Raw genomic sequence first — 144,179 nt, 5'->3', positions numbered from 1 at the left:
CCCTTCTTACCAAATCTTGGAGAATCAAATCCAAATGACAGATATCAACCTTGACTGCCATAGCACTAAGATGGCAATATATTGCTGAGGAAAAGAGGAAATGTGATATTTCACTGAAGGAGTAGAGGAGGGGCAATTTGTGACTTTGTGGCACTCTACTAAACCTCAGAGAAGGAACTCAGCAACCAAATGGCATCAGCTATGTCCCCCAGTCACCTAGGATAGAGACACCTGGGGCTGATGAGCCATGAATTGGGAAGAGACTGAGAAGTTTTGAGATCCAGTCCCAGTGAAAGTATTAAGTATTATCAAAGAGGAATCAGAAAAAAAGTTAGGGAGATGGCTGGGCAGGGAGGGAGGGGAGAGACTAAAATTATCAAAGATCTCAGAAAGGAAAAACCTCAAAGACCTTAAACACCAAAGATAAATCAATAGGGAAAACATTAGCAGAAGAAGGAAACATAATCTCCTGAGCTAGTAAACAAGTTTATTTTAAATGTGAATGGATAAAACAATCCAATAAAATGAAAAAAGAGTGACAGATTGGATAAGAAAACAAAACCTTGTGTAAATGCAGTAGTACTATCTAATGAACAAATACCACAAAACAAAGGAAAATGACCCAGCACTTGATGAGACAGAGGACCTCCTAGAATATGGGAAGAAGATGGAACCACAATGCACAGTTTCTAAGACATTTAAAAGAGAAATTAGAATTATCAGAGCAGAGTTTATGGTTTGCACAACAGAACATTGGCAGAATAGAAAAACTTGAATCTGCAATGGCAACAATAAAAACAAAAGAGAGGATAACTGATCAGTCATGCAAATAGGTAGAAAAGGACAATCTAAAGCAAAAAGTTTTAAAAGAAAACATGTTTTCTATTTCAGCAAAATGTACTGATTTTGAAGACAAGATGTACTGACACATTAAGGATTATAGACTTTCTAGAAGAACACTAGAAGTAAAAAAACAAAATGAACATTACAATCAAGAAATAATACAAGAAAACTTCCAGGAACTTTTGAACACAAGAAGGAATTGACAATTAAAACAACCCATAGATCATTGCCTGAAAGAAAAAAGAAGACTGCAAATTCTAAGACATATAATGGTTTTTCATCTCAGAAAAAACAAATTTTTGCAATTGGCCAGGGGAAAGACTTTTAAAAACAAAGCAAAGGAAATTTGAATGACATTAAACTTTTCTGCACCCATCAGAAAACACTGGAGAGAATGGAATAATATATTCTGAAGAGCAATGGAGTTTAGGATGCAATCCAGCATGACCTGCATGACAAAAATGAACTTAATTATAAATGAAAAAAGATGGACATTTAATAATAAAGAGGAGTTTGAAACATTATTCAAAAGAAAACCACACTAGAAGAGATTCTTAGCTTCTCAAATACTCCCAAGACAACAGAAATGCAAAAGGGGTTAAAGTATGCAAGGACAGCATCAAGGACAGAATAGTGACAGCAGAGAGATAAATAAGAGACTTTTTTCTAAATGTACACTAGGAGATAAGGGGTTAAAATGGAAGTCAGGTGAAAGCCATGGCAAAGAGGAAGATCTGTAGCATTATATATACAGAAACATGTGAGATCTGTCTTCTAATGAATCAATGTCTTTTGTGGGACTTAAAAACAAAATAGAAGGGAACATGGAAAGAGAGAAGGGAACATGGAAAGAGAGAAGAGAAGAGAATAGAGGGAAGTGTGTAATGTGTCTAGGTCAAACTGAGGGTGTGAATTGCTGAAAGAATTGCAGTCTCTGGCCTTAGGGCCCCAGTTGATTGCAAAAAATAATCTTTCAATTAATTTCACTAAGATATACAATTTAAGATGTGTGAGTGTTGGTTTTTCCTTTTGATGTGTCACAAACTTGCCATTTTTTAAAGAAACATTTATTTTGAATTTTACAACTTCCCCCCTAATCTTGCTTCCCTCCCCCCACCCCCCACAGAAGGCAGTCTGTTTCCATAGTATGCAATGTTCTGAGCTGGATGTTATGAGAGAGACATCATATCCTTAAGGAAGAAACATAAAGTATGAGAGATAGCAAAATTACACAATAAGATAACATGATGTGTTACAAACTTGCTACTTTAGTGGAAGAATTAAAAAGGGAGGAAAGAGGGAAACCTTGTTTCAGTGATGGCAAGGATGAGGGGTTCCACCAATGAATACACTAATATAGAGAGACATTCTAGGAAGGGAGATAAGGAATCCTAGCTAAATGTTGTCAGCAGAGATGAGATGCTTGAAAAGAACATTTATACTGCCTAGGAAGAGGATTGGGCAAATAGTGCCTGGGGTAATTTTTGGTATAAATACAAGGAAGAAATTTTGAGACAAATGAGGAAAGAAAATGACCAGGGAGAGGAGTTTAGTGATGAGTTGTATAATCAGATACTTGGTGAGGGGGTCTTACTAGCCAAAAGCAATACATATATATATATATATATATATATATATATATGTAATAAAAATTTATATATATAGATATATATATATTTAAATATAAATATATATATATATATAAACCCTTTTGTTGCTGTAATTTTATTGATTTTTTTACTATACCTCCCCCCAATTCCATGCTAAGACAATTAACATTAGTTTTATTTTGAGTTCCAAATTTTCTTCCTCTTTCCCAGTCCTCCCACCTCATGAGAAGGCAAGACATTTGATACAGGTGCAGTCATAAAAACCATATTAACAAATAAGTCATGTAAAAGAAAACTGACCAAAAACACAATAAAAGTTTTGAAGAGGATGCTTTGCCCTGCGCGCCCACAAGCCCCAGAGCCCCGAGCCGTGTCCGACTGCGAGGAGGCCCAGCGTCTCTCCAGCCGGAGGGCCGTGGAGAACCAGGTGAAGAATAACCAAGTGCAGGGGATTGGCAGCGGCTCTGCCATGATCCATGCCATCCAGAAGCTAGCGGAGAGAGTAAAAAAAGAAAACCTGAACTTTATCTGTATCCCCACATCCTTGCAAGCCCAGCAGCTCATTCTCCAGAACGGCTTAACCGTGAGTGAGCTGGACCAGTACCCCGAGGCTGACCTCGCTCTTGACGCTGCTGACGAGGTGGACTTGGAATTCAACCTCATCAAAGGCACTGGAGGCTGCATGACTCAGGAGAAGAACGTGGCCAGCTGTGCCAAGAGTTTCGTGGTGATTGCTGATTAGAAGAGTGACTCAAAGAACCTGGGTGAGCAATGGGCCAAGAATTCCCATCGAAGTCCTCCCAACGGCCTACATCCCCCTGAGCAAGACTCTGTGCAGGATGTTCAGCTACGGTTGGCCAAGCCCAAGCTGGGCCCCGTGATGACGGACAATGGAAATTTTCTGCTGGACAGAGTTCCGACCCCCTTACTGGAACTAGTGATAATCTTTATGCTTTCACTTTTGGTTTGTCGATTTGTTTTTGAATTTACATTATATTAGCTCACAAAAAACATAGTTAAACTTTTAGATCAAGAGTTGAGTGGTGACCTTCATGGACAAGCTGTTTTGACCCCATACCTTTCTTCCCTCGGCTGAGGTCAGACCACTCAACCAAAATGAGAAATCCTCGACATCTCAACCTCCCTGTCAGAAAGGACTTTCCCAGTACAGCCCTTACTGCTAGGAGATACCTCTCTGGGCAAGCGGATTTTTTTTTCCTGTTTCTTTGTTTGCCTTTCTCAGCTCTACAGTTTTGTCTCTTGCACAGTTGAGCATCGGATGTCTCCTCTTTACATTGTGTGTATGTGGAAATAAAACTCTGTGCCACTTCAAAAAAGTAAAAATAAATACAAACAATGTTTTGCTATACATTCAGACCATCAGTTCTCTGGAGGTGGATAGAATTTTTCATCTAAAGTTCTTGTATTGCCAAGAATAGCTAAATCAATCATGATTGATTATCACGCAAGATTACTATCTCTGTTCAATGTTCAGTTATGCTCATTTACTTTGTATCATTCATGTAAACCTTTACAGGTTTTTCCTGAGAGTATCCCGTTTGTCATTTCTTAAAACACAACACATATCACAATTTGTTCAGCTCTGCTCCAACTGATGAGCATCCCCTCAATTTTCAATTCTTTGCCACTAGGAAAGAGTTGCTACAGATAGGTCCTTTTACTTTGGGGATGTTTTATCTCTTGGACAGACTTATTAATTCTATTACTGGGTTTTATACATTTTTTTTGGACATAGTTTCAAATTGTTCTTCAGAATGGTAAAATAAGTTCACAACTCCACCAAGAGTGCATCAGTGTCTCAGTTTTCTCATATCCCCTCCCAACATTTGTCATTTTTCCTTTTCTGTCATATCAGCAATTTGATATATGTGGGATGGTACCTCTTAGTTGCTTTATTTTGCTTTCTCTAATAGTGATCATTTATCAGTTAGGGGATGGCTCTTGTTTTTATATATATTTGACTTATTTTCTCTATATATTTGAAAAATGAAGCTTTTATCAGAGAAAAATGCTATATAATTTTTTGTTATTTTTCTCTCCATAATTTACCTCATTTATCATAGACTTTTCCTTTCACCCTGTTCATCCTCAAGTGTTTTGCTTCTGACTACCACCTCCCCCAGTCTGCCCTTCCATTACCCTCCCCATTTCCCTCAATCCTTTCCTATTTAACTGTAGGATATAGATTTCTATAACCAAATAGTATGTAATATTACTCCCTCTTTAAGTCAATTCTTCTAAGGTTCATCTATTCTACCTTCCTCATCTCTCATTTCTGTGAGTTAAATTATGTCATTATATTTCTTCCTTTCCCCTTTCTCATCCCCTAATTTTATTTTTTAGATATTCATCCTATCATATATTCAACTTACTCCCTTGCCCTCTGGCTATATATACTTCTTTTAAATGCCTCAATAATGAAAAGATTCTTAAAAGTTATATTACCTTCTAGGAATATAAATAGTTTAACCTTATTGAATCCCTTATTTCTCTTTTTTGTTTACTTTTTATACCTATCTTGTATTTGAGAGTTAAATTTTCTGTTCACCTTGAGGTTTTTTTTTAGGTATGTGCAAGGCAAATGGGGTTGAGTAGCTTGCCCAAGGCCACACAGCTAGGTAATTATTAAGTGTCTGAGACCGGATTTGAACCCAGGTACTCCTGACTCCAAGGTTGGTGCTTTATCCACTATGCCACCTAGCTGCCCCTGCAGTTGTTTTTCCAATGAGCTATTTCACATAGTCTTTTAGTTTTCATTCTTTGGTTATTGCATTATTGCTTAATGTCTAATGTCTCATGAAATCATTAGCTTCCACTTACCCAATTCTAATTTTTAAGGAACTATTTATTTTTTCAAATTTGAATACCTCCTTTTCCATTTGGCCAATTCTGCAATCTCTTCATTGAATTTTTGTGTATGTTTCATAAGGACCCATTCTTCTACTTTAAGGCATTATTTTCTTTGATATTTTTGTGTCTCTTTACTAAACTGTTGGCTCTTTTTCCACGAATTTCTTGCATCTCTGTCATTTCTTTTTCCAAGTTTTCTTCTCTACCTGCCCTTTTTTGGTTTTTAAATTCTCTTTTGAGTTCTTCCAGAAATTCTTTTTGGTCCTGAGACCAATTCAAAATTATCTTTGAAGCTTTGGATGTAGCAGTCCTGATTTTATCATTTTTTTGAGTTTGTGTTTTGATCGTGTTACTTTAGTAATTCTTTGGTAGGATCTTTTTTGTTTATTCTTTTTTCCAGTTTATTTCTTGATTTTTAGCTTTACATTAAAGTTGGGCTCTGTTTCTGTGGTAGGGGAGGGCATACTGTACCAAGATTCAGGATTATTGTGTAACTAGTTATAGAAGTCTATAAGCTCTCAGTTCTTCCAGGGGTATGATCTAAGAAGAGGTATGTTTACTACTCTTCTGGCCTGTACTCTAATCTGTGAGTGACAATAAAGATTTTTTAACCAGGGTCCCCACTCATTAGGGAGTATACTAATGCTCCTCTTTAGCCTGGGACTGCAACCCAGCACTGTGTCCCAGATCTGAATGTGGGCAAGGCCACAGAGTCCTGCACCTAGTACCAGCAAAAGGAACCCTTGTAAGCTCCTGACCAATTTCCAACCTACCATCTGTGGGTTGAGAGCTCCAGAAGCAATTGCTTCTCCCTCTACTCCCATCCCCTCAATTGATTCAATTGCTCCTAAGACCTGCTGCTGATTACTGGGACACGATCTGCCCTGAAGACTGCCTTCTCTTCCCCTCACTCCAGTGCCATAGACTTTTGTTTGTTGCTGACCTCTAAGTTGACTTAGTCTTGGGAATTGTTTCTCCCCATTCTTTTGTGGGTTCTGACAATGTAGAATTTTCTTTAAAATATTATTTTAAAGTTCTTTGGAGGGAAATTTGGGAGAGCTCAGATGAATCTCTACTTTTTCTCCATCTTGTTTCTGTTCTCTGTCTAGTCATATGTATTCTTTCTGATAGCTGTAGGAATTATTTGTTTATTTTTTTCTAAGACTAAGATACACTGTGAAAGGGATTAGGGAGGAAAGCCTAGAATAGAGACATCTTGGAGTGTTCCTCCTTGAGGACTATAGAGAATAGAAAGAAGCAATCTATGATAATACAGGGGTCAGGAGCTAGAGAAATGGGGCATGGAGGAGAGACAGAGAATGGATTATGAAGAGTGAGAGAGGTACACAAAAATGAAATTAAAAAACTGGACTTATTAAAAGGAGAGAGAGGAAGGGGAAATCTACTTGACTGAGAGAAAAAAGTAGAAGAGAGAAAAAACAAAATAAAAGCAGGAAAGAAAAAAAGAACAAATAAGCAAAACTCCAAAGGGAAATGTATAACAAAGGACTGGGGGTTGACAGTGGGGAGGGAGTTAAGAGTGAAGGGAAGAAAGACAATGGGAATAAGAACACCTTTTAAAAGATTGAACTAAACCAAAAAGAAGAGACAGAGTACTGTGTTTTCAGAGGGGCAAAATAGTATTATAGAAAAATGGAGGAAAATAGAAACTTAACTTTCATAACTTTACATATGATTGAATTAAACAATCTAATAAATTGAAAAGGAGTGACAAATTGAATATGAAAACAAAACTTTGCAAACTATTGCTTATAAGAAACAAAATTTTAAAAGACACAATCTAAAATAAAGCTGAGGGACTTGGTAATATCACATTTTTTATTCCTAAAGATGATTAGGGGAAAAGGAAAAGGATGTAAATGTTCTAAAATGTTTATAACAGGTCTCTTTTTGGTGCAAATAATTGGAAATTGCAGATATGTCCATCAATTTGAGAATGACTGAATAAATAATGGTAAAAATGATTATGAGGGAATACAACTATGCTATAAGAAATGATGAACTCAGTGATTTAAGAAAAATATGGAAAGACTTGCATAAAAATAATGAAGAGCAAAATGAGGAGGAAACAAGAGAACACTATATACAGTAACAGCAATATTATTTTAAGAATGATTTTGAGTTAATAAGTTATTGTCTATTATAAATGCCCAAATTAACTATAAAGAACATATGAAGAAAGATGCTATCTGCATCCAGAGAAAGAACTGATAAGTAGAAGTATGCAAAGAATTTATACACATGCATATATACATACACAAATATGTGTATATATTTGTGTCTACTGGTAGCCATCTCTAAGTGGGATAAGGGAAAGGGAGGAAAGAAAAAAAGAAATTTACATGATAAATTTGTTGTATATTTGAAAGGAATAGCAAGGTGTCCATAGCAGATTTGCCATTTCTCATATAATCATCTTTCTATTATGCTATGTTATGGGAATGCTTGTTTTATTAGATAAATTACTAGAAAAAGAGGCGGCTAGGTGGCGCAGTGGATAAAGCACCGGCCCTGGAGTTCAAATCCAGTCTCAGACACTTAATAATTACCTAGCTGTGTGGCCTTGGGCAAACCACTTAACCCCTGGTTGCCTTGCAAAAAAAAAATTACTAGAAAAACCAGAGGTAAAAGATTTTTAGTGTCTTCTAATTGGAACTGCAAAAGAATATAAATAATATAATTCTTAGTACCATAAAAAACTCAGCTGGGGGGAAAAAGTAATTATAGGAGGAAAATTGATATAAAAGCTGGAAAGTAGTCTGGCAGAAGTCAAGATTAGACCAATACTTTATACTATACTCCACAATACATTCTAAATAGATACCTGGCATTAATAAAATCATATATAAGAAAATTAGAAGGGAAGCAAATAATATACCTTTTACATCTATGAGCAGGAGATATATTCTTAAGCAAGAGATAAGGCATTTACAAAGAAATAAATTTTATTGATTACATATAACTTAAAAGTTTCTTAATAGATAAAATATGTATACCTAGAATAAGAAGGGAAGTAAATCACATGGAAATAAATCTTCATATCAAATTATTCTGATAAAGATTTAATATCTAAGATATAAACAATACATATCCATGAAACTCATCACTATTTTCCCATAGATAGGTGGTCAAATGATATGAATAAATAGTTCTCAAAAAAAAGAGAATTACAAAGTATTCACAATCATATGGAAAAATACTCCATTAATAAAAAGAGAAATGCAAATCAAATCAACCCTGTCCTCACATCCTGCAAATTGGCAAAAATAATAAAAAATGGCAATGGTCAATGACAGAAGGGGTGTAAAATAAGATGTATTGTAATATATTGTTGGTGGACCTGTGAAATGATATAACCATTTTGTTTTGTGTATGTTTTTAGGTTTTTGTTTTTTTTTTTTGCAAGGCAAATGGGGTTAAGTGGCTTGCCCAAGGCCACACAGCTAGGTAATTATTAAGTGTCTGAGACTGGATTTGAACCCAGGTACTCCTGACTCCAAGGCTGGTGCTTTATCTACTACGCCACCTAGCCGCCCCCGATATAGCCATTTTGAAAAGCAATTTAGAGATATACAAATAAAGTAACTAAAATATCTATATCCTTTAAAGCAGAAATTTAGTTACTGGACTTATATTCCAAAAAAAGTCATTGATAAGAAGATAATCCTCATATAACCCAAAATATCTGTAGTAGGTCTTTCTTTGTATGATGGGAAAGAATCAGAAACAAAATAGATACCCACCAGTTGGAGAAAGGCAGATTGTGGTACATTTATTTAATGGAATATTATTGTGCTATAAAAATTATATATGTGAAGAATGTAAAAGTGCCTGGAAAGATTTACATGAACTGATACAGAATGATGTTAGCAGAGTCTATAAACAATATATACAAGTGACTACAAAAATGTAAATGGAAATAATGATATATCAAAAAATTCAAAGTGACAAAATTATAAAGATCAAGAAAGACTCAAAAGAAGAGAAATGAGAAGACATTTTCAACTTGCTCCTTGGTGGAGGTGGAGGGTCAGTAGGTGTTATGCATTGCTAATGTTTTCAGACATTTTTAATTCACTGATTAGTTTTATTGACTTTTTCCCCCCCCTTTTAAGACATATTAGCTAGTATATGCAATGACTGTCTGGGAGAGGGATACTTGAGATAGCAAGATGATATAAAAAATAAAAAATATCAATAAAAATTAAAATAAGGATATATCCACTACTTAGAATTTAAATGACATGCTCTTAAAGGATTTGATAGATTGTTCAAGACTATATGCATATTTGGGAGTAGGGTGTGGAAAGAGCAAGAAGATCTGTGATTCCTTAAGTACAGGAAATTTTCTGAGTTAGCAACTCCTTTCTATCAATACAGATTGATGCTACTCTTCAATTTACAGTTTTAATGAGATACCTAGAATAATTTAAATGTTAAGTCACCTGACCAGAATCAAACGGCTAATATGAAGAATAAAATGGAATAAGCATTATTAAGCACTATAATACTGTGTGTCATAACTATATGGCTTAAATGCTTTATAAACATTATTTCATTTGCTCCTCACAGCAATCTTGTGAGATGGGTGGTGCTGTTATCTCCATTTTCCAGTTGAAGAAACTGAAAGAAAATAGAAGTTAAGTGGTTACACTTAAGCCCAGGGTTACAGAGCTAATAATTATTTGAAATCACATTTGAACTCAGGTCTTCCTAATTTCAGGCTACCTGCCCTAATATATCTGAGGCTGGGCTGGAGCCTAAGACTTCCTAACTACTGGATTCACTATCCCTCAATGTACCCTCTTGAAGTTTTCCTCTCCTAGAACTATCAATCTAACTGTCAAAGGCAGAATCACAAAGGAATGTATAACTCCCCAAAACCAAGTAGCTTCCCAGAACATGCATCAAAGCCATTTCCCCTGAAGGCCATCAAAGGGATTCAGAAATTAAGAAAAGAATCATTAGGAAACTCTGTTGGGAGTTCAGTATCTGCTAATATTAACCTGTTTACCTTTGCAGTTTTGTCTTAGATTCCTAGAGAAGCTTTTCCCCTAATTTCAAAAATCACAGTAATATTCATGTTAGCTCAAGTGAAGCAACTTTGCAGCATCCTAGATCCAGGGGTTATAGATAAAAGACTTCTGCTCCTTTTTTTAAAAAATAATTTTTTCAATGAACAAAAATTGATTTATTCTTCTCCTCATCTACTTCCCCATTAAACAAGCAAACAAAAATCCTGGTAAAAATATGGGTAGTTAAGCAAAATGAATTCCCAAATTTGCAATAGCCAATATGTGCATATGTATGTACATGTGTATACACACACACACACACACACACACACACACATATATATATATATGTGTATATATATATATATATATATATATATATATATATATATATGATTCATTTTGCATCTTGAGTCTATCATTTCTCTGCCTGGAGCTAGGTAGGACATATCCTGACATGTTTGGTCATTACAATGATCAAAGTTCATTATTTTGCTTACAATCCCTGGCATCCTCCCATCTCTTGGGAACTGCAAAATTGAAATACTCTTGTTATTTATTAGAAATGAAGTCTTTTTTGTATAATTTTAAAAGGCTGTTCAGACATCTTTGGTGTTGACATCTCCACCTGGGATAATGACTTCCTCTGGAGGAATTGTACTCAAATCTTTGGTACTAGAACACAAGTGAACCATCTGAGAGTTACCATTCCAACAATAATAAAAATAGTGTTTTAAGATTTGTGGTATTTTACAGATATGATTTCATTTATTCTCACAAAAATCCTATGAGGTAGGTTTTATTATTATCCTCATTTTACAAATAAAGAAACTGAGGCATATAGAGGTTAAGTGACTTGTCCCCACAACCAGTTGTGTCTGAGGTCAGGTTTAATTGAGATCTTCTTGCCTGCTAATTCTCTAAATGCTGTACCACCTACCAATTACAAGCTATTCTGAAGTTCCAGCACCTTCAAATAGTTTGTAGTGAACCATCTTTGGCACTGCACCACTGTTATGGAATTATAATCTATCACTTATCATTGGGGAAACTCTCTAGTTTTTCTGAGACAGTAGGTCTCTGTATTATTCAGCACCCTGGTATAGGCCCAACTCTAAAGGAAGATCCACAGAGACCACAGCAGTCTCTTCTTGCCTCCAATAGTACCTCTGACATGTCTATTGGCTGCAAAGAATATTTTTCAATAAATCTCATTAGGCCACATGAAGTCTGTGTATGTCCTATTTTTTTCTTCCCAGAGTTAGGATCCTTAACCTTGGACTAATATCTGGTGAAGCCTAATGGACCCTTTCTCACAATAATGTTTTTAAATATATATCATAAATATATAGTATTACAAAATAAATAAATTCTATTGAAATACTTAAAATATTAAGGGAAAAACAAGTCTACTGACACCAGGTTAAGAACTCCTGTTTCAGAATGTGATGATTTGTTGAGTACAAAATCACTCATTTAAAATAGTGACAGTATTTATAAGATAAGATACAATGAAATAGGTAGAACTGGGTGCTTTAGCCTGAAGAAGACTTCTGGAGAACATTCACATTTCCTTCGATGTGGGGACAGTTCATTTTTCTCAGTTTACAGATTGGGAAACTGAGACTTAGAGAGGTAACATATTGAGGTCCTGTTAGGGAGAGAACAGGACTAGACTCTAAGTCTGTTGGTCTTTCTGCTACCTCATCATCCTACATCAATACAAGACATTGGAGATGGAACCTCTATGGTAGGCTGCTACTTCATTGTAAGAATGTAGAAAACCAAATTATGTCAGACCTGGAAAGGAATTTAGAGATCATCACATCCACCACCCTCATTTTTAAGATGTGGAAGTTAAAGACCAGAGAGATAAAATATCTTCCTCTGTTAGTTGGACAGTTAGGCAATTCCTAATTACCCTATAGCCCACAGTAGGTAATTGCTACTTATTCCCTTAGATGTTCATATTCTTCCTACCTACAGTGTGGACTGTAGTAAAAGAACCTAAATTGCCATAGCTCTGCTTCTGTACCATCCAGAAGCACAATTAGGAAATAGGAAGGGGAAAAAATTGAATATGTACATGACAGTTTGCTATTGTCAAAAGAGTTCTGTTTCTGGACTCAAGAGACCTAGGCTTGAATTCCAATTTTACCACCTATGGCTCTGAAATTCAATCCTATGCAATAGCATTGGGGGAAGGGGAAGACAAAAAAGTATAATATTCATTTCTTTCAAGAATTTTAATTTCTGTTGAAGAGGAAATACTATGTACACTGATAAATAAAAATATGAGGTAAGGGAGGATTCAAAAAGGGGAGAAGCTTGTAGCAGAAAGACCAATTAGCCTTCTGATAGGCCAAGTGAGAGATCTTGAGGGTCCAAATTGGGGTAGCTATGAGAAACAGATGATTTCAAAAGATGCTTTGAAGATAGAATAAAGACTCAGTAACTGGTTGATATGGATATACGGAATGAGTGATGGTGATGAATGAGTGTATATTTTTATATACACCTAAAGTCATTGTAATGTGAATACTACTTATATATTATTAAAGTATTAGTGTGAACTTTGCCCCCTCTTGCTCATGGCAGGAACTAGAAGTCTGAAACCTATCCCTAATAATCACCATGGACAAGAAGTGGCATAAAGTTACATAATTCAGTAAATATAGAAAGTGAGAGCAAGAGATAACAGAATACTGCAGTAATACTTATAAAATCTAATAACACTTAAAGGAAGCCCTTCAACACATTGGGAAGATACATTATGGAGTCTCTGTGGAAAAATATGAATAAGAATCAAAAGAATGAGAAAGTGCCAATGGGGTAATGAGTGAATAATAACTTCAAAGAGATAATAGATCCACTAATAGTGAATTATAAGCTAGGAAAGATGAAAGAAGAGCAATTATTTTCAGAGATGCAAAGATCTGTTAACTTTCGGATAGTGAATTAGAATCATATTATGTTCTATGCAAAACATTTCATGTTTTATCCACCTTCAGTGTATGGTTTGTGAAATAAGTTTAGGGCTTTGTTTTGTTTTAAGAAAAATGGTTGCTCCTCAAATCATGTAAACACTTTTCTTGATAGTTTTTTAGTTAGCAAAGTTGTATTTTTGCCTTCTCTTACCTTGGCTTATCAATTGAGGACAAGTGATTTTTGTCATTACACCTCACTGAAAATTCACTTACTTATTCTTTATCAGCTTTCGTCTCATTGACCAAAAGTTCAAATGAAATTTGAGGAAAAAGAAAAATATTAGGATAAAGAAAATATCACATATCACCCTACATGAATTTTAACAAGAGTACTTATTCTCCTTCAACCAAAGAATTTACATACAAGAAAAATACATGAATTATACTAGGACTTTGGGAACTCTAGTGAGTAGTCAACCAAGTGCATTGAGACAGGAAAAAACATAGCAGTAGAAAGATTTTGGAGAATAAGGGGATGGAAGCCAAAGCCAAGGGAGGAAATGACACTGGTTGGTCAATAAATAAGTTTTTATTAAATCCTTTCTGTGTCACTATGCCAAGTGTTACACATTAAAAAGAGGGAAATGAGAGTACCTGTTCTCAAGAAGCTCACAATCTGATGAAGGAGGAAACAAGCAAACAAGTATGTACAAATGACCTATATACAGAATAAACAGGATATAATTAAGACAGCAGAGGGGTTTGGGAAAGGCTTCCTATAGAAAATGGAATTTTAGTTATTACTTTAAGAAAGTCAAGAAGCAAGAGATGAGAAGAAAGAAAATTCCATGCATCTGAGAAAAACAGAAAATGCCTAGAACTGAGAGTATCTTGTTCAGTGAAACAGCAAGGAGACTGGTGTCATTGGAACAAAGAACAGCAGAAAGTAAGGCATGAGAAGACAGAAAGATGGGGTTGCAACAGAAGTTATGAAGGAATTTGATTGCCAAATAGAAATTTTGTACTTGATCCTGGGGTGGGGGGTGATCTGGAGCTACTGAAGTTTATTGAGTATAAGAATGACATGGCCAGACCTGTGCTTTAGAAAATCACTTCGGTGACTGAATAGAGGATGCCTTGTAATGGAGAGAGACTTAAGGCAAGCAGATCCACCATGATGCTACTGCAAGACTACAAGAATAAAGTGATAAGGGTAGTGGCAGTGTCAGAGGAGAGAAGAAGGAAGAAATATTGTAAAGATGAAATTGACTGACTTTGGCAAAAACAGGATATGGGATAGGAATGTTAGTGAGGAATTGAGACTAACACCTAGGTTATGAGTCTGGGGAACAGGAAGGATAGTTGTAATAGGGAAGTTAAGAGTGGGAGGAAGACTTAGGGGAAAAGATAATGAATTCAATTTGGAATATACTGAATTCAAAATTCTACTGGATATATTTGAGATGTCTGAAAGGTAGATGGAAATATGACACTGAAAAACAGAAGAGAGGTCAAGGGAGGATAAGTCTATTTAAGAATCATCAGCACAAAGATAGTAGTTATATCCATGGGAACTGATGAGATCACTAAGTAGTATAGTGGGAGAAAAGAAAACGGTCCAGAATAATAGAGTCCTATATGGGATACCTATTATTACAGGGCATGAACTTAAGTGAATATCCAGCAGAGGAGATTGAAAAGGAAAAGTCTGATAGATAGGTGAAGAACCGAGAGAGTGGTTTCTCAAAAACTTATAGAGAAGAGAGCATCAAGGAGGAAAGTCAGCAGTGTCAAAAGATCCAAAGAAACTAAGGAGAATCAAGACTGAGTAAAGACCATTGGACTTCACAATTAAGACATCATTAATAACTTTGGAAAGAGCAGTGTCAGTGAAGTAATGAAGTTCTAAGTTGTATTATACAGAGTTAAGAAGAAAAACAGAGGAGAAAAAGTGGAAGTGCCTACTGTAGAGCAGCATTTTCAAGGAGTTTAGCTACAAAGACCAAAAGAGATATAAATGGAAGAATCAAGTGAAGGGTTTTTTTGAGGATAGGAGAAGGATGAGCATGTTTGAAGGCAATAGGGAAGGAGTCCCTTGGGTAAGGATGCTAGTAAAAAAAAACTATTTTTAGCATTGGTATGACTAATAATACAGCAATGAATCACTAAAATCAATTGATGCCAAGCAGCAATTTAAAAGGCATCATGCATGACTAATGTCTTTATCCCCCACAGAATTCTGTAAAAAATAAATTATAAACTTTCTTCTAAGGCATAGATTTTTATTTCCCAATGGCAGTTATTAAAAGCTACCATTAAAGTTGGTACATAGTAGCCAATTTACTCCTAAGACTTTCAAATAATTTTCCTGGCTCAGCTCTACTAAATAAGTTACATCTGTAGACAAACTCTTGCTTACTACTCTTACACCCTCAGTGGTAGGCAATTGTGGCTGAAGAGTAGAGAAGAATTAAAAATCCCCAATTCCAGCATGAGTGTGGTATTTGCTTTTTTTTTAGGTTTTTGCAAGGCAAATGGTGTTAAGTGGCTTGCTCAAGGCCACACAGCTAGGCAATTATTAAGTCTGAGAGTGGATTTGAACCCAGGTACTCCTGACTCCAGGGCCGGTGCTTTATCCACTACACCACCTAGCCACCCCATGGTATTCCCTTTTAAAAATTCCCCCTCAATCCCTTTGGATGCATACTTGCCACAAGATGGATCCTATTTAGATCTGACTGAATTAACATTTGGAAATTCACTCAATCCCAGAATCACAGGATTTCAGCAATGGAAGGGACTTTAACAACTATCTAGTCGAGTGTACACCTAATAAAGAATGTTATCCACAACACATTCAATATATGGTCACTCAGCCTTTACTTGAAAATTTTCAGTAAGGAATGACTCATTATGTCTCATTTCAGAGTTTCCCCCTTTAGGATGATTGTCATTACGGGAATGCTTTCAAGCTTAAATTTGCTCTACAACTTTTACAACCAGTTTATTCTATTTCTACCTTCTCTAGTCAAATAGAACAAGTCTCCAAGATGTTGCTAGAGCCCACTGGTTATGAATTTTAATAGGAATAACAATTATATCTTACAATTAAGTAATCAACTTTATAAAAGAAATGATTAGGAAGAAGTTTCTCTGAAAGAAATCTAAGGTTTTACTGGACAGCAAACACTTCTGAGTAAACAGTATAAAACAGCAGCGAAGGACTCAAATGCATTCTTGGATTAAATGAAGAAAAGCATAGCTTCTAAGAAAAAGGAAATAATAGTCCTGTTGTACTCTGCCATAATTAGAACATATCTAGAGTACTATTTTCATTTATGGATGCCACAGGACATTTATTATCATCATCATCATCATCATCATCATCATCATCATTTAATTCAATCTAATGTTTAAGTCAAAAAAAATATTTTTGGATCCTGCCTTGCTCACCTAGGGTGTTAGCTTTTCTTTTCAGTTATGTGTCATTTATAAATCTGTAATACAGACTGCCTATGTCTTTGTCTAAATCATTGATTAAAAATGTTAAAGAGTATGGTTCCAAACACAGATCTCTAGAATATGCAAATGGAGAGTTCCTGTCAAATTGACACAGAATCATTACTGATTGCTTTTTGGGTCAACCCATTTAACCAGTTTTGAATTCCTTTAATATTATCATTTACCCATATCATGTCATCTTTTCTATAAGAATAGTATGAAATATACTATCAGAATAGCATGAAATATATTGTCAAAGATTTTGTTAAAATGTAAATCAACTCATCTGACAATTTAGTAATCTATTCAAAACAAAAAATATAAGATCTGTCTGGCATGATTTTTTTGTTGATGAAATCATGCTGTTTCTTTATGAACATCCTGTTTATTTTCTACATGCTCATCGGCCATTACTTTGATAATGGCTTCTAGAATTGTTCCTGAAATCAAAGTGAAGTATTCCAGACTCCTTATAGAATCTTCCATTTTAATATTCAACTCCCTGGGTTCCCATCTCCAATACCTAACTTATTCTTTTTTTTTTAAATCAAAGTTGATTTGTGAGGTCTCTGTGAAGTCATAGTGGGCTTTTCAGATAAATTTCATTCTTTCTCCCTCACCTAAATTATTTCCCTTTGCAGCATTTAACCCCTGAGAGGTTTTCATCTTTCTTCATCTGACTTCCCTTGTAGAATTTTAGTCTATATAGAATTTAGTAATTTAGATTCCACCTGGTCTTGCTCTAAACCTTTTGAAATCTACACTCTCCAGATTGAAAATAATGCCAAACTGCCCCATTCTCTCTTTCTCTACACAAATTCTATGAGGGCATAGTTAATCCCCTCAAATGATGTCATCATTTTTAGCAATTAATTTTTTTTGTTGGTGAGAATTGGATGCAAAATATGGTGATAAGTTTTTCCCAAGGCATAGAATGTTTTCTTATATCTGGAAAGCATACTCATTACAATTGCTGCTAATGTTGGGGCTATATAGTAGGCAGTTTTCTCCTGGGTCTCTCAGAAAATTTGCCCAACTTGATTATACTAGATGAGTTACAACCATGGACAAGCTTCTACTCTCCCCTGCTGTCTCTCCTGAATAGGAGAAGGGTAAGAATCAATTCAATTGAAAAAGAAATTTATTATGAACTGTTCCTTTTCACTAATGAGATAGTTCAAGCAAATAGACTTTATAACAAAGAAAAGATATTGGATTAAAAGTGTACCAATGTGACTCATGAGGGCAATTCTTGAAATACACTTCCCTCATCTCAGTGGACAGCTAATAAAAGGAGTTTATATTTGATTCTAGAGTCAATAGGAAACCATTGGGGTCTATTGAATAGGGGGAATGACATGGTCAGATCTGTGTTTAAGGAAAATTACTTTGGTAGCTGCATGTAGTGGGAAGAAACTTGAGTGGAGAGATCAATTAGGAGACTGCTGCAATAATACAGATGGGAGGTGATGAAAACCTGGACTAGGATAGGTGAAATAATAGAATGGACACAGCAAGGGCAGAAAACTGTTTCAATGTCTTTCATTACTAAATAACCAGTCTACCTAATGATGAGCCTCTGTCTTTGTTTAGTTAGGCCAGAGATGGACAATACACAAAGTCTGTTGTTGGGTTCATTGTGAAAATGAACTAAGATAGTAACTATGTGAATGGAAAAAAGGAAAGGGTCAAATGCTAGAAATTTTGTGAGGTAGGAGTGTAAAGAACTGGCAAGTGATTGGGCATGTGGGGTGAGTGAAAGTGAAGAATAGAGAATAATGTTGAGGCTATGAAGCTGACTAGAAAGCTGAGAGAATTCAAAGGGACTTTGACAGAAGGAAGTTGGGGAAAGGGGAGGGTTTGGGGAGCAAAATTAAGAATTCAGTTATGATGTGTTGAATCTGAAATGTTTCTGGGACATCTAGTTTGAAATGTCCCCTAGTTAAGTGGTGACATGGGACTGAAGCTCAGGGTCAAGATTTCTGATAGGCACATCTATGAATTATCTGCATAGCAATGATAGTTAAACTTATAGTAGCTAGTGAATATAACAAAAACAGTATATAGAAAAAAAAAGATGACCTTGAGGAATGGTCATACAGAGAGAAGGAGATTGAGGAAAGAATAGTATTTTAAAAAAAGAGAGAATATCCAGGATGAGTGGGTGGTCAGCAGTGTGAAAAGAAATAGTTCAAGAATGATGTAGACTGGGGCGACTAGTTGGTATAGTGGATAGAGTACCGACCCTGGAGTCAGAAGTACCTGAGTTCAAATCCAACCTCAGACACTTACTAACTACCTAGCTGTGTGGCCTTGGGCAAGCCACTTGCAAAAAACTTAAAAAAAAAAAAAAAATGATGTAGACTGAAAAAAATTCTATCAGTTTGGGCAATTAAAGAATTATTAATATCTTTGACCTCAATGATGAGGTCAGAAGTAAGATTGAAAAGGGTTGAGGAATGAATGAAATGAGGGAAAGTGGAGGCAAGTTTAGAAAGGTTTTTCAATGACTCTCATTACCAAATGTCCAGTCTGCTAGTTAGGTCAGATATGGACAATAGACAAAGTTTGTTGTCAGGTTCATATGTGAAAACTTTCCAATTGTGTAGACCCTTTAGCTATTTTTTATTCCTTTAGCATAACCCTCAAGAAACTAGGGTTACCTCTATGCCACAAAGAGGAAATAGATAAGGATTTTTATGAAGAATCAGATTCCATAAGAATAAAATCTACTAGATCTGAAAACTTCCAGTGTTAGTTTTCTTCCTTGAATAATTCAAGAGATTTCTTATACCACTGATGTGGATATGTATTCTTTCTAGTCAAGAAGATCTCAATCCCCTCATGCTTTCCCTTCCCATGTATGACTCTTACAAATGTCCTCCCAGAGATCCAGAACAGGAAGTCCACCTAACGTGCTTAGAACCTTCCTCTAGATCAAAACTAACCTGGAGTCTATAGACCCTGTAAGAGATCAGTGGATAGATTTCAGGGAGTCTGCAAACTTGAGTGGGGGAAATTAATATCTCTATTTCAATATAATTTGTTTCCTTTATCTACTTTTTTTATTCTATGCACTTAGAAAAATTATTCTGATAAGGGGTCCATAGACTTCACCAGAGAGGGAAAGGGTCCATGACACTAAGTTAATAAACCCTGGTCTAAGTGTTTCAGAACTGTGTGGCTACAGATATAACATGAAGACTGCTCATCAGTTATCCCTTGCTCTTGTTTTCTTGGCTTACATCTCTCTGATTTAAACTTCTACTATATCACAAACATGTTTCATGTTAATCAGGAATTTCTCCCTTGCAGTCTTCACAATACTCATGCTAAGCAAAAAATACACCATATATCTGATATGTTTGGAGGTGTTCATAACCTAACAATATCAAGGTTTATGATGCTCAATAAATGTAAGCCATCCAGACTGTAGATTCCCAGAGAAGCTTTTGAGTGAAATTGCGCTAAAAAGAGAGGCTGGAGAAGAAATTTATGAGGTCAAGAGAGAGGAACTATTTATAATATTGCAATAAAACTTACACATACTGTTGAGTGTTTGTAAATCAATAACTTTTACTGATCTTATACACAAGACATTGTTTAGACCTTGGGAAGTTATAACATTTCTAAGATATTTCTAGGCCAATCTCTATATGATGGAGTGATTCCATGATCACACATATGCTAATAAAAGACTGAGAACTTTGAGTATGATGGATAGATCCCATTAACTTGCTCAATTGTTACAACCTCTCCAAAAGAAGTGTGCTAGGGAGTTGGATTCTAAGAGGACTTGTAAGGTAAATGTGCCTTAGAGAGAATGTGGAACATGTGTGGATATTATATAATTGGGTCTTGTTGTCTTACTTTGTGGTTTATAGGGGCCTTTTTCTATTGACAATGTAGTCATAACTGTTGGTATTCTCAAAAACAATTGTAGGATCAGTCATCTCTTCTTTGCTTTCTTGAGCCTGAGCATACTTGGCAATTCTTTTTGCTCACATCATCCAGTGAGCAAATATACTATTATATAGAAACCTTCTTTGCTCTGAAGCAATATGATCCCTGAGACATTTTTGTTCACTCTTTTCCATTCTGGACAGGAGTGGAGACTTCATTACCTTTCTTGGCATTCTGGTATTCCACGAAAGATTTTGCAATCAGTTCAGCATTGTTGCCCTGAGGGACAAAGAGTGAACTTCTGGACTTACATTGTGAAGGAATGGCCAAAATCCCCCTAAAGAGTGATTGAGGTAAAAAAAGGAGGTGGCTGTTGCTGAAAAGCCTCTTTGAGTGCCTTAATCAAAGAGTCCTTCTCCTTCACCATGGTTAATCAGCTAGAACTAGTTGCAGAATAGCTACGTATTCTCTGGAGTCTTTCCAAGAACTTCTCTTATACAACATCACAATTCTCCCAGAAGCATGATCTCTAGCTTCTTCCACATGAAGAAGTTCCAACTGTCAAGCAAGTTGATGGGTTCTGCTCAATGGGCAGAACCCCAGTATATTAGCTTTCTTATGGGAAAAAAGGCAAATATATAACAGATTGATGTTCCTTTTCCACATTGATTAACCCAACTATAAAAAGGTATAGATTTATTTGAGGAAAGTGATTTAAAGTCCTTTCCTTGATAGAATAATAGCTCCTTGAAGGCAGGAATATTTCATTATTGTCTTCATATTCATAACACCTAACAATGGCTGATAGTTAATAAATGTTTATTGAATAATTTCTTATTTTTATTTTTATGAGTGATGGTTCTCTGGGAAGGGGAGACAGGATGTGTAGTACATTAGGAAATACAGATTACGTAAAAACAAAAGATATCCATTTGTTTTTTGGTTTGGTTTTTTTTGGGGACAAGGCAATAGGGTTAAGCGACTTCTAAAGGTCACACAGCTAAGTAAATATTAAATGTCTGAGGTCAGATTTGAACTCAGGTCCTCCTGACTCCAGGGTCAGTGCTCTATCCACTGTGCCACCTAGCTGCCCCTAAGATGGCAATTTCTTTTTAAGCTAACTAGACAAAGCTGAGGGTTTTTTTTTTTACATTAAAAATGTCAAGTCATATTATAAGAATTTTTTAAGTCTACTTGGAAAAAACAATGATAACAAAAATCCTTCAACTTTAAAAGAAGAGGAAAATTACTTGATTGATTGTAATTATTAATGCCTACCACTCACTAGCAAAACTGTTGGTCACTTAAGAAAACTAAAAAAATTGAAATTTGGGCAATATGCATCAAACTCAGGCAAAATAAATGGTAACTTGATATTCTACTACATTGATTTAATAACTAAAAAATACTCTGTCTCTCATCTCATGTCATAAGAGTTTAAATATCCAAATAATATGTCTATGTTTACACATCTGCTAGGAATACTCACACTTCCTGAACCTTAATTAGCATGCAATGTATAAAACATTTTTTTCACCAGCCAGATCATTCTATTTGAAATTGGGATAAGTCCAAATAGTATAAAATCAAATGGAAAAGAAAGCATACTTTGGATAATGCTGATTTCTATTTATTATGTTCATATCTCTTGCCTGCATAAAATTGGATTACGCTGAGGGAAATGTGAGCCTTGAAAATTGGAAGTAAGAAAAAAAATAAAGACAGTTACACCAAAGTTAATATTTCCTGCTGAAGAAAGAACATACTATATATGGAATTTAGGAAACATGGATCATTTATGTAAACCAAGAAGTTGCCTCTTCTTTGCTCGGAAACCTAAACAAACCAAAATCTCTTGGGCAGTCTTAAGCATTACTATTGTCAATAAAGTACCCACTGTGTGTAAACTAAGCAATAGATAAAACCAATACTACCATATTAGTGCCACATAAGCACTATCTCTAGTACTGAAGACCCCTAAGGAGACTTCCTGTAGACAGGCAAAAGGACATTTATTTCTATGACAATCAGGAAAAGTTTGGTCTTGTGTTCAACACAATCTCAATCAGTTTTCCTTCACAAAACTTTACAAAGGGTCTCCCTCCCATCTGCAGTCCCATGCTAGGGACCCTTCACCTCATATGATTCTTAAAGCAGTTTTGGTTCTGAACCAGGGAGTTAATTTTGTTAACAAGAAAGGCAATTTTATGTTCTCAAAGTGCTATCGTTCTGAGAGAATTGACATTTGAACTAGATTGTAATCAGGAAACTGGGTATTATTACTTTAAATTACGATTTCATTGTTGCCTTTTTAAGGTACTCTTCTACTATAGAAGAGATAAAGTCTTACACACTAAGATCTAGTCACTTTAGAAAAATGATGCATTTCAATTAAGATTAAACCACAGAGATGAGAAGAAGAGATAAAAAATGACCACTTTTCAAAAAGGCAGGAAAAAAAATTGTTGGGAACATAAGGCCCTTGGGATATCTTGGTGATTAAGGCAGGTGAGAAAGAAAAAGGGCAAGGAACAAAGAAAGTGAAGTCTTCCTTCTTTTTTTTCATTCTTTCCTCCTCTCTCTCTCTCTCTCTCTCTCTCTCTCTCTCTCTCTCTCTCTCTCTCTCCCTTCCCCCCCCCCATAGACTAAACCCACTTGGCTACTGTTTTGGCCAGAAATCTTGAGGGTCTTCCCCTCCCAGATTGATTTTTTTTTGGACTACGCAAAAAGAGGCTTCTAGCTTCTTTTCTTTCTCACCTGCCTTAATCACTGAGATTCACTGAGGGTCTTATCCTCCTAACAATTTCCTTCTCCTTTTTTGGTAAGTGCTCTTTCTTGGTATCTTTGCTTTTTAATCTTAATGACTAACCTTAATGGCTGAAAGGATATTGCCTCAGTCAAACTGTGAACTGGAAAAGACCTAGATTTAAAAAGCCAAGGTCTGCCACTCTATCCAGGGCCATCCCCAGTAGTCTGGAGACCCAGAGGTCTCCAGAGGAAAAAATGAAGCTGGTTACTTCTGGCAGCACTTGTATGTCATGACATCACCTACCTGATGTCATGAACTTCTTTGAGAATGAAGGAATGACAACACAACAACAACAACAACAATGGGGATCTGGGGATCCTACTCTAAGCATCTACTCCAATGATGTTAAAGACAAGTAAAGTTCTCATGTTCACTAAGATATTCATAGCAGTCCTTTTTGTTAACTGTATCATTTAAAATAATTACTGGATAATTTAATCATTTGATTAATATGCCAGTATTTTAATAAAAGGATGTCATTTGGCTGCCTCTCTCTTAGAACAAAGACAATAAAGGAAGTAGATTCATGGTTTTTATGCCCTTTGGAAGAGGAAAGTTCCTATTAGTGATAATCAATGCTAATTGGTTAATAATTAATGAGAGGTGTACTTTACAAAGAGAAGTGAGCTTATTCCAATAAGAGACTATATACATGAGTGGTTCAGTGGTAGAGGTCTCCCCTTCTTCATAGGAGGCCAGGGCTTGATTCCTAGCCCATGTACTTTCTGGGACAGCTAGGTGGAGCAGTGGAGAGAGCACCAGTCCTGGAATCAAGAATGTCTGAGTTTATATCTGGCCTCAGAAACTTGATACTTACTAGTTGTGTGACCTTGGGCAAGTCACTTAACCTTGACTGTTTTGCATTTAGAGCCATCACCTTTCATCCTGATTCCTATCAGACCACTGGACCTGGATGGCTCTGGAGGAAAAAATGAGGTTGGTGATTCAGCACAGCACGCCCTCACTCTAATCCATTTTATGTGCAGTTTAAATAAGTGCCAATCAATATGAAAGATAAATAACCAGTTTGTTCATATTCAAGAACAGGAAGCAAGGTAGTTTCCTTTCAACTGAGAGATGGTCAAGTAAGTTGTGATAAATTAACGTACCACTGGAAAAAATGATAAAGATAAGGATTTCAGAGAAACACAGAAAGACTATAAACCATGAAGAATGAAGTAAACTGAATAAGAAAAACAAAAACTACAATGATTAAAACAATTGAAAGAAATTAAACACTATGGAACTATATTGACCAACAGGTTTAGCCCTAGAAAAGAGTTGAAAAAATGTACCTCCCTTCCTTTCTTCCAGAGGGGGTATATTATGGGTATGGAATATTACATATTTTGTTTGCTATATTTTCCCTTCATTTTTAATTTTTTGTTATAAATGTATTGGGAGTCTAAACAATTGATCTCTATTTATTGAGCATGTGAAGTATATTTACTCTGCCTATTGAAAGCTCATATGAAAGAAGCTGGGGGGGGTGACTGCTGCTTTCAAAGAGGATGATGATGCATAATAGAAGGGTTCTGCTTTCTGATTTTGAGCATGTACAGTCATTCTGTAACTGGTATCTATCTTCTAACCACAGGGTGATGAACCAACATTAACTGGCAACCCTGTGTGAAGGAGGCAAGGACTAATGCAATCCTCAGGTGGGGAAGGATGCCTCGGATTTTTATGTCCTCATATGAGCCATCTTCCCAAGGGCTTACAATAGTAGTCTTTACCTCCTCACTTGAACAAAGCCAGAAGAAAGAACAAGAGACTCATTTTGTATACTATTACCTTTCAAATGTAACCCAGTTTCAGGTCAGCAGTCAATCAATAGACTGTCTTTTCATTACTTGATGAGCAACTGCAGATTTTCCAAACTAGGAAGGAGAGGACTTGCATTATATCTTGTCTTGCCTTTTCAGACCCAGGTTTCCTAACTTCTTTCTTGCACATGTCTTGCAAAGGGTAAAATGAGTGCTATTTAATACTCTAAGAATGGAGCTACATGGGCTAGGTCCATATTTCACAAGAGCTAGATATCTCAGTAGGTAGGATAAGGGAAGCAATATATTTGGTAATGAAGCTGATGTAAAAACAAAGATAAAAATGACAAAAAAAAATTTAAAGAAATGATTCACTAGATAATTGTGTACTCAACAGTGTTAGATTAAAACAATGCCAGGAATTGATGAAACAATTCCAGTTATCTACTGTACTGAAAAGTTTCATTTGAGAATATAATCCATTGAGTTACTATTGGTCCACTCTCCAAAATATGTGTCACATTTCTAAAATAAGACCCTTTTGAAAAAAAAAATGTATGTATTGGTATACACTGAAAAATAATTATAGATAATTGAAAATTATTATTTTCAATGAAACTTAAAAATAAAGGTTTTAATTCAAATAAAATTGAGTATATTATAAACAATACTGAAGTTTTATTTATGCCAGATTTGAGAGTTACATTTGGACACATTCTTTATATATTACACAGAAGTGTTTACAACATATCATGAAGTGTATATTTAAAAAAAAAAAGATCCTCAAAGAGATCCATATGTGCTTTTTGATTCAGATGTGATTTTTTTTTCCACATGGAAAGTACAAACCCTTCTTAACTTTTGGGTGTGCAGTGAGGAAAAATGGACAGTCTTTTTCTTCAACTGTGCCCCTAAAGGCCTTTCTTCTGTCTTTACTGGCAAAGATTTTCATAGGGTCTTTAATATCTCTGATCTACAAAATGTTCTTTCTGGTATCAGGTTATCCAGGAGATTTTTATAAAAATTCTTATATATATATATATATATATATATATATATATATATATATACATATATATGCATATATATATGCAGAACTTCACCTAAATTTATCTCTTTTTTCCATGCTTTCTTACCTCCATTCAAAACCTTCCTTCCTTTCCCCCCACCATTATCATCATCATCATCCTCTACTTTATCATCAGCCTCACAACTATTGATATTTGCAAAACTTTTAATCTCCATATCTTTTTTTAACACAGAATGATACCCTCATCCCAAAGGACCCACTCTCCTGTTTTCTTTATCAAAATCTCCTTCTTAGAGACATCCTCTAGGCTACAAACATACCCTAAAAAGAATATAAGCTCCATGAGTAGGTATCATTGGGTCATGGAATCCTAGTTTAGAGCTGGAATGAAATCAGAGGCTATCTAGTCCAAGCCCCTCATTTAAAAAAAAAAAAACCATGGAAAACGAAGCCCAGAGATTCAATAACTTCTCCAGGGTTATACTAGGAAACTGAAGCTAGATTGGAACCCAGATCACTGGAAACTGAGTTCAAATCCTGCCCCAAATAACTTTCTAGCTATGTGACCCTGGGCAAGATATATTGTTTGCTTTGGCTTTATCACTTTTGCCTTCCTCAAATCCAGAAACAGGATTTGAACCCAGGTTTTCTGGTTCCAAATCTATCTTTTTTCCTACTAGAGTTGTATTTTCTCTAACCTCTATGGAGAGAGAATTTGGAGAAATCTCCAACCACCTCCCAACTCTGTGTCACAGTAGCTATGGTGGATTCAAGCATGGATCCTCTTTCCCAGATCCTTCTTTCTCATAGCACTACCTAGGGCTTTGTAATCTGATGGCTTGAATTATAAAATTATTGGTCTGGGGGCAGGGAGTCAGAAATGTTTCCAGGTGCTCAAAATAATTGCCAGCAGTTCTTCTTCCAGGTCCCACTATCAGTAGGGGAGCTATTTTTTATATTCTTTCATCTTAGTGCAATGTGTTTTTAAAATGAATTTTTAATTGATGTATTGTGTGTGTGTGTGTGTGTGTGTGTGTGTGTGTGTATACGTGTGTGTGTGTTTAAGCTTTCAAATGTATATTGGATTTTTAAAATCTAAAGTTTAAAAAACATAACACAGAACCAAAATACATCAGATAAAGTTTTTTTTTTAAAAAAGCACATCATACTAGTAATGTATTTTGTATTTGGGGTGACTGGGTGGCCTAGTGGATAGAGAACCAGATTCAGAGTCAGGAAGACCCGATTTCAATGTGACCTTAGACACTTACTAGCTGTGTGACCCTAGGTAAGTTACTTAACACTGTTTGTCTCAATTTTCTCATCTGTAAAATGAGTTGAAGGGAAAAAAAACAATAAGCTGCTTCAGTATCTTTGCCAAGAAACCCCCAAATTGAGTCACAAAAAGTTGGCTATTATTGCATTTATTGAATATTGGATTATGAGGGTTCACAAGTACCTAAGAAAAATTTTGTTCCTGAATTTTCAATTTAGTGCACAGCAATATAGTTTAGTGTTCTGTACAAAGTAGGCATTACCAGATTTGCAGCCTTTAGGTAGTGATTATGTATCATCTATATATATATATCTATATCTACATCTACATCTACATCTACATCTACATCTACATCTATATCTATATCTATATCTATATCTATATCTATATCTATATCTATATCTATATCTATGTCTATGTCTATGTCTATATCTATATCTATATCTAATCATCTATCTATAGCTATAGCCAAAGCTATATCTGTCTGTCTATCTATCTATCTATCTATCTATCTATCTATCTATCTATCTATCTATCGGACCTGGAGTCAAGAAGACCTGAGTTCAAATGAGGGCCCAGGCATTTATTAACTGTGTGACCCTGGGCAAGTCATTTTACCTCTGTTTGCTTTTGTCTCTTCACCTGAAAAATGAGAAAAATAGAAATGTTGTGAGGATAAAAAAATTTAGTAAAGCCCTTTAAGCATTAGTAAAACACTATAGATTCTCTAGTTTGTTTTTCCTTTTTTTGTGTGTCCATAAACCTCACACAGTGGCTGACAGTAGGTGATTAATAAATATGAAACTCCATTGAATTGAATAATGAATAGGAAAAAATAGATCTCAGAAAGTTAATGGCACCTAGTGTATCCATATAGGAACAGCTTAATTTTTCTAAGATCAATTGATAGTCTAACCTAGATCCTTTCTGTGAGTAAGGACTTACACACACACACACACACACACACACACACACACTACTCCCACCCTTGTACCTCTTTCTGTTTTTGCTTGGTATTTCACCAAGCCAAAGGCACCATTGCCCCATGTTCAGCTAAGCAAAGAGCATAGATTGAGAAATGGTTCATATTCAGACCTCTAGATGTCAGTATCACACAACATCTAGCCAAGAGGGTTCTGGCTTCAAATAGGGAATATTTGCTAAATATTTTATATCTTGTCAGAAGAAAAGTCCCAAAAGCCTTGCTCAGATTGATCGTTTTTTTTTTCATAGACCATTCCAATATTCATAGGTTTGCAGATTTAGTGCTGAAAGGGACTTTGTAGGGCATCCTGTGTAGGTTTTTTTTGTTGTTGTTTCTTTTTAAACTCTTGAGATTTGCACTGAAATTTAGACTCAATAAGAGGTCCTACTTTTGCCTTTCTGAAAGTGCCTGGGTAAAATATTAAAAGATAAAAATCTCATGTCACAGTGTTATTAGTGACAGAGCTGAGCTGAAGTGAGAGGAAATAGCTTTGTGTAATACAATGCTATACAAGACAGTATCTGTCTGTCTTGTCTGTCCCCTAGGGCTGTTAGGAGAAAAAAAGTGAGATTGTATATAATTATACTTTGTAACATTGCAATCTTAAACTAATGTTATTTGTGTATACATAGGACCATAGATAGATAAATGGGTAGATAGAGATTGGTAGGTTACAAAGCTATAGATAGAGAGGGAGAGAGGGAGAGAAAGATAAGTAGACAGACAAGTAGATAGAGAGACAGATAGATGGATAGACAGGTAGAGATAGGTAGATAGACAAACAGATGATAGAGCTAGCTAGACTGATAGGTAGAGATAGATTGATAGATGATTTGATAGATGACTGATAGAAAGAATACTAATTATTCACTATTTGCCAGACTCTGTGCTAAGGGATGAATACAAAAAAATATAAGTAAGTAACCTATCCTCTAGGAATTACCTTGCATTCTAATGGATGAAGGCAGCAAATAAAGGGAAGCTGGAAGGATGGAGGGAATGGGAGAGTTCATGTAGAAATGGCTGAGAAGTGGTATGATGCCTTAGTTCTGGGCAAGATGAGGTGAAGCTCATCAATCAACGCTAGGCATCCCAACGATGAAGTCTACTGGGAAGGATGTGAGAGTGTTGGCAGGTATGTAGGCAGCTAGGTGTGGAGATGGCTGATATCACAAAATTTATCAAATCTAACTCTCTCATTTAAAGGTGACAGAAATTTCTCAAGATCACACAGGTAGGGGCGGTTAGGTGGCACAGTGGATAAAGCACCGGCCCTGGAGTCAGGAGTATCTGAGTTCAAATCCGGTCTCAGACACTTGATAATTACCTAGTTGTGTGGCCTTGGGCAAGCCACTTAACCCTGTTTGCCTTGCAAAAACCTAAAAAAAAAAAGATCACACAGGTAGTAACTAGAACTTGAAATCAGATCTCGCCTTTTAAGGTGAGTACTTTGGGCCCTACTTCAAAAGAAAGATTTCCTTTGGGAAAATATAAAAATACTGTCTCAAATTACAAATGTCCTCTGTATCTATGAGCAACCTACATATTGTTAAAACTAGAAATGGGGAAAACCCCCGCTTAATGCCAAGAAATGCCTGTTAAATATGTTCTATTCTAGAATAATTTGATCTGTTCTGCAATGGACACTCCCACCATGCAAGCTGTTTTGGCACATGGGCCTTAGAAAAATTTCATCCCAATCAGTCATTTTTTGATTCCTTTGAATAGGCCCAAGGATATAGTTAGACAAGTTAGCTGCTTTTGTCACCCACCCACCCACTCATTGTGTCCAAGAAATGTGCTATATGTCGTAGTTAGCTCACCGAGGGCTCTAGTCGGCAACTGTCCAATGTGAAGACTTCTAAGAGCAACACAAGTGCCACCAACTTCTCACTTTTAATGTGGCTCCAATTCAAGAATGCAAATCCTCTCCTATGCATAGAAAAGGCACATAAATGGGGGAAGGGAGGACAGAGAGAGAGGAAGGGAAAGAAGATGGAAAGAGGAAGGGAGGGAGGATGGAAGTAATGAAAGAAGGAAGGAAGGGGAGAAGGGAGGGAGGGAAGGAAGGAAGAGGAAAGGAGGGATGAAGGGAAGCAAGGAAACAAGGAAGGATGGATGGAAGGATGGAGGAAGGAGCCAGAGAGGGAGGGAGGGAAGGGAGGAAGAGAGAAAGTACTGAAGAAATGTTTACTATGTACAAGCATGGTGCTAGGCTCTCAAATATAAAATATAACAGATACAAATGGTGGGGGGAAGCAGCTTTTCTCTCAAGGAGCTTATTTCTAATGGAGAAAGGAAGCAGAAAGAGGAGGTGAACGGCTGGGGGAATGGAATAAATTGAACTCTGAAGTCAAGAACGAGGAGGAGGGAAATAAAGGTCAGTCTGGGAACCTTTACAAAATGCAGGTTCTGGAGGAACTCACCAATTGGGAGAAGAGGAAAGGCTTTACAAAGGGTCATTCCAGAATAGCCTTGGATGTTGCAAAGCAAGGAGATTCCCAACAATTAGGAAAATATATTTAAAGACAGCATGGTTTGGAAATCTGTGAACTAGGAACAGGGTTGGGAAAGGCGCATGTGTTTGGGAAGACAAGTAGGTGGTATGGAGTCTGGAATCAGGGGGATCTGAGTTCAAATGCCAATCCAACATTAATGGTGTGGTCTAGACAAGTCATTTAATCTCTCTTAGCTCAGTTTTCACATCTGTCAAATACATTACAGTGTTGTAGTAAGGATCAATTGTGATTAAATTAACTAAAAGTAAGGATTTTAAAAAAATTATCTTGTTTTATATCAATCAAAATTTAAACAAGTTATTAACCTATATATAGGAAAAGAAAAATGGACATCAGACACTTTTCTGTTTTTCATAGTGATCCAGGAATTTTCAAGGATGTGAGTGATGCTGTCAAATATATTTTAGGACTCTAGTAGTTATTTTTATTATTACCATTACCATTATTATCATTGTATCTAGGCCTGTTGTTTTACCAGTTTGGGGACTCTGGTATGGAACCTCCTTGTATCGATGCAGATAAGCAAAGAATTGTGGTTTATATTAGTTTCTGAAAACTGCTCTGAGTGCTAGGAGGTGAAGTAATTTGCCCATGGACAGATACAGCTGCAATGCTTCAGAGGCAGACCTTCAGCATGTGTCTTCCTGTCTACTTTTCCACAGTACTTCTTTTTACTTAAATATTAAGGAAAATAACTTAGGGATTTTTAGGTTAATCTGTCCTACATGTGGTTTTTCAAAGACTTACAGAAAGTACTGCTTGTCCCAACACAATTCCATCAGTAAAGGTAAGGAAAAACCAGTTTTAGGCCCTGCAGCAGAACCAGGGCTAACTTTGGTATTTCTGTAATTGTGGGATATAATTTTTGTCTAACACTAACAAAAGGATCTTAGAATTAGAAGGGACTTCAAAAATGCTTTTCCAGCTTCTCTTTTCAATGCCTCCAGTAATGGAAAAGTGCAGATTATAACCTCCTTTGGAAGCATAGAGCATACTTTATGCTATATAACCCCAAAAGGGTCTGCATAATAATAATGCAAAATAATGCAAAATGCTATACAAATATTATCTCATTAGACCCTCACAATAACAATGATAGGAAGGGGTCATAATTAGTCCTATTTTTACAGATGAGGACTTGCTCAAATTACTTGTTCAAGGTCACACATCTACTAAATATCTAACACAGGAATTCAACTCAGGTCTTCCTGCCCCCAAATCCAACTTTCTATCCACTATGACAATTTAGTATTCAATGTGTATTTATTAGTCAATTGATTAACATGACTAAGGAGCCTGAATTTACTCAGGAAAGTGAAAATCGATGATTTGTCAAGGGTCAAGCAGAATGTTAGAAATGTAATAGCACTACATAAATGATAGCTATCATTATTGGTTCTTTATCCGAAAAAGTGTTGGGAAGAATTTTTTTTGCCTGATTCCAAAATGATAATTAGATTGTTGGACCACTTCACAAATATATTAACAAGCAGCAGAATCTTGTGCCTGTTTTTCCACAGCTACTGCTACATTGCTTTGCTCCATATTTTGTCTTTCTTGCTTGATACCAGATGAAACCAGAATTGTTCTAATATGAACTTCTCTTATTATTTGTGATTGGTAACAGACTGTCCTTTTGCCATTTGTAGTTTGCTATTCTTCTTTGAATACCATTAGTATCCTTTAACTACTTATTTATTGGGAAATGGCTATTAGTATTATATCTTGTAATCAATTTTGTATATATATTGAACCCCAGACTTAATCAATGATACATAATGAAAATGATTTTTGTACTACCATTTCTCTTCAAATTCTGTCTTCATTTATTATATTCATGCAAAACCTTTTTAAACCTAGCTGGGCAACTAGGTGGCAAAGTGGATAGAGTACTGGGCCTGAAATCAGAAAGACCTCAGATCAAATATGATCTCAGTCACTTAATATCTGTGTGATAAGAGGCAAGGTACCTAATCACTGTTTCAGTTTCCTCATTTGTAAAATAAAAATAATAATAGCCTCAACCTCCCAGGATTGTTGTAAGGATTGTAAAGGATTTACATAGTACCATATGTTAGCTATTATTAGACAAATTTTATATCTTTTTTTATGCTCTCTACCCCTTCTTTGGGGCAGTGATGCTGCCCTCAATAGAGTGCCCTCAATAGAGGGCACCCCAACATCTCTTCTAATTTTTTTCATGGTGTAACCTTTTATATTCATGTCACATAGACATTTTGAGCTTTTTGGTTACATGGTGTAAGATCTTAGTCTGAACCAATTTCTGCCAAATTGATTTTCAGGCAGTTCTTGCCTTTCCCCCTCCCCTCCAAAAAACCCCCTTAAGTATCTAAGTTTATCAAACTCTAGATTGCTGTTGAAAATTGTTTGTTTCTTATCATCTGCTCCCATCCTTCTCTTCTGAGTTTTTCAACATATACCAAATAATTTTGAGGACAGAGTGAGCATTTAAGGAAATATCTGTTGAACTGGCTATCAAGAAATCTCCTTTTAAAAGTTCTAACATGAAAGATAGGTCAGTCTATGGAATGCTTATGCAGATGGTTTATTGCTAAGATTATCCCATTTTTTGCCTTTGATTCTTTGAAGATGGTCTCTCTCTCCTATTGGTATGTGGTAAACATTAAGTTAAGAAACACTTTGTTACTGTGATTAAAGCAACAACAGCAACTGTTCAGTCAAGTCCAACTCTATGACCTCATTTGCAGTTTTCTTGATAGAGATTCTGGAGATTTGCCATTTCCTTCTCAACCTCCTTTTACAGATGAGAAACTGAGGCAAATGAGGCTAAGTGACTTAGCCAGGATCACACAGCTAGTAAGGGTCTGAGGCCAGATTTGAAACCAGGAAGGTTAATCTTCCTGATTTTAGGCTCAGAAAGACCTAGAGAAGCCATCAAATCCAACCCCCTTCATTTTCCAGATGATGAAATGGAAGGAGAAATAAAGCGATCTGTCTAAGGTGATTTAACTTGCAATTGCCTAAGGTGGGATTTCAACCCTGTCACCCTCAATACAGTTCCTTATTCATTGTTCAACCCTGCTTCTCTGAGATACCCAATTTCCTTCCTGATGGCAACTCTGATCCTGATGGTTTACTGAATCATCTTCTGATTATCAGGTCTCCTGTGCCATCTCCTGTGTTCAGGAATGTCCTTCTCCAGTTCTCTGTCCACATAATATTGACCCTTGCCACCCCACCCAGAATTTCACAAAAATCTGCCTACTCTGTCCTTTCAAAAGGGGGCAAGGAACCAGGAGAGGTATTTTTCATCCTCACATTTTCTACCCAGTAACAAACACATCTTTCTTCTCCCTCCCACTTCAAGGACCAGAAGAGGGAAAAAGGGAGATTTCCCTGCCTTTTTGCCTTTCATCTTCCAATGCATGTGAGGGAGGGAGGCTATTTCAAATCAGCAACAGGAACATTAGCAACTACAGTGTTACTAAACTAATGGAAGACCATGTGCATGTGAGTGACTAATAAACAGTTTGAGAAGATAATGAAAAACATTAGAAAAAGCAGCTTTCCATCAGACTTAAAATATATGCTCTGCTAAAATGATTTGTTTCGGGGCGACAGCTGTCCCTTTGATTACTGTCTGCCAGACTACTACCCAATCCCACTTATCATCAACTTGTCACTTTGCCTGCCTCTATCCAATTTCAGTTTAAAGAGATCTTCTGTCCTTCTTCGTTGCAAATGTGGCTGTTTATTCATTTCCTAGTTCTGCCACAATCTATACCTGAGGAAATGAGTCCCTCAGGAGATGGTTTTCCTTGAAGGCAGCTTGTTGCTTTCAATCAGGGTGTGACAATAAAGGGTTCCATCTTTTTCCCTTCAGTCACTGTCCATGATTTGGGTGTTGTAGTCTTTTTTTTTTGCTAAATACCTATCTACAAAGATTTTGTTTGCATAGCCTATGCAGAGATAGAATGGAAAACCTATCAGTATTCATTTTTTCCCCATTTCTAACTGTGAATGGGTAATAATAAATATTTATTATGTGCCTCAAAAATATAACTGAAATTGTCATTCAAAACACTCAATTTATTCTGATTCCTAGACTGTCTTGAAAAGTGGAAAATAATGCCTCTAACATCATTTCTGATATTAGCCTTGGTCAAGTTGTGGTGGCAAGGGGTAAATGGTTCCTGGGTCACTCACCATTAAAGATGAACAGTAAGAAAGATAGGAAAATGACAAGTAAGGTCTAGGATCACCCAGGTGGCCCCAAATTAGACTGCATTTAGACCTGAGCTATAAAGGACACAGTCTCTGGACTGGGCTATGCTTATTTCTGGACCTAGCTAAACTGGTGCAGCTTGTTAATATTGGAGCCTTGGTGATGTCACTGGCATATAACATAAAAAGAGTTGACAGGAAGGAAAACAAGAGAACTTGAAAACCTGAATCCACATGATGAGGGTTGAAACAAATTAACATGAACTGGTTTGTGTGCATTTAAATTTGACAGCTTTGAAACATGAGCAGTGAAAGGGGAAAAAAAGGAGTCAAAAAGTCAAGTACAGACCTCAAGGCAAGATTATTCACTGGCATCACAAAACTTAAAAAAATTCCATTAAATTCCATTCAGCAAACATTTATTAAGTAACTCTCACTAATAGGTGCTGGGAATACAAAGACAAAAACAAATTCAGTAGTTGGAAGAAGAGTTCAGATGACAATTACAGTAGTTAGCCCAGCTCTTACCTTGCTAAGATCATAACAAACCTATCAATTTTTCATTTTGGGTGAACTCTCATTTTAGATGGAACCTTCAAAATAAAATAGTATCACCAAGACCTTTTGAACTCTTCAAACTTCTCATACACTGTGATCAAAAGCAAAAGCAAAATAAAATTCTTTTCCCAACCTTTTCCACACCCTTCTGGTTATTTGACCAGGAAAATGGGTAAACAGTGATTAGTGATATGGCATTTCCCCAGAAAGAGGGAATCACTATCTCAGGAACTGTAGAATTATCTAGAATTATATTCTATTGTCCTGCATAATATTAGGGTGTTTTCAAAAACAAAACACTATGATTGGACCCTTGAGCACTAAATGATTGAGAGGAACAAATATTTTATAAAAATAATGTAAAAACCAGAGGACTGAGGTAGAATTCTAGGAAATAGGGGATAGAGAGAGCTGTCACATGCTATAAAAACACATGTATTACTTGTTTACAGAGGAGAAGGGACAAATCTCAATTTTCTTTTTTAAAAAAGAAAGTTGCTACAAGCAACTGCAGCAAGAAAATCTAAAATCAGAGGAGCATTTTATCTTGGCAATTATATTTGACAATTACAGTCAAGAAGATATTTTCCCTCCTCTTCTACTGGAATCTTGATTGATGAAGAAAAGATCACATCAAAACACATAGTACAGACTTTTAGAGGTATTTATCTTTCTATTGTAAATTCAGTTTTAGAGGTTGGTATAGAACTTTCACTAAGGTAATCCTCAGCAATAGATCTTTCATGTACTGAAGTTATTTTTATGAAAAAAAGCCAATAAGTGGATGATTTTAATTTTAATTTGGAGTCAGATCTATTTTTTCCTGTTGGTGGTTTTTATAATATCCAAACCAAAAATAATAAGGCACTTTAAGGTTTGCAAAGTGCTTTACATTTCATCTCATTTGAACCTCACAACTGTGGGAAGTAGATGCCATTACTGAACCCACTTTATAAATAAGGAAACCTAGGCAAAGAGGCTAATTACCTTATATAACTACTAGATGCCTGAGGCAGGATTTGAACTAATCATTCTCATTCCAAAACTCCATTGTGCCACCTAATAGTCTCTTCATTTCTCAGGTACCTACCATGCCTGTATAAGACAACTCTCTAAGTCAATAAATGGTAATGAAGGCTCCAACTTGCATCTCTGCATAGCAACTATCCTCATCAGGAGTTCTCTGTAAGCTATGCACTAACAAGTGTGTGAGCTATGAAACCACATCTGATCTCCTCACAAAAAAAAAATGTATAAGGCACTGAGGATACAAGACAAAACAGAAAGTAGTCCAATAGTAATAATAATAATAATAATAATAATAATAATAATAATAATAATAATAATGAAGAAAATGATAAAGAAAATAGCTAGCATTGATATAGTGCTTTAAGGTATTTATATAATACTTTAAGATATAGTTTGTATCTATATAGATAGATCTTATATCTAAATAGATATTAAGATATATATCTATCATCTCATTTGATTCTTGTAACAGACCTATTAGATCTTGTAACAGACCTATTAGGTAAGTATGATTATATCTCTATTTTGTGAATGATGAATGATAAATGAGGCTGATAACAGGTTAAGTGATTCACTCAGGGACACAAAAACTAGTATCTCTAGCAAAATGTTAATTCAAGTCTTCCTGACTGGAAGACTGGCATTCTATTAATCTGTAACAATATAAAAATAAAATATTTTGTTTGATTTTATCACTAAAAAAGATGTATGTATGTATGTATATGTGTGTATATGTTTTCATTAGCAATATTAAGTCCCAACATTTTAAAGCCAATGAGTTTTCAAATACATGTCTTAACTCTACAAATATTGACTCCTTAGGTCAGAAAGTTCCACAGAAGATATAACTTTTGTTCAGTTTCATATTCCTGCTTACATAAGAGGCATTCAAGATAGTGTTGTTTAAAGACACCCATTCAGTTCATTATTATTGAATTAAGTTATTTAAATTTCCAATGATTTAATGCAAGAGGGTCTTAATTATTTTTGTGTCATGGCTCCACCCAAAGTCTGGTAAGATTTATGGACCTTTTCTAAGAAACATGTCTTAACATGCATAAAGACATACATAAAACAGATTATGTTGAAATAAAAATGCATTTTTTTTCCCAAACAAGGGCCTAGTTATCATAGGCCACTTGAAATCTACTCAAAGGAACCCCAGGTTAAGAACTGTTTTAAGCAAATACCTTCTTCATGGTTTTTTAATGTATAAGAAAGGCATTTTGCCTATTTGTGAATCTTCCTGCTGTTACATGCCCAGCATGCATGTGGGCAAGTAGCAAAGGTGCAGAGACACACACTTCTAGCTTCTACAAAGATTTTCTTTCACTGAAATTCAATAGCAGCAAATCAATTTGTAATTCTAATGGCTTGGATTTCTAACAAAGAAGAGAAAGCATGAGCAAAGGTCCTATTCTATCTTTCAGATACAATGACAACTTCCTAAGCACCTTTGTTTGCACTTAGAGGAATGAAAATTAACATTATTTGCAAATAATATAAATTGTTAGAGAGGCAGTATGACTGCAGTTAGAGTGCTGGGTTTGGAGTCAAGAAGACTCATGTTTGAAATTCTGCCTCTGAAATTCACTAGCCCTGTGAGCCCAAATCTTTCACTTTCCTAGAGCCACGGGCATCTCTCTAAAACATAATAGAACATGTAGAATCTGAGTTGGGGAAATTAGTTCCTATACCAACATATCAGAATCCTTGTTATAGTGAAATATATATGTTGTTTTAGTTAACAAAATAACTTCTTTAACAGAAATTACTAGAAATTCTATTCTAGTTTCTACTAGAAATATTATTCTGACTTAATTAGAAAATAAATGCTCGGTTTCTCAATTCAGAGTAGCAACAAACATAATAAACTACTTCCCTTGGCCTGGATTTTATAGTCTGATTTCGAAAACTTGGAAAACCTGGCCCATGGGATTGATCACATATATCTTGGTGGTTTTGGTATTTTCTTGAATCATTAGTAGTGTTATGAGAATTTTTTTATATCCTATTCAATTTTATTATGCAATTCCTATTGGAACGTTTGGCTAGTTGAAATCTATTTCCTTTTTATATTAGCCTCATCTGGCTAAAACCTGACTCATGGAATGATATTAAGACTTTTTACACTCTTGAGATAACAATCCAGCATTTACCAAAAAAAAAAAAAAAAAATTAAAAGCCTGCTGTATTTAACTAGTTCCCTGAAGATGAACCTTTGGTTATTTCTGTGACATGTAAATCTCTTCCCCTTGATTAGCCCTCTGTAACTTCTTTAGACTGTAGCCTTATAGTTTTGGAAGTGTAGGATTTTGTAATCCCAGTATTCAAAGCTGTAACTTACTTTTTATTAACTTGTTCTTAGTATGTTCAACTTGATTGGAGGAAGCATCAGATAATGAATGTTTGACTAGGTCTAAAAGATTGTTGCATGTTAAAAACAATTTCTTTGTCTCACTGATTTAGATTTGTCAGAAACTCCATTCTAAGTTCAGTATTACTTTTTTGAATTCTGAAACTATGCTTAAGTATAATAAAACCTAGATTTTTCCCTCTACAATTTCAGCATGCTAATAGATTTGGTAGTAGTTATCTATCACAGAAATTGATAGTTAGCAGCCCTTTGGTTAGCTCTATCTAGCCTGTGATTTGGAGGTAGTGAAGACATGACATGATCTTCAAGTTTCCCTAACCTTCTTTTCCCTTCACCACCAAAATTCATTCCCAAGACAATGTATGGTCCTTGAAATGTTTTTTTTTTTTTTGGTTGTTTTGGTTATCTCTAGCACCAAACACAGAATAATAACTAGTATTTAGTTGGTATTTATATGGCACCTTAAGGTTGGGGAAAATTTACATGTTAACTCATTTGAGCTTCACAAGCATTCTGTGAAGTAGGTGCTATCATTATCATTTTCAGATGAGAAAAGGCAGAGATTAAATGATTTGCATATGGTTAGTAAGTGTAAGACAGGATTCAAAAACTCATCTTTCCAACTCCAAGTCAGCACTCTAACATTATACCTCAAAGCTGTCTTAATACATTTACTTATTGATAAGACCATAAGATCACAGATATATGGTAGGGACCTTTAAAGGTCATCAGTCCAATTTCCTCATTTTACAAATGAGGTAATTAAGAGTGAGGGAGGGGGTGTTCAGTGATTTGCCCAAGGTTTAAAGGCATTGTTCCCATGATACCACAATGCAACGAGAGCATATAATTTACCAATATCTGTGGCTGAAAGTGAGTGATGGGATGAATTTCAGGTATTGCTAACCTTTAAAGTGAAATGTTGATCTGCATATCTCCACATAGGCTAAGATTGTCCTTGGACTCTGCTACCTGGATATGTGAAGAATGAGTGATTTCATCAGTGTAAGAAAGTTCTGAGTCTGAGAATTCCCTCTTCTTCTGAAGATCAAAATCCCCAATGGCTCACATATCGTTTCCTTTGCAGTAAAGTCCTAGGCATTACCTTAGAAGCATATAGATTAGTAACATGCCCAATCTCACTTAACTAGTCAGGCTGAGGATTTGAACACAGATCTTCCCAACTCTTAAATCCAGAATTTTATCCACTACTTGTTGTTACCTTAACAGAAAGAAAATTCTCACCAACTACACAGCATCCATGTGCTCAGGCAGCCAAGGAAACACTGATCTCATATGAGGAACTGTTACTACTACTTTGTGTTATATTGACTGATATTTTCCTGAGACAAGTTAAACTCTTTTCCAGGTTTCTATTCATTAGTTTCTCCTTTTATTACACTGTTTATAAGACTGTCTCATTAACATTTAAGCTACCACATACATGTGGCTAGCTCAAATATAGCAGTTGACTAGACCTAAACAGGAAGTTTTGCTTTGTACAGAAATACAAAAGTGGTGTAGAAGAGGGAATATTGTTGGTAAGAGAAGACTCCCTATTTCAAATGTATATTTTAAAGCAGCTCACATATATCCTTTTGTTGATAGATTTACCACCAGGTATGCAACTTATTTCATGAACAAAGCTAAAGAAAAAAGCAGCAATAGGGGATACAAAGCAGTATGGAGAATGACAGTAAAAAGAAAAACATTTATAAAGAAGTAAAAACAGAACCTGTTGTTTTCTATAGAGTCAGTTTACCTTGTTTTTAAAGCATTTTAAAGAAAATATGAAACTATGGGTGTCAAATTAGAAGTTTTTTATTTTTTTAAAAATCTGAAATCTGTTTTGTGTATCTGATATAACACTTAAAGACCTGAAAAACAAAAAAAAATTCTTAACTAAATATTCTGTTTAACATTCTGGAAGCAACAGAAGACTCTAGGGCATCTGATTAAAAGACACAGAATTTGATTTTTTCTCCATCAAGCCTCTTTTGCCTTAAAATTGTTTCCAACATAAACTCACTTGAAAATTTTTCTTTAATGATTGTCCTAACATTTGAAATTTGTAACTGTTGTTCCCATAATCATAATTCATCCCTAACCTACCTTGATCTTTAAGAGATTGGTCAATACAATCCCATGATAATTAAAGTGTTTGATCCACATCAAAGTTGTATCTGCTAAAATAGTTCTTTCTTCAAGGGTCAGCTCAAGTGCCTCTTCTTTGATGAATGTTTTCTTCAATAGAGCATGATCAATTATTCCTCTTATTTCTTACAGTACTTTGTCTAGCTCACTCCACTTTTGTCCTTAGTAGATTCTGCCTTGTGACATAAATGTTAATATTTGTTTTTTATTCCTGTATCTGACCATGAACTCCTTGAGGGTAGCAACTATGTATTTTTATTTTATTGCTTCCTCACATTTAGAACAGTACCTTGTAAGTAGTAGATGCTTTTTTTTAAATAATGAATTTAATTGAAAGAAAGAAAAAGAAGTTTGGTTCATACTCACCATGAGTATGTCATCTGGTGGTTTGGATAGTCCTAGATTATATATTAAATAACTATTACACAGATACAATGTTTAGTTAACTTGCAGCATCTTGAAACAGTTCTTTCCTTGATGGTCCAAATATAATTCACTTCCAAAAATTAATTATTCACTGGAACTAATGCACTAACTGATCCACTTACTTCTACTATTTAATTGACAAAGCAAAGGATAAATATTGCACCTTAAATGAATTTAGAATAACACACTTTTAGTATGAGCACATCAGATTTTTTATGGGAAATTAAGAATTCCTAGGGAAACATTTAATCTGAGTCACTAGTTTTTTACAACATACATGTTATGAGTCTCATAGTACTAAGAACTCAAACTCATCCTTGACCTTAAACTTCACCTTTATTGTTGTTGTTATTGTCGTTTTCAAGTCTTAATGAAATGGGGTATGAATTAAATCCATATCCAATAAAAATCTGTTCAAACAGTTTCAAAAATTGCAGTATAGGGCTCAAGTATTCAACCATACTTAATTAGACAAATCCTTGGATTTACAGTAATAGAATATGACTTTCAACCTACTCTCTCTTGCCAATCAACCAATGATATGCAAACTTCCTGTCTAACCTTTTTATTTGGATAGATTATGGATCAAGTCTCTAGTTTTTATGGATTAGAAATGAATATTGCATTTTTTCTTTTTTGGATATACTATCGGACTACAAATATCTGGTCTGATAAGCCTAGTTTTAATCTTCAACAAGTTCTTTGAAATAATCTACACATTGAATAAATCACACAAGGTCTTTTGAAAACAGCCTAGATGGTTTTTCTGTTACTCTTTACATTTTGTATAAACTACCTGCTTACAGTCCCAAGTGCCTCACTTCTCTTGGAATAGGTCTAATAGTTCAGATAGTCCTATACGTGTGGAACATATGTGTGTCTGTGTGTGTCTGCATACACATCAAAAAGGTTTTCCAGGGTACTCTGAGAAAATGCCCTAAGAATATGCCTCATGCAAAGAAGTCCCATATTTAGTGATCACATGCTATAAAAATACAAGTTGTTTACATTAAGAATACTAAGATGCAGAAAAGCACACCAACTTACAAAGTTTATAAGCAGCTGCTCCAAGAGTGAGTGCAAGAATATAGCATACCATAAAGTAATTCTCTGGTGCATAGTCTGCAAACTTATCATTTGTTGTCAGGATTAGAAAGAAAACTGCATGTATCTGCATTAAGTTGCAATGTTTAAATTTTAAATTATGTTTAGGATTAAGATAGGGCCCAGGAGAAGCAGGGTTAGAAGAAAGCTTACACAGAAAGAAGTATATTCACTTATGTAGAGGTATTAGTATCATTTAATGACTCATCAATGGGTACACAAAATATATCTAACCAAGAGCTCCCTTTTGAAAAATATAATTCCTTTACAAGACAGTAAGTAGCTATTGGGGAGGGTACACTAAAAATATATTTGGGGGTATAAATACATATAGATGTGAAGTGTGTGTGTGTGTATATATATACATATATATGTATATATTACAAATAAACACATATATGCAATACATCTCTGTAGTCACAAAATTTCAGATGTTAAGTCAAACAATTTTCTTATAAAGTTTTGATTAAATTAGTGCATGGCCATCACAATTTAAAACATCTCTGATAAATATCTTATGGCATTTAAATGGAAAAGTTCTCTAAGGAGGAAGAAAAAAAACCCAAACAACCCAGGTAACTTTTCAAAATATCATTAGAGTTTTCAATACTCTAGCAGATTTTCCTCAATTAAAGTCACTTATTTCATTGTGACAATGAACTCAATCATTTTTATCATTTGAAGAGCTCTTATTACAGTAAGCAAGCTGTAACATCAAAAGGTTATATATATGTGGTATTTACAAATAGCAGAAATATCACCATTCCTAATTATGAGCCATTTTTCTTCGTCACCCTGCTTGTTCTAAGCATCATCCCCCCTCCCCCTTTCATGATTGAAGAAATGCAATGTCCTAATAAACTAATTTCAAGAACATGATCTGGGCAGCGATAGCTTAAAGGAACTAACTAAGATAGGTATACGCTGCGATTTTGTAGGAATGTTACATTTATCATCTGGCGACTGCTATCCATTTATCTTTGAAACTATGAAGGAAGACTATCAGTACCCAGTGAAAGACACCCCCAAGACAGCTCATCAAATGTAGATAAATCAAAAAATAAGGAACAATCCACTGTATGGCTAATTTGATTTATAAATTTTTGTAATGCCCAGTGGTTCCCCATCTTTGGAAAGCACTTCTTCAGTGGCAAGCAAAGTGCTGATGATGCATGTGGCTTTTATCACAGTGATCCATTAGGTAAGCAGCTGTTTGATGAACACCACATTTGCTCTTCCAAATTTGCTTTGGGCCCTCTTGGTTTTCTTTCCATTCTTAGGGCTCTGCCTAGATGTAAAAGAAAGCAAACACAGATAACCATGATTTGAAATATTTTATTGGAATGCAAAACAATTCTTTTCCATCTCTATCCATCATTTCTTCTCTGTGACATTGGCAGCAACTTTTTATGGCAGGAGATGATTGAAAGGGTGATAAATTAATCACTAAGAATTTATTTAGTGCTTACTTGTGTGCCAGCAATGTGCTTACAGAGACAAAAATGAAACAGACTCTGCCCTCAAGGAGCTTATATTCTATTAACTAATTCTTGAGTATATTCTATTAACTAATTCTGAGTTTTGTAACCAAAAGGGAAAGAAAAAAAATCAAGAGTCATAATAGCAATCCAATCAAATTAAACAAACGTTAACTTATTAGACTCAGCAAGATAAAATTAACCTGTTTCCAAATGGTCTAATCCCAGTTCATGATTCTTATTGATGGGCAAACAATTATAGTACAGAGAGGGTCAGCCTTAATATCAGGAATAAGGACATATACCAGTTGTGTGAGCCTAGGCAAGTGGCTTAACCTCTCAATGTCTCAGACAACTAAGGCTCCAAGTTATAGGGGAGTTGCTGCTCTGAATCAATAGAGAAAGTTTCTAAACCAGGGCGATCTCCATGTGAAATTACAAGTTCAGACCCAAAGGGAAAAAAGTGGCTAGAACTATGAATATAAAACCAAAAACAGTTTAATCCACTCCATCAAAGAACTTATATATCCTAATATATAATCTATTGGGAATATCAGACAAAAATGTTTGCCCCCATAATATGTGCCATCCTTATATTCTATGATACAATTCCTTTTCAGTCTTTTCTTCATGGATCTTGATGTATCTTTTCAGACTCAAACTATAACAGGACCTCCTTTGATATCTGATTTCATGAAATATCTATTAATCTGTGTGTTCTAGTTAGGGGGCAATTTTTGGAGAAGGAAGTTCTTTGTTTTGAAAATTCTTCCTTATTTAAGCCTGAATGTAAAAGTCCACTGTCCTTAACTAAACAGGATTTGTTTTTGTTTTTATTTTTTTTATTTTTCACTTGTCTTTTATCAAAGGTGTGAAGATTTCTTTTCTACCCCAGGACCTGGAAAGTGAAAATTACATACTTTTTGTGGCTTTAACACCTACTGACAGGGTTACACATACACACTGCTATGAAGGAAAGAAGACATTTTTAGAACCACTTGACAGGTATCCTAGCTTAATGAAATAAACACATTTCAGTACTGCTGAAAAATGAATTCCCACTAATTCTCTTTTCTGTTTGGCTTTCATAAAGAATCAGAAGATAATATTCTCCTGGAAAAAATATAATAAAATTTTATATAAATCTTCAACAGACAATTTAAAAGCAAAGCTAAGGAAAAAGGATGTTTTCTGTATCAATAAAACATTAAAATCAATAAAATAAGTGTACTATGCTAAATAGAAAAAGATACAAAATAAAAATAAAGTTTAGCACCAAAAACTGGCAGACTGGGTGTGTGTGTGTGTGCTGCTGTACGCTACCTACCCTTCCCACTATTACCCAATTCTAATTCTATTTTTTTGGTCCAAGAAATTGTATAATTTCTAGAAACACCTATATAGCTTGTTACAATTACAGCCATGATACCTAAAAGATATCTTCTCCTAACCCAGTGGTTCCCCCACCCCCATTTCTCATTGGTGAATATTTTCTGGAACTTCCATTTTGAGGAAGAACCTAGATCTACCATTCTTCACACTCTAGACTTTACAGCATCTATCACTTTGCCCCTAAAACTGCTCACCCATTAGAAGATAAGGTCCTTGAAGGCAGGGAATGTCCTCCTTTGTTTACATTTGTATCCCCAAGACTTAGCCAAGGTTTGTAAGTACTTAATATATACTTGTTGACTTGACTTGATCGTACCCTCAGGTCCTAGAATCATAGAATATCAGAGTTGGAAGGGTTTTCTTTGCAATCACCCAATCCAACTTTTGTTTGAAGCAAGAATTCTCTCTACAAAATTTTCAACAGGTCCTTAACTAGTTCACATCTGAAGAAACCAGGAAAGGGGAACTCAAGGTACATTTATTTTACTATGGAACAGTTCTAATTATTAGAAATATTTTACTTACGTCAGGTGAAAAAATGTCTCTACACTTTTCATTCATCCCTCCTCCTTCCACCCTCTTTGACCAGCAGAACTAGCCTTTCCTCCCTTCCATGAAGGTCCTCAAATGCTTGTTAGACATTTATAATGTTCTCCTTTAAGACTGTTTCCTACATTGTAAGAGACAATAAAACTCAAGGCTAATTTTTGGCTAGAAGAAGCTAATGTCTGACAACAATCGGCACATACCACCAATACATTGTTTCCAACCAAAAATGTACTGTTCAGTTTGTTTGATTTATTTAGTGTCCTGGCTAATAGTCTCATTATTCAATTCAATAAATATTTATCTTGGGCCTACAGGGGCCCAGACAATAGGAGGTAAGAATGTTTTGTGCCTTTAATATATTTCAAAGGCAGAGCTTGGGACAATGCTTGTCCTCCTGGTAAGGTGCCATCTTTGTTGGGAATCTAAAAGAGTTAAGCTGAACTCTACTGTTGACAATAGCAGCAGGAATAAGAGCCAGTTAAATTCGGACAGACACTCTTCTACAAATGTGAATTTTTGTCTTAATTTATGAAAGCTTAAACTTATAAGTGAGTTTCTATTGTGGAAAGGATGCCTAAATTTGTAGGTACAGATACCTGTACCCTTCAGAAAAGTTTTACTGTAGTCATGGCACATGAAAGATCAATGGGGAACTAACCACTGGTCAAACCTATTTGAAAGAGGCATTGTCAGGCCTGGTCTCCATAGTTAAAATGGATCATAGCATACAAGTTAGGAGAGAGATCAGAGCCTGTCAACTGAGGAAATTAAGATCCAGAGAGATTGAATGCTTTGGATCAGAGGACCATAGAATTAAGAGCTCAAATTCAGAGGTCATATCATTGCATTTCAGAGTCCTTATCTATTACAGAAAAGGAAACTAAGGCCCTCAGAGAGTAATTCATCCAAGGTCACATAGGCAGTTAACATCAAAGTTGGAATTTGAACCCAGGGTTTCTAAGGATTGTTCCTAAATTTGTAGCAATAGCAGCTTCCTTTTGGAAAGTACTTTAAGGCCAGTTAACAAAGCACTTTCTAAACAGCATGTGATATGCTTGCTATTTGCTCAACTTTACAGATGAGGAGATTTCAAAAAGATTCAGTGACATGCCCATGGTCAAACAGCCAATAAGTAATCAAGGGAAAGATGAATCCAGGTTTCTTCTGCCTACAAATTTCAGGGGCCTTTCTACAACTCCACATGGCCTCCCAATAAATAATGGAAGGGGTCCCAGAAGAAATGTGAATATTATATTCTGCCCTCATACTTTAAAAAGAGGCATAAGAAAATGTTTCAATTAGATGTCACAATTCCCTTTATGTTACAGTTCCGCTTATATGAGAGTTGTAACTCTCAGACAGCTAGATATCTCTCCATACATGAAGAAAGAAATCAGTGTCACTTCCAGTTTGAACATCATGTTGCTTCATCATAATTAGCTTGCAATGGGCTTGATTAAGGACTCATACTAAAATTTTCAAAGTACCCAATTCTATCAATTTTGTTGATTCATGGGATCTTTCTGATCCCATCCCCTCTCAAGTGTATCTTAGAATTCAATACACTAATTCTAAGATATTATAATGATGATTTACTCTATCATCCCTTTTGGTCAAAATTGCCTAAAATTACTACTCTGCAATGATTTTCAAAATGTAAACATAAGGCAAAATTTAAAACAAAATCACTTAACTTAAAAATGAAAAGTTATGTAGGGAAAAAGATATTTTCTTTTTTGAAAAGAAGTTATACATCTCAAAAATTAAGAAATGACACATCATTATCTGACCAACTTCATGTGCCAGATTATTGAAAAATGTTATGAAATAGGATGGTTGACATTCCAGAGAAATAAGATACTACTTTTTTCCTTTACCTGTCCAGATAAACTTCTGTGTCCAAAATAGTGCCCATTATCATGGTCAAAAATAAACACCAATACAAATTTCCATTTTTTTCTAATTTGCTGGGTAATTATTGAGAGAAATACATCTGATAATGAATTTTTAAAATTAGTCCTTATATATTCTAAGGAATTACACATTCCTTTTATCTTTAGGGAAAATGAGAACCAAGAATAATAAGTACCCAGGTCCTTTGATGAAACTGAATAAACAATGAGGGTCTTTGAGTTCTGTACATTCCTCCAAGGAATGTTTTGCTGACCAAAACCTTTATCCAATCAGAGGTAGAAAAGTTAACTGCAAATTCTGAGAATAACAATTTTTTGGAGGATTCAGAATAAGGATGGATAGGATTCAATAGTATCAAATTTTGAAGGGAAGTCAGCCCAAGAAAGGTAGAAAACTCTCAATAACTAAATTACATATTATGATGACTTAACCAATGACAAATAGGAAGAATTTCAAGAAAAATAGAAAGACCTATGTGAACAGATATAGAAAAAAATAAACAGAACCAGAGGAACAATTTATATGGTGGGATCACATTAATATAAAGGAAAATGACCCTCAGTCTTTTAAGAATTATGTCAGGAGTACCTTAACTTATTGATGGCATTAATTTTTTTCCTCTTTTAGTTATGTTCTGAGAAAGAAAAAAAGTTTGAAAAGATTGGATCATAGTTCAAGGTGACTAGGAGGATAAAAAAAGATGACTTTGAGTACTAAACTATTCATATCTTTTTCTGCTTCTAGCTGTTCTTCTTTCAAGGAGAATGATTTAGTGTTTGTAAAGGAAAGATAGAACTACAAAGCAAAAAAAGGTAAACTCAAAATAAATGAGCATGCTAGTTGACAGTATCAAACTGCCTTTGAAGTTCATTATGTTCACGTTAAAGTCAACAGGTCTAGATAAAGTATATACTAGATTATTGAGTTGCCAAGAGTAACTTTTGAAATACCTTAATGGGAAAGATGCCATAGGTCTAGAGAAGGGGAAATTCCCTGATTTTTTTTAAAGGGGGAAATGGGGGGATGTAAACTTGATCTTTATTTCCTGAAAAATTTTATAGCACACTATTAAGAGGATAGTTTGTGAGCACTTAGAAAGAGAAGCAATGATCACAAAAAGGAAGATGGCTTTATCAAGAAAGTGTTGTGCTAGACTAACTTCATCTCCCTTTATGACAAAGAAGGGGAGAGAACACCAGTAAATCAGAGGAATGTCTGAGACAAGAGTTTTCCCAAATTTTATCAATTTAACAAAGTTTGAGATGTGGACTTAAGGGACAAAATGGAGCAAAATAGACTAATGATAGGTTAAGCAAAAAAGGGATAGAGGACTCCTTTTGACAGAAATTTGACAGAGATTTTGAAAAATCTCACTTCCTTTTCTCCAGACTGTTGTTGGACTCCCTTCTTGTTCTGACTGTGAGAAAATAAGATGACTCAAATATGGCAGAGACAGTAGAAATAATAAACAGATTGTTTGGTCTAAAAAGTTCTTGACAAGCCAGAACAATGAAGCTAAGATAAGATGAAATTTAATAAGAACAAATGTAAAATTTGAACTTAGATTCAAAATGTCAACTTTAGAAGCAGAATAGGTAAGATGTAGATAGAAAACAGTTCCTCTGAAAAAGATCTGGGAACCTAATCAACAATGTGGCATGGTAGCTAAAAAAAAAAATCTCATGTTTTTTCCCAGGCACCATTAAGAGAGCCTTAGTGTTCAGCATAAAGGAAGTAATGATTCTCCATTTTCTGCCCTTGTCAGGTTAATCACTTTGGGGGCACTATATTTTTAGGAAAGATATAAACATAATAGAATACATTTTTTAAAAAATGACCAGATTAGTGAAATGGCTTGACTCCTTTCCATACATTATTCTATTTCCTGGAAGAGCAGCTAGGTGGAGCAGTGGAGGATAGAAGTTCAAATCCAGCCCCAGACACTTGACACTTACTAGCTAAGTGACTTTGGGTAAGTCACTTGACTCTGATTGCCTCACATCTAAGACCATCTCTAGTCATCTTGATTTATATCTGGCCACTGACCCAGATGGCTCTAGGGGAGACATTGAGGCTGGTGACTTAGCACAGCACCCTCTCACTCAAATCTAATTCATGTGCTTGTCATGGCAACATGGTCTTCTTTGAAAATGAAGGACAAACATCACCATCACCCTGGAAGGAACTAGGGATATTCAAAAGACAACAGTAGATGGGAAAAGATGAAGGATGGAATGTTAACTGTCTTAAGTATTGAAAAGGCTAAAATGTAAAAGACTAGTGTTCCCTTTCTCTCTCTCTCATCTTTAATCTCTCTTATCTACTGATTCCTTCCCCTTTGCCTATAAAATATAACCTGATCTCCCAAATCATTAAAAAAAAATAAAACTCTCACTTGTCCCTAAGTATCACCTCAAGTACTAGTCTTCTTCTATTTCTTCATCATTTCAGAGACAAAGTTCTATAAAACATTTTCTTCTCTTGTTAACTCTACTTCCTTTCCTTTCACTCTCAACCTTTTTCAGACTGGCTTTCAACCTCATCATTCAACAGAAACTGATTTCTCTAAGATTATTTTCATTTTTCTTTCAATATGATCTTTCTTATTTTTTTTTTTTTTTAGGTTTTTGCAAGGCAAACGGGGTTAAGGCCACACAGCTAGGTAATTATTAAGTGTCTGAGGTCAGATTTGAACTCAGGGACTCATGACTCCAGGGCCCGGGCTCTATCCACTATGCCACCTAGCCGCCCCTTTCTGAAGCTTTTGATGCTGTTAATCACCCTTTTTTGGAAACTCTCCTGACAGTGTTCTCTCAATTTTGTCCTATACAACATCAACTGTTGAGTCTCCTTTGAGTATCTTCATGGATATCATTTTCCCAAACATGGGCATGATTGAAAGCTGAGTCTCCATAAATTGTCTTACAATGACCATGGGTTTAATAATCACCCCAAATGCAGATGACTCCCAGATCTCCCTGATTTCTCCTGAGTTTCAGTCCTACACAATGAATTCCCTCTTAGACATTTCAAACTAGATGACCCACAGGTATCTCAAACTCAAACTGAACACATCCAAAACAAAATTAATTATCTTTCTCCCTCAAACTCTTCAGAATTTTCTTGTTTCTGTATCTTTCAGTGACCTAGCTGTGTGTCTTTGGAGTCTTCTTTGATCCTTCTCTCTCCCTTATTCCACATAACTAATCAGGTGCCAGAGTTGCTGATTCTACACCCACATTTCTTGTATCCTTCTCTCTATTCAAATGACCATCATCCTAGCTCAAGCTTACATTATCTCTTATCAGAAATACTTCAATGGCCTCCTAATTGGCATCCCTGACTTAAATCTTTCCCTCATCTAATCTGTACTGCATATAACTACCAAAGTGATTTTCCTTAAGGCACAAGTTTAACCAAGTCACTTTCTGGCTCAGTGAACTCCAATGGTTCTCATTACCTTTAGAATTAAATACAAACTCTTCTGCTTGGCATTTAAAATCCAATCTAACTTCCACCCAATTTTTCTACTACATTATTCCCTTTCAAGTACTTTTTTCTCAGCCAAACTAGCCCACTTGTTATTTTCCCTTACTGAAGGTCTTCAAGCATAGACTGAATGACCATTTGTTGGTGATGTGGTAGAAGAAATGTTTTGGTCAAAAATAGGATGCATTTTATAACCACTAAGGAACTGTTCGGGCTTTATGATTACACAACACACATTTTTAGTTCTTTGCAGATAAATTTGCATTCTTAAGATCCTTTTGTGAGAAATTCTGTGTAGATACTAGAATTTTAACACAAACGCAATCAGTCTATATTAAGAACACTTCCAAGAACCTTTTTAACGTGTATGTGTGGGCTTTGTTTTTGCTTAACACATGTACAGGGAAAACACCCACAACCATCTGGAGGTTCAAATGATGAAAAACAAAACACTACTTTATACCAGAAGTATACTAATAGGGCCTGTTTTTAACTTGTGTTCTTTGTTTTTGTTTTTTGAGACAGGGTCTCCTACCTCACCCAGGCTGGAAGGACATCGGCTATTAATGGGTCCAGTTCCACTGCTGACTGGTACAGAAGCTTTAACTTACTCCATTATTCTGACCGTGGCTTGTTCATTTAGTCTGTTGGATTTTTGCTCTCCAAGGGCTCACCATATTGGAAGAAGGTTCAGAGCAGGCATCCTATTGCTTTTAGCCCTATTATAGCTTAGAACTCCCAAAATAAAGTCATCTACTCAGAAATAACATCACTATGCCCTTCCTTTCTCTTACCAAGTTTGTACAATATAAAAAGTTCTAGAGAACTTTAGAAGAATCTATTTCTCCCAAAAATATAAACATTCTAAATAATTTGCATTTATTTCTGTTCATTAGATAAAAATTAGAAATCTTGAAATCAAGACTCAAAATGAAAATATAATCAGATTTATCCATTTGCATCTTCTCTCTTTTATCATTTTCTTCTTACTGTGGTATCTGGAAGAGGAACAATGAAAATAAGAGGTAATATTCAAAACTGTTTTTAGAGGGTGGAAGGTTGATATAGCAAACAAAAAAATGTAAAAAAACAAATTAGCTATTTTTCTTTCTAGTATTCTTCTAGGAGACAATCTGGAAGGAGAAGAATTTAAAACCTGAGGAACTTCCCTAATTATTCTAGTCTCCTGTTACCGTGAACATTAAAAAAAAATACCAATAATAAAAAAACAACTTAAAGTCCACTGACTGCCCTCTTATTTTAAGGATAGGCAAACCCAAAATAAGACTTTTCCTTAAGCCAGAAACAATCTCTTCTCCAAGTATTTGTTACTTTAATGTAATATACCAAGAATCCATGGACATTAAGTCAAGGAATAATTGGATGTGGACCTAGAAGAGACATTAAAGATCATCTATACCAACCACCTCATTTTATAAATAGGAAAATCTTAATAATATTTTATAAAAAGTCTAATTAAAAATTTTTTAAATTTGTTTTACAAAAACTTAATAATAATTTTACAAAGAAAAAATAAGACCTAAAGAAATTTTAAAACTTATCCAAAGTCACGTAATGATGATGACCCACATTTATATTGCATTACACACCTCAGCTCAATTGAACCCCTCCACAATCCTCTGAGGCAGGAACTACTGGTATTACTCTTCGTATTTTGAGGGAATTAAGGGTCAGAGAAATCAAATGACTTATCTATGGTGACTTGAACCCAGGTCTTCTTGACTCCATATTCAACACTCTAATTGCCACACAATTCTGACCCTCTTACAAGTAGTAAGTAATAGAACTGTGATTCAAGCCCATGTTCTTTAGCTCTAGAGCCAGTGCTTTCAAATGAATATAAATCTCTTTTATTATAATTAATGAAATCAGTCTTTCCTAATTAGAGTTTGTATCTTCCAAATTCCAAATATTAAAAAGTCTAATTTGTAAGTGGTTTCAAGAGTATGGAAAGACTGCAATCATGCCAATTATTTCTGGATCTAGACAACAAAAAGGAGAACCAGGTCTAGACCTTCTATATTCTGCACAAAAACTACCAATGGAGACAATGTTAATATCAAGTGACTTCATCATCACACTGTATAAAGACTGACAACATCATATCAATACTGACCATATCTGTCACAAGTAATTCCTTGTTCTGTAGTTGAGCACTGTTCAGACACAACTAGGCATTTTAAAAAATCAAATTTTATTCAATTTCCACTTTAACAAATATTTAGGTGCCAAGTGCTGAGGATAAAGAAGAAATGACTCAGTCCTCATCCTTAAAGAGCTTATAAATTGAAACAGGTTTCTACTTTCTGAACCTGACAAATGAAGAGGGAGTCAGATCATAAAAGTTCAAAAGAGCTTTTGGTTTGAATGGTCAAGGGCATAATTTGTTGTTATTGCTACTGAGAGCAGTTTTCCCTATCTAGCCTGGGCTTGTGCCAGTCTTTCATGGACCTCACTCCCACTTTAATCCAAAAGCTTTTATTTACTGTTTTTGACCTGGTTCAGCTGTTTCATCCTTTCACTACTGGGATTCACCATATTAAACAATTTTAGTCTGAAGCTCAGAACTTCTGAAACTTTCTAACAGAAGTAACCAAAAAAAGGTATAGACACAGAGAGAATTCCTATTCCTAAAGATAATTACTTGTCAGAGATGGAATACTATATCATTCCTGAGTGCCCATCCATATCTACAATTCCATGATCTGTTTTGAATGGACTTAACTTCTTAACTTTCAGTTAATTGGCTGAGAAAATGAAAAATAAAATATAGGACAGCATAAATGAGTCCACACCCTTAACTTGGATTTTAGAAGAATAAATTCCAATGAGGGATTATGAAGATATTTATTTACCTTTGATGGCAATCTTGCTTTCAGGCCTAAGAATGAAAACACTGTGTTGCTTTCCTTTGATTCAAAAAAGCTGTCATAATCCTAAAAGGAGAGAGAGAGAGAGAGAGAGAGAGAGAGAGAGAGAGAGAGAGAGAGAGAGAGAGAGGAGGAGAGAAACAAAATCAAACAGTATCTTTGATGCCATATATATATATATATATATATATATATATATATATATAATACTTTAATTTTAATAAAAATAAAAAATAAAAAATAAAATAACTATCTATTTTTAGGGTATTTGATGCTTTTATTCAAATCATTTTAAATCCTCCCTTTTCTTCTCATGGCAATGGAAGAGTCACATAAATTAAATAGGGAAAATGGCCACAATAATTCATTCATTCCCCGCAACAAACCAAGTAAGATTCAATTGCATCAGTTTTTCTATCTATAAATGAAGAAGGATACAATCTTTCAGTACTAGGTTGATGAGAAATTTAAAATGTCAAAATTTTTGAGAAAAAGTAATTCAGAAAACAAGAATAAATCATTTTCTAAGAAGGGGGTTCTTAAACTCTTTTTGTGGTATAGACACCTTTGGATGGTGTCTACTGACTCCTAGGAAAGTCTACTGACAACTCAGAATAATGTTTTTACATGCATAAAATAATATTACAAAGGAATCATGCTGAAAAATCATACTGAGAAATAATTAATTATTTTAGCAAAGTTCATGGACCCAAAATAAAGAATTACTCCTTATCTTCTAAGTGCTAAAGTCTTGCAGATTTTCCTGGAATAGTATATGAACTTTCTTCTAACATGCTACTTCAGATGCAACAGGACAAAAACCACAGACAACAGGGCTTCAGACTTTGCCCTGACTTACAATTCATTCTAGCTTTGGAACACTAGTCCTGAGGCTCTTACTATTATAACTGTGAGTGCCCAAGCACCAACTCTCATGGTTCACTAGCTACAAGAATGCCCCAGGCCTCTTTCACTTTCCACCCTGCACATTGTCTTGACAAGTAACTCTGAAGCCCATTTTCCAACTCTTTTCTCTGAGAACTGTAATTATATCACTACTGCCATCTATGTTAAAAAGGATAATCGATCAACTTCCATGGCCAAATCAAAACACTCTTCCCAGGAAGTCACTCCCCTAATTTGGGCTATTTTCTCCATTAGCACGTTCATTGCATGAGAGAACTCAGGGATTGTCTTTTTTTTTTTTGTACTGATAATCCTAATACTTGATACGCTAATGAAGTCTTTTTTTCATTTACTTAATTTTCTACTCTTTTTATAATATGGGATTTGGATTTTCCCAATCTGAGATCTGAAAGTAGAAATCACATATATATATTATCTAACAAGGAAAGTATTTTGTAATATTAAGATGCTATAAAACTGTCAGTTATTTATTAAACAGGAAAGCTATTTTTTTAGCCAGAAACCCTGGAGGGGTCTTCCTTTACAGATTGATTTTTTAAAACTATGCAAAAGAGGCTATTCTTTACTTCATTTCTTTCTTACCTGCCTTAATCACAGATTGGTCATTGCCTCAGTCAAACCGAGACCCGTTAGTTTAAACTGAAACCTTAGCTTAAAAAAGCCAGAGTCTTCAATGAATCCAGGGCCATCTCCAGTCATTCCAATCCTATCTGACCACTGGACCCAGAAGGATCTAGATGAGAAAGTGAGGCTAGTGATTTTATACAGCCCCGCCACACTTAAATCCAATTCACATGCATGTCATGGCATCACCAGCCTGAAATCATGGTCTTCTTCCAGAACAACAACAACAATCATCCTAAGTACAGGATGCCTTCAGGTGCACTACATCATCTTTCATTTACTGGATGAGCCCTTAAAGAACTCAATAAATGAATCAACATATGAATAACATTTATGTAAACCTTAAAGCAATATCAGTGGCTATTGACTTGCTCTCTAGGGTTATCCTTATATCTACTCAGTAAGGATCTTGTTTGTAGCCATTCTCATACATGCATGTTGTCTTCATTAGAATGTAAGCTGCCTGAGGGAAAGGATTGCTTTATTTTGTCTTTATATCCCCAATAAATACTTGATGATTGGTTCATCATCTATCATCCTCATCATCAATTCATATATTTAATTTTTTTTAAAAAATCCTAGCCTGGGTTTATAAACTAATTAGCTTTAAACTTTTTGGTTTGTGTGTGTGTGTTGATTAAAAAACAAAACAAACAACAGTTTATTTTTTTTTTTAGAAAAATTAGAGGGTTTCTAAAATGTAGCATGGCTTTTCTGTGGATAATTCACAGGAAATATGGGACAATATTTACACGGGATAAGAAGGCATGAAAGGGCAATGATCTGTAATAGTGACAAATAAAACATCAAAATGAAATGTCCTACAGAATTTGGCAAAGTTTCTTCAAGGACAGTATGACCATTCTGACTCATGAAAACAAAATAATTGGGACATTTCTTTAGGGACTACCCAAGTTCCACAGAGAACTTACAAATTTCTCTTACCATAAAGATTAGAGGGTAACTTAGACTATGCTGTTGATATATATATTAAAGAGGACAAAAATATTTAAAGGAAGGACTGTGAAATGCCTAGTGTAACATTATTTGTTACTATTTCATTGTGCATCCTTGGTGCCTCATCTGCCTACAGCATATCTATAGTTCCATATTCCAGGGGCCCATGATTTTATCAGCCAAAGCATGTCCTCCACTGGTACAGCAGTCCCTTCTCAATCTTCATGGACATTCTTTGTGGGTAGCTGTGGCTGAAAAATTTTCTGTGTGACTGAAGCACAACTTGGACAAAGGCAAAAAGAGATGGGGGAAGAGACAGATGAAGGAGAGAGAAAGCCAGTTCTGCTGGATTACAACTTGTGGGACAGAGCCTTGCTCAATGAAGCTGGGAGAGGCTGGATTAGAACCAGGACTATACTTGTTACTAGAATCAGTTGCAAACTCTTTCCTGCAATAGAAGGTATCTGTTAAAAGTTCATAGACAGATGTAAAGACTACTACAAAAGGGGAGGAGAACAGGCAGAGGAAAGACAACCATACACAAAATTAGAAAAGAAAATTTCCTGCATGTTCAACTCTTTCTTATGTTTCCGCTTCTCTGAGATTTCTTTTGATTTCCTTGCTTTAGGGAACTCCAAGTCAGGAGACGCTTCCGCCAAGGATGCTTTCTCCACAGTCTTTGAGAGTTGCCCCAGCATTGAGAGATTAAGTAATTTGTCTAGGGTCACCCAGGCAGTAGTAGCAGAAGTAGGGCATGAACCCAGATCATCCTGGTTATTTATAAACTATGTCTTAATGCCTCTAATGAACAATAAAGTGTAAATGTATATGACTACTAATTTAATGGTTGTCTGGAAAAGAAAACAAGGCTTCTTTACATAGACATTTTTAGAGCAAAAAAAATTAATAAAACCTGTTTCCTTTTGAGATTTCTCAGACAATAAACATCTTATTGCTGCTATTATTATTGGTACTGAATGATATTGATGTGATTTGAATGTTCAGGATTACTAGATTAACACATTTCCTAGTTCCTGGCTCCAGAATTACAAACTGAACCCTGTCCAGAAGTTGTAAAAGAAAAGCAACAATTTTTTTTTTGAGATAGAGCCTCATTTCTTGGAATTTCCTATTGCATTTGATTCATAAATATTTGAACTGTGTGACAGCAATGACTCTGCTCTGGGAGCCAGTTTATCTCCAGGCTACAGCTAGACAGAGTCCAGCTGTTTTGAAGCCATAGTCATGACAGTCTGTTCTTTCCAGACTACAGCATCTGTATGACAGGGATAAATTAATAAAGTGTTATGCCCATGTAGGTTTGCAGTTCTCAGATAATACAAAAATCTTGAATTCAAATGACTTGCAGTATAAGTAAGGTTATGATTAAAAAGTGAATTATTGAAGTAGTGTGAATACTAGTAAAATTTCAAGACAGAAAATAGTATTAAAAACCATTTCTAAGCCAGGTGTGGTGGCACCTGACCACACTCCTTGTGGCTAGAGGAAATTAAGGAAGGTGGATGGTTTGAGCTCTGGACTTCTGATCTAAAGGAGGGCTAAAGTTGATTGAGCAGCTACCAATATGATGGAAGACCAGAAGACTAGCAGGTTTTCTGAGGAGAGGTGTGAACTAATTCCAAAAAACCTAGATAGGTAAAAGCTTTGGTCAAATGCATTGAGGGAGCTAGTCAGGTCAGTGGTGATTATACTTACAGCCTGAATGAAATAAGGGAGAACAAGTCTCAAAATTCATTTCTGTATGACAAAGCTATTTGTCTTGTGCCCCTGACTCAGAGACCATCAATATCTCTTTCCCCACTACCTAAAAAATGAAGCCCAATCTCCTTCACCTGGCACTCAAGGTCCTCCTAGATTAAGACTCAATTTACATTTTTACCCTTATCTCCTACTAACCTCTCTGCACACATCTTTTGCTACAAACCAAGCTCCTTGATGATCCCTGAACATTCCCAACATTCCAAACTTTCCTGCCCCAAGCCCTTTGTTTATGCTATTCTCCCACCTGGAACCTAATCCCTGACAGTTCTACCTATCCAACTCATTTGAAGTGATCTATGATCCTGCTTTGTCCTTTCCTCATTCTCCTGTCATCTAGAAACAATCTAATGATGGTATTCCATCTCTTGTACAGGGTGTACGTTCTACCTAGAATTACAAATAATTTGTATAAATAGAAGCAACATTATATATGCAAAAGAACACTGAATTTAAAGGCAAAAGATGTGATTTTGAATCTTGACTGCTACTTATTATAGGATTTTTGGCCAAATGACTTCAATTTCCTTTATTTCAAATGGAGAGATCAGGGGTTCTTACAGTGAGATCCATTAATTTTTTTTTTGATTTTCAAAACTGCTTCTTATTTTTCAGTCATTTCTGTCATGTCTGACTCTTTGGAACCCATTTGGAATTTTTGTGGCAATGATACTGGAATAGTTTGTGATTTCCTTCTCCAGTTCATTTTTCAGATAGGGAAAATAAGGCAAACAGGATTAAAGGACTAGTCCACCATCACACAGCTAGTCAGCATCTGAGGTCACATTTGAACTCAGGCCTAAGTACTCTCCTACTTTGTCACCTAACTGATCTTAAAAACTATTTTAATCTAATTGATTTCCTTTGAAAGCCTATATATTTTATATCTTTAAGAATATTATTCTGAGTAGCAGTGCACAGACTTCACTGTGACATGTAAAACCAGTAAAGAATCCCTTGCCTGGATGGTCTCTACAATCCCTTTCTAAATCTAAATCCTAAGACATTTCCTTAGGTGGCTGTAAACTCCATCAGGGCAAGGGACTATTTCTTAATCTTTTTTCCTTTGCAAATCCTAAAGCACCTAGTCCAGGACCTTGGGCACAATAGATTTTTAAAATTATTGTTTTAAATATATTTTTTAAAATCATTAATGAATACTATATGCAAAGCACTATGCTAGAAACTGGGAGGTAAAGGGAGTGGAGGAAGAGAAGGAAACAACATGGTTCCTGCCCAAAGCAACATAGAATAAATATTTGTTGCATGTCTTAATAAATGTCCAGGTTGCTAGGCCTTAATAACAACATTTCAAAAATTCTGGTTTAAGGAACATGTTCCCATGACAAATGCTTTCTCTGGTTCCTGACTGGATAATAATGGCTCTCCATAAGCCCGTCACACTAAACGTGAGGAGGGAGAGACAAAAGCTAAAAAAAAAAAGCATAGCTGGGTTCTCCACTATTACATTAGTCTTCTTTTATGGAATGCAATTAACATTGGGGGCTTAAATGCAAGGTCTCCACTAAAGGTCTATTCAAAGCCTCAAAGCATGAAGGTGACCTTCAATTCTCCAAGGTTAAGGCAGAGGAGTGTGAGCTCTGGTGACTTCTCTCAACCCAGAATATGAGCTGGCTAAAGGACTGTATCTATTTTCTGTAGACCAGCTCCACCCCATCAGAAACTAGGGCTCCACTCCTGGCCCCCTCCAGTTCTGATAACCGAGTCTTTTACTTTATCTGGGTAGGAACAAGCCTACTCCATTTCCCTTGTCTTGCCAGCTGCCTCCTCTCCCAGTCCTCCTAAGTCACCTTGCCCCTCTTCCCTAACAGAATGCAAGGTCCCCGTAGAGGGGCTTTCTTGTGCGTTTTTGTATGTTCCCAGCTGCTTAATAGTGTTTAACAGAGACTAAATGTCTTCTCTCTCTCTCTCTCTCTCTCTCTCTCTCTCTGTCTCTCTGTCTCTCTGTCTCTCTGTCTCTCTCTCCCCCTCCCTCCCTCCCTCCCTCCTCAAAGACATTTTGACCAGTTTGCAGGGTAACCGTGTTTTTCTTTTTCCTGCCTCAGCAACTTCTGAAAACTACATACTAAATTTAGATAGGTATAAAACACTGGTATTTGAAGCAAAGGATAGGATGAGAAATGGACCTATGATTTCCTGGCAGAGGAAACACTCAATAAGGAAATTTCCCCTCTTCCAGCACATTCTTTGCTAGGTATTCACTTAAGTGACTTGCCCAGGGTCATACAGTCAGTATGTTTCTAGGAGACTTGAAATCTGTCAGGACTTTCTGACTTCAAGGGGACATGGAGATAAACAGACAAGAATTCTGCCATAGCCCAATAAATTAAAACAATTTAATAGGAGACACAGATACACACACACACATACATACATACATACATACATACATACATAAAAACATACATACTCGACCTATCTTGAGCTTGGAGAAATAATTGAATGAGAGTGACAGATAAGGGCTGCCTCCTCACACACACATATATAGTCTTCCTCCTGCTATTTCACTACAGAAATACTGGCTCTTGGCTTTGTTCAAATTTCAATCCCTGCAGACCAGGAATGTGATTTCGAATAACCTATTTGTTGTATTCATTCATGTTTGTTCAGTTGTGACTAAATTATACTACAGCACATAATCTAGGTATCCCAGGGAGTTGTTTGCAATGTACTTTTTTATATAACCAGAGCTAAGTAATTCTGTTCCTATGACAATAAGTCTGGCTTATTCTTCTTTTCGCAGATCTTGATGAAAGATGGGACTGATCCAGAAAATGGAGGAAGTAAATAATGGGGATAGGAAATACTGTAGATTATAAGAGTGGGAGGTAAGAGGGGGTGATATACATCAACAATAGCAATGTGTGACTATATCACCTTCAGGCATGCATAATTACTGGAATGAGCTAGAAGAGCAGTTCTAAAAGGCGGTAGGCTCCATGGTCAGTCAGGCAGACAAATCATTGGCAGATGATTACCTTTAAAAGAAAAAAGAAAACAATCCAGGAACCCAGGGCCTCCAGAAAGAACTTTAAATTGCTATCAAAAATTAGCTAGAACAGCAATTCATTAAAATAAGTAGAGAAACAGGAATTTAGACAATCTGCATATTAAAACAAACAATTATATTTACTGTTGAATTGGAATGAACTGAACCAGTGATTCATTGATATAAAGGTTTCACTGCCAATGCAGATCTAAAGGCATTTGTAACTTAAGAATTTTAAATTACATAGCCCAAAGGTGGCAGAGGTTTAACTGAAACCCAGGTCTTTCAGACAGTGAGCTTAATTCTCTCACTATTATCAGCAGTTCTCAAAGTGTGGTCTGGAGTCCCTAATGATCCCCAAGACTTTTTTTCAGGGGGTCTATGAAGTCAAAACTATTTTCATAATAATCATAAGATTTTAAATTACTAATATATCTCTAATATATATATAATACAAATAATTTCTAATGATAAATATCAGTAGATAAAATCTACACAAAAGCTCTCTGGGGAGAGCTGTAAGAGTTATAAAGGGGTCCTTAAACCAAAATCTTTGAGAATTGATGCACTATATCATATTTATACCTTCACCACTAAAACAATGTAGAATAATTCCCATAAACTATCTATGTAACTGGAATCTGGCTATACCTTAAAAAGCCTAACTATGTAGTAACTCTCAAGGTCTATACATAAGAAAGATTATGCTGCAAATTATGGAGAAACCTAACTTCTACATTCCAGGCTTTACATGTTTATATTGAAAACTTTAAGCTTAAATTGCTCATAAACTGAAATCAAAACCCTCACAAGAATTTTCATATATATTTATATAAACAAAGGAATTTAAATATAAACAAAATACTTTCTAAATTCTTAACTAGCTATTTTTCAGACACAGATTATTAGTTTTTCTCATGAAGTCTAACTAACTGAAAATGTTAAAATACTGCTCCTTATTATCATCAAAATATAGAAGCATAGATTTGGAGTTAGAAGGAGTCTTGGTAATCATATAGTAAGAAGAAAACCTCTCCTTTGCTTATTATTTAAAAAAACCTCAACTAATCCTCTGATGTGGGAATACCCATCATGAATCTAAAAATATATCTATGTGAATAGTGCTTTAGGCCACAGTGGTCCCTCTGCCCTTCCAATTCCATCCAGGTGCTCCATACAGCACTCTTGAGAAGCCTTTGGCACTGGGGCCCCCAAAGCCAGTGGTCCAAGCCTCCTTCCTCCCTTTAGCCTTATGATATGGAAAGTGAGGCCCATAGAAGTCAGCTTACATGCCCAAGGTCACCTAGTGATCAATCTTTGATTTGAACCAAGTTCTTTTTCTTCTTTAATTCAGTACTCTTCTTAACAGAGAGTGCTTCATCATGTCTGCATCTGATTTCATATGACTATTATGATTTTGGAAACAGGAGTTCTGACTACTAAATAATCATTAAGAAAGTACAATTAAAATTTTCCTGTACTTTTAAATTGGCTTTTAGAAATTCCCTCCAGGTTCCTTTTGTGCCACTCATACCCAGTTAAATGCTACCTTATACTAGGCACTAACCCTTAGAGTATGCTCTGAGTGGTTGGGTCTATGTTGATCCAAGCCCAATCACTGTCTCCTGGCTGTTTCCTTTCCCATTTTTCCCCCTTTCTTAACTTGACCTTTTGCTATTCTCCCTCAGTTATCTCTTCTTTGTATAACTCCACTACTTTCTTATAAACGCATTCTCTTTACTTTGATAAAGTACCTAAACTTGATTCCCCTATGACTACTCTCCCTCATTAAGGGATCATGGTTTTCTGCCTTCACTTTAGCCCTTCTTTCCCTCAGCTTCTGCCAATCAATCTGTCCTTGAAGTCTCTTCCCTTTTAACTCACAGCAATACTAAAATCTTGTTGCTTCTCCAAAGAACCTAGTTTGTGAACTTTTTGTAGTAACTTGTAAACTTTTTATGCAAATTGTGAATTAAAGTCAAACTTTTCTTATTTCCATGAGTCAAAGATTTTGGTGATTTTGTCACCCAAAGGTACCACAATTGTCCCCTTCTGATTTCCTCTCCCAAGGTGCTCTGGCAACACAATCAATATGAGGAGCATTCTCCACACTAAAAAAATTGAAGGTTATACCTATCTGGTTTGGAACATTGGATTTGGTCATGGACACCACATTTGGAAAGGACATTGATAAAATGGAAAACCTCCAAAAGAGGGCAAACAGAATGGTAAGCTGATTATATATATATATATATATTAAAATCAGTTTAGCATAGAAGAAAATGATCATTTTTCTTCTAAGTATCTGAAGAGCTGTTACAAGGAAGGGGAACTGTTACAAGTAAGGAATTGTAGATGGAAATTGCAAAGAAGCAAATTTAGGCCTGATATAGTTAAAAAAAATTCTAACAATGACTCAGAGGTAGTACATAGAGTTCTTCAAAATAAGACCAAATGATCAGTTTCCATGTCTGTATTGGAGGAAATTTATGTCCAAATATGGTTGTTTGTACTAAATGGCTCCTGAAGTCCCAACTCTGTGACTGATTCTCTGAAAGTAACACATACCTATGTATTTGAATAGTACTGGAATTTGAAAATGGAACAAAAATCCTACCATCTTAGTTTTTTCTAGTTTGAGAAGCAGCAAAAGCTTGAACAGACAAAAATAGACAAACTCATACTGTAGCAAAGTTATATTTTTTTTAGACTTGGTGTTCTTCCATAGTGTCAAGGACAAAGAGAAACTAGAAAATACTAACTCATCTGAAAGATTTGTGTCACATGTAACTAATCAGTATTCTTTTCTGATTATCAGCAGCTTCTGCCTTATTTTCATCATAATCTTTTCAAAACTAAATTTGCCAAGATTTAAACAACCCATTTAGTTATTCTTCATGCAAGATACAATTTTAAATATTAGGCAACTTGGACATTTTTCAGATAACTAAGAAGCTTGAAGGGCAGCTAAGTGGCACAGAGGATAGAATGCTAGTCTTAGAATCAAGAAAATGCAGTGTTCAAGTCTGGTTTTATTTACTATCTGAGTGTCCCTAGGAAAGTCACTCAATCCTGTTTGCCTCATCTGTAAAATGAACAGGAGAAGGAAATGGCAAACCCTTCCAGTACCTTTGCTAAGAAAATCGCAAATAGGGTCAGAAGGAATCATACATAATTGAAAAATGATAGAATAACAACAATACCTCAAGAAAGTAGTTTCTGTTACTGTTTGTTGAAGATCTTTGTTTTCTTATTACAAGACTATCATCCCCATTGAGGTTTTACAGCATTTAAATGATAATTTGCTTTTATTATATTTTATTTGGTGTCATGCTTTTATATTCAGTCATTTCAAACCAAAGCCCAACCCCATTGAATCCTTGCTTGTGTTAAAGAAAAGCCAAATAAATAAAAGCATCCAATATGGGAAAAAAGTGCTTTGAAGTTTTCAAAATGCTTTATAGAAAACTCTTTAACCACTACACCACACTACTGTACCACAGTCAAATTTTATTTGCTATCTTTAACTGGGAACCATGTTCCTTTTTATGCATGATATTAACATGATACTTGTATTTCAACCATTTAAAAATAAATTTATAACCTCTCACATTACTTAAATGTTGGAACCTGTCCTTACTCATTAATAAAGATTGTGATAAAAGCCCAAATTAGGGAGTTACTATTTAAAGAAAATATTTTTATGATTTTATAACATTTAACATTAGTAATAAAGTTGCTACTTTAATAATGTGCAAATATTTCACATCTAAGTCATGTGATGTTACTAATTTAAACTTTATTGAATCACAGTTCTAATGTATTGCTCCCTGGTATTATCTTTCATTACTCTGCTTTCAATACCTGATATTCAGTTCATTCCTGGTGGTCTCTTAAATGTTTAAGAAAATATTAAATCATTTTCTTTCAAACTGTTACTTTAAAGAACAGAGGCTGATGGTTCAAATGTCAACCTCAGACTGAAAAAAAAAAATGAACAACCAAAGAGCACTTGTGCCTAATGTGTGTCAGGCATCTTTTAGTTACAGGGGATTCAGTCAAAAGTGAGTCAGTCCTTGTCCTCAAGTAGCTTACATTCTATTTACATTCAATACTATTAGATGGGGAAATAAGTTCAATATCTGTATGGCTTTAGGAAGAAAAAAGTATTTTCTACTTCCTGAAAAGAACTAAAAGAATTAAAAATTTTAAGCCTTCCTATTTTCTCATCAAAAATTGTTTTACCTGACCTACATGTTTCAGTTAAAGTACACTGAAGCTTTTTTCCCCTCTGGCTACTTGGATTATTTTTTTTCTTCAAACAAAGCCATCAACAATTAGTTCAGCACCTCCTTTAGGGAAGGGTGAAAAATCACAAATATCATTAAGGGCAGGTCTGTACATGCCTTAACCCAGTGTCACAAGCTTGGTTCTTTTAATTGAACTTCTGAGTCTGGATGAAAAAGTCTCTTATTAACAGTGTAGAGAGTCATTTAAGAAAAACAGAAACTTCCTGGATATTGTCTAAATATTTGCTTTTTAAAATTATATTTTTGTAAAGAACATCCATTTGGCTATTTAAGACTTAAGAATTATGAAGGTTTAGCACTGTTTAAAAATTCTTATCAACTAAACCATCCTATTTGGACCTTTAAGTCAAATCTTTCGAAACTGGTGTCAGGAAGATTTCATAAGAGAAGAAACAACTGATCATATAGCGAGAGCCAGAAGGGACCTTGGAAGTCATCTGGTCCAATTCCCATCATTTTACAAATGAGGAAACTCAGGCCCAGGGAGATTAAGGGATTTATCCAAAGTCACACAAGTGGCAAATAGCAGAGCTGTCAAACCCAGGCTTCATGTTCTTCGACTGAGCTTATTTAGGGAACAATAAAGACAAACTGATTAAGCTGTCTTGGATCAGACAGCATTTGAGATGGAGAACCTTATAACAGTATGATTTTTCCAGGGTTCCCCAAAAGAGAAAAAGGGATGACGGGAGGGTGAGTGCATGTGAAACAGGTCCCTCCCTCCCAGCTGCTTTGAACAGCTGTGCTATTTTATTCTGCTAAACCAAGACAAGGGGTGAAGAACAGATATTTTCAGTTGTATTCCTGCCTAAGGAAGACACAGCCAAACAGGAGATTGGAGGAGATAAAAACTAGATCAGCCACGAAGAAAAGGGCCAACTTCAATCACTAACAAATGAAGTGAGGTAAACTGGATTGCCCTAGAGAAGGAAATGAACATGAATTTTTTTAAAGACTCCAAGCCTGAGTGCCAGTGGCTTAAAACTGGGCAGGGGCTGTTTCTTTCATGCCTGAGGGCATCCTGCAAGCAGAATTTCTTCACTTAGTGGCTAAGGGCTACTTTCAGTTCTCATCCATCTCATGAAATTATGATGGGGGGGAAGTGAACATCCTCTTGGAAGAATATGGAAGACATAGTCATATAAAATAGTTCCATTTAAACCTTTGAATAGACCAGCTTCCAAGAAGGACAAATTTTAAAGAGGTAGATTTTAAAATGTAGGCATAAATTTATATATCTTCTGTTTCTGGTCAAAGCAGTTCTAACTGCAATAAGTCTAGCATTATCCTCTCAAGAAATTAGCCTGAAAGGGAAAAACACAACACTGTAATTATTCAAATTCACTCAAGATAAACACATTTCTCCTCTCCTTTAGTTAATCTCTTTGAGAAGAAACTTTTAACAATTAATCTGTATTTTGACTGGCAGGATGAGACATAAAGCTCTATAGCCTATTAGGGTGAAATAAATAATCCTAAAGCAATAACTTGCAGAATTATGAAATCTTTCCTCCCAGTTTTGGTCTTAAGCATATAATAAATTGGTTCTATTGGCCTACCCTACGGTTTGACTATCCTTAAACATCTCTATAAGACTCTATACATGGCTAAGGATTGAAAGCACACATAGAATTAGTGCATTAAGAAAAAAAAAGCACGGGCTAAATGTTCAGGCAGGTTCATGGTTGGATGTGACATGTTGGGCCTTGAAAACTTTTAGCTGAGGGGCTTCAATATTCACAGCACAAACCATCATTTTAAGATACAATCACATCATAGGAATTTATCATGGCTGAACTCTAAGGCCATCAGTCTAGTAAAGATAAAAAAAAAGGCAGGATTAAACATTTAGAAGCAGTAGAAAACAAACAGTTGTAAAGAATAGATAAAATTGCAAAAGATATAATATTAAATTTTTATTCTTTGGAGCATAAAATCCAAGATTTTAAATTTGTGGGAGATGAGAAACTCATACTTCCTCCCCCAATACACATTTGTCCTTTTCTAGCCTGCTCCAGGGCCAAGAGTCTCTTTCTCTCCTTGGGGTATTTACAGGACTAAGAACATTCTTTTCCCTCATATAACACAGGGAATTGGGTCAATCTGTGTCCCACCTACCAGCAAACACATACAAAAGAGTGTGATGAGGATAATGAGAGGATTCAGCACTAGCTGCAAGGAGAGTCTGAGAAAAAGTCATTTGAGGGATTCATGATCGCTACCATCTCTAGTTGGAAGGGCTGTTATTGGGAGAGAGCTCAGCTTTGTCCTGCCCATCCCAGGAGGCAGAACTAGCAACATCAGAGGGACAAAGCAATTTGAGCTGCCCCAAAATAGAATGAGCTGCCTCAGGAGGAATTGGGATTTCCCATCACAACAAATTTTCCAGTAGCACAGGCTGAATATTTGGCGAATCTGCTATAGAGGATATTCTTCTTCAGGTATGGGTTGGACTAAATGGCCACTGAAGCCCATTCACCTCTAGTTTCTGGATCACTGCTATAGACAGATGAATGCTGAAATATGATTAATAAAAATGCCTTCCCTGTACAAATAACTTCATGAAGATACCTTTCCTGTAGGAAAATAAAAAACAATGAGTCCTTTGGATAGACTATCTTAGTTGCTTAAACATTCTTGGCCTTAGCTTCCTTATTTGAAAAATGAGGGGTTGTACTAGAGGCCCCCTTTCAGCTCTAAACTTATATGAATTTAGGTTTGTGAAAAAGCTAAAAACATTAAAATCTTTAAAAAGAAAAAAATATATAGCATTTAGGGCAGAGGTGCTTCAAATTGAGTGGGCACCTAGACAAAGGCTTCACTAGAACCAAAAGCCAGAAACATTTGGCATGGCAGTGGAACAATAGTGTGGTCAACAATTGAAAGTTGTATAAATTCAGGACTTGACATAGCAAGTCAACAAAAATTGCTTATTATGAAACAGGTACTATGCTGTCACTGAGGAAACAGAAAAAGGAACCAGTACCTACCATCAGAGGAATATACATTCTTCTGGGAAATATACACTCAAATGATTATAGTGCAAAGTAAGCTAAAGAGGGAGAGACCTCTTAACAACTGGACAATCAGGAAAGACTTCCCAGAAAAAGTGACAGAGCCCTGAAGGAAGACAGAATCTAAGAGGAAAAGATGAGTAAATCCCAGGACTTGCAGATGGTTTGTGTGAATATGAAGCTGGTGATAAACTCAAGTTTGTTTGCAGCAGTGGTGAAAGTTGGCTGGAACACAGAGATGATGAAGAGGGAGTAAGAGGGGCTGCCTTCTATGCCATTAAATTTAACAAGTATTTATTGGGGTTTAATATGTACAAAGCACTGAGGAAACCAAGGCAGAAATGAAATGGTCCATCTTCTCATGGAAGCTGAAGCTTCTACTAGGAAGACTAAGAAATCAGGTTTAAAATGTTGGTAGATGCCAAACCACAACAGACTTGGAACTACTACCTACTGTGTTAAATTTTTGAACTATTTTGGGATATATCATCTAGTAATGGACTTCTCCCCCTTACTCCACCCCAATCCTTATGGTAAGTACATTAGAAGGCAGTTGGGTGGTAGAATAGTAGAGTCAAAACCTTAGACCCCCACCTTGAGTCACGTAACAGCTGTATGAACTTGCACAAGTCACTGAAACACTCAGCCATAGTTTTCTCATCTATAAAGGAATTAAGCTGCACAGAAGAGCAGATTCTGTTAATTTGGCTTAGAGTATTTCAATATATATGCCTCATGTAACAACCCCCCAAAATATAATAAGGCAATTTTTAGGAGTAGGTGAAAGGAAGGGAAGAGGTTGCCCCAGAGAAGGGCCCTGGAAGAGTTCCAGTCACTGCTTTCCCCCTACTGAACTTAGATCTTCAGTTGTGTGTCTTGGGGGAAGGGAGAATAAATCTCTCTAAGCTATAAAGTTTTCTTTCTGAATAAATGAGAAAATGCATATAAAGCACTTTGCAAAGCTATTATCACAACTATTAATTGGGAAGGGGACAAGCCCCTAGCATGTATCATGTGATTTATAAATAATAGCTCTTTTGATCCTCATATTTGATCCCTGGGAGGTAGGTGCTAGGACCAGCCCCATTTAACAGTTGAAGAAACTAAAGCAGACAAAATTTAAGTGACTTCCTTACTTAGTAAGTATTCAGCTTTGACTGGATGAGCTCAATTCTTCTATGGCTTTATGATTAGCTATATGCTATACAGTGGAGATTCAAATATAAGCATTTGTTTTCAAAATCTGCCCAAAAACACTGAGGGAAGAATGAGCTTAATTTTAAGACTTCAAAATTCCCTTCCTTCAGAAGTTGGAGGCAGTTTTTCCTCTTAAAAGATTATGCATAGCTGTGCATTTTAAAGAATATACTCACAGCTTCTAAATAGGTAAAGGTGGTCTTTTCAATTTCTTTTTTACTTATTTAAAGCAATGGGGTTTAAGTGACTTGCCCAAGGTCACACAGCTAGGTAATCATTAAGTGTCTGAGACTGGATTTGAATTCAGGTCCTCCTGACTCCAGGGCCAGTACTCTATCCACTGCACCATCTAGCTGCCCCCTAAAGTTTGTCTTCTAAAAAATTTTATTGCTTCCATTTATTTTTGCATTGTCTAGATTTCCCCATTATCTTTCCCTTCTTTGATGGGGCTATCCCTTAAAATAAAGAATAAAAAAGAAGAAAGGAAAAAAAATTTCAGCAAAATTAACCAAATATTGAAAAAGTCTCTTATTTTATGTAGTACATAGTCTACCACCTTTATGGTCTTTTAAATCCATTCATTATCATATATGATATAATTTCTGCAGATAAAGTCACCCTTCATAACATAAAACAGCAGATGGCTGGCCCAATAATTCAGGTACCAAAGAAAATACCAGTCATTTAGAGTTTTCTGTTCCATTATTTGAACTTCCCCTTGCCTGTTCTTCAAAATTATCACAAATAATAACAAAGGCATACATTTACATAGCATTTTAATATTTGCCCAGAAGTTCACTTAAGTTATTTCATTTGATAAACTGTGTTATCCTATTTCTCCCCTTAATGAGAATCAAATTGCTATTTTTATCTTCAACATCTTAACTCAAAGGTCCTATATCTGTTTTTGAGCACTAAACATCTTTCCATTTTCTCATTCATTTCTTCTTAAAGCTTTAGAACAAAAAATGAATACTTTCTTTGGAAAGACCTAAGTTACTAATTAAAGAATGAGTACTGGGTCTTTGGTTATATGTTGTTATATGGACTCAACACATTTCAAATGCTTATCAATATGTTTGAAGAAGAGTTTGGTTTAGAGTCAATTCTTGATTATTTATACTTAATGTAAAGGCAGAGAGGCAGAGTTAATTTCCTCCTGTCTCTAAAAGGTTAATTCAAAAGTTTTTATATTTTAATATGAAATACAAACAGAAACACAGATAGATTGATACAAACACACTCACTCTACTGTATTTGAATTTGGACCCTTCTCAACTCGGCTCTATTTGAAACTAGCTGAATACCAGAGAGAGTAAAGTTATCCAAGTACAAAAATTGAGAATAATTGTAACTATTAAATTTTTCTTTCACTGAGAGCTAGATTTCATTTGGTACAGAGAACTTCTACCTATCTCTATCAGTTTGCCTAACCTTCCATCCATCTGTATGTACACAAAGAAGAGGCAGGATAGCAAAGAAGATAGAGTGCTGGTCAATGAAATAACAAGAACTGTTCAAATTATCTATGTTCTGCATCTATATCACATTTTGTATATGCTATATATCATATTATATAAAAAATATACACATATACTATATACATAGGAATCAACATACATGTATACCTGAGTTATAATTTACCATTCCAGTTACTTACACCACAGTATCGATCTCCGTTGAATATTTGTGGTGGCGTTGGATTGCCCTGAGCTGGTTTCTTTTCTGGAGGAATGTTCTTGTACATCCACTGTCTTTGCTCCTCTGACATTGTGATATCTACCTCCTCAAATTCTATCTTATTGGCTTCCAGAAAACGAACTACATCTTGTTGTTTCTTCTTTATCTGGAGAGAAAAGAACAGCAAATGAAAGGAGATTTGAACCAGGAAAAGTACTTCTCTTTTTGTTTGGGCGGGAGGGGGGGGACTTTTTGAATTTCCTTCAAAATGAGCTGAATTTAACTACATGGGGTATGTTGTGCAGAGAAGTGGGTCAAATAAGTAACATGCAATGGATACCCCAGAAGAATTGTTGTTCAACTGGATCCACTAAATTCCAAAGTTTTCTGAGATATATTTTAAGGTCCTTGAAAGAAACATTCTTTTTTTATGAGCAAATCATATCCAGGCAAAAACCCAGCTCTCCATAGAGGGTTTTATTGTTATTTGTCATTACAAAAAAGTCTCAACTTCAGTATTTTTGTCAAAGACAACTCCAACCTAGTAGTTTCCAAATAGTTATGAAGCAACCTTGGAATCATCCTCTCCACTTCACTCTCTCTCTTCTCTCTTTTCCCAATATCTAAACATTGATTCTACCTAATTTATTTTATTTTATACCCTTCTCTGTGAGTACACAGTCACCATCCAGTTCTGATACTCATCATTTTTTACCCTTACTACAATAGCCTCTAATTGGTCTCCCTGACTCAAAACTCCCTTCTCCAGACCCTATTCAACAAAAATACCAAAAAGAGTCTTAAAGCCTAGATCTGATTGATCATGTTGCTTCCTCAAAGAAATTTAACTGACTCCTTATTACCTCTAAGATAAGAGGTAATATTTTGCAATATTTTGCAACTCTACAATCTGGCTCCAGTCTACTTCTACAGTTATATTATTTATTCTGTTTAGGGATGCTATTTTCCAGTCAAAGTGGTCCGCTGGCTGTCCCTCCCCCTATGGCTTCTATTTCCCATCCTCATGCTTTTGAACAAGCTATCCTCCCTACCCCTGTACCAATATTGTCATCCATCCTCAACTTCACTCCTTAGGATCCCTTATTTCTATAAAAGCTCCTATTTTACTTTAAATCTTTCTTGATTTCTCCCCAGCTACTAGTGCCCCCCCAAACTAGCTATTTATTTTGTATTTATTTATTTATGCATTTATTTATGTTATATATGTGCTGTTTTCTCCAATAAAATGAAAGCTAGTTTTGTCTTTGAACTCCTGGTGCCCAATAAAGTGCCTGGCTCATAGGAGGTACCTTAATAAATTCTTATTTACTTATTAATTGAAAAATGGTAATATGATCAGGGCAAATTCAAAAAAAATATCAATGTAATACATAACAGCTTCCAAAGCACTTTTTCATGTATTCAGTTCTTAAACCTTTAAAGGTAGAGAGAATACTAGTTCCTATAAGGAAACAGAACTCAGAAGTTGAGATTTTTTTTTTAAGTACCCATAGCTTTTCTAGAAAGGGAGGAGCTAGGACTCAAGTTTAGATCTTCTGACTTCAGTTCATGGCTCTTTTCATCACACTATGATTCCAATGCTCCATGGAGGTGACATTTGAATTATTTGGGAAGGGGGGATGTGAGGGGGGAAATCTTTTCTATTATCAGTTTCTTTTCTAAACAGCATAGCAACCATTCATGTATTCTTACGGATATTTTCATTAATTTATAGCAGAAAAATGTACTCTACTTCTAAAATAAGATTATGGATGTAATCTCTAACTCAAATTTTCATTAAATGTTTAACCCCTTTCATTCCTCTATTCTTCTATTACCTATCTTAGTCACTAGGTGTCATCTGTACTCTTTTGACAAAAACCACCTATTTTTTATGAGTATTTTATTTTTCATTTCCAATTGTAAGTTTATAGTGCCTGTCTATGCAAAATTTGTCTTTTTTCTCCCTTCATAGAATTCTCATTAAGTTCCCCTGTATATATGACTCTCACTGGGTTCCAAGGATTTGTGCCTCTATTGAGGTCACAGCTGAACCTTCTTTGTGCCATGAGGTTTCTCGCTTCCTAAGATTGTTGCTGTTCTCAAACAGCTGTCATTCCTCATCTATCTGCAAGTTCTTCCTTTGTCATTAGCCTGTATCACTTCAGTGCAACCAACCCTGGTTGTTGATGAAACCTCAGGAGTTCCCAAACCCATCCAACAGCCTAGGTTTGGGAGAAGATAGAAAGAACTTCTCTCCTTTTCCTAAAGATAGCCTCTCGGAGGCTTGAGATCCTGCTACCTCTGTACTGGAGTGTTGCTGGCTCTGAAATTCATAATTAACTTGATGTTTTGTAAACAAGCCTAGAGGTATTTCTGACTCAGCCAATCACAAAATGCTTCCTGTGGGGCATCATTTATGTTTATCCAAAGATCAAAACATTTTATTGCTCTGAAATTGATTAATGGTTTGTCTGTGTCTAGTTTATTCTTTGAAATGCTTATTCAATTGGATAGTCTGGGATTTCGGTGGCTCTTCTGCACTGATAGAGGCAATCTGAAAACTCTTGAGAGATGCCAAGAAAAGTGGAACAATGAATTTCTAACAGTAGCTATGCATAATTGGCCAGGGAACCTAAAACTTTTTTGAGATGGCTTGACTAGAACAAAAATAATGGTGGCAAAGCATAGTGAATAGGATGCTAGAAATGGAATCCAGAAAATATAAGCTAAAATCCTACCTGACACTCACTAGACCATGAGCAAATCATTAAATTTCTCTTAGGCTCAGACAAGTGCATATAACTATTATGTATGGACTGCTGCAATTTGAATTGATGAAGGGATTTTTCTATTTGGTCACTTAAAATTATGGCACTGGTGCTTGATATCAAGCAACATTCTATCTTGTGCTCTGGTAGCAAGTACTCACATAATTGATGACAACAAATTCAAAAGGAGATGAACTTTTGACATTTGAAATAACAAAATACATCTACAAATAGATGCTAAAATACTCACAGCTAATAATGGCACACACCACTCATAAAGAGAGGTGAATGAATGATCAGTTTCCAAACCAGCAACTTAAGCAAAGAGAGATATGATAGTCTAGTGGAATGTAATTTGTTTCATGTTTAATGGTACTGAAAAATGGCATTAGAATAAGTACTATAAAAAAAAAAGAATAAGTATTACAAACCAGTGATGCTACTACCAGTAATAATCCAGGTGGAGCTTTATGCAACTAAAACATTCCTGTAAAGAACATCTAAGCCCAATTTTTGTAAAAGAAAAGATTATTTTTCTCATGTCTAAAATATTTTTAACTACTTGGTCTGAGAATTGGGAAGGGAGAACAAAAAATTTGTGAGAAAACAGTAATTCCTTTTAAGGCAAATATGAAATGGCATTTTCTTTTTTAAAATTATTTTTAGCATTTTTTAAAATTTTGAGTTCCAGATTCTCTCTCACCCTCTGGTTCCACCCCCCACCTATTTGAGAAGGCAAGCAATAATTATACATGTGAAATGATATAAAATATATTTCTTTATTAGACATGTTGCAAAAAAAAGGGGGAAAAATGAAGACAGTAAAAATATATCTAGTTTAATTTGTACACTCTCTGGAGATGGAGAATATTGTTTATCATGAGGAGTTTAGTAGCTAAGTTTTTCACAGGATGATCATCATTATAATGTTGTTACTATGTACAATGATCTGGTTCTGTTCACTTCATTCTGCATCAATTTATATTTAGGCCTTCCAAAGTTTTTCCTGAAACCATCCTGCTATACCCTACTGTTAACCCTCCCTTCAAGAAGAATTTCTATCAAGAATTGCTAGAAATGTTTTTGCACATACATGTCCTTTTTCTTTTCTTTTGATATCTTTAGTATTCAAACCTAGTTGTGGGATTGCAAAGTCAAAAGGTATATATAGTTTGATAGTCCTTTGAGCAGTTTCAAAATGTTAAGTATCTGCTAAGTATCATATTCTTAATCAATTCCACTGATTCACAGCTCTATTTGTTGGTCCATAGCAGATTGTTTTGATGATTACTACTTTGTGATATAGTTTGAAATCTGGTACTGCTAAGCTGCCTTACTTCATATGTTTTTTATGGATTAGCTTGATATTTTTGACCCTTGAGTTCTTAGTGATAAATTTTGTTATTATTTTTCTTGTTCTATAAAATAATTCTTTGGTAGTTTGATTAGCATGGCATTGAGTAAGTAAATTAATTTATGCAAAATTATTATTTTTACTACATTAGCTCTGCCTACCCATGAGCAATTAGTATTTATTCAATTGTTCAGAGCTATTTTTATTTGTTTGAAAAGTATTTTGTAATAATATTCATATCATTCCTGGGTTTGTCTTGGCTGATAGGCTCCCAAGTATTTAATATTGTCTGCAGCTATTTTAAAAAGAATTTCTCTTTTTATCTCTTCCTACTGAATTTTGATGGCAATATATAGAAATGTTGATGATATATGTGGGTCTATTTTATATCCTGCAATTTTGCTAAGAATGTTTGTTTCAACTAGTTGTAGTTGAATTTCTAAAGTTCTCTAAGGATACCATCATATCATCTGTAAAGTGATAGTTTTGTTTCTTCATTGTCATTTTTATTACATCAATTTTCTTTTCCTTGTGTTATTGCTATCGATAGCATTTCAAATATGATATTGAATAAAAGTGGTGATAATGGACATCATTGCTTCACCCCTGATCTTACTGGGAAGACTTCAAGTTTAATCTCATTACAGATGATGCTTGTTCTTGATTTTCAATAGATATTACCTATCATTTTAAGAAAAGTTCCATTGATTCCTATGTTTCTAGTGTTTTTAGGGCTGTGGTGTTTTGTCAAAAGCTTTTTCTGAATCCATTAAGACAATCATGTGATTCTTGTTGCTGATATGGTTGATTATGCTTATAGTTTTCCTAATATTGAACCAGCCCTGAATTCCTGGTATAAATCCCACTTGGGAATTGAATGTTCTGATAAAACATTAGCACTTAAATAATGCAAAACTTAATAAAATGCAAGGTACTAAGGAAGGGAGGTCACCAGCAATTATTATAATCAGGAAAGGCTTCATGGAGACATTTGAACTGCATCTTAAAGAAGAGAGGAAAACTGAGGTAGAAGAATAGAATGAACAGTCTTGTATATTTCTAGTGGACTTAGAATAATAAGTAAGATGTTTCTCTAAAAGTTAGGAAACTTTCATCTTCTTAGTTCAGCTTCACGTTTTATTACCTGACAGGGTTCTGTCTTCAGGTTTTTTACTTATTAGGAAAAAGAAGTTTTAAAAAACAAAAACAACAACAACAATAATAATACTATAAGACAGAACAAAGTTAGGATAAAATAAAATCATCAAAAAGGCAAGATTAGAGAAGAAAGTTTGCAAAGTTTCTTTTATTTTATTTTACTTATCCAGATTAGTCATGCTGTAGGCATTCTTCCAAGTGTCTGCTAAAATGAATTTGCCTAGTTTGAATATAAATTAAATGAGGAGTTGTGTCTTGCAGAGAGATTTGGAGTGGCTCAACAGAGTTGGTAAAGCATGCTGACACCTGATCATAAAAGAACCATCCATTATACTTTCCATTCAGAAACTGTATGTTCTTTGAAGGGGTCTGACATAAGACAGGAAGTCCTTAAACCCTCAATGTGATATCAGAGCTGCCCTAGGAAAATTATAAAAAATTATAGGATTATAGGACAGGAAGGGAATTTGGGTATCATATAATTAAATGCCTTTATTTTATTAAGGAGGAACAGGGTCCCTGCTCTACTCACCCATCCCCCACCCCAATTTAAGTGACTTGCCCAAAATTATACAGCTCATGACTGGTTTTGCTATTTTGGCTATGATATTTGCTATCATGACTGAATAGCTATTTCCCAAGTAAATAGACAGGAGGAAGCACAAAGCACTGTAGAGATCTTGTCATCAGCTGGGGGGGGGGGTAACCTGAAGAATCCCCCAAACCTCTCAAGATTCAAACTGAGGATTCTTGGTCTACTACTTCTTGATCAGAAGTTAGATTTGTATTACCTTGATTATTACATTTACATTTCCTATATGAAGACACTATTTATGAATGATTACTAACCATGCAATATCATACATATATTGAAATAACATTAAGAACCAGAGGGAGATTTCCAGGGAAGGTGATAAAGTTCCAGTTTAGTAAGATTATCAATAAACTGGACAATATCCCTATGATGGTGAGATGGTCAAGGGCCTCAAGATCATGCCATATAAGAATCCACTGAAAAATTCAGGCATGACCAGCCTAGAGAAGGGAAGATATGGGAGAAGGGAACATGATAATTGTCTTTAAGCATTTATTTGAAAGATTGCCATAATGAAGAATTATACTTGTCCTATTTAGCTCTAGAAAGCAGAAGTAGAATTAGAATTAAAGGGTACAAGTGTCAAAGGAAAATGTCAAAGTGGACTTTGGCTTTTAATGTAAAGAAAAACTTACTAATTAGAATTTCATACAGTAGAATGGGCTGACCAAGAAATTATGATGACTATCAGTGTTATCATGAGATTGGTTTTCAATATTATAGTTCTTCAAGTAATGGCTGGATCAGCACTTGTCAGGAGCACTGTACAGGGGATTTTTGTTCAGGTATGAATGTTCCCTCAGTAGAGGGGACAGAGTTGATTTTAAGGTCAGGAAGACAGGGGTTCATCTCCCACCTTAGACACCTATTGACTGTATGACTGTGTATAAGACACTTAATCATCTCAGCATCCCAGGTAACTCTTGAGAATTTTTTTTTTGCAAGGCAATAGGGTTAAAGGTGACTTGCCTAAGGTCATACAGCTAGATAATTAAGTGTCTGAGGCTGCATTTGAACTCAGGTCCTCCTTATTCTAGGGCCAATGTTCTATCTACTGCACCACCTAGCTGTCCCTATTAAGAATTTTAAGATGTAAGATCTGCCTTGGGGGGAGGGAATGCCTCCTTGGAAGCTCCTAAACCAATGAAATGATAAGATCAGTAAAAAAAAAATGGTTGAACTAGGTGGTCTCTAAGGTCTAAAGTTGGTGAATTTTAGAAGTTATAAATAAGAACCACAAAGGGTAAGATGGTATGTCTCAATGAGAGTACCTACAATAATGAGATCATGGATCTAGAGTATCAAAGTAAGATAAATTCATATACACATATATTGAAGTTATGTGCAAATAGATACAACTTTACCAAAAAAGAGGCATTCCCAAAAATTTGAGGATAAATCAGTTCTATAAATTGGTTATTTTAAAAGTGCTAAGAGAACTTATTCTAGACAGGAATTCTAAGCTTCCTAAACAAGAACCCCAATTGACTTTCTGGGTAGACTGATTTTCAAATATTGACCTGCTTAGTTAGATATAGCTATATTTGACTATTTACGAATGTAGGCAGTTTCATGGAGACACAGAGAATACTGACAGCTCTTGATAAAATTTAGATTAAACCAGTTTGGTGTTTTGTTTGCTTGTTTGTTGTTGTTGTTGCTGTAGTTGTTGTCCCCTCCCTTCCCAGAAAGCAGCTAGATGGATAGTGTGGATAGAGCACAATGAAGAGAAGAGGACCTGAGTTCAAATGTGACCTCAGACACTTAATAATTACTTAGCTGTGTGAACTTGGGCAAGTCAGTTAAGCCCATTCTCTTTCAAAAAATTAAAAATAAAAATAAAAATATTTATTGAGTACTTGAAGTCCAGGACACAGATAAATTTAAAACAAAATAGACTGTGGAGATGCAATTCTAAAAAAGGGCTTTTGGATTCAAGAGCAGGGACAGAGTTCTTTCTTTTGAGGACTAATGATTTTAGCTAGGTCTTAAAGAATGGCAAAGAATAAGAAAAGTGGAATTGGGAATGGGAGAGAGAAGAACACTCTAAGTGGAAGGAATGATATGGATAAAGGCTTAGTGGCAGAAAAGGTGGGTCATATTTGAGAAACAAGTAGCTCAGTTTGGCCAAAGAATAATGGAAAATGAGTACAAAAGATAAAGTGAGTCCAAAATGTGTAAAACCTACAATACTAAGCAAAGGAACTGAGGTTTTATTCTGTAGGAAACAGGAAGCCATTATATCCCATCTCTTTTTTTTTTCAAATGCAAAATGGAATTATTTTTTACTATAATTTTTAAAAATGAAAGAAGTATTTATTACTATGTACCAGTCACAATAGGTAGATGTTGATAAATGTCCTGGTGATTACAGAAATCTTCAACTCCAGAACAATAAGCACTAAAAAGAAACTACTATATTCATCTAAGAAAAGAAGCCCCCGATTCACAAATGTTCATTTGTAAATCAGTTTTCAGAAACTCATACAAATCTTCAAAATCCCTTTTCACAATGGAAATCACATTTACAATGAAAAAATTAAAAGATTTAATAATTATATCATTACAAGGAATGTTTAAGCCAAACCTAAATATAAAATTGAATGAAGATTATTTTTTTAAATGCTTTAATTAGAGTAAGTTGAGAAAGTAGATGGAGACCCTCATGGAGATTCTGAAGGGGACTCAACTTTCAAGGGCTTTAGGAGACTGAGAGCACTGGTTTCTTATGTTGTTCCAATTTCACTTCAAAACTTATGGTTGCCCTTTTCTTTAGGCTCTTATACCTTGCCAGCCATGATTAGAACTGCTTTTTGATTTATCACTGAAAAGAAAGAATAGAGAATTTTCTGAGGTTAAGTGGATAGCGTTTGAAAGAGAAAGGATAAAGAGGAATAACAGGTTTAAAGAAGATGTGTTGGTACATGAACAAAAGACACTACTTGAAGCAGAATTAGCTGAACTCTAACTAAGAGGAGCAGAGGAAATCAGGACCAGCATCCATAATTCTTCTGGGGGTGAAGAAAAGAGGGAAGAGGGAAGATATATTGGGATGGGAGCAAGACACCATATAAGAAATCAAGGAAAAGTAGTATCAGTCCAGTACATTTTGGTTGCTACATGGAAAGACTCTGCCACTTAGAATATATGTTAAATATTCAGAATACTCTACTTGGTGCTGATAGTCTGTCCCTTCTCTAATCCATCTTCCAGCTAACTACCAAAATGATTCTGCTAAAGCTCAGGTCTGACCATATCACTCCCTACTTAATGTTGCCTCTAAGATAAAATGTACCCTTCTCTGTTTGGCATTTAAAGTCCCCCCTCACAGGTTCTAGTCTCATACATGCCTCCTCTCTTCAGCTAACTCCAAGGTTCAACAAAGCTGTTCTTGCTATTCTTTGCATTGGACCCTCCTTTTTATTTTGGTTCAGTTCATAGAAAACATTGACTAATGATGGGAAGTAAATTGAATCACTGAGGTGCTTTATATTCAACACGAAAAATAATTACCACATAGCAAGGTATAGGTTATTAAAGGTTAGCTCCACTACTTGAATAAATATTCAGGATTCCTTCGCAATCCAGGAAATGCTCTTAATTCAAATCATATCCTCATATTTGAGGACCATAGAACCAGAACTGAGGAAAAACACCCTAGAAGTCAACCAGTTCAACTGCCTCAATCAATCAATCAATATACATTTTCCATGTGCCAGTCGTGCTAGGGGTTGAGGAAACAGACAAAATCCAGCTCTGGTCTCAAAGAGTTCAAACTCAATTGAGATTAGTATAGAGCCTGGCACATAGAAGAAGGTATTTAAAACAAGTTAGCTGACTGACTGATAGCATCCATAGACACAAGTATATACAACAGAGAGAAGAACTCTCCATTCCCTTGTATCTGTTGTTACTTGTTGTTAACTCTCCAGGTTGTTACTTGGCCAAGCATAGGTAATAAAAGGAAGAGACTAAATTCCATTGTCAGAAGGTAAAGCAGACATGGGTAAAACCGTGAGATAAACAGGGACCTCTCAAAATTAGATAGTACACAAGCACAAAGAATCTCATTATCTCAAGATTATCAATAAGCCCAGCCTTCCTCACTTTCCCTTGGAGTGATTGAGTCATCCGGGTCAGTTTAAAAAAAAAAAGATTGGATTAATTTGGGGGAGGAATGAAGTCTATTTTTATTGTCACCTCTGAACTGGAAAAATTCACAAAGAGGGTCTTCTTTTTTCCTAATTTGCAAATTGAGAATAACAATCGCTGTTTTTTCTCTTCATTAATAATGGGAGTACTCAAGTATTTTAACAACAGCAGTTCTATAAAAATGCAAAATGCTGAGCAGTAGTCATTCCAGCCACAATAACAACAACAAACTTTCAAAACAAAAACAAAAAAATCAAGGGTTTGTTTGTACCACTGATAAATTCATTTATATACATAAACACTTAAAAGTTTCCACATCTACTCAGCATCATTGTGAGGTGCAAAAGATTGAATGATTTCCTTCCTTCTCTTGCTAAGAACAGCAGAGGATTGTAGTTTATACCATAACTCTATATAATTTGATAAAAATTATTTAGTTCAAGAATAAACAACTATTGCTCAACATCAAACATCATTAAAAATCAGATAAAATAACCTGAAATTGAACACTGTTTGAAAAAATAAATAAAATATGAAAACTACTCATTTTTAAATTGCATAGTTACTCCAATGTAATTTTTATTAATTGTTAACATTTTAAGAAAACTCTAGATAGCACATAAGTACTATATCTTGTTTCTTTTCCAGTTTATCTCACTGGAAAGCCAGGTCAATTAGCCAAAGATAACTGCAAAATCATTTGACTTTCAAGAAACCAGCAAATGAGAACAGTGGGGATGACAATACAAAAATGAGCCATGAGAATGCACTGGTATTTTAGAAAGAACAGTAAAGGATGCTAGGCTTAATCTGCAATTATGATTATCAGGCTCTACAAGGACAGAAAGAATCTGGACCTGTGATTTCAGTGATAGAGGGAATTCTCCATGAGAAAACCTCTGGTAAACAATGCAAGTAAACCACAAACTGTGTACTAAATCCTAAGAGTCCTGAAAAGCAAAGCAAATTGCTCAGGGTCACAAAGCCAGAATGAATCAGAGGTTACATCTGAACCCAGATCTTCCTTGCTTTCAATGTTGTCTCTGTATACACTATGCCATCCTGATTTTAGGCCAAAGAGAAACATTAGAGCTTTATGATTAAAGAATTTTGGGAGGGGCGGCTAGGTGGCACAGCAGATAAAGCACCGGCCCTGGAGTCAGGAGTATCTGGGTTCAAATTCAGTCTCAGACACTTAAAAATTACCTAGCTGTGTGGCCTTGGGCAAGCCACTTAACCCCATTTGCCTTGCAAAAAAAAAAAAACCTAAAAAAAAGAATTTTGGTTATTTTTCTTTGCTACAGTGACTTTTAGAGTATATCACCTAATGAATTTAGTTACAACTAAAAATATAATTTTTCATCTAGGACAACATTTTCCAGATTTAAAAGTCATAACAACTACTGATTTCTTAAAAAATCATAAAACCTTGTTTAATTTAGTGTAGCTGGAGGTCAGCAGTGAGGTAAGGATAGGAACAACCATCAGCATAGAGATGATAATTAAATCAATGGGAGCTGATGAGATCACCAAGTTGAATAATAATAATGGTGTTTTTGTTTTTCATTTTTGAAGAAGACCATGACATCCGGAGAAGATGACATGATAAATACATAAATTGGATTTGAGCCTCACTTTCTCCTTCAGAGTCATCTGGGTTCAGTAGCCAGATAGGAATCAGGGCAACTAGAGATGACCCTGGATATAAGGCAGATAGGGTTAAGTGACTTGCCCAAGGACACACAGCAAGTAAATGTCTGAGGCCAGATATGAACTTCAAGGCTCATGTTCTATCCATTGTATCATCTAGCTGCCCTAGAGATGAATAGAGGGAAAAATGAAGAGGACCAGGACAGGACAGTTTATTATTTCAAAAGATCCATAGGGCAGCTAAGTGACCCAGTCCATGGGACAGCTAAGTGGTCCAGTGGGATAGAGGACCAGCCTTGTTCTTGAGTTCAAATCCAGCCTCAGATACTTACTAGCTGCGTGACCATGCTCAAGTGACTTTAACCCTGTTTGCATCAGTTTCCTCATCTGTAAAATGAGCTGGAGAAGGAAACGGCAAATCACTCCAGGATCTATGCCAAGAAAACTTCAAATAGGGTCACAAAGGCTTGGACATGCCTAAAAGGTGACTGAACAAAAAGTGGTAAAGTCAGTTGATTTGTTCAGGAGAGGATCTGGGTTCAAATGATGACTATACAGCCTCTATTACCTGGAATGAGTAACTTCACTTTTGTGAGTCTCAGCTTCCTTATCTATAAAATAAAGGGTATTGTTGCAATTTGTGTTCTGTTGACACAGCCTTCAAAGACATAGGGTCCTCTCCACTGTGAGCTCTGCAATAGGTACTTAGGGAAGATAATGATATATACATCAATAGCAAATTTATTCAGTTAGAATTTTTTAAGTGCCCATTTGCTACATGCGCTAAAGATAATGATATATACATCAATAGCAAATTTATTCAGTTAGAATTTTTTAAGTGCCCATTTGCTGCATGCGCTATGCTAGTTACTTACAGTGAATTCATCTAGTCTCTTAATCATTCCCCTTCCTCTCATCAAACAGTAGAAGGAACAGAGGTCTAGGAAGGTGACTTATCTAGGGTCACACAGATAGCATCACTGTAGAGTTATACCCAGGTCCTCTGACTCCAGAGTGTTCCTGAGTCATTGTCTCATAAATGAGAAGGTCATGGTCTCCATTGTCAGTTCCTAAAATGGTGTAATTTGATGATTTCAGAATACTTGACTAGTCATCCATTCAATAATATTCACCCACTGACTACTGGGAAACTGTAACAAATAGTCCCCCATGATATTTTTGGAAGAAGAAAGTTAGAATCTAAACTCCTTCAAGACACACCTGGTCTCCACTTCTATCCATATCCTTGATAACTAAAATAGCTCCTGGCACCTAGAAGTCAATAAATAAATGCTTAATGAGTTAAACAGAAGTTATTAGCTCTTCCCTTTTCAGGTCCTGTAAGCATGAAGGCCAGGTTTCTAAGGACAAAGCTGTCCTCTTCTCCCTTTCTGCCCGGGGATTGGGGAGTGTTGGGGGGGAGTGGAAAGGGAATGGAGTGAGAGTTTTCAACCCATTCTTAGCTTTGGAAAGACATATACAGTGCAAAGAATCATTCAGCTTCCATCTCAGACTTGCCTTTGAAAGAGAAATGTCACAGTGAAATGTGCTTGAACATGAAAGTGTTTCATGTGCATTCAAGAACAAAAGCAAAACCACTTTATGGGATGGCACCATTCAGTCAATAAATCAATAAAACAACCCTGCAGAGAAAATGAATTTACGGGGTCAGTACTTGTTGTTTGGTTTCCTTATATGTAGGTACTGTATACTAGATAATTTCAAGTCTGCTTTTCAATCTTCTAAAGTCTAATTTAACAAATATTTATTAAATATAGACTGTGAGGAGCCAATCAATAGGATTTAATATTGAGCACCTACTATGTACTAAAGGAATAGGAAAGTATTATTAGGAATATAAGGAATACAATACTCTTTAAAAACAGTTCCTGACTTCAAAAAGCTCATTCTAATGGAGAATGCAGAACCCTGTGCCAGACAAGAGTCTGAATGAAGAGGGTTCAGTTCCTTTCCTTGCCTCCAGCTTACTCTCTAATTTGCCACAAGTGTAGATAACAATTGATGAATTAGTGCGGTATGTGTGTGTGTGTGTGTGTGTGTACACATCTCAGAGTTTTAGATACTCAGGAATATACATTATATATATATAAATACACACATATTCACACACACACACACTTTAGAGTTTTAGATACTCAGGAATAAAAAAGCTCTCAATTTCAATTGGATCCCTCTCAATTCTGCTTGAAACTTATGAACCTTGTTCAAACTGTTACTGAGTAGTTATCCATTATGCTTATGCATTACTTCAACTTTGTGAGTCTCCACTTCCTGTCATATATAAGATTTAGAGCTAGAAGGGACCTTTGAAAGTCATTTGCAACAATATCAAATGAGGAAACTAAGACTGAGAAAGGATTAGCTCAGATAAGGGGTCTGAACTTCAACAGGGGTTCTTAACCTGAGATAAGTGAACAAATTTTTTTCAGTAGCTATTTCAAAATAAATAGTTTTCTTTTTAATTCTCTGTATTTTATTTTGTGTGGTTTAAAAACATTATTTTTACAAGCTTTGCCAGACTTCCAAAAGAGTCCATGATACAAACCAAATAATTACTTTGCTATGACAGCGATTCTTTACATGCAACATATGTAGAAACACATTTTTATTTAATTTTTTTTTAAAAAGCCTGTTATTCAGGTTAGTTTATACCACTGTGATAATAGCCTACATTTGCATGATTTTAGTTTGCCAAGCACTTTACACATAATTCATTGAATCTTCAGGATAATTCTGCTAAATGAGTAGTACAAATATCTTCCTCATTTTACAAACAAGGAAACTGAGACTCAGAGATTAAGTGATTTGCCCAAGGTTACACACCTAATAAATGTGAAGCTGGGCCTCAAGCCCATGTATTGTGAGTCCAGTGCTAACAATCTATATAAAACTTGTATCACCTTTTCCGCTCAAGCTTAATGGAATTGTGCATAGTCTATAATCACTACTCTCCTTATTAATTCATTGACTTCAAATTGACAGAAATTATTTTCTCCTAATAGATGTAACTTAATAGCTAAACTACACACTGTATAATATTTACCATTATTATAGCGTAGCCTTCTAATATATTTTCAGCAGATAATTTCATTTACTCTGCAATGAAGTCTGTTTGACAAATTAATTAGTGGGAATGTAGAAAGTGATGTGGAAATGTTTAGGATAGTGCATTCCTGTAATTCCAGCTCTGGAGAGGCTGAAGTTAACAGAGCAACAAAGTTCTGAGTGGATTATTCTGATCAGGTGCCCTCACTAAATTTGGCATTAATATGGTGAACCCCAGAAGAGGAAGAATGCCAGATTGTCTCAGAAAGGACAAACTAGCCCAGGTCTAGAACAGAATAGGGCAAAGCTCCTGAGTGGAACAAAGTGAAACTGGGTTCATAGTTAGCCCCTACACTTCCAGCCTGAGTGGTAGGGGGACCCAGTCTTAATAAAATCAATAAAAGAAAAAAAATGAAACATTTAGGTTAGGAGCTTACAGAAAACTGGTGGTTAGAATTCTTACAAAATATGTATGTGTGTGTATATATATATATATATATATATATATATATATATGTATATATATATATATATATATGTCTGTGTCTGTGTCTATACATACATACATACATACATGTATATAGTTTTTGTATGTCCATCACATTCTGTGTGAGCTTGGGCAAGTCATATCACCTTTCAATGTTCTAAGCAATACCCAACAACTATCTTAATTAGCAGAGGAAATTTCCTCACTTGGAAGTTACCTGAACAAATGAAATTCTATTACTTGATCTCATGGGGAGGGGAAAGGGAGGTATAAAAATATAGAACTCAAAACCTTACAGAAAGATGAATGTTGAAAACTATCTTGGCATATAATCGAAAAAGTAAAATAATATTAAAAAAAAACCAAATCCCCAAATAAAATTGTAGATTCAATCTCTATTCCTTTATGGACACATAGCTAATGATATATGTGGAAACAGTTAAAAATTGACTTCCTATTAGGTAAGAATTTTTCTTGATGAATACTGGAGAGTAAGATTTTTAATTGAGGTTTAGAGTAAACAAACACAACAAGCACATTTAAACTGCTATTAAAAAATGTATGCCACCACTATTTCTCTAGAAAATGTTCTGGTTTCACATTCCACCTACTCACTCACCATAGATCACAATTATTATTATTATTATTTAATCTTTTGCAAGGCAATGGGTTAAGTGACTTGCTCATGGTCACACAGCTGGGTAATTATTAAGTGTCTGAGGCTGGATTTGAACTCAGGTCCTCCTGACTCCAGGGTCGGTGCTCTAGTCAATGAACCACCTAGCTGCCCCCACAATTATTTTTTCATGTTGGATAGGCCTTTTCCCCAACATTAAGCATCAAAATCTGTCTCCCCACTGTGTACAACCTTCAAACCAAGAATCTGATGGAAGAGAAAAAGCTACCTTGGAACTCTGTCTCATTAATTATCAACAGAATAACTGAGTATTCTTTTAGCTTTAGCTATTCCTGAATTGTTTCAACAATTCTATTTGCACTTCCACTGAAGATGTGTTAGTTCTATTCAATTACAGATACTACTCTCAACACCATCAACCAACCTCATGGAACCATCCCAATAGTCAGATGCTCCCTAATCTACACAAAAATTACCCTAATAGCTGACAAAACTACATTATGTAAAAAATGCCAATGACAAAAGCACCATACCATCTCCAAATGTCAGTGATCAACCCAGAGAGGAACCTCCACGTCAACTGAAAACTAAATAGCATCATCAACAACTACCATTTGCACAGTGTACATTTACTAAGTAAGCACTTTACAAATATTACATTTTATACTCACAACAAATGAGATACTAAATGCAAAATTCTTAGCACAGGGTAGCTAGATGGCATGGTGCACTGACCTTAGAATCAGGAGGAACAGGAGTTCTAATTCATCCTCAAATACAACACTAACTAGCTGTGTGACCTTGGAAAGTCACTTAACCCTTATCCCTAACCCACATCCAGGGTCATCTCCAGCCGTCCTGATTCATATCAGGTCACTGGACCCAGATGGCTCTGGAGGAGGAAGTGAAGCTGGTGACTTAGTACTGCATCCCCTCACTCAAATCTAATTCACATACTTGTCATGGCATCACCTTCCTGATGTTGTGGTTTTCTTCAAGAATGAGGGACAAACATTATACAAATAATAATAAAAATGACAATTTCTGATAAGATTTGGTATTTCATCATCTACAACTAAGCAGTTCATAAGGTACAATTATTTTTATTGTGGGTCCTTCTGCTTAAGCTTAATATACACAATGTTGCAAAGTGATATGGAAAAATATTCCATGAACACTCCCTTTCTGAAAACCAATTCCCCTGACACCCTCACTTGTCTTTCTAAAACTTTCATTTATCTTCTGATCTGATTTATCATAAGAATACTGATATGGATTAATTTGGTTATTTGACAACATTCCACAATTGGAGTTCCTCTAAGTAAAGCATATGATCTAAAAATAATAACTTTTTTAAATCCTTCCTTCCTTGATTGAAAGCTATTTTAAAAACTGTTCTTTGTTCAAAGCTATTGATATATATATATGTATATATACACATATATGTATATGTATATATGTGTGTGATACTGACATGTAAAGAAGACCATATTTTAATTTAATTAAATATATTCAATAAATTCAAATAAACTAACATAATATTCAGTTTGACCTGAGGGCACAAAACCAGAGATCTTGAATTTTCCATGTCAGTCACAATTTTAAATATTCTATCCTATTGTTCCCATAAAAATTTAAAATGTTTCAAGAATTCCAATATTTCACCAAATAATAACTAGATAAATCATATCTGTATGCACTGGAACACAAAAACCATATAAATCACTGAAGATTGAAAGTTATAAAAGAGAATCATAGGCTGAAAAAATATAAAGATTATCCTTGAAAATACATACTAATAGCTCTGTCCATAGGATATATGACTATAATACTAAGAACAGGATGCAGTATGGATGATAAGTGATTTCCAGCCTTAAAGTCTTCAAACATTACATTGCATTTGGCAATAAGTCTACAAAATTCTGGCAGCAAGGAAAAGTTGATTGACTGTAATATGAGGCGATAAAGATGGTAAATGTTTCCAAACTACAATGCATTCATTTATTTTGGAGCGTGGTGGGCCCTGCCAAGGTTTGTGCTCTGTTGACCTAATCTTCGAGAAGCCAGGGTCACCTCTAATTCACAATGAGGTATCAGAGTGGAACTTAAGCAGAAGTCAATGATTATCACAACATTCAAAAGAAATTAAATGCATTAAAACTTTTATTCACTCATAATTATAACAAAATAAGCTATTTCTAAGGCTTCAAAAATATCAAATAGAATCTTAAATAAGAGTCTCCATAGCTGTGCCCAATTTAGTAATTTACATATTTCTAGAATAAAAGAAAATAAACAAAAGAAAAGAAAAAAATAAGTAAAATCTTCTATATTGTAATTGTATCCAATCAGCTCTTTGTGCTATCCTAAACTGATGAGGCCAAGGTTGTGGATTTGATCCTTGTTTGATCCATCTGGCTTTGCCATGTGCCAGGGCGATAAACCATATCAGTTATTCTACAATGTGTAGTCAAGAGAGGGACTTCGATGTAAATTTATCTCTACTAGCACCTATATGTCCAAAGATTTTCATAGCATATTATATAATAAGCAAAACAATCTTCAGAAGTCATCTAAATTTACAACCATAATTTAATAATAATAATAATAATAAATATAATGGAAAACTAATGTAATAAAGAATAAAGATGAGACATAGAAAGATATTTGTAAATATCTTTATGAAATAATACAAAGTGAGAAAAGCAAAACCAGAAGAATCAAGGACAGTCTAAGACACTACACAAAATCAGATTTTAGAGAACACAGATGGTGACTGCCTGTAATTCCTATTACCAGGGAAGCTGTCACTATATCTCTGAGCTGAGTTCTGAGCTGCAGTGGAGTGAAAGCCAATCAGGTGCTGTACTCAATCTGGCACAAACATGATAAGCTTTCAGGCGCAGAGGCCACTAGGCTGCCTAAGGAGGAGCAGTAAATCAAACACTAGGTTGGAAATAGAACAGAGCAAAACTTCTGTATCAATCTATAGGATCAGATCTTAAGTGGTCACTGCACTTCCATTTTGCCATTTTGGGTGACACTGAGTGACCCAGCATTGCCCATACCTTGTAGGCATATAAAGTCTATCAATAAAGAAAAAGCTATTATATATATATATATATATATGTATATATATATATATATATATATTAGTGCCAACTATCCCATGGAAATAGAACTTCTACTTAATTTTTTTCTCTAGTTTTGTTGAATCAATCTTTACTTTGCCATATGAGCAACAGCATGTACACTAAGTGTAAGATTTGGATTTAGGAAGATCTGGATTCAAATTCTACCCCAGATACTTTCCAGTTATATAATTGAGAAAATTGAGCCTCAAATTAATCAGTTGTAAAAGGTGGATAATAATGCCATTAGGACCAATTTCATAGGACTCTTGCAAGACTAATGAGAAAATAGAAAATACTTTGTAACCTTTAAAGTGTTATAAAAAATAAACTTTTATCATTATCAATATTATTTCTTTTTTAAGTTATTTATTTATTTATTTTGAATTTTAGAATTTTTCCCCCTTATCTCACTTCCCCCCCACCCCAGACAGTCTGTTAGTCTTTACATTGTTTCCATGGTATACATCAATATTATTTCTAAAAGGACAGGTCAGGATCAGAGGTCAAGAAAATAGTAGGAAAAATTGGTTTGTTTATTTGTAAAAGTAAATGGTCATAAATCTGATAGAATATTCTAAGCAAATAAACTAATCTCAAATCTATTAAAAAAACACAAAGACAAAACAATGGGCAAATAATACAGTACTTTATTTAATGTTCATAGTATTTGATTTTTTTTTATTATTTCGGATTTGAATTGAGTTGCAATAAAGGTAGGATAGACTAGATAAGACTAGAAGGTGAAGTGGTGAGATGGACCAGGAGAAAAAAGTATTAGCATAACATCCCAAAAATTCTCTCAAAAGCAAAAGTTCATGTTAAGGTGGTTCAAAGATTATCCTAAAGGGGACATTATTTTTTTTTTCCTTTTGGAAATTTAACATTTAAACATGTGAGTCAGTAAGCTTCCTTTTGGAACTTAATAACAACAATGACGACGACAACAATGATGACGACAATGATGATATAGCACTTTAAGGTTTGGAAAGTGCTTTAAAAATACAGTGTGTTCCAAAAGTCTCTTTTTATGCTCCTAACACCCTGGGAGTGGGCGTTATTGTTATTCCCATTTGACAGATGAAGAAAATAATGCTGAAAGAACTTGTGATTTGTTGATTATTATATATCTAATAAGTAACTGAGGCAGGATTTGAACTGGGGTTTCTGGACATGATTCCTTGATCTATCCACTGTGCCACTGAACTGACTAACTATAAGAAATTTAGAAGATCAAAACTTCTGTGCCTATCAGTGAGGGAACACGTTATAACTGAAATTAAAGCTAACAGCTCCAGATCACCTTATTTTTTATATACTAAGGCTCAAGTAGGTATCTGGAATTTATGGTCTAGTCCCTTTAAATTCAAAATAACCTTTCATAACAGATCAAAGATTGTTTCCCTACAGCTGCCAGAAACCATTTTCCCCAGGGAATATAATCTAATACATAATCAGAATACAATGTTACCAGTAAATAGTTTCTGATTATGAACATAAATATTTTCATAAAGCAGTTTATTCAATTCTTATATCATATCTGTGATCAGAGACAAGCTACTAAAATGATTTGTTTACTTTTAATATTTCTATGCTTTTTAAAAGGGGTAGCTAGATATTAAAATAAATTTAAGAATAAAATTAGCTAGACTATAATCTAAATAGCAGCCTTATGTTTTAATTAACCTTTTTAAAGAACATCTAAGCTATAATAATTTATTTCAAAGACTTACTCCAATCTAAAAGTCTCATTATTTTCAACTATAAACCCTCCTCCTCTCACAGCTTCCCCATCACAAAGTGCAATAATATTCATTTCCTTTTTCATAGTTGGCTGAACATAACCAGGGAATTATCATCTCTTCTTTGCTCCTTAAATCTAATTCCTTCTCTTACCAAGTTCTGAAAATTCTGGTTTTAGAATTTTTCCTATTACTTTCCATTTCACTCCAGGCCCATGCATGGACTATTTCAAAAATCTTTTTGTCAACCTCACTCTCCTCAAATGAAAAAGTATTAATTTGGAGGATGGTCTCTTCCTTAGAGATATACCTCAGGGATATACCCTTGACTTTAAACACATCAGCATTGTTAATCAATGCAAAGGCATACATAGGAAAAGAAATGTCAAGTGATGTGTTGCCAGGTTTGAAATTAAGAAGATCTAATTTGAATCCAGTAGCTAATATTTATCAGTCATATATGTGTGTGTGTGCGTGTGTGCATGTGTGTGTGTGTGTGCGCATGTGTCTATGTATACATATTTTTCCATTTCTGTCACACATCTTGTGAAGAAAGTTTTAAAAAGGAAGACCAGAATAGGGTCAGTTAGGTAGCACAGTGGATAGAGACTAATCCTAGAATCAGGAAGACCTGAGTTCAAATGCAGCCTCTGAGGCATTTGACCCTTATGAGATGTGTGACCCTGGGCAAATTACTTAACCCTGATTGACTCACAAAAAACAAAAGTTAGAATGGCATAGTGTAAAATTATACCTCTGGGTTCAAAATCAATACCTGCTACCTACTACTACCATTGTGACTTTGGTCAAGTCACTTTATTCTGAACAGTCTGGAAAGATTTGCATGAACTTGATCCTGAATGCAGTGAGCAGAACCAGAAGAATATTAAACACACTAACAGCAACATTAGGTGATGCTCAACTCTAATAGACTTATTCATTTCAGCAGCACAATAATCAAAGACTATTTTAAAAGACTTGTGATGGAAAATACCATATATCCTGAGAAGGAACTGTAGAGTTTAAACGCAGATCAAAGTTTACAATCTTCAGTTTTTTAAAGTTGTCTTAGGTATTATTTTTTTCCCACATCAATTTGATTCTTCTTTCATAATAGGATTAATATGGATTTATATTTAGCAGGGTTATACATGTATAGCCTATATTGGATTGCTTTCTGTCAGGAACTGGGGAGGAAGGGAAGGAAGAAGGAAAAATGTAAAACTCAAAACCTAGCTATAAAGTGATTGTTAAAAACTGCCATTTGAAAAAATAGATTTTTGAAAATAAAATATTTGAAAAAATAAATACAATATTATTTCCCATAAAATAATGATAATGATGATAATACTATGGTAGACTGTGGAGATACAATGAAAAAATGAAAAAAGTCACTGAGTTCAAAGAATATAGCATGTGAAAACATGAATATAGACATGATAACATGAGGAAGAAGAGAGCCACTAAATTATAATATTAGGAAAATAGTCCTTTTGATTAAAACTATTCTAAAGTAGAACTGAGTATCATAAAATGTAAGGGTTTTCCCGTCACCAGAGGTCTTCTAATGACAAACTTTTCACTTGAAAGGGATTCTTGCTCTGACATAGGTTGGACTTTTGTTAGTTCTGAAGTATCTTCCAATCTTGAGATCCCATGAAATATATCCTATACATAAGCAGCAAGTAGAATTTTTATTATGAATAAGTTGCCACATCACTACCATTCTCAGAATCCTATAGCAGTCCCCAATTGCTTTTCCACTTTAAAAAAAAAAACAAGAAAAAGAAAGCTCTTAACTATCTTTAGTTCTTGTTAAAGTCCAACTGGTCAAACACTCCACCGACGTGTGTATTTACTTCATCCTATGTGACTCTTTCCCACAGTTTTCCAACAATTCTCCATATGCAGGCTATCTTTAGCTGGACAAAGCTGTTAGCAGCATATCATACCTTCTCTCACTGAGAATATGACTGTTACTGAAATGTTTTCTTTTCTTCTCTTTCATCAAAGAAACACTCCCTCTCTTCCTTCTAAATACTTCTGGGCTCACCTCTAGGAAGAAACCTTCCCACACAAGCATAGCTGAATTATAATTACTTCAGCAACTCCTTTTTTCATTCATTTCACTAAGCACTCCATATATTTATACAGCTGTAGATAATGTAAATAGCTATAGGATGATGATTATGATCAAAGCTCACATTACATAGAATTTTAAAGTTTACAAAGAAATTTTCTCACAAATATTCTAAGAATTAAAGCACTCCAAGTATTTTTTTCATTATATAGATGAGGAAACAAGTCAAGTGTCCATGATCATGTAGACATTAGAGCTGAAAGATATGTGTATATATACACACACACACACACACACACACACACACACACATATTATTTAATATAGTTTTTATGAATATGGGATACCTTCCCCCAGGGAGAGAGAAAAAAGTTACAAAGCAAAACCCCAAATTACCAAATTATTATTAAAGGACAGCTGGGTGGTACAGTGGATAGAGTACCATGGGCTAGAAGCTAGATGTCAGGCAATCTACTTAATCTCATTCAACCTCAGTTTCCTTATCTATAACAGTACCCATCTTACAGGATTTGCATGAGGTTCAAAAAAAATATGCATAAGGAATTTCATAAACCTTAAAGTCCTCTCTCTCCATATACATATATTATGCATATATATTCTTTTATTTTACATACATACACATATTCTTTCATTTTAATTAACTATATTATGATGTATAAAGATATCTTTTTAATATTTATACAATACTTTATTGATATATATTATTTATATACATAATCTCATAAAGTGCTTCCTTGAGGCCACAAAGCTAGATAGTGGCAGATTTGGTACTTCAATCTAGACATATTGCTCCTTCTTTCCCACCATTCTGTTTTTCCAATTCACATCTTGATCTGATAGCTGAGGCACATTTGTAAATAGTAAGTGGCCTAGAAGTGCTGACCAGAAGTGACCCTAGGCTATGGCTGTGGGCAAGAAACAAGCACGTTCTCAGCAAGTAAAACCTTAGAGGGCTAGAGCATTTTTTGAGGTGACATAGCTAAGGAGGGGAGTCCCAGAAGTAGAGCTCCTAGACAGAATTCAGAAAACAATAGTAACATTGCCCATAATTCAGGATTAAGAGCTGATTATAATAATAAAAACAAATGCATAAAGGAAAAAGAACTTAACCATACAAAGCTACTTTGGTGTAAAAGAAGATCTGGGTTCATATGCAGAGGAAGATAGTGAGCTTAAAAAAGTCACTCTGACCCCAAAGAGTAACATCAAATGGTCAAAGTCAAAAGAAGAATTTTTGGAGGAACTTACAAGGCAATTCAAAAATCAAGGAAAAGAGATTGAGGAAAAGTTAGGAAAAAAATAAAAGCAATCCAAGAAAATTATGAGAAGAAAATTAATCAACTGGAAAATGAGATCCAAAATCTTAAAGAAGAAAATAACTCCTTGAAAACTAGAAATGGACAAGAGAAATCAAATGACATTCTAAGACACCAAGAAATACTAAAATAGGAAAAACAGAAGAGAATCTGAAACATCTCATTAGAAAAACAATAGATCTGGAGAAAACATCAAGGAGAGACAATATAAGAATTGTTGAATATCAACTTATTTTAAAAGAAAACAACATTCAAAATCAATGCCAAGAAAGTTGAGAACATGGCAAAGCTGCTTCAATTAACAGTGAATTTAGTACCTTAATTATATGATTTAATACAAAGTCAAATTTGAGTTAGAATATATTGAATATCAATGCAATTACACCCTCACTTGATGTAATCTCATGACAGATAAGTTGTGTCACTGCATTGTTTGATGTACTTGAAGGTGAAGTATGTATACTTAAACATCTTTGTGTAGAAGTTAAAAGCACTTCAATAACAGTTACATGTCTCATTATTTTGTGAATCATAAATTGAAAAACCTTAACTGAAGGGTTCCAAGGTTTGCATTCAGGCTATCCTGACATTCTTACAATATAATTGGTCTATCTAGTTTTCCAGTCACACCCAGCCTTAATGACATATTTTATACTTTTTTTCACATGATTGCTCTGAGCCTCAGTTAACTGTAAAACAGGAATTTTAAATAATCATATTGTAGAACATCAAATATATACAGAAGAAATCGTTCAAGATGAAACATTAAATGCAATCATAGATTGATTATTGTCTCAAAGAGGGGGAAGATCATCAATTAGAAAATGGTTGAAAAAACATGTATGAATATAATTGCTGCAAGAAATGATGAAATGGAAAGTTTTAGAGAAATTTAGGAAGATATACAATAAAGTAGGCAGAACCAGGATTTGAACTTATACAATAACAATATTATAGATGCATAACTTTGAAAGATTGAAGAACTACAGTCAATATAATGACCAACTATGATTCCAAAATATTAATAATGAAGCATCCTCCCTACTTTGAGACAGGGAAGTGAAAACTCTGGGTGCAGAATAAAACAAAAGTGTTTTTAGATACAGCCAATTCAGTTAATTTGTTACAAGGGTTTTCTTTTATTTATTTTCTCATTTAAGAGGAAGTGAAAGGGAGAGAAAATAAGTTTTTGTTAATTGAAAAGGGATAGATTTTGAAGAATGAAGAAGATAATGGAGAACACATTTACTCTCACTCAAGAGCTTCAGGCACGAGAAGGGCCTACATCCAATAAATTTAGTATTAACTGTTAATATTTCCAGAAAACAGTTGAGCCAAAAATAGATTAGAAAGTTCTTTTCAAACAAACTTTCTCTCATGAGGATCCCCCAAACATACAAGACAATGACAAGATAATTCTTTAAAAAATAACTCATAATCTTCTAAATGTTGTATGGTGCTAAATAAGTTGACAAACCAACAAAATTTTCAACAATATAAGAGACTATCAGTCAATCAACAACTTTTTTTAAGTGTCATCTAGGGGCGGCTTGGTTGTGCAGTGGATAGAGCACTGGCCTGGAGTAAAGAGTACCTGAGTTCAAATCCAGCCTCAGACACTTAATAATTACCTAGCTGTGTGGCCTTGGGCAAGCCACTTAACCCTATTGCCTTACCAAAAAAAAAAAACCTTAAAAAATTATATAATAAAAAATTGAGAAGAAAAGGAAATAATATTCACAACTGGATAGTTAGAGAATGCTTTAAAGGAGAGAGATTAAATAGAAAATTTTGATTGTGCAAAATTGAAGTACTTGCTAGTAAAGCTGTGAATGTATGTTATTTGTCATAAAACTTTGAAAGTGTATCTAGGTACAAAAGATAAGTTCAAAGAGTGGATAATTCTTTTCTACAAGGATCTTACATTCTTTTTTTTAAGTTTATGGCAATGGGGTTAAGTGACTTGCCCAAGGTCACACAGCTAGGTAATTATTAAGTGTCTGAGGCTGAATTTGAACTCAGGTCCTCCTGATTCCAGGGCCAGTGCTCTATCCACTGTGCCACCTAGATGCTCCCAGATCTTACATTCTTAAAGGGGGATCAAGTAGATCTTGATATAGATGTATATATAACAAATATAAAGTGAATAAATACTGTATTATATAGTCTGGAAGGGAGAGTATTCAGTTGGGAGAATCAGAAAAGATTTCATGCAGAAGATGAGGCTTGTGTTTCATTCAGAATTTTTTTTTATGTTCTACTGTCTGTATGATTTTTTTGTTTGTTTTTGGTTTTTAGATTCAGAATAAAAAAAAAGTTGAGAGACAGAGACAGAAAGAGAAAAATATCTCTTCCATCAATTCACCACCCCACCAGCATCAGAAGCATCTCCTGAAACTGGAAATAGGAAAAGGGCTGGCAGGATAACCAGTGGAGCTCTAGACATGGAGAGCAGAAGCCATGGAGAGAAGCAACCTCAATCATGAAATCCTTTACTACCAGAATCATACCAGAGCCAAATGAGTAGATTGAGCATGAGATATAGTGGGATGCTTATGCTGCTGAAACTTTTCATGCATATTCTCCTCATTGAAGATCTTTAAGACAGTGATTCCATTATAGTTTTTCCTTTTTTTCTCTCTCCCTTTCTTCCAAGAGAACATATGCCTGTTTCTCAAGCCTCATCTCTGTATCATAAGAGTTTACTTTTTGGGGGGTGGCTAGGTGGACAGAGCACCTGCCCTGGAGTAAGGAGTACCTGAGTTCAAATCCGGTCTCAGACCTAGCTGTGTAGCTGTGTGGCCTTGGGCAAGCCACTTAACCCCATTTGCCTTGCAAAAATCTAAAGAGTTTGCTTTTTTCCCAAATTATGATAAACTTAATCACTGGGGAAAAAAAGGTGATTGATCTGCATTTTAAAGGAAGAAAGAGACTCTGTGAGGAGATGGTAAGGAGGGAGAATATATTCCAGTTATGGAGAATGGTTAAGGCATAGATTCACAGACAGGAGATGGAATATTATGTGTGAGGAAGAAAGAGAAGGTCTGTTTAGTTGGATAATATCATGCAAGAGGGGGACAAAAGATTAATCTTACATGTGTTTATACATATATTTGTGTTTGCTTATATTGTTGGGTACATGTCATAACATGAACTTTGCTTACCAGAGGTCAAGGTTATCTATTTGACTGATGTGATCTCATAGGTTTTGAAAAAAGGAATGGATCATAAACAACACCTATTCTCCTCTGCTCACCTCAGAGACCTTTGTACTCTGGAAAGAAACTGTGACAAAAGATAACTTAGATTTCCTCTGGCTCAGCCTGTGCTGTGCTGTTATGACTTGCAGGAAAAATGGATTTTCAGTTTCATCTTTTTTCTAATGTTTCTTTATAGATGTATAACTAGTCATCTAAAAGGGAACAAAATAAATGTATACCAATACTGTCAGCAGGAATCCCTTTGAGGTTTCTAGGTATCAAAATAAAACTGAGAGGCACTATTAAAATGATCAAGTAAAAATATTTTTAATAAATTTATTTATTTTTCCAATTACATGCAAAAAAATGCATACATTCATTTTTTGTAAGATTTTTGAGTTCCACATTTTTCTCCTTCCCTTCCTTCCCTTCCCCCTCCCCTTGGCATCAAGTAATCTGAAACAGGTTAAACATAATTCCATATAGTCATATTGTTAAAGAAGAATCAAAGTGAAAAAAAAAATGAGAGGGGAAAAAATCATAAAGTACAAAACAAATTTAAAAATTTGAAAAGGAAGTTTTGGTCTGCATTCAGAGTTCATATGTAGATGGTATTTTCTATCACAAGATCTTTAGAATTGTCTTTGGTGATGAGGTATAAATTCACCTGTAGCATTTCATTCTTCACAAACCTTGATTTCATTGGCACAGTGAAATAAAGAGAATTAATGTCTTATATAGAATAAGTTGGCCAAGTCATAGAATCAATAAGAATATTCAAAAGAGGGGGCAGCTAGGTGGCTCAGTGGATAAAGCACCAGCCCTGGAGTCAGGAGTACCTGGGTTCAAATCGGGTCTCAGACACTTAATAATTACCTAGCTGTGTGGCCTTGGGCAAGCCACTTAACCCCATTGCCTAGAAAAAACCTTAAAAAAAAAACAATATTCAAAAGAGTCCTCGGCAGAAAAGAAGCATAGTGTAAAAGAGTAAAGGGCATAGGAAGACTGTCAAGACATGAAAGTGTTTAACCCCATCTCACCAATGTTTAAATGTTCAACTAAAAGTTACATAATCTCTAACTACTGGCATGCCTCTAAATGATCAGATCTATGGTACAAATGCATGGGGTAAAAAGGCACAGCACAATCCATACAAGTATTACAAGCATTTCCTTTTAATTTATAGCAAATATCCCAACTTTCTTTTTCAAAGTATTTTCATATTTCTTTAAAAAAAAGCCTCCACTAAAAACAGAATACCATGAGCTACAATAATTATTTTATGTGTTTAAATAAGATATTGATCTGGCCTACTCTGAGCTCAATGAAAAACATGATTTCTTCTTACATATATCTTATTTTCTAAACAATGAAGATTTGATGTCTAAAACCTTGTCACAGATGGAAAACCAAAGAGCAGACTGCATGGCCACATGGCAAAGGCAGAGGTTTTCATAGCATCTGACAATATATATAAAACACTCAGCAAAATCATTTCTGCTGGGCAGAGCTGCTGCTCTATTCTGTGACTTCGCTCTTCTCCAAATATAATCCTTTCCCTTGAAAATTCCTTCATTTCAAGGTTTCAATTATCATTATTACATAAAATACTTTTAAATTACTTTTCCAGTACCACTTATCCTCACCATCACTCCAATATTTCCAAGCACCAATGGGTATTTCCATTCAGACGTTCTATAATCATCTCAAACTTAATGTATAAAACTAAACTTATTTTTCCCTCTAAAACCACTCCTCCTGCCAGTCCCCAACAGGCCTTCCTTAATTCTGACAATATTTTTCTTGTGATCCAATCTAAAAACTCTTAAATCCCCTATGACACCTTCTTCTCCCATGACCTCCCATATTTAGCCTGACAGTCTCATGATCCTTCCCTCGTTCCATTCCATTGACATTGACATTGAATAGGGCTGGCCTATGCCTTCATCAGCTTTCACCAGGACTATTTTACCAGTTTTCTCTGCCTCCAGTCTCTCCTCTGCCCAATCTATCAGTGCAATTACTACCAAATGAATTCTCCTAACCCCTCCGAGGCAGGTGCTATTATGATTCCACTTTACAATTAAGTAAACTGAAGCAGGCAGAGCTTAAGTTGCCGAGAGTCACACCACTAGTAAGAATCTGAGAGTGAATTTGTACTCGAGTGCCCATTGCACCACATTAGTTTCCTCAGAGAAGTAGAAGTGAGAAGAGTCACAAAATCCTAGAGGAGAAAGTTTGAATCTACAAGAGGGTGACTAATAGTATCAAAAGCAGCAAAAAGGTCAGAAGAACTGAGAAAAAACTATTAGATTTGACCATTTATTGGCAACTTTGGAGAGAAGTTTTTTACTGGTTTGGACAATGAAGTAGGCAATGACTGGTATGGGAATGTCCAAAATCTGAATAATAAAGATATTGTAGATATTGAAAGGTACTAGACCTCTAAACTTGCCTATTAATTATGATTAGGTTTGGGTAAATGAGCTTAGCCAGCTGGGGCACAGTGCTAACTAATGGGGTCAAGGTCAATTCCCATATGTATACCTAGAAACTGTCACACCAATCTTCACCAAATAAGTCCTTAATTACAAGAGGAATTAGAGTAAGAAATTCACAACATTGTCTATCATTGCTTTTTTTCTTAATTTCTGAATGCATGGTTTCTATAGTCTGGTTTACATATATATATATGTATATATATATATATATACATATATATATGAAATATTATTTTGCATGCAAGAAGCAACCAAATGGGGTTGTTCTTTTAGTTTCCTGTTTGAATAGTCATCTATTCTATACTATCTCATAGAGTATTTATTTCCTCCAGGAAGGACATCTTCCATTGCAAAACCATTAAGTGTGTTCCAAATAATAATTTACAGATCATTTTTATAGTAATTAATAATTCCACCTCTAAATTCTGTCTTTTCCCACCACTGGTTGATAAGACAAGCCTACAATCTCTTCCCTGATATTACTCAACTGGCACAAAGCAAATTCAATCCTTCTTATTCTAATTATTCATTACTAATCTCTATCCTATTAGAAAGTTACAGTTTTCAATCTCTTATTACATAATTATTCATAACTAATCTATACCCTATAAAAAGTAAAGTTCTAACAAAACTTCGTCATGCATTTCTTTTGATCAAATTAGGAGATAGCCAATCAGAAAAAGAGTCACTTCATGTTTCTTAAAATTACCTCATTTACCAAGAAGTGCAGGTGCTATGGAAACCAGATAGTATTTTTCTTTTTACTTTCTCAGTGACACCCATTCATAAGAGGAAGCTTTATTTGAAGGTCATTTTCACCACCTACATAAGAATGCTTTCTTTCTTTATATGAACAACAAAGTCCAAGGGCAGGAAATAGAAAGAGAAGCTCCATTTAAAGTAACTGCAGGGAGCAGCTAGGTAGTACAGTGGATAGAACACCAGTCCTAGAGTAAGGAGGACCTGAGTTCAAATCCAGCCTAAGACACTTAAATAATTGCCTGGCTTTGTGACCTTGGGCAAGTCACTTAACCCTATTGCCTTGCAAAATGAATAAATACAGAAATACATAAGCAATTTGGTTGAGAAACATATAAAAAATAAAGTAACTTCAGACACCATTAAATCCTTGTGAATCTACCTCCCTAGGCAAAGCCCAGAAACTATGAAAAAGGTTTTTATGAGGAAACTTCATGGGAGACCATTTCTCACAAGAGAAACAGTCATGGGCAAGTAATTTTGAGACTCAGTTTCCTCCAAGTCAAGAGTGCCATTAGGGAAAGGGAAGGGTCAAATGTAATACCTCCTTATGGCATGTTTGCAGGGCTTTTATGAAAATTAAATCAGAAGATAAATGTAAAATGCTACATAAACATTAGCTACTGCTGGAATTATTCATTTCACGCATTACAGTTTCACACAATCTGTTCTGACTTATAATCTAACAATTAATAAGAAAAAGTTTTGAAAGGGCACCTATTATCACCAAATTAAGTCTGATCTCTCCTGCCTGGCTTTAGAGATCAACCATAATCTGGCCCCATCCTATTTATTCACTTTATCTCCAATTATTCAGTTCTTTTCCACTTTTATCCCCACTTTTATAGCTTTTCCTCAATTTCCCACTCTCTACTTGTCCCACTTGCTTTCCAAACTATTCCAATTTTCACTAAGCTTCCTTCTCCACTAGATCCCACAATTTAGGACTTAATAATGCATGTTTGATAATTCTTTCAAAGTTTTGGTTTTGCTTCTTCCATTAAATCAGTAGCTCCTTGAAGATAGAATCCCATAATCCTTTTGGGAGATACTAATATTCAACACTATGTGTTTACAAGGTCCTGTCAGCAACCCCCGCGGTGTCAACTTCAACATCTATTCTTTTGTTTCTGGTCCCCCACTGAGCATCTTGCAGAAGGTTGAACCCTTGGATGATGACCAGAAAAAAATTCTTTGATACATTTTCCTAAAACTTCCTTTAGTAAACAGCTCCCATTTATATATGCTTTGTTTACAAATATTATCGCATTTTATCCTCATAACTCTTGAGAGATGGGTAGTATTGCTATCTTTAATTTATAATTAGGGAAACTGAGGCAGGCAGAGGCTCCAGAGTTGCACAGCTAATAAGTATCTGAGGTCAAATTTGAACTCAAGTTTTCCTGATTCCAGATTCAGAAGTCTATCCCCTGTACCATCTAGTTGCCTCTAGCTAATATGATTTAGGTGTGCTAACATACTCCTTTTGGAATTTGATATGAAAAACAAAGCTGTATATGAATTTAGTATTTAGAGAGAAACTGACATTGTAACATATTAACAGAAACACAGAATGAATGATGTGGGCATTTTGCTTTCCCTGTTTTTATATGTACTGTCAAGATTATGCCTTCATTTGCTTTTAAAAAATTTGCTGTGGAAATATGCTTCTGTGATTGAACATGTATAACCTATATTAGATTGCTTGCTACCTTTAGGGAGGGAGGGGGGAGAAAGGAGAGAGGAATAAAAAAATTGGAACTCAAAATCTTAACACTATCTTTACATGTTGAAAACTATCTTTATATGTAATTGGAAAAAATAAAATACTATTTACAAAAAAATCTACATATTCTGCAAAATGTAGAATGAAAACTTAGGTGAACAATTATTAAAAAGATGCTTTTTGAAAACCATGTTCAAGCCCTCAAACTCCCTACTTCCTGTTAATTACTGCCTTACATTTTAGAATAGCTGCTCCAGCACAAGCTGCTATTATAGCAGTCAAAATTCTGCTGCAGTAAGAAGGAAATCCTGCTGAGCACTGTATTTTCCATAGGACTTGAGCCAAAGGATTTGCCTTTACCCAATATCCAAGCTATTAAGTTATTTACCTCAATGCTTTGCCCTGCAAAAACAGTTTTGGAATCTGTTAAGATTTCTTAGAGAGTAGTCTTAATTATCTGAGAAGGGTAGTCATGGTAATATAAAACCATATCATTTTGGCTTCAAAATATATAATATGATTTTTTTTCAGAAGAAAGCTGTAGTAGAATTAGCTTTCTATTTATGGTATGAAAGAGCTGGTGATGAGTGGTTAACATACTTGGAGTGTATATCAATTTAAAGCTAAAAGAAAGCATCAAAATGTATAGTAGAAGTCAGCCTAAAATTTAAAAATTAGTCACAGATATTTAAAATGATGCAAAAAAAATTTAACAAGGAAAAATATAGGTCTTGAATTCCAATATAATCTCTCTAAAAACATGTCCATTTCCAGAAAAAATAACAGCACATTATTTTTCAGTTTGTTTTAAATTTTTGCAAGTAAGAAGGAACAAACAATTCAAATCCCCTAAAAATTCTTTATATCCTTAAGTGCTGTAGTACTATTTGGCCAAATGTGTGATTCACACATTTGTTTTTTTTTTTAATTTATTTTTATTGAAGATATTATTTGAGTTTTACAATTTTCCCACAATCTTGCTTCCCTCCCCCCACCCCCACCCCACAGATAGCCTCTGTCAGTCTTTACCACACATTTGTTTTTAACACATTTAGATACACATCTGTATCATACCTACCATTCATGGGAACTGAGGACTATATTTTTTTTTTTATTCCAGGGTTAGGAAAAAAGGAATCAACCACAAATTCTAACCACTAGCTCCAGAAAGCCAGTTAAGCTAACTATGCTAACTTTTCCTTCCTTCCCCAAATAGTATTTTCCAGCATAAAGAGGAGAGTGGAAAGATATTAAGTGCATGAAACTGCCTTGAATAAAAACTGGGTTTTATCCTAAGTTTACTACACAGTGAAGAAAAACAAAATGATCAAACTTTTTTTTTCTTTTAGAAGAGAGCTAGAGGAAAAATAAGAAAAGGAAGAAGAGGATCAAAAGATAGCAAAGATAAAAGGTTAACATAGAGGATGGCTAAGAAAGGGGAAAGAATAAAAAAGTGCTATGTTCGAAGAGCAAAGAATAAAATAGACAGAAATACAGGATAATTAAAAACATCATAAGAAAAATCAAGAATGAGAGAAAACATTCGCCATATAGGATTTCATTTGCTCCTAACAACATCCCTGTGAAAAGTTATAGGAAGGGGTGGCTAGGTGGTGCAGTGGATAGAGCACCGGCCCTGGAGTTAGGAGTACCTGAGTTCAAATCCGACCTAAAACACTAATTACCTAGCTGTATGGCCTTGGGCAAACCACTTAACCCATTGCCTTGCAAAAACCTTTAAAAAAAAGAAGAAAAGTTAGAGGTATCTTCAACACCCTTTATACAGATGAGAAAACTGAGACTCAGAGACTTCTAAATTCAAATTCATTATGTTTCTCTGCAAACCTACCCCTGTCTTTAAGATTTAATTATTTCTGTGTAGGACTCTACCATCCTTCTAATCTCCCAGTTCCACAAATTCAGCATTATCTTTCTCTTCGATATCCCTCAACCCATAAAAATCCCCTCAACTGCCAAATCTTGTCCTTTCTACCTCTCTAATATCTCTATTTCTCCTCTCTATTCTTAAAGCCACCATTCTCATTAGGGGTCCCATTGCCTCTTGCCTGTACTACTATAAAATCCTCCCAGATGTTCTCCCTGTCTTAAGCCTCACCTCTCTTCAATCTTTCCTCCACATGTCTCATAAAGTAATTTTCCTAAAACATGGCTTTAATATTACCTATTTAATAAATTCTAGTGACTCCTCATTCCCTGAAGGAAATAAAATATACTCCTTCATCTGTGAAAACTCTTCATAACATGGTTCCATCAGACCTTTCCAGCCTTTATTATATATTGCTCCCCTTCCCATACTTTATGGTCTAGCCAAATTGGAATTCTTGCTAGTCATTACACATGATCTCTCCAACTCCTAGTACCCTCTCAAATGACCTGATATTTATTATATATGTATTGTGTATGTACTTATGTACATGTCATCACCCCCAATAGAATATAAGGTTCTAGAGGGCAAAGACTTTGATTTCTGCTTGTATATCTCTAGCATCTCACACAGGTACTAAATACCCGGAACTTAGTAGAAGCTTAATAGACATTGGTTGAATTATTGAGAAAGAATGATTTTGCCCTAAGACACACAGCCAGTATCTCGTGTAGCTCATGAACCAAGTATTCTTTACTCCAAGTCCAGTATTTCATCTACTATGCCATACTGATTCATATAAAAAAAGGAATGAGAAAGTATAGATGATCATGGAAGAGTGGACAAAGAGAGAGGATGTGAAGATAGAAGAGTGAGTTGATGAGATGTCAGAGACATAGATACAGATACAGACAAAAAAAAGCACAGTAGAAAATACAGTAGAAAATAAAGAAGGTTGTAGAAGTTGGTGCAGTAATGTCTACTGATAAGACAGTCTTACTCCTTGAAGGCAAGAACTATTTTATTTTTGCTTTTGTATTTCCAAGCACCTAGTGCTATCTGGAACATAGTGAATAGTTAATACATATTTTGTTTTATTAATGTTTTTATTAATGAAATCACTAGTGTGGCAGCTTTTAGGGAAGTAAGCATTCCATATAATTGAATTTTCTAGATAACTAAAGTTCATTTCTTGAAATATAATTTTATTATAACTGTTTTAGTTTAAGATCTTTGTAGAAAATCTTACAAGTTTCTCTATCCTATTAAGCAAGCATATAAAAATATAATAGTAGAAGTTTGATGAAATACAGAGATATCCTTGAGGACTAGAAAAATCTCAAAGGCTGCTTGCCTCTTCAGTCCAGATTCCTGCTATACTTATCTGTTTACTTGTTTTTTAATTCTTCACCTCTCTACTGCCAGACATACTTCTTGTCACAAGGCAGGTTTGCCCTTCTCATTTCTAATCTGTGGCCTTATTTTATCTATTTTATCTGGATGAGTATGAGGATGATCCTGACTCTCTTCTTCACAGTATAGTATCTAGACTTTATGACAACTTTTTGTTATTCAAAGGCCTTTCTGAATTACTTACAGGTTCCAAATAGCTGCTAAGGTTATCAGGAATTTGACCTCTTGATAAGAAAGGTCTGCTGTACATACATTAGTGAGAGTTACCATAGCATGGTGACTAGAAATACACCAGAGTCAAAAAGATCTGGGTCCAAGTACTGCCTGTGATACATCCTGTGTGTTGGATGACCTCTCAGAACTCTAGGTAAATCTCTAAGCTTATAAATTGCAGAGAAGGCATGTGTAGATTGTTTCCCTGTCCTAGAAATCTCTATCTTAAAGAACTCTCAAGGTATAATTCCTATCTTTACATTAATCTTGGACATTCTGGTGGAGAATTTATTCAAATATAAATGGTAAGTACCCATATCATAACAAGACAAGAGTTCTCATTTTTTTTCTCTCAGATGGCTTCTATCTAAAGAATAATTTCCTGGTCAGTCTCGCCCAGGCCGGGGACTGCGCAGCGCCAAGCCGGAGCCTGAGCTCCAGCCAATGGCTGCTATTCCAAGAAGCTGGTGATTGTGGGGGATGGAGCCTGTGGGAAAACCTGCCTCCTCATTGTCTTCAGTAAGGATCAGTTCCCTGAGGTCTATGTCCCCACCGTCTTTGAAAACTACATTGCTGATATCGAGGTGGATGGCAAGCAGGTGGAGCTGGCACTTTGGGACACTGCTGGGCAGGAAGACTATGGCCACTATCTTACCCCAACACTGATGTCATCCTCATGTGCTTCTCCATTGATAGCCCAGACAGCCTTGAGAACATTCCTGAGAAATGGACACCTGAAGTAAAGCACTTCTGTCCCAATATACCTATCATCCTTGTGGGTAATAAGAAGGACTTGAGGCAGGATGAGCATCCCCGGAGAGAGCTGGCCAAGATGAAGCAGGAACCCATGAGATCAGAGGAGGGACGGGACATGGCCAATCGGATCAGTGCCTTTTGCTACCTTGAGTGTTCTGCCAAGACCAAGGAAGGGGTTCGAGAAGTTTTTGAAATGGCCACCCAAGCTGGCCTGCAGGTCGGAAAGAACAAGCGGCGGGGCTGCCCTCTCCTCTGAGCTCCCCCATCCACATCTTCGGACTCTATTTTGTTCTTGGTCCCTTCCTATCCAAGGCTGCTCGAGTAAGGAAGTTCTTTTATTTGGGGGGGACCATCTATATCCTCATGAGCGGCAGAAATAAACTCTCAAATAGGACTGTGCTTTCCACATCCAAGAAGCAGGGATGGGGGTGAGGGAAGCGGTCTGTACTTTATCCTACCCTAAGGTTCACCCACCAGCATTTTATTTTTTATATTACTAGTTCTGGAGCCTAGTTCTTTTTCAGGGCCTCCCAAGGAATGAGGCTTTCTTTCCCTCTTCCCCACCCATTGACTGAGGATTATTTCTCATTGTTCTTCCCAGTGGAAGACACTCAATAAAAGTCTATGGGGGTTAAAAAAAAAAAAGAATAATTTCCTTATTTTCTTTGGCAAAGTCAAATTTATTCAGTACAAATTATACATTGTGATCAATACTCCTTTTTCAGGCTTTCAAGTCATGCTGATTTGATTGATTTAAAAATATGCCACTTCAATAGAAAAGTCAAAAAGGAAAATGATTAATCATCATATCCTTGCTGATTATATTAGAATCAAACTCATGTATAGACATTATATAGGCTGCTTTCTATCACAACTGTTAGAAGTAAGAGAACAGAGTACCATCATTTTCACATCTATTGGAAAAGATAGCAATGATCAGATAAATGAAGGGGATGCACTGCTCCATTTTATAAATTATAACACATCCTTTTAATTTCTTACTGAAATTTCTGGGCAAGGGAAGATTCTGTGACATTCTTGGAATTCAGATGAGTGAGATTATTGTTGCTGCTCTTGGCATTCTCCTTTCTCTAAATGCTTCTTAGTTGCATCTCGGAACTACATAATTTTGTAACTAATTTAAAATTCAAGTATCATTTTTTGTTTCATGAAATAGTCTTCTCTTCCCAATCATTTTCTAAATTCCTTGAAGGAAGAGATACCCCATTTGACAATTTAAAGCCCTTCACAATCTAGATCTACCCAATTTATAGCCTTATTACTCAAAACTAGTTTGAATTTGTGCTTAATAAATGGTTGTTGATTGAATAGTTAATGATGCTCTTTCTTATCTCTCAAAGGACCTAGCCCTAGGAAATGAACACGTCATAGGTGCTCAAGACATGATCAACGGATTAATGCTTATGAATGAAACTGAAGAGATGTTGACTTCGAAATCAATTCTGTGCTAAAGAACACTCTGGTCTCAAAACAAGGGTGATGAAAAGATAGGAACATTTTTCAAAATAATTACAAATTATCAAAAACCATTTGGAAGATTATTTCAAATTAGTAATAATAAGAGAAAGAGCAAGCTAAAATAACTCTGAGGTATCACCTTGAAAAATTGGAAACAGTAAATTTTCTGCCAAATTGGAAATAGTAAATTTTCAGGGACTGTGAAAAGACAAGCATATAAATAAATACCCAGTTGGTGGAGCCAAGAACCATTCTGGAAGTCAATTTAGATTTATGTTAGAAAAATCACCTAATTGTTCATATTCTTTTATCTGGTCATGTGCCAAAAGGAGGTCAAAGATAGAAACAATTGCTATGTTATTGAAAATATTCATAGCAATTCAATTCAACAAAGATTTATAAAGGACCTAATATATATCAGGTTCTAGGGATACAAGATCAAAAAAACTTCCCTTAAGGAGTTTACACTCTCCTGGAAAGATACATGGGCACAGATAAGTACATAGTATGTACAAAATAAATAGAAAATGATTTGGGGATAGAGACAACTAACAAGTGAAAAAGAAGAGGAAAAGCATTGAGGAAAGGAGAAACTTTGGACAGGAGCTGGAGGGTCCAAGATGCATAGGGGAAGAGACAGTGCCTTCTCTATGTTTGTAAAGGGACAAAATTGGGAAAGACCATGTCAGAAGACAAAGTTAGAAAGTTAGGCTGGAATTTAAAGCCCATTTTGGACTCATCATTTCCTGCCTGCGGTATTCTCCTGGACTTCATCATCTCCAGAAATTCATCGTTCTGTAAATTGAAATCATTTCTAAAATTCCTTAGAGATTTCCCCACTCCAACACAAGGATTTTGCCATGTTCCTTTGCCCCTACAATAGCTATCTTCTCCCTCTCCCTTTCCCCCATCCCCCAGCTTTTCAGTTCCTTTTTTGTGTTGTCTCCACCATTAGGTTGTGAGTTCCTTGAAGGTAGGGACTAGCTTATGGCTTTATTTGTGCAGCATGGGAGACACTGGCACAGGATCACCCAGCATGGTGTGCCCTCACCAGAGAGGGTGGCTGTGCCCTATGAACAAGGCAGAATGGAAGCAATTCAAATGAAACGTGAGATGCTCTTGGTACCCAACCTGAAGCAAAGCATTCCTAATGCATATTGCTCTGAGCAGCCACAGTCAGACACACTCTAACTCAGTGAAATCATTTTGGTCTTCTTCAAGAACCAAGGACAAGATCCAACCAAACAAACAACTTAGCACAGTGCCAACACATAATAGTCTATGAGTAATAAATGTTTATTGACTTTAACAGTACGGATAGCAATTTGTAATTAACCTATTTTTTTAAAAATCTATTTGAAATCTGTCAAAGGCTCTAAAAGGCAATGAGATGTGTTTGTACTATGACTTATAGGTAATATAGAATGACTGGAAATTTTTTATCAGATATAGTATTCTTTGCCCCTCCAAAAAAACTTGGAAGAGAATATGTGCCCATTTATTGGGCAATGGATGAACAAATTGTAGCATACAAATATAATGAAATATTACTACAGTATAAGAAATGATGAATTCAAAGAAATGTAGAAAAAATATAAGAACTTAAACATAGTAAAAAAGCAGATAGTAGTACAGTTACCACAATGTGAATAAAATGAACACATACACACACACACACACACACACACACACACACACACAACACACACACAGGCCATGATTAATCTTGGTCTCAGAGAACAATTGAAGAAATATCTCTTTTCACTGTAGAAAGATGAGGTCTATGGTTGTGGGATTTGGCATATACAAAATTCTAGTCAGTTTTACTTAGCTATTTTTCTTTGTTTCAAAGGAAGTTCAGCATGGGGATAGGAAAGGGTGTTAATATCCAGAAAATAATGGAAGTTAAAAGCATAAGGCATCAGGCAAACATCTTTAAAAATAACAAAAGCAAACTTCAATGAATCTAGACAGGTTAATATGGCAAAGCTGAAAGAATATCAAACTGAATCCAGAGAGAGGGCTAAGTCCTAGTCATAGCCTTACCACTAACTAGCTATGTTGTTTTTACCAATTCTGCTCCCTCTGAGTCTGTTGTATATAAAATGAGATGGCCTCTAAAGTCCCTTATATTGCTAGCATTCTACATTGTTTTGATCACGTAAGTATTTTTTTCCAAATCTTACACATTACAGGTATTTTCATGTCATCTTACAGGTTTACCCAAGTTAACACAACCTTATCACATAAATCTCAGAGAGCAATGTCTACTTAAATTAGTTTAATGGCAAGCATCCCAACAACAAACACAATCATTAAAGGAATGTTTTCTGATCATTAATAATTACCAATCCTGTCCAATAGAGGTCAATTTCAATCCTTTCAGAAATCTTTTACTATGAAAACTTTATCAACATCAAGGTCTGTGGAATCTATTGGATTTGGTGTAATGGATAAGGACCTGGCCACATAACCAAGAAGTCTTGGGTTCAAGTCTTGTCAAATTCATACTTCCAATATATGACCTCTAGCAAGTCTCACAACTTGTCAGTTCCCTAAACAACTCTCTTAAGATAAGAAGCTTTAGAACCTTTTCTGATATGCACTGGGAAAGGAAAGTTCTTACTGAGCTCCCTAGACCCATGAAATCAAGTCCAGACTAAACAAACCAAAATAAGGCCTATAAAGTCCCTTAATAAAACATGAATAGCTGATCTGAAGTTAAAAATACAAATATATGATAGGAAAACATATAGCTCCTTCTTGAATTTAATTCAAATGAATCAAAACATTTCCTCTCAAGGAATGCTGTCATTCATTTCCATAGTTTATTTATATTTTTTACCTTTAATCAGTTATCCTATGCTATCAGGGATCCTCTTCTTTCTAGAATAAAGATAACCAGGAGGCCCTGAATTTCGATTTTTCCAGAGTCACAAAGTCTTAGTAGTGAACCACATCATTAAAGTTTTTTAACTAAAAAAGCTTCACAAAACTACCTAACATACATGAATGTTTTCCTGCCCTCCTCTGCCTCTCCTTATGCCCTTCTCTCAGGACTATTTCACTTAAGACTTAAGAAATATATTTTCCTAGCTATCTGTGTATGTCTATATATTCATATACATAGCATATATACACATGTGTATCAAAGCCCCCCCACTATACTCAGTGATGAAAATGGCTTATCTAAACTTTGTATTTACCAAGCAAGAATTTAATATGTTTGAAAAAAATTACTTGAATCCCATCACTGGCAAATCTGATCATAGAGTTATCATCACTGCTGCTACTCAAAAAAAAATTTTTTTTTAATCCAAAGATTAGATTTTTCTCCCTTATGGGTTTTCTTCATGTCCAGTATGCCACAGTGCTTCCTCTCACTCTGGATAAGAGAAACAAAATCAGTTCAAGTGCACAATTAACATTACACAAAAGGCATGGAATTTGAGTAGAATAAGAAACCATATTTCTGTCAGAAGCAAGAACTGAAAGTTATTACCAGCCAAAAGAATATTAATTATGTCTAATAGTCACATAGAACATAGGTGTCAGTCTCCTTGACCAAGTGGGAGAGGGTGTAATACAATGTGGATAATGTCAAGTCCATATGCAGGTCACAAGGATCCATTTCTATCTGTTTTCTATTACTGACACAGATGACAAGCATCTAAGATACACAGTAGAACTTGGTGGATCACAAACCAAAGTAAGAAAATCTCAAATATGAAGGGGAGATTAATTTTTCTATTCAACAGAGAGAAACCCAAAAGAAATGCTTAATTATGACAATTTTAAAATTATGTACAGAAAAATAATATAATCAAAATACAAAGAAAAACATTAGGGGGATAGTTTTGGTAAATATGACTAAAAACTTTCCCATGAAAAGAACTATGAATAACAATCTTTCTGCAGAACATGTTTGTGCAGTGCAGATGCGGTGTGAAAATGTGTCCCCAAGGTATTATTGACCAGAGATTTTGAGCATTCATTGTAATAATATATGTGTGATATATGTGTTGTACATGTTATTTTGAGGAAAATTTTCATTAATTAAAAATGTGAATTTTTAAGAAATAATTATTAAGTATTATCCTTTTGTACCTGAATCAGCTGCCTAATTAGCCTCCTCTAATTCCAAGTATAGTATTTGCTATAAGAGGATCAAAGTTCAGAAATGCACAATTTTTGCTTTGCTATAGGTCATTTTTTTATTATAAATGAGGAAAAACAAGTAAAAACAAAGTGTTAAAAGTCTAGTCCTAAGTGCCTAAGTTAAAAAAAAATCAAAGAAAATAACACTGAAAGAATCTAGAACTCTGATGACTTTAGAAACCACTAGATTTTGGAGGAAAATTAATGATACATGATTTTCTCTTCTTTGCCAAAGTTTTACTGTTGTTGTTCAGTCATTTTTCAGTTGTGACTGACTCTCTGTGACCCCATATGGGGGTTTTCTTGGCAAAGAAACCGGAACAACTTGACATTTCCTCCTCCAGATTTTATTACAGATGAAGAAACTGAGGCAAACAAGATTAAGTGATTTTTTTTCCCAGGATCACACAGCTAGTAACTGTTTGAGGTCAATTTTGAACTCATGAAGATGTGTCTTCCTTGCCAAAGTGGATAGACTTTAACTGTAGAAAAAGATCTGAGTTGTTAGACATCAATCATTCAATACGAATTTGCTAAATGCTTACTAGGGCTGAGTCCCTGTGTTAAGATCTAAAGATAGAAAGAGAGGCAAAAAAACAAAAACCCAAAACCCAGTATCTGCCTTCAAAGAGTCTATTTTCTAAAGGGTTGGGAGACAATATGTATACAGATACAGAAAATAATAGTTGGAAGATAATCTTAAGGGTAGAACAGACCTCCTGCTGAAGGTGGAATCTGAGCCAAGTCTTGAAGAAAGTCAAGGATTCTCTGAAGTAAAGCTGAAGAGAAAGCATGCCAGGCACAAGGACTCATCTTTGTTACAATTACATTTCCTTGGAGGATGGGGGGAGGTAGAGATGGAAGTGATTACTGGAAAGTTAATGCAATGTTTTTCTAAAAAATTCACAAAACATTATGAAATAGTGTCCCCTACTTCTTCCTTGACATTCATAGTCTCAGAATAATCTAGCTCCAGATTAAATGAGAATGAAAGCCTGAAATGGCATTCTTTAGAGTACAAATCTTAGTCCAAGTCAAACTCTTAAGAAATGTTCTAACCTGTAACCTCCAGCACAGTGGTGAGCAAAAAAGGAGGCATCCAAAAAAAGGCTACATCATTACTTCAATGGAGTTATAAAACTTTAATTACTACTGGGTGATCCAATAAATATCCAGTAGTAATTAAACTATCACAGAAGAACCTTGATTAAATTAAGAATGCTTCGGGAATGGATTCTTCTAACAATTAATTTTCTAGTTACCTTAGGGTTAAACATAGTCTCTTTTTGTTTGACCTCTATCATGAAGAATTTTTCTAAAATTTCATTTTCCTGCTTTGGTAATGTATCTTCAACATAATCTATAGTTTCTTTGATAATTGAGAATTCTGCATGTTACTGAGTCATGATTTTGAATCACAATTATATCCTGCAACATTGCAGCTATGGAAGTAGGCTAGAGTGAATAAAAGAGAATTCAATCTGTATGTTTGTTCACAAATGTATGTGTATATTTGACATCAGCTTGTTTTGTTTCCATTTGCTTCTTTACCCAAAATTATAGCACCATTAAAATTCCAGTTAAGAGAAGCAAGGCAGCTTAATGGTTAGAGAAGGGGAACATAGGAGTCCACATTCTGCCTTTACCACATAATGGCTATGTGATCATGGACAAGTTACTTAGACTCTCAGGGGTTCAGACAACTCTATTAAACCTTTGTGGCAGAGAAGGTGCTGACTTGTTTGATGAAGGAATTTCTTCCCTAGGCTCCCTATACAATCACAGGTCTGGTTTTTTGTTTGTTTGTTTTGTGGGGTTTTTTTATTCCAATTAATGAGTCTTAAGATCATTGAAATGTCACAAATTCTATTGGAGGACATCTTTCAATGACTATCCTAAAAAAACTTAATTATGTAGAAAGAATGCTTCAAATATATACAAGAATGTCATGAATAAGGAGGAAGACTGCTACCTTCTCTGACAGACAAGCATAATAGAAAGGGAAAATTATTAAGTATGTGCTAAGTGCTTTACAAATATTATCTGCTTTGATCCTCCTTAAAACCATGAAAGTAAGTGTTATTATAAGTCCCATTTTACAGTTGAGGAACCTGAGGCAAACAGAGGTCATGTAACTTGTAAAGCTTCATACTGCTAAGTATCTGAGGCTGGATTAGAACTCAAGTCTTTCTGACTCAAGGCCCAGAACACTACATACTGTGCCAGTTAGTTAAAAGAAGGAAAAAAAAAACCAAAAATACCAGCAACAAGCAAAGCCAAGTTATTGGCTAACACTGAATTTTTAATTTGCTTAGCATTTAGTTTCTTCTGCTTGGGGCAGCTTATGATCTTGCTATACAATTTCCTATTTGGAATTAATTCAGTCTGCTTTCCTTCTCTGTTCATTTCTGGACTCAACTCATTGTCCGCAGTGCTTATGCACTAATGGAGTAAGGTCACAAGTTTCCTATCCAAAAGAATATAAGTGAGTACTCTTCCATCCTCAATTTTTTTGACTTGTTTATACTACTAAATAGATCTCCTTTGATTGTTTGTGACTCCCAATGAGAAAGCCCTACTGTATTCTGGAGCTTGATTTAATCAGCATAATATCATCCACAAATAGGAGCAACTGGAGGATTTCACCACTGATAATAAGCAATTGCTCTTCCAATTGGAATCTCTACAGGTTATCTCCACAACAATAGAAAATATCTCCAAGGAATATAGATGTTGATAACCAGTGTACACAATCATCTGTATGGTTGCATCTACCAAGGAACCTTGCATGAGGTTAAAATAGCTTGTTGGTGAAACCTTAAGGCTCCAAATCTAGGTAATACTACAATCCCCAAAATATCAAAACACTTGACAGATACTTAGTGTAAGTATACTACATGAAAAATTCATGATGAAACAAAGGGTAGAGATCAAAGATAAAAATTTTCATTACAGAAAAATGAAGTTTGTTTGCACAAACAATACCAATACAACTAAAATCAAAAGGTAAACTAGCAACAAGGAAAAGGATATTTGCAGCAAATTTTTTCCCCCTGATAAAAGACTTATTTCCAAGATACATAGGGAACTGATTCAAAATAATAAGAGCCATTCACCAATTGATAAATGAACCAAGGATGCAAACAGGCAGTTCTCAAAGGAAGACATGCAAGCTATTAAAAACTCTGTGTGTGTGTGTGTGTGTGTGTGTGTGTGTGTGTGTGTATGTGTGTGTGTGTGTGTGTAAAAAACTCCAAATCACTAATGAATAGATAAAAATGCAAATTACTCTGAAATTCTAATTTACAGCCATTAGATTTCATTAAGATGAGGGAAAAAAGAAAAAGACAAGTATTGGAGAAACTAGGGGTTACAGATTGGCTAATCATCCTGGAAACTAGAATTATAATAAAAAAAAATCACTGAATTGTATATACTCTTTGACTCATATGTCTCTCCTAGACTTTCACTATAAAAAGATTAAAAAATAAAGAAAAAGAATTCATATGTACAAAAACATTTAAAGTAGTTCTTTGCATAGCAACAATGCACTAGAAACTATGGCAGTACACATCAGTTGAGGAATGGCTAATAATTATGGCATATGAATGTAATGGCAAATATTATGCAGTAAGAAATATATTATGTAGTAAGAGATGACTTCAGAGAAATCTAGGAAAATTTTTGTGAATCAATGCATCCTGAAGTCAACGGCAAGACAATCTATATAACAAGAACAATATTACAAACAACTGTAAAGGACTTATGAACTTTGATCAATGTAATGACCACATTAACATCAGAAGATTAATGATGCAGAATGTCAGCCTACCTCATGACCAAGAAGAGCTTAGAGTCAAGATGGAGAATGAAGCATACATTTTTAGACAAGGAAAATGTAAGAATTTTTTTCACATGCATATTTGTTACTAGGACTTTATTTTATTTTTAAATTGGAGAAAGGTATGAGGGAAAGAAAATAAATACTTAATATAAAAATAAATGGAAAAATGTGTAAAGAATTAGCAGCAATGCTTTTCCTTTAGAAGTGATATAAATAACATAAGGCTACATAAGAGCAGAAAAACATAATTAAGTGCTCATCTGCTAAACTTCTCAGGGCCTCAGGCAACTCTTTAAAACTATTAGCTGCAGAGCTACTGCCAATTTACATTGGAAAAGGGAATGCCTACAGTGGGGAGCTCTGTTCAATGATGAGATCACACATCCAGACAATGAGCAGAAAAGGAAGGAGTGAAGGAGAACAGTTGAACAAGCCAAATGTTACACTGGCATCTTGGAAATTTAGGAGAACATCTCCAGAGCATAATCAGATACTATAGGGGCAACTGTTGTTATTAAAATTATCATAATAAAAGATTATTAAATTAATAACAGCTAATATTATATAGGGTGCTAAAGTTTACAACATATTTTATAAATACTATCTTCATATTTTCTTCATCTTACATATAAATGAGGGAAATCAATAGCAAGATACTGTATTTATAACAAATTATTAATTTGTGATCCTTCCTTTTTCCTTTTTGTCAAGACCTTACTTCTGAATAGGAGAAGCAGTCCCTGAAGGTCCCAGACCTGAGTGATGTGATCACTCCTAGCCCCCAAGGCATCTGCTCCTTAACCAGTTTGGGATGGGACTCACCCAAATGGGACCCAGCCTTCTGTTGAGTCTAGAAACTGGACCCAATTTGAACTAGATACTCCTGCAAGGGTTGGAAACTTAGGTCCTAGCTCCCTTCATTAAAGTTTGGGGTGACCTGCTCTACAAAGGGGAGTAAAAGCCAATGAATACCTGGTTGAGATGGATTATGTTTTTCTGATTAAGACTGTTAGCAGCTCACATTCCTTAGGAGTCAGAGACAAGTGATCACAGACAGGTGCTGTTACTAACCACACCTGAGGGCCAGCCCACTACCTTCCTCCCTCTTAAAGATAAGGAGGAACTGAAAACTCTTAACCTACTTTCTCATTAAAATGTCCACCAATCAAGATTGACAGGGAAGAAATGTGTTAAGTCAATTAGAAGGAAGGTACACCTAAATATAAAAGGCCCTGCCAGCTCTCACTCAAGTGCCTTTGGGTACAAATGAAGACACCCCATGAGATCCTTTATTACAAGTTGACTGTCCCTCCAAGAACTACCTCAGTTTACCTTTGTTAAATAAAGAAACTGAGCCAGACAGTGTTTCAGTGACTTGCCCAAGAAAGCACAGTTAATAAGTGTCTGGAGGTCAAATTTGAACTCATCTTCCTAACTATAGTATTCTATCCACTTTGCTACCTAAAGTCAAACAGGATAAGAAGACACAGCTGGTCTTGTCCAGGAAGGCTACTTCTATATATCCAAGAACTAATCTGCTTTCAATGCTATTAATTCCAAGAAGGCAGAGATCTATTTCCATATCCATTTTTATTTTTTGATCAACAGTAATTATAGGAAGTTGAAACAACATATTGTGGCTATCAACCTCCATATATAGATTCATTCTAATAATTTGAACTGGCTCATGAGGAGAGATTCTTTGTGTGTCTTTTTGTATGTCCATTGCCTGGCACCTTGATTAACTGATTCACTTTCCCATCATGTCGCCATGACAGTGTCGAGAGATGCTTCACATTAAGTTCCTGTACCATTCTACTATAGAACTGGTCAACTTCCAAAAGATCTAGAGGGACAGGGAGCCTTCTGAAGATCTGCCCGGTTCTAGGTTATCCTTAGAAGTTCAAGTCAATTCCCAAACAAGTTTTTGGTATTCCCTCACTGAAACTGATCTAGAGCACTGTCCTAGAGGAGAAACAATTAAAACATCATTTGATTAAATTTTTACTCTTTGGTGTTTACTATGTTGATAGTGACTGTTCACATAACAGACCTAAAAGGAAAAAAATTGCATCACACTCTTCCAAACTTTTGGGAAAACTCACACAGGAGACAGAATCTTTTAACTTTATAGAATTACAGAGTACAACTACTACTGTTACTATTACTGGGAATAGTGTACTTAATGATACTTATCAGGAGGGATCCATTAAAAGAACAAGTCCAAACCAAAAATCTAAGACTGTCATAAATTCCTTTTGCAAGTTGTATGAGCTAGGTGAAGTAGGCTTTCTACTTTCCTGAACTATGATGCATGAGGATCAGTCAAAACTACTGAACAGAAAGGTTCAATTACAAGTCCCTGAGCTTCAGTTGGAAGTAAACAAAAAACAATTATGTAGAGTCAGGAGAATTGTTTTCTTTTCCCCAAAATTTTAATGAACACTCAACATGACCCAGAAAAAGAGGAAGCAAACTCATCATAAAATTTATTTCCCCTTGAGTTTAGTCAAACAAAATGTAAAATGAATCAAATAAAAATGAATCAATTGTATTGTGTAATTTGGATCAATATAAGTTGACTCACATTTTTAACTAAGCCACCCCACAATCAAAATTAAAGTCAGAACAACTTAGGTCCTTCTTAAAAGTAATTTATAAATGAGAAAAAAAATTCATATGCAATTAGAACTTAGAAGTCGAGTTTGCTGAAGTTTAGCAGCTGAACAAATAATCCTTTTGACACCTTTAAAAATTCAGCTTTGTCCAGTGAGACAATCTTAACTACAGCTCGATGAGGACCTATTATAATTTTCACAGATAAAAAAGGGATATTCAACTACTATTTTGCAACTAAAAATACAAATTCCCTTTTATGATATAGATTTTTACACATAACCTAAAACCAAATATATATATTTAAAACTACTTAAAATTACTAATTATTTTATATATATAGCTATATCATTATTACTTCTTTCAGATTTGTTAGTCTATCCTTAGCCCTAACAAAGTTTGTTGCATACAGTAGGTGCTTACTAGATGTTTATTGAATGAATTACAGAATGACTTGTTCCTGAGTTTCAGGTTGACTTGAAAATGAACAAAAGCAATTATCAATTGTGTTTTATTTTGCCCAAAATCTTACAAACAACAAAGGACTACAGATCAAGAGCTATAAAGGGGGACTGGCTAGGTGGCACAGCTGTGGAGTCAGGAGTACCTGAGTTCAAATCCAGCCTCAGACACTTAATAATTACCTAGCTGTATGGTCTTGGGCAAGCCACTTAACCCCATTGCCTTGCAAAAAAAAAAAAAAAAACCCTAAAAAAAAGAGCTATAAAGGGACCTCATGGATCATCTAGTCCATTTCATATATGAAAATACTGAGATTCAAAGAAGTTAAATCAAGGTCAGACAAGTAGTTAAGGAAGTTGAATCTGAACCCAGGTTTTCTGACTCCAAAGTCAGAATTCTTTCCACTACACCTAATGAATATTTTTTTCTTTTTCAATAATCGTAGTTTGTGTACTGCTTTTCTGGAACTGCTTTCTTTATTCACCTCATGTTAAATCATAAAATTCTTTCTATGTTATCAATTGCTAAACCAGTTCTTCTTGCCTCATCCCCCTATCAAAACTGGAAAGCATTCATATTATTCCTCATACTTTACGACTGATTGACTGCATTTTAATATGAATGAATTTCAAAGTTTGAATTAAGCCAGCATATGTATTTTAAGGCTCTTTCCCTTATTTCTCCATAAAACAACCATTCTTGGGATTTCTTCATGGTATGGAGATGGCTCTAGGTCCTTAAAAGGCTGTGCTGGTAGGACACAAGATTTGAGTCCTACCAAGCTGGAAAACATTCAAGTAATGAGACAGATGGTGAATTGAATATGTTTATTGTCTGAATAATCTATTGGTTCATCACCTTAGTTGTTAATTTGGGAGGCATGGCAACTCTCAAAAACCATCTTGTTAAAGATATGGGTTATCACCTATATGCTTCATTGATCAATCACAAATACTTAATATACTGAGATACCTATTACTATAAACTGAATGACTTTGACCCCAACTTAAAATTTTTAAGTAGAAAGGAAGTAATTTTTCTCCATGCAGAAATTCCTATTTTTACTATTTTTTTCATAACACGATTGATGTGTTAGTATCTAGGGGTAAATGCCCATGTCAGCCAACCTAGAAAAGATCCCTATGCCTGGTCTATCATTTCTACCTTGGACTGTGAAGTTTCTGACAAAGAAATGTGTCCTTGTGACTCCTCTTTATTAAAAGTATTAGCTAACATAGTTTAATAAGTATAGTGAGGAGAAAGCATAGGAGAACAAGATTCAAAGTTGAATGGGGACTTTGATTCATCTGGGCCAACCTCCTCATTTTACAGATGAGGCTAATGAGGTCAAAAAGGCTAAATGATTTAGCCAAGGTCACTCTGATACTAAGCAGTCAAGCCAGGTGACAACCCCAGGTCCTGTGACTACACATTCAGTGCTTTCCACACTACTTATGCATGTCCTCTACTTCCCTGATATTCTTTTTATTCCAACCTGACCATTTCACCAACTAGCATTTAATATAATACTGCACATAAAGTAAACACAAGAAATATTTTTTCAGTGACTATTACTGCAACTTCCCCTCCTTTTAATAAAAAAAGCATATTAATATATTACCTTTCCAAATTACTTTAGGGTCTCAATTTTCTGGGGAGAACTGAGGCTGTCACTTTCTCAGACAGACCAACTCTAATACTGTCTATACCTCACTTAACATGCTCTAGGAAAGAGAAGGGAACAAGAATTTATTCAGTAGTTACTATGTGCCAGCCCTGTGACAAGCACTTTAGAATATTATCTCATAATCTTTGCAACAACACTGAGTTGTTATTATTATCCCCATTTTACAATTCAAGAAACTGAGACAGACAGGTTATGTGATTTGCCCAGGGTCCCATAACTTGAGGACTAACCTGAAATAAGATTTTCTTGAGACCAGAACCAGGATAAAGTTAACACTTAAATGAATTACCAATATTTCAAATATTTATTAATATCACAGAATATTTATTGTTTCATAGTCAAACTGATGGTATCACTGGTAAGACTGTGTGTATGTGTACATATAAAATAGCACAGTGGTTAAATTATAACTGTAATTGTATATTACATGTGTATACATACACACACATCTATACCTCACAACCTAAAACAATACACAATTACTGTTACAATTTATCCATTATGCCCATCTGGCTGACTCTAGGCTAAGCTGTCTGTATAGGTATATACATGCCCTACCCCTTACTAGATTATAAATATCAGGAAAGTAGGTTATCTCCTGCTTCGTGTTTCATAGACACATGTAACATTCCCAATTTCATTTTCTCTAGTGGACAATAGACATCAAAACTCTGGGGAATAGATGCTTCCTTAGGGATAAATGGAAGAGCCCTCTAGTTCCTTCCTCCCCGATTCCCTTAACTAATAGAGTTGTGTCTGGAATGCACTGGCTACTCCATCATAACAATAAAGCATTCACAAATGGGGGGGGGGGGTTCCTTGCTTCCTATCATGTCTCTTACCCTTCCTCCATCCCCAAGTTCAATTAAATGCTTTGCACATAGTAGGCACTTGATAAATATTTGTTCAACTAAAGTAAATTGAATTTACTTCCCTTAATGAGTCACCTACCTTCAATTAAAATTGGACAAATGATAAAAATAAAAATATTTGCATATGGATATTTGTGTATGTATGTATGTGTCTATATGTGTATGTATATATTTGTGTATATGTATATGTGTATGTGTTAAATATTATCACACTAGCTCTTTAAAATTTACAACTGCATTCTCCTTTAACTCTTGAGATATAGAGTTTTGTTGTTCAGTCACATTCCATTTTCATTTTGAAGATTTCCCAGCAAAGAGAATGGCAAAGAGTGTTTTGCCATTTCTCCCTCCAGCTCATTTTAAAGATGAGAAACTTAAGGGACTTTCTCAGAGTCACACTGCTAATAAGTATCTTGAGACCAGATTTAAACTCACTGAATATAAGCCCAGTGCTCCACCTACTGTACCTCCTAGCTGCCCTTGAGATATGCAGTCCAAGATTTAATATTTTCCATTTTATCTGGGGAAATTGCGACTCAGGAAGATGAAGGGACTTGTCCAAGATCCTGTGAATTCCAATAGGATACCTGAATTTTAACTTGCAATTGCCATTCAAATCTGGGTCTGGTTGGCTCACGATCTTTTTTAGCTTTTCTTTTTCTTTTCTGATATTATCAATGTGGGGATTCCCAGTATGAGGAAATCCTTCAGGAATTCATCTATAGTTTATCAGGTGGGGAAGTTATTTGGGGGCACCGAAAGATTAATTATCTTGCCCAAAGTCACCTAACTAGTATATGTCAGAAGGCAGATTTGAAACCCTTTATCTATCAAGCCCACAAGGTCTCTCCTCTTTTTAAGCAACCCCTGGTAAATTATGTAACGTTCCTACCTCAGCTATTTAAGGAGGTTCAGCCAAAGCCAAATTGACTTGCAAACTATTTATTCTCCCATACCCTAGGTCAGGATTGGATCCTGTCACTTCTGTTCATTTGGGGGAACTAAGATTGCTGACATATGTGTTATTTTCTGAAAAGAACAGAAACCTCTAGGTTCCCAAATACTATGAATGAAATTGTGACTATGACCAATATAATGAGCAGGACTGCAATAAGACCCCATTAACTTTGCCCAGTCAGCAATCAGGTGACCTAAATGAAGTCTATAAACAGCTCATTATTTCTTGAAATAATTATGAATTTCTGTATTTGGGCAGAAACTCCAGAGTCACTAAATGCCTCAGAACTGCATTTTTAGAGAAAAAGTGAACTACTGGTTAATGGGATAGGATATTACAGTTAGAGAGTCTCAATGAATGCTATTGTTTGAAACCTGAAAAGAGTCAGTGTTTACACATAAGTCCATTGAAATGGATAATTAGTTTTCATTAGCTGTGAGTATTCAACTGCTGAGTATTTCTAACTGTTTATGCCAAACTCTGTCCGAATACCTGCAAGGCATTATATTAAACAGAATACAGATGCCACAGAATTAAACACTAAAGAAAAGAAATAAATATACTTTAAGGACCTGTCTACACAAAATAATGGGGATTATTCAGGAAATTATCCAGATCTAGTCAATTCACAAAGAAAAGACTCAGTGAGTAAAAGTGAGGGGCCCTTAAGCACTGAAAGGGATGTAATGCATGCATTAGAGTAAGATTGGACTTTTTAGCCTCCTGGGATGAATAAGGACCAATGAGTGAAAAGTTGCAAAACAATTGATTAGGCTTGATAATAAGGAAAAACTTTTACTAGTGGAAAGGGCTGCCTCTGGAAGCAGTGAATTCTTCCTTACAGGTGTTCTTGCAAGTAGAGGTTAGGTGACCACTTATCAAGTATCTGGTAGTAGTGGGAATTCTTTGGAAGGCATGGTTTAGGTTAGATCAGTGGTTTTCAAAAGTGTGGTCCAGGGGTAGCTAGAGGTTCCTAAGACCCTTTCTTTCTTGGGAGTTCAAAAACTTTTCATAAAACTAAGACTTTTTTTATGTCTGTTACATTAAATACAGATAGATATCACTCACAAACAAAAGTTCTTAGGAAAAGATCCTCAATTTTTAAGAGCATAAAGAGTTTGAGAAACTCTGACTAAATCTATGAGTCATAACTCAAAAAATGAATGTTAGAGCTAAAAAGGATCTTGAGACCATCCAGTCATACCCCTTCATTATAAATGTACCCTAAGTTGAATGAAAAAACCTGGGGGCCTAGAAGGGTAAACAATTTGTCCTGCAGAGAGGGCATCACTGGGACTTGTATCAACCAATTACCAGGCCAGTGTTCCTTTCAATAAAAAGAAATGGTTTGGAGTTTTTTTTTTTTTTAATGCTACTGGGCAGGGGGTGGGAGGAGGGATGCTTGGTCATACAGAACCATTTTGATTTGAGGTCCTCAAAAATCCAGATATTAATACAAGATAATTCCTAACAACTTTGCCAGGCTTGGGCCTAGCCTGAGTCTCTACAGGTTACTTCTTCCAGGCTCTACTTTCATCCTTCCTGAAGAATAAAAATGTCACATATAGAATTATTATAGCATAGGGGTCAGGGTATGACCTAAAGTCTTGTAATGGCCTCATTCATAGATGCATTTAGATGAGCACTTCCATTCCTGAGCCTGACTCTCTTCCTAGAAACATGATTTGTGACTTAATGGTGAAATTTATAGCAGGTAGGTATGACTAAGCAGTACAAAGTAAACAAGACTACAAAAACCTCAACACAGCCCTGCCTGGCCAAGATAATAACTTCCCACCAATTGTTCTCTGGGCAAATGCCTCAGTATTCTGGGGTTGGTTTCTCTTGTAATTCAAGTGCTTATGAGGGTTTATAAGTCTTTACAGTCAGTATTTTATTCCACCTCTCCCTTTGGGAAAGAACCCACTATTAAATTACTCTACCCAAATACAAGGTAAGAACCTAGTGAGACCCCTACATTTCTTTAGGTATATTAAGATTCTTGACTTAAGAAAGCATTTGTTAATATTAGGATATACATAAAAACTTAATATGAACTTTGACTGTTTATCCAAAAAATTTAAGTCACAATAACTCTGATACATATTAGTACTACAGTATGAGACATAAATTATATTCTTCTTTAAGGAATATCTCTAGCTAGTTTGAATGAGACTTGCTGCCTTTATCCCAAGGCTAAACCATGAAACAAAAACAATCCCCAAATAGATAGGCAGCTAAAAAAAAATAGAGCATATGCTCAAGCTCCATTTCTATTATTTAATACCTGGGTGACTCTGGATAAACTGTTCCCACCTCTAGGCTCTGTTTCCTCATTTATAAAATGAAAAAAGTTGAATTCCAAAGCCTCTAAGTCCTTCCCAGCCTTAAATCTATGACCCTATGGGTGTGGAACACTGTTATCAGATATGGTTAATGTGTTGCTAAGTTTCCCGGGGTTATCTCTCTTCCCCCCCCCCCCCCCCCCCCCCCCCCCCCCCCCCCCCCCCCCGCCTTCCTTCTTTGTTATAAAGGATCACACTGAGCAGAGGAGGAAGAAAAGCTATATTTGGAAATAAAGCTATTGTAAAAACAAATTACTATATATATATATATATATATATATATACATATATATATGTATACATACCCTATACATATATAAAATTTTGGCTGTACCACTCATCTGCTATGTGACCTTGGGAAAGTCACTGTAATTCCCTGAAACTATTTCCTTATCAGTAAAATGATGTAGCTGAATTAGATTAAAGATTCTTAACTTTTTTATGCATGTCAAGGAAGGAAATGTTAAATTTCTGTTAGAGATTAGAAAGCATCGAGATCTGAATTTATTTTTCTTTTCAAGAAAATTCACAAACTCTCTGAAACCTAGCCAGAGATCTCTCAGGAGTTCATGGATGCCAGGAGTAGAACCTCTGCACTAAATGGTTTTTGAGATAATTACTGGCTCTAAATTCTACTAAGAACATAAATGTTCATGATACCACAGAATGTCTGGAGATAAATCAAGCAAGAATATGTACCTCAAACAAATATATATTACATCATTCGGTATCACTAAAGGGAGGAACTATTTTTATGGTGACCATTAAAAAACTGACAGAGCAGGTAAAACCTGGTTTGCCTTTCTTTGTATCTAGACAAACTATAGCAATATATTGGGAAGGGGTGGGGTGGGGAATGGAACAGAAGGAGGTACGTACCATTTAAACATGTTTTCTTTGGGAGTTAAATTTAAAAACAAAACAATGGACTTGGCATAGCCTATGAGAAAGTGGTCAGAAGGCCCAAGATGAAAAGAACGCTGGAAAAATGAAAATCCTCTCTGGTCTGCCCCTTAAAAGTCAATGCCAAGAGGTATTGTTCATGTTCCTGTCCCTCACCTCACTAGTTCCTGAATCCTATACAGGATTTGTCTAGTGGGAAAAGCAGAGATTTCAGACAAAGCGGTCTGCCTAAGCTGCTTACTATTTTAGAGTGACCTTGGGCAAGTCAATTCACCACTGTGATGGAACTGGGAAAGATCATCCCTAGTATCTAATTCTAGGATCTGGGGGGGGGGGGGTTGGATTTAGGGGAGAGAACCAGGAGACATCTATGTCTTCCCCTTTTGATCAGAAAACTTGAATTCTTGCCTCTGCCTCTTACTCCCTGTATGACCATGGATAAGTCAATTTACCTTTAGGGACCTCAGTTTTCTCATCTCTCTGGCACAAAATGCCTTAAGAAATGATTAATATGATATATTAATATGATATGATAATCAGGTAGGAGGAAGAGAGGCTCAGAGGTCCCCAGTCCCGAAGACGCTTATAATCAGTGATTAGACAAGAGCGCAGGATCCGAGGTCAAACCCCCACCCTGGTCTAAGGGGAAAATGTACTTTGGTCTCCTCCCCTCTTCTGGGGCTGTCTCCTCCCTGTAAACGAAAGGAACTGGACTAGGTGATCTGGGAGATGCCCTCCAGGTTCCCAAGGTCCTACAGGAGGGGAGGGGGCAGGAAAACTGTCCCCTTGCTCCTGGAAGGACTGTCAGGCTCAGAGAGTGACCTTGGCCAAGTCGCTTCTGTCTGTTTTCTCACCTGTCAAGTGAGGTAAAGGGGCTGGACTTCGTGGCCCCCGAGGACCCTCCTCTGCTCCCTGAACCCGCAGGTGGAGCCGCCAAGTTCCCACCTTCCCTTTCTCATTTGCAAAGTTTGACTCCCGCCCCCTGGGGGCTGGGGAAGGGGCTTCTCCCCTTTCCCTCCCGGCTGCCCGCCTGTGCCCGCGGCGCCTCCCTCCACTCACCGCCACAAAGCCCGAAGAGGAGGCGATGAAGACTCGGATGACCATCGTCTCCCTTCATCCGATGCCCCTTCCCCGGAGGAGGCGGGGGTGGGGGCGAGGAGGAGGGCAGTAGAGTCCCGACTGGACGCCCAGCAACACTTGGCGGGGCTGCGGGGCCAGAGGCGGGGCGCGAGGCGGGGCGCTGCTCCAACGGGAGGCGCGAGCGCGGCTGAGGATGCGGCGCGGAGCGACTGCTTGCAACCTGACGTCTCCGCTCCGAGCACCGCGGCGAGCTGGCCCGGGCCAGCGCCAGCCGCAGATCAAAGCCCGGCTCCAGCCCCGCCGCCCGCCGGGGGAGTTAGGAGGGAGGGACGGAGGGGCGGGGAGGAGGGGAGGAGGCGGGCCGCGGGGGCTGCCGGGACTTGTAGTGCGGCCCACTTCCCGAAGGGGGGGGGAGGCTTCGAGCCAAGGTCGATGAGCAGTGACAAAGGAGCTCAGGGCCAGACCCCACACAACTGTCCTGGCCGGGACTTGGCTTGGCCGTCTGCTCTACCTTCTGCAGAGGATGCAACTGCGGCAGGCAAAGGGAATAAAGAACCCTCGAACCGCAATTTTGTCCTCTTCGAAAGGGGGTGGGTGGCTGAAGGGGCGGTGAAGTTGGGGGACGGCGTGGGGGAAGGTATATCTGTGAATCCTCAGAGTGACTGGCCCAAGGACATCTTACCCTAGTGCCCTGGAGTCCAGATCAGACACTGCCTAACGCTGCAGATCAGCAAAGTCCCCGGTGACATTTTTTCTACTTTTTTTTCAAAGGAAGTTTTTATTTATTTTGAATTTTACAATTTTTACAATTTTATTTTGAATTTTACAATATTTTCCCCCGGATCTTGCTTCCCTCCTCCCACCCACCCCCTCACCGAAGGCAGTCCGTTAGTCTTTACATTGTGCATGTTTTTAAACAAGCAAAAAATATACACCGCCTAAGGAGGAATTCTCCAGTGGGAGGACTCGCACACTTCTCCGGCATCCCACCCGGAGAACTCGTCCAGAAACTCAACAGGTAGATGCTCCCCGGTTTCTTCCATGAGTTGCTTTTTTTGAGAGTCGCTTCCCCTTCACGCTGAAAGCTGTAAAAGTTGCGATCGATTTTTTAAATAGTAAAACCGTGAGAACCTTGAAATACAAAGTCCATTAAAAAGTGGCAATCACTCCAGCTGAGTTTTAATTCATCGCACCTGATTTCTATAGTTGGGACAACTGCGTGGCTTTTTTAAATTGCACATTTTCTAGCACTTTTTTTTGGAGGGTGTTATTGCACGAATGCCCTTTGTACACCGATGATTTCAGCTGTGCAAAATGGCAATTCATCCAGGCCTGGCTACCCTGTCAGACTCCCTTCATAAATCAGGGAGTCCACCTAATGTTCTGGGGATCCATTTGTAAAATTCTCTTTCTACTGCATGGCTACCGGCGGAACAAGCGGGATGTCCATTTATTATCCCCACTCCACCACGTGTCCAGTTCACTTCTTTTGTCATAGATCGTATGCCACTTAATAGTGTTTATATTTTAGAAATATTCTATGACAAAAAATACAAGGCTCTTCCTGTGTGGTAGAAACAGACTATTTTCTATCTATAGAACTAGATTTACTTTCTTATCTCAGCAGAAAAGTTTAATCCTGTTTTGGTAAAAGTTAATTAATAGCAGCCGTACAGAGAGACAGAAAGGGAAAGGAAGTGAGATCTAGAGACAGGGAGGCACAGAGGACAGAAGGAGACACAGACATAGAGAGAAAATGACAGAAAGCATGAACAGTCTGGTGACTTTCCAGTATAAATACTGATTTTTTTTTTGTTTTGTGTTTTAAGATGATAAAGGGTAGTCTTTTGTAAGAGAATGTTCTGTTTGGTCCCAGAAGGCAGAATAAAGAGCAAAGGGTGAAAGTTGCAGAGTCTGAATTAAACTAAATAGAAGGGAAATTTTCCTAACAATAGGGATCACACCCCTAAAGAGGTATGTAATGCTAAGTAGTGTGGTCTTTTCTGGAGGTCTTTTGTCAGAACCAGGACTACCACTTGGCAGGTTTGATTTAAAAGGAATTGCTGTTCAGCTGTGGGTTGGTCTGGTGAATCTTTGAAGTCCATTCCAACTCAGAGTCTATGATTCTGAGAATACATATCCATTTGTTTATCTCTGACATTTTTATAAACACTTATAAACATTTATTTTTATAAGCTAGTCATAATGTAAGTCTTTTAGATAGCATTATGTTTGTGTGTGTATGCTTATTGTGTGTGTGTATGATTATTTAATTGTTGTGGTTGACATAACTCTTCAAGCTTAATTTTAATTTGGTTAGTTACAATAATGAAAAGTAATGGGTACAGATTTATACAAATTTAAAATATACTGATAACATGCAAGATTTTAAGAGCAAGAGTTTTGAATCAACTAATTGTAATATAGAAAGATATCCTTATAGGACTCTAGATTTAGATCTGGAAGGGACCTCAAAGACCATCTAGATAATTTCCTGAGACCTAGGGAAGTAAAATTTATCCATCAATTAACTGAATAGCTATTTGAAATATGAAATAGCCATACTCTGAAGAGATTCAATATGAAATAGCATGAACATTCACCAGACTATCTGGAATTCCCCATTTTCTACATTATTCTAAAGTGATCATAGTGAATGTATTAAAATGCCATTGCTCAGATGGCTTCTCTAAGAGGAGTGTGAAAGAGGTAAGGATGAATGCCACTTAGTGGCCAGCTCTATTAAATTTTACCTTCTCATCCTTTCTCCCAAACCCTAAGATGGGTTTTTAAGAGTGATCTAAGATCTGGGGTGGGGGGGGGAGATGGTTGAATTTAGGGGAGAGGAGAACCAGGAGACATCTATGTCTTCCCCTTTTGAAAAAATGCTGACATCAGAGTCAGAAAACTTGTGTTCTCTCCTCTGCTTCTTACTTCATGTATGACCATGGATAAGTCAATTTTTACCTTTATGGACCTCAGTTTTGTCATCTTTCTGGCACAGAATGCCAGATTATGGGGGTCCCCCACCCCCAGCATCCCAATTCCATTTAACCACTTAACATAGTATTAGCTTTTAACAAAGAGATATTTAATTTAAAGATATGGTAAAAATGTATGTTGAAATACTTTCCCCCAGTAGCTTGGTAGTACATAACTCACCCTTCAGAGGAAACTCACAGTTCCTTCAGAACATTAGTTTTACCAAATTCAAATTCAAATCCCTACTGGGTTAATCTCCTAGATTCTTCTTTCTCAAGATGTCCCTACCAGGCTATTTGAAATATTCAGTCTTAAATCCTGAACTCCTCAATTCTCATAGTTTAAGCTCCTAGGTTGGAGACTTCATTCTCTGTATCTTGAGCTGAAAATGATGAAAACACCAAACCCCAAGCCCATTTCTTGGGCCCCCCAGTAACACAGTATCATCTGCTATGAATGGGGTCCTTTACCCTCATATGGGAAGCAGGAAAAATCTCCAACAGTTTACTGCCATTTCACACATGCTGCCCATGAAAAAGACAACACTTAAGTATGGTAGGTCAATTGTACATATATTCACCTGTTCTGTCTCTAAGAAGCAAGTCTCTAACATCTTCCACATGCTATTTTAGGTGGCCTAGGCATGCAGCAGCCCTCATTTAAAATGTTAAAGGTGATACATTTGCTGTTTGATTTACCACTTCATCATCATTATTATCAATAAGTATTTATGAATGTTAAGCCTAGAATACAAAGAAAGACAAAAACATAGTTCCTGACCTCAAGAAACATGTCCTAATTCTGATCATCTGTTAAAAAAAAAACCAAAAACCAGATTGTTTATCCACTTAAACAGGCTAATATGACGGTTGAATCTGACAAATCTAATAGAGTAATGAATAATTTCTTCCTAAACCACAGAGTTATTTTTATATAGGTGTATGCATCTTTCAAACAATCAGCACTCAAGTTCTAATCATAAGTTGCTGAAAATGACTTATGTGAGAGACTGACAAGACTGAAGATATTTATAGAAGGACACACAGTCAGAATCTGGTTTTTAGAACTCAGGAGCCTATGGTCCATTCCATCTAATCCAAAAATGGCAACCCCATTTAGCAAGACTGTCTCATAACTTCTTGCACTCTGAGGTATGCTGGGGCACCACTGATATTACTATGTGTAGCAAACTGAAGTAACCTCTAGCCCCCTCCCTTCAGAGAAAGGTTTTTATACCCCAAAGCACAGTTGAATGGAAAAATACTGACATTGCCCAGGAGTTCTGTCCTGGGAAAATAGTGTAGACCACACCCCATGAGGAGGCAGTAAACTAGGAGAAACTTGTGACAGGAAGGAGGTGGGTTATCATATCTCTAGGAGGAATGTGCAAGAGCTGAGGATGAATACCACTTAGCAGCCACAGTAGCACTTACAAACTTAGGCCTTTACAAAACAGTCTATGAATACATATATATACATATATATTATGAAATATACAGGAAATACACAGCAATTTTCTCCTTTATCATTAAAACAAATTTCTTAAGAATAAAAACTGTGCTTGTCATATACTTTAATTTTCCAAAGTGTAAGTATGATGTCCTGCATGTAGTGAGGCCTCAATAGAAGCTGACTGCTCTTTCCCTATAGATCAAATATTCATTTTTTATTTTAGTCATTTATTTTTGTCATGGGCTCCTCTGTCAATCTAGCAAAGCCTATGGATCCCTTCTGAGAAGACTGTTGTTAAATGCATAAAATAAAACATATAGGATTACAAAGGAAACTATTTTTTTTAAGTTACCAAAATAATAAAAAACAAAAATTTCTCAGAGCTCCTTGAACTCTAGCCATAGTATTTATAGACATCAGGTTATGATCCCCTACTATATAAATAAGGTATTTATATTATCTTTAATGTATAATATAACAGCCAGATGGCACAGTGGATAGTTACAAACTTAGAGTCATGAAGATCTGAGTTCAAATGAGTTTTCAGACACATTAACTTTTTGACACTGGGCAAGTCAATGAACCTCTTCTGTACAATGAGGTTAATATTAGTACTTACCTACTAAAGTTATTATGAGCATAAAATCAGTTATTAATTACAAAGAGCTTTGTAAACCTAGAGTGCTCTATAAATGCTGGCTATTATAAGTACATTATTGACCAATTAATTTATCATTTGACATAGGGATTATTAGTTGTATCATCATATGCCAATATGTTTTGTATAGTTTTGCATTTAAAGAGTAGAAAGACAGTCTGGTGTCATTCTCTTCATACAGTGCCACTCATAGCAAAGTAATTAATTTAAAAAGTTTTAATTGCAGTGATCATAGTCATACTTAAGTTAAAAGTTGTTATTAAAGAAAACAATGGTGAGATGTAACCATGTGGCTAAAAGGGAAAAAAACAACAGAAAATCCATTGCTGAGAGAGAGATAAATAAAAAAGGACATATTTAATATACTGTAACATTGATCGTGAAACTGATTAAAACAGAGCCTTCCATTAGTTTGAAGATTCTTGCATTTAGGAGAATCAGATACATCAACCCAAACAAAACAAAACAAAAATTCAAACTCATAACAAGAATTTAGAAAGGAAAAAAAAGATTCAAAAAGAATTAAATAAACAAAACTTAGTCATTACCAAGTTATATCATGGCCAGGCCATAGCAATATAATCTCCAAAACCAGGATACCAGGATTTCTGTGTGATTATCTATTTGGGTTTTTTTTTCATTTTCATAAAGTTAAAATGTCTCAGAGGCAGGGAGAAGTTAGAAAGGGGTTGATATAGTTTAATGGGTGTAAGTACTGAAAGAAAAGAACTTATTAATAGTGAAATGTATGAGTCTTGATAATATAACCTAATAATATAAGTATCTAAACAGAACTGGGGGGGGGGGCTGGGAGAGAAGTCTGTCATCAAGTAAATGATGGAAAAATAAACAACAATTTCATTTATTAAATACCTATTCTATACCAGCACTGGGTTAGGTACTAGATGATTACTTTTCGGGAATGGTGTGGAGGTGTAGATTCTTATTTAGACAGAACTTCAGTTAGATAAGAAGTTCTCAAAGTATAGTCTGAGGAACCCTAAGGTCCCTAAAATCTTTTAAGAAAAACTTCAGGGGCAGCTAGGTGGTGCAGTGGATAAAGCACTGGCCCTGGAGTCAGGAGTACCTGGGTTCAAATCCAGTCTTAATAATTACCTAGCTGTGTGGCCTTGGGCAAGCCATTTAACCCTGTTTGCCTTGCAAAAAAAAAAAAGAAAAGAAAAAGAAAAACTTCAAGTTCAAAACTATTTTTATAATAATTAAAAAATATTTTTATTTCTGATTCATTAAATATCAATATATAGAAATAGGGGTATACTGGAACAAGCTCTAAGACTCCTAAGAGCAAATTGCTAAATTTTCAGGGAGAGCACTTACATCTCAGAAACTCACAAATTCCACAAATTAGACTTGATGTATTGTTTTGTTGATTGTTTAAGTCTTAAGAGAGTGATGGGAAATATTAAGAAGACAGACTAAATTTCAAAGTGTGGCCTGCCTCCTTTTCTCTAGCACCCTTCCCTTAAAGCTGGTTGTTAAACATTTACCAGCATATTCCTGGATACAGGAAAATTTGGGGGTGCAGATCTCATGAATTTTTAAGATTGCAAAGATTTTCAATGGTGACATTACAACAAACCTAATTATAATGTAAAAACTTAATTTATATTGTAAAAAATTTGAGAACTGATGAACTAAATATTTTCTGAAGTCACTTCCAACTCTGAAATTTTGTTACTCTCTACCTGGTATAACTAAGAAATGAATCAGCCAACAAGCATTTATTTTATGCTCTGATTGAAACAACCCCCAGTCTCAAGGAGTTTATTGCCTAAGGATCTACCAGTAGAGTACTCTACATTGAAAACTGAAATTCCTAATGCAGGCCCTAAGACATTCAAAGTTTCTGACTATCAAAATAAGATTAAACAGTGCCTTTTATACTGCATTTATTAGTAAACAAAGTTTTTAGGAAGATTTTCAACACTAGGGGAAAACAAAAGGGTTTTTAGATTAACCAGATTATTAGATTAGTTGTATCCTACCTCCTATTTCTGAGGCATTTCAGTAATCAGTTTTACCCTGTTTTTGTCATCATCCTATGGGATCAAATAAAAATCAATTACAGCAAATCAAAAAAAGCTTAGGAAAGCTCAGAAGGAAAAAAAATCCACCTGTTTCTAACTTCTAGCAGCAATATTACAGTGTTTTTATCTTGGGAGATTCCCATAATTTTAAAGTTCTATTTCTATTTTTCTTTAAGTATGTACTTTAAAAATAAATCAGGATTGGATATTGTGCTATGAGATGATTCTTTACTTTTGAGTTTATTGTTGAAAGAGAAAGCTTGTCATCTGATTATATAACATTATGCAGAATAAGTTATGGGAATTTCCAAGGGCTAGACAATGCTTTCTAAAGAATAATTTTCATCTCCTAAAATTATTTCCCTGTTGAATTGAAGAGAAATGAATTTGTCTAGACTATTATTGAGATAGTGAAAACTTTTTGATCTTTCATAATCACATTATAAATGAATTTCAGGTTTTTGTGTTAAGAATTATTTGTCTCTTTATCCCATAAGAAATAAATTTCAATTTTAAATAAGAGATTTCTTCAATACAGGTGTAAATAAGATATAGTTTTTAAAAATGCTAAAATGTATTTTTAATCTAATTTCTGAAAATTGAGTGGTTTGGGGGAAAGTAAAAATGTTTTTGAGATCAGAAGAGTAGAAATCCTTTTTCCAATATAGATTAAGTCCTTCCATGTGTGACAGACTGGCTATATAGACTTGTACTTAAATATAAGAAGTCCTGAGTTTAAATCCTGCCATAGACAAAGATTAGTTAGGTGACCTTGGACAAAGCACTTAACTCCATTAAACTTCAATTCCCTTATCTATAAAAATGAGAATGCTGACAGCTCCTACTTCAAAGTGTTGACTTGAGAATGAAATGAAATAAATTATATAAAATACTTACTGTGTAAACCAGAAGGCACTAAATAAATATGAACTATTTTTAAGTGTAAAATGAGGGGGTTGTACTATAATATCACTAGGTTCTCTTCCTGTACTAACATTGTATGAGTCAAGGAAGTGGGAGGCATAATAATGAGTTGTAATATTAGAATATCCTCTATCTCTTGTTCATCATCATTTCTGTTTGTGTCTATTTTTCTGCCTAATCCATAAGGAATTTAAATTCAAGGACTTACCATTATTTTATAGTCACACTTATCAGATAATATTGAGGTATAGCTTCTTTAGAGGGAAGCATTTTCACATTTAGTATTCAAATGTAGTTCTGATCTCATTGGTATAGATCCTAGTCCATCCTTGCCTGGGTGACTCTTGTCTATATCCTTCTTGATGCAAGGATTCCAGCCAAAGTGCCAAAGGCATTCCTTAGTTTCTCTTGGCTCTGCAAGGGTACCAGTAAGGCACTGTGCTGCCTGCCTATCATCTCTGATTCTTATCTTATTCCTAGTCCATTTTCTCTTCCCATTACAATTTCTTGATGAAATCTTTTACTCCTTTTGTTATTCAGAGTTCCATATTGATCATATGCTGCAGCCTACTCATACCCACATTGTAATAAAAACCCCATTTTAACATTGGTGCAGAGACCACTGAAAATAACCATGTTATAGATTTCTGCGTGATGCAATGAATTTCCATTACTGTGAAATATGCCATTATCTACAGCAGGACTCAATATAAGGCAAACTTTATACTGAACATTTTTGGGGAGAAATTATAAAGTAGATATAGGATGGTAGAAGATCTAAATATAAAGATGATAAGGACTTCTCTTAGGAGTGTATCTAATGAGAATAGAGAAGTTTGCCTTTACCTAGTAAAGAGCTGATATGAGTTAAAATGACTTTATACTGAGATGGGAGAGAAAGGGAGAAATCCACCTAGAAATCAGATGCAATAGAGAGAAGCAGGTATATCATAGAAAGAAAAATCATAGTTATTACTCAATAAATGAAAGATAAAAAAGAATCATGCCCACTATGTCAGGTTTCAATGTACCACACCTGTGGAATAGGAGAAAAAACAAAAAAGAGAAAGACATTGGTTTTGGAGTTAGATCTGGCTTTAAATACTGCTCTATTAACTTATTAATTGTGTCACAGTAGGCAAATCATTTTGCCTCTCAAAACTTCAGTTTTCCCATCTGTAACTATCTGCCATCCTACCTCTTAAGTTTATAGTGAGCATTGAATAACTATACATAAAGTGTTTTATAAAGTACCTAAGAATAAATATTCAGTAGTTGTAGCAGTAGTAGTGGTGGTGGTGCTGGTGGTAGTAGTAGTAGTAGTAGTAGTAGTAGTAGAACTAGTAGTAGTAGTTGTAGTAGTAGTAAAAGTCATGGTGGTAGAAGAAAAGAAAGGGAAGGAAGAAGAAGAAGAAGAAGAAGAAGAGGGGAAGGGCAGAAAGAGGAGGAGGAAGAGAAGGGTGAGGAAGAGAGGACTGGGGAGGGGGAGGAGGAAGAAGATGACCTCAACACCACCACCACCACCTCTAAGTCACAATCATGGATAAGCAAAATGAGCCAGTCAGAGATCTTATTACAGGGAGGAAATTAAGAAATCATCAATATAACTTAGGATTTGTGAGATAGAAATCCTGACTAGACTATACAGGGGATGGAAGGAATAAGCATTTACTGTGTTGAGGATTTTCTTTTTCTTTCTATTTTTCTAAAGTTATTATTTAATTTGATCCTCACAACCCTATAAGTTAGATGCTATTACAATCCCACTGTACAGCTGAGGAAACTGAGGTAGACAAGTTTAAATGATTTGCTCAGTATTCCACAGTTAGTAAATATCTGAGGTCAAATTTGAACTCAGATCTTTCTGGCTCTAGATCCAATACTCTATTCTCTGAACTGCCCAGTTGTTTCTAAAGATCAGATGAGAAAGAAATAGAAGTGATACTATAACAAGAACATACTGTCGGATAGCAGACTAACTAGTAGAAATGGATGAAATTGAAAAACTGAGATTCCGAAGATTTTGTTAAATTAAGCCCCTGGATAATAAGAAGCAGACCTAGAAACTGAACCCACTTAAACTTCTCTGGCCCTCAGTTTTCTCATCTGTAAAATGAGGGATGTCCATTTGATGACCTATAAAGTTAGCTCTAAATTCTAAGTTCTTAATTTAGATCAAAGGGAATGGAATATTCTCACTATATTGCACAACATACTAGGAAATTATTCTGCTGAGAGAGAGAAGAGTCCATAAAATTGGTCATTAGAGAATTATTAGAATTATTATTAGCTATTAGAGCTGCTCTGAGAAAGCATGGACAAGCTCAGATGTTTAAAAGACACGTACAAAAGATATAAGTCAAGACAGGCAACTCAGGACAAATCCAAAAAAGTGGCCTTGTCTTTCAAGAACACTGTCAGGAAGGATAAAGCCTAGATTGAGAGGATGCTCATGATAAGTACTGAGAAAAACAAAAAGGGCTTTTAAAGCTACAATGGGGACAAGAAGAAGATCAAGGAAGGGATAAACCTGCTGCTATGGATAGATAGGATAATGATAATAGACAATTGAGAGTTGGTTGAAATTCTTAACACTTGTTTTGTTTCAGTTGTCTCTATCAAGGACATTGATCTTCAAACTGGAAAGTAGAGAAAGGAGAGGAAAAAAAGGATAATAGGGAATTAAAACCCAAAATTTAGTGAAAAGATGCTAAGAAAGTACCAAGTAGCCCTTCAAAAGTTCAATTTACCAGGCCAGGACAAACTATTTCCCAGGATTCTAAAATAACTTACTGATGTCATTGCCAGACCATTTTTGGCAGTATCTGAGGAATCCTAGAGAACTGGCAGGGTGCTACTGTTCTTGGGAAAAGATCATAGTGAAATTCATTTTTTCTTTTAGATTTTTGCAAGGCAAATTGGGTTAAGTGGCTTGCCCAAGGTCAGCTAGGTACTTATTAAGTATCTGAGGCTGGATTTGAACTCAGGTACTCCTGACTCCAGAGCTGGTGCTCTATCCACCACCATCTAGCTGCTGCCCTCATAGTGAAATTCTTAGATGAATTATTTAATTTGACCATTTATAAAATAATGAAAATCGGCTTAGGTTTATTAAGCCATAATTATTAGCAAAGCTGTAGCCTATCCCTCTAATTGGAGAATTTCTCCCAGAACTTCCATTTAAGAAGAATGCCCAGGTCAACCATTTATTTCTCATAAGGCTTTACTCCTCTGGACTTTGCCATCTGACCCTTTGTCCTGGCCTTTTAAATTCCTATTATATATTGTCTTCTCTATTAGAAAGTAAGCTCTTTAAACTTAGAAGGAAGTACCAAAAAGCAGGATAGCCTTGAAAATGAATTTTTTACATAGTATTTTCTTTAAAAAGTAAACTATGAAATGGAAATTCATGAATCAGTAAATCATGTTTTATATTGTGCTATGCACATGGAAATTTTAAAAATCTTTTTTTATTTAGGTTCAAAATGAATTAACAAATTTTTTAAAAAGACTAATTCCAAAAAAGAAAGTAAGCTCCTTGAATGCAAGGATTATCTTTCTTTTTGCTTGTCTAGTGAGGGCTTAATAAATATTTTTATTTTGCCTGACTAGTCTCTTGCTTGCCTAATCATTGCCAGAGGCTTACACTGAGCACAAAGTCATAGAGCTCCTCTTTGCCTATGACTTCAGCTAAGGAGCTCTTAGATCTTACTCTGGAAGAGAATGTAGCACTGCATTGTCATGTTAGCTTAAAAAAAACAGAAGTCCCATCTACCTTTCTTTTATAAAGGCAAAATCTCCAACATAGCCAGCATTGGATTGGGGGGGGGGGGGGGGACCACGACTGTTCTTGGAATAAAAGGTCTTTTTCTCTAAGCTTTGACTGAAATAGTATTTCCTCTCTGGAAGAAAATTCTTCATTTCAAAATCATTTTATTAGGTATTTATATTATATTTAAGGCAAAAGTAACAGCATATTATCAAATCTAATCTCTCTCATAACTGTATAATCTCTTTATATATTCAGTTGTTAGGAGAACAGTGGTAGTGAATGGTAGTCTACCTTAGAGTCAGAAAGCTTTTTGTTACTCCTTTTGTGTTTTCTTGGCAAAGATATGGAGTGGTTTGCCATTTCCTTCTTCAGCTAATTTTACAGACAAGGAAACTGAGGCAAATAGTGATAAGTACTTTCCTGGTGTCATATAGCTACTAAGACTTGAACTCAGGAAGAAGTCTTCCTGACTCCAGGCCAGGAGCTCTATCCATTACCACCTAGCTGCCCATACAATACTGACTATGTGATCATGGGCAAGTCATTAACATTTCTCTCCCCTCCCCCCCTTTATAAAGAAATTCCAGTCTTCTTTGGTGGAGGAACTTTCAAAACCAAGACAAGTTATCCACGTGGAATGAAATCATAGGTTCACACCCAGGTACTAACTCATTGGTATCTTTAGAATTAATTGTATTTAATTCTATTTTATTATCACCGAGGATGTTCTCTGTATTTTTCTGCCAAATTCTTCATAGAAATCTTTTGTTCCTACACCAGTTTCAAAGGGAGCATGGGAATCTGCCAAAGAAATTCAACAGAGCTATAATCTGACCTGCTATAGTCTTTTTAGTGGCCCCTGGATGCATTAGATCTACCAAGCAAATAATCCTGCACAAGCACAAAAGCTCAATACAGAGGTCAGAGTCATTATTTCTCAGAGCCTAGCTTAATTTCTGGCCTTTCATAATTACATGTGGAAAGCAATGAAATTACCTTATATTACAAAACTATAATAGTACTATTTTTAAAAGCAAAAAACTAGAAACAAATTGTTCCCAATGACTGGGGATTGGGAAGTGGCAGAAGACATGATATACAAATGTAATGAATATTATTGTTCTGTTTTGTTGTCATTGTTATCTTGTCTAGATTTGTGATTTTATTGTTATAGGGAAATCCTTATGAGGAAACTCCTTCCATCAATGTCGATAACAACTCTTCTGCAATGTTCATTCTTGGAGAATTGTCTGGTACACTTAGAGATAAAGTGATTTACTCCTGTGTCAAGGGTCAGAATTAAAATCAGATCTTCTCAATTTCAAAACAATTTCTCTCATTGTTATAACATATTATCTTTCTATAAAGAATGAATTTTTGAGGAATTTAGAGAACTATAAGGAAGATTTCTATGCAGATGTAGAAGAAAGAAAGGTGATAGGGATTAGATTTAAGACTTCATTGGCATGAGGGAACTTTTTCTATCATGCATATTGGCACTTTCTCTGAAACTTATAAAGAATTACTTATAGAACTGAGAAATTAGTGACTTGTCCAAGGTCACAAAGACTATATGTCAGAATGTTGCCAGGTCCCTTGACTGGAGTTAGAGTTTGTTTGGTGAGGAATTCACAGAATCATTTTGCCTTGAAGTACAAAGGTAAAAAAAGAGAAAAAATTATTAAAAGTTACAACAAACAAATAATAAACAAGTGATAGAGAAAGCTGGCCTATTAAACAGGGTTAAGAATGCTTTAAGAGATGTGGTCATATGGAGAAGACTTGATAGTAACCAGCCAAGTCATATAGAAAAAGAGAGAGAGAGTAGAGGGCAAGATACCCTTTAAATACACTTCTGTGGTAGGAGGAATGAGGGTGATGTTTAAGGTGTAGTTTTATATATATATATATATATATATATATATATATATATATATATATATATATATATATATATATATATGGTGTGTGTGTGTGTGCATGCATATATGCATATGTAGGTGTAGGTCTATATAAAACACACATACATATATGCATAAACGTGTGTATGAATATATGTATAATCTGATATAGAAGTGATTGATACCTGGTATAAGATAGAGTCCACCAAGCATGATTGGCATAGGGATACATAGGGGGGTGACTTACTGCTAAATGAGATTTACAAAAGACAATACAGAAGGTTAAACACTTGAACAGTTCAGAAAAATTGCAAGATTTGTTTACATAACAAAAAGAAAATTACAATATTTTTCCGTGTCTAGAGTTCTCCCTGCTTCAAGAAGCAGGACTTAAATTCAGGTTTCCCAGAATATATTATGTTATATATTTTTATATTTTACTATATATTTTACTATCAAAGCAACATTATACATAACTACAGTAAAACTCAGTTCAAAATATAAAGGATAATGTTGGTACTAATTTATTAAAGCAGACTTCCTTCCATTCTACCAATAAATTGCTAACTATAAAAATGGAGAGTTACATGTACTATACATTTACAGTCACAATCACTCTCAGCAAGGGAGTACTGCTTAACTAGTTAGGGTAGGATAAAATCATGTTCTACATAGGGAATGGTGTTTATAAGTGTCTATTGTATAAAAATACTCAATAAAGCAATAAAAAACAACATTCCTAAGGGCATAGATTCTTTCCAGTCATATGCAATTTTAACATTATTAATTTCACAAAATATATTAGGCAGAACATAATGTTAATGGAGTTTTTCTATAATGTATTAATAACATTAATACAAAAAACATTGTGGACTAGGGTGACCTTATGAAGGATAGGTATGTCTATAGAAGAAAAATCTATATTTGCATTATATTAACTTAGGTTTGTCCTTAGCATATACCTTTTATTTTTCAAGACTCATTCAGTTCTGTCCAACTTAACCAATATTTAACACCATGTGCTAATCATTGTTAACTAACATTCTTGAGTTCCCATAATTTGTAATTCTTTCAAAATCTTTTTTAAAAAAATTCCTAATAAATATTCCCATTATTTGCTACAATGTTTTGCTACAAAACACCCTTAAAGCCTGGGTATCTGACCTTGACTTTTATAGAAAGGGTCAGTAGTACTTAGCACTGTAGAATCATAAAATTAGAGGTGACAAAACACTTAAGTTAAAGATGATCAATATCAGTCCCTTAAATTCACAGATGTGGAAA

General features: G+C 35.5%; 1 protein-coding gene and 2 pseudogenes across 3 annotated transcripts; 2 read left to right on the top strand and 1 right to left on the bottom strand.

The window, feature by feature from the left end:
- The first annotated feature begins 2,781 nt into the window (after window positions 1–2,781).
- On the top strand, window positions 2,782–3,453 carry LOC141489308 (ribose-5-phosphate isomerase pseudogene; annotated as a pseudogene).
- A 39,650-nt stretch (window positions 3,454–43,103) lies between these two features.
- SH3BGRL2 (SH3 domain binding glutamate rich protein like 2) lies at window positions 43,104–129,452 on the bottom strand. 3 transcript variants are annotated; one of them, XM_074237379.1, is made up of 5 exons: window positions 129,138–129,452; window positions 72,122–72,307; window positions 54,629–54,709; window positions 45,995–46,125; window positions 43,104–44,218 (listed from the first exon to the last, which is right to left on the bottom strand). In XM_074237379.1, the coding sequence occupies exons 1-5, from the start codon at window positions 129,180–129,182 to the stop codon at window positions 44,128–44,130; spliced, it is 534 nt and encodes a 177-aa protein (XP_074093480.1). In that variant the 5' UTR covers window positions 129,183–129,452; the 3' UTR covers window positions 43,104–44,127. The 3 variants fall into 3 exon arrangements, with proteins under 3 accessions (XP_074093480.1, XP_074093481.1, XP_074093482.1); XM_074237380.1 differs by lacking the exon at window positions 45,995–46,125 and having other exon boundaries at window positions 129,138–129,436; XM_074237381.1 differs by lacking the exons at window positions 43,104–44,218; window positions 45,995–46,125 and adding an exon at window positions 52,611–52,750 and having other exon boundaries at window positions 129,138–129,440.
- Window positions 108,640–109,010, top strand: LOC141523849 (rho-related GTP-binding protein RhoC pseudogene; annotated as a pseudogene).
- Window positions 129,453–144,179: the final 14,727 nt, after the last annotated feature.

Source organism: Macrotis lagotis, chromosome 5 (genome assembly GCF_037893015.1).
Source record: "Macrotis lagotis isolate mMagLag1 chromosome 5, bilby.v1.9.chrom.fasta, whole genome shotgun sequence".
Lineage (NCBI taxonomy): Eukaryota > Metazoa > Chordata > Mammalia > Peramelemorphia > Peramelidae > Macrotis > Macrotis lagotis.
Note: the sequence above shows the minus strand (reverse complement) of the source record. Positions and strands in the feature narration are given on the sequence as shown.

What these genes read in the sequence shown, in the direction of transcription:
- SH3BGRL2 (XM_074237379.1), bottom strand. Translation starts at nt 129,182, where the DNA reads ATGGTCATCCGAGTCTTCATCGCCTCCTCTTCGGGCTTTGTGGCG. An exon ending in ACGGAGATCGATACTGTGGT is followed by an intron (nt 54,710 to 72,121) that starts GTAAGTAACTGG and finishes CTCTCCTTTTAG; the next exon opens with GATTATGACAGCTTTTTTGA. An exon ending in AGGACCTTATCTTCTAATGG is followed by an intron (nt 44,219 to 45,994) that starts GTGAGCAGTTTT and finishes TTTTACATCTAG; the next exon opens with GCAGAGCCCTAAGAATGGAA.